The sequence below is a fragment of the Myodes glareolus genome, chromosome 5 (genome assembly GCF_982192425.1).
Source record: "Myodes glareolus chromosome 5, mMyoGla1.1, whole genome shotgun sequence".
NCBI classification, from domain to species: Eukaryota; Metazoa; Chordata; class Mammalia; order Rodentia; family Cricetidae; genus Myodes; species Myodes glareolus.
Window position 1 is genome coordinate 84,515,971 of NC_142030.1, and position 137,803 is coordinate 84,653,773.

The 137,803-nt window shown below is 38.5% G+C and overlaps 2 protein-coding genes and 2 pseudogenes across 4 annotated transcripts; all 4 read right to left on the bottom strand.

Annotated features, from left to right (window-relative positions):
• Positions 1-3,251: 3,251 nt before the first annotated feature.
• Positions 3,252-46,195, bottom strand: Aspm (assembly factor for spindle microtubules). Its single transcript, XM_048430965.3, has 27 exons — positions 44,893-46,195; positions 43,269-43,412; positions 41,682-43,125; positions 37,834-37,938; positions 37,436-37,582; positions 35,856-36,101; positions 35,085-35,152; positions 33,158-33,299; positions 32,132-32,262; positions 31,419-31,594; positions 30,340-30,485; positions 30,166-30,251; positions 29,061-29,282; positions 26,978-27,185; positions 26,747-26,889; positions 26,361-26,489; positions 23,487-23,681; positions 14,191-18,084; positions 12,682-12,848; positions 11,276-11,369; positions 9,256-9,411; positions 8,327-8,518; positions 8,013-8,205; positions 7,726-7,880; positions 6,401-6,577; positions 5,137-5,306; positions 3,252-3,531 (listed from the first exon to the last, which is right to left on the bottom strand). Exons 1-27 carry the CDS (start codon positions 45,163-45,165, stop codon positions 3,429-3,431), a joined length of 9,306 nt encoding a protein of 3,101 aa, XP_048286922.3. The 5' UTR covers positions 45,166-46,195; the 3' UTR covers positions 3,252-3,428.
• An 865-nt stretch (positions 46,196-47,060) lies between these two features.
• Positions 47,061-74,753, bottom strand: Zbtb41 (zinc finger and BTB domain containing 41). Of its 3 annotated transcripts, none has more exons than XM_085688155.2 (11): positions 74,645-74,753; positions 72,717-73,950; positions 66,462-66,669; positions 65,489-65,558; positions 63,187-63,334; positions 61,431-61,560; positions 59,971-60,066; positions 58,595-58,701; positions 57,303-57,408; positions 56,277-56,365; positions 47,061-53,120 (listed from the first exon to the last, which is right to left on the bottom strand). In XM_085688155.2, the coding sequence occupies exons 2-11, from the start codon at positions 73,831-73,833 to the stop codon at positions 52,462-52,464; spliced, it is 2,730 nt and encodes a 909-aa protein (XP_085544281.1). In that variant the 5' UTR covers positions 73,834-73,950; positions 74,645-74,753; the 3' UTR covers positions 47,061-52,461. The 3 variants fall into 3 exon arrangements, with proteins under 3 accessions (XP_085544281.1, XP_085544283.1, XP_085544282.1); XM_085688157.2 differs by having other exon boundaries at positions 74,654-74,741; XM_085688156.2 differs by lacking the exon at positions 74,645-74,753 and adding an exon at positions 74,550-74,620.
• An 18,534-nt stretch (positions 74,754-93,287) lies between these two features.
• On the bottom strand, positions 93,288-94,180 carry LOC125398330 (serine/arginine-rich splicing factor 3 pseudogene; annotated as a pseudogene).
• A 2,892-nt stretch (positions 94,181-97,072) lies between these two features.
• LOC148122128 (Nuclear RNase P) lies at positions 97,073-97,266 on the bottom strand (annotated as a pseudogene).
• Positions 97,267-137,803: the final 40,537 nt, after the last annotated feature.

Genomic DNA, 137,803 nt, shown 5'->3' on the forward strand with positions numbered 1-137,803 from the left:
ATTTTCATTTAAAATAATTGAAAGGCATAAATTGCTATTGTGATGGATGAAACTAAAAAAAAACCATACTGAGGTTATAGGATGCACAATGGACAAATGCCACCTGCTGACTCATATTAAGTCCTAGCTTTGAATCTTTTGTACGTTGAAGCCAGAAATCCAGAAATGGGCCACTGCGGGAATGGAGGGGGTTCTTGAGGCAAGGGGAGGTAAAATGAAAGCAAAGAGAGGGGGGCAGAGAGCTTCGAGCACAGAGATGTTTGCGGGGTGTGGAAATGAGGTATTGGCAGAAGACTTAGCCAAATGAAGGGCACAGAAAAGTCAGATGGAGGTCTATGGTAATCCAACTCAAGGAATATTCAGTCAAAGCAAAGAGTAGGACACAAGTGACATGAAAGGTTAAGGAGAAAATACTAGGAGTAAAGGTTTAAGTGGAGATCAGGTGGTTGGAGATGGATGGTACACAGTAGGTTAGCTACAGCTTAAAGGGTTCATGGCAACACCTCATTGAAATCCATTAGTTTGTAGGCTAATTCTGTTTGTGTGTATGTGTGCTAATGGAGTACCTGTGTGGGTACACAATACAGCTAAGACATGGATCATTAAATGAAATCTCAGTGCTAGGCATGGAATATAACACTGAGTTATTGGTCACTGAAACCTGAGGCACCCTCAAACATAGGTTATCGCCAGGCCTTGGTGGCCCACCATAATTAAATGATAAGACTCTAATAACAAAAAAATTGCCATTACAAAATAGTATATATGAGATCCTGTAAAGAATGCTTTTATATCAGTAAGTCATTTCATCTGTTTTTAGTAGTACTTGTGAAGAAATGTCTAAAAATGTTATTTTTCATGCTGCAAATGACAGGTACATTTGGGCTACTGTAAGTAAGGAGAACTTATCATATCCATAATTTTTAAGAGAAAGCCAGAATAAGATTCATAAAGGATGAACCATTCTGGTGCTTTGATTTCATGTGTATACTTATCACTCATCTGCATGCCCACTTTTCCTTTTCCTATCCAGAGAAAGCTGCAGTTTTCTTCATAGCGACTTCAGATTTGTGAGTGGTATCATAAAGGGCTCATTGCATTGCTTCACGGCATGGTGTGTCCCTTTATCGCCGGCTTGCCTGAGCTTAGGTAAAATGTCTTAAGTAGAGCATCCCCTGAATTCCTGTCTTCCAGGCTTCCATTATATCCTCTTCATTTAGAAGAGAAATTCTGGCATGGTGGTAGCTGTGGTTGATATACCTAGTAAACAGAACTACATAAGATATTCATTCTGTGACTTCAAGACAGACTAGAAGACAAATATGTATGCACATGGCTGACAAAGGATTCTGGTTGTTACAGAATATAACATGCTCCAATAAAGAAGAGGTTTAATAAGATTTACAGAGTTATAACTTAAAAGAAAATCATAAATGAAAGAATTTGTCCAGTACATTGGTGGGACTATATGAAGTTAGGTTACAGTGAAACTCAACTGTGAACACAAGATGTTTTTGATGGAGTCTTAGCTTCTAGGTTGCTGGAAGGTAGTGGTTTGCTATGAAGACATCCCAAAACTTTACCCTAGAGGGAATAGGATGTTAGAACACATGTGGGAGTGGGTCATGATTTACCAAATTTAAGGGGTTTAAAGGTAGTTAAAGACAAACTGGCTTCATACCTGCAACTTTTGAACTCTCCATAATCCTAGAATGATCAGCTACTATTAAAAAAAAAACTTTTTTCAAAGTCGAGTCACTTTCAAATTTGAACCCCAACTCATCCAGAGTTCAGAATATTAGTCTAAAAAAAATCCAGCTGTGATACTGCAATAAAGAAATCTTGCTCATCTAAATGCTTTGCTGACGAAAGATGCAAATGAGAGCACCTTCCAGATTGTAATGGCTAATCTCAATTGTCCACTTGGTGAGACCTAGAATTACTTGGGAAACATGGCTCTGGGCATTCCCACTAGGTATTGTTAATTGCAGCAAATGAGAAGACCTACCCACTGCAGATAGCACCATTTGCTAGGCTGAGATCTTAGACTACATAAAAGCGAGAACAAGCACAGCATTTATCATTGATCTCTGCTTCTTGACAGTGGATGAAACATGAGCAACTGCATCAATTCCTGCTGCTGTCACTTCCACACTATGATAGATTAGTCTTGATCTGAAAGCCAAAATAAACTCTCTTGTTTAAGTTACTTTTTGTGGGATATTTTTGCATCAGCAACAGTGTGGTGGTTTGAACAGGAATGGCCTTGTTAGAGTTAATGATCAACCAGGGAGTGGCACTATTTGAAAGTATTAGGTCCTAATCTGTGGTTCTCAACCTATGGATCATGACCTCTTTTCTTCGGGGTCTCATATTAGATATCCTGCATATCTTTTATTTACATTAAGATTAAAAACAACAGCAAAATTAGTTATGGACTAAGAACAAAATAATTGTATGGTTCAGGGTCACCACAACATGAGGAACTTTAAAGAATGGCAGCAATAGGAAAGTTAAGAACCACTGGAAAAGGAGTGGCCTTCTTGAAAAAAAATGTGTCACTAGGGGTGGGCAATGGAGTTTCAAAAGCCCATGTCAACCCCAGAGTCTCTCTCTACCTGTGGATCAGGATGTAGAACTCTCAGTTACTTCTACAGCACTGTGTCCACCTGCATGTCACCATGCTCCCAGCCATTGTGATAATGCACTAACCTCTGAAACTGAAAGGAAGTATAAATTAAATGTTTTCCTTTATAAGAGTTGCAGAGGTCATGGTATCTTCCACAAGAATAGAAAACCGAATAAGAGAAATAGGAAACTGAAGATAAATAGTCTTCTGGGGTTACTTTATATTCTTCTCTCATATAAGATTGTATTCACATCTTCAATTTCCAATATTTGCTTTAAAAATGTGTCTCAAGTTATATACAAATAAAAGACAATATTCTTTTTCCTTTATGGATGAGATTACATTCAAGGAAATACTTTAAGCTGACAGACACACATATTGTAATCATCTTATGACAAGTAGGCTTTCATATGTATAGAGCCACTGCCACCTAGTCAGCTCTGAAAACATGCATACAGATGACATAATAGGGACTTAACATGTTGCATTAGAACATACGCACATAGAAATACATAATACATACATAATGATTAGTGAAAAGAAATTATGAATCTGAAGAAGAGCAGGAAGTTGGATATGGAACGGTTTGGAGGAAAAAAATGTAATGAAGTTATAACCTCAATAATTTATAAAAACAGTAAAAATGAAAACTTTAATAAACAATTCAGTAACAAATAATACATATTTTTATTTTATACAAAGTCATATTTAAAAGTTTACACTGAAAGTAAAAGCTGCTCCATGTATCCATGATTGGCACGACTTTTTTATAGTCCTACACTGAAAGCATTTCCATTTACTAATAAGGAATGCCAAGGGTATCCATCACCAGTTGAATAGCTTGCAATGAGTCTGTGATTTCTTCCATATTATCACGCCTCAAAACCCTCTGGGAATTAAGTCTGTTTAAGAGAAGAAAAAAAAACCACCAGCATTAATGATGTTTCTGTTAAAAAAGAGTTACCTTCACGATATGGGAGAGCTTCTCATTATAGGTTATACTGTCTATATATTGTTTCTGTTCATCTACAAAGCTGGCTAAGTCTTTTCTCAGTTTTTGCCACCATTCGAAGTACCATCCGCATCCATAAATGATCAATGTTCACCCTGTCACCCCTTGTACACTTTCTTCCTGTACTTCCTTAGCCTTAACTGTCCTTTCTCACAGGCATAAACGAGGTTTGTAAACTGCATGGCCACTCAATTTAGACTTCCATTCTGCAAACCCCACCTCTGATTTCCAGCAAACCACATGTTTTATTTAAGCCTCTAAACAAAGTTTTCCACCTCACCAAGGTCTCCAATTCATTCAGCCTTCAGTATACACTACAGTTAGTATGAATATCAGCATAGGTATGTCAATAATCTTCTTTGAAAATGCTATCACCTTTATTCCTCCCCTATAACATGAATCTGGAAAATTCAACCATGTTTCAAAACTGAATCAAAGTGTCTGCTTTCCATTCCTACACAGATGAATGCTGGTCATGAAACACTAGACACTGGCTTGCTTCCTGGCTCCAGCCCATGTTTTAAGCGGGACCTCGGCCTTTATTTCCTAGCACATTGCTTCTCTCTCTCCACAGTGATGACCAGTTTCATCCTTGCTTCTTTGCAGATGTCTCTACTCCCTCTCAGGCACTTCCGCATTTGAGGTTATAATCACATACATCAGTCACTGAGAAAATGGGGAGGAAGGGCCACGTATCCTCTCAAATCCTCTCAAAGAAATTCCTCCTATCTGCATTCCTATTTTATTGTTCTTTCCTGTAGAGTAACTAGAGAATCTGGACACTGATAAGAAGACCAAATGATTCTAACCCGGAGTCACTTTCATCTGGCCTCAATGCTACAGAGATCCTGAAATAAGGATACACTGGTTTCTATTGCCACCTGGGCTCTCCTGCTCAGTTACAGGAGATTGGCTGTTTATCAATGGCTGATTGACATTTTGCTTCGAGATCAATGGTTCTCAGGCCTGCCCAAAACAAATCCCACGGTTTGAATGCCTGCCATTCTGTCATATCTTCAACTTTTTCTTTAGTTTTCGTTGTTCAGGAACTCAGTGTGAACACTATATACCAGCGATAATTGCTTTAAGCCACGTTTCTGGTAATTCGTTACAGCATTCCACAAAACCTAATACAAAGCCTTACAAAGATCTTACCTAGAGGAAGAAATTTGGAAAGTAATTATGGGTAATTATGTAAAGAGCGGGGACTGCCATTTTGGCCAAAAGGGACTTTTGACAGTTGACACATAACGCGTTTTTACTTTAACATAGAAAACAAGTGACATAATTATAACCAGCATCCTAGCAAGCTTTTTAGCTACTTAAAACAGGGTATGTGTTGAGTGAATAAGCAACGCCCAAAGCCATAGCAATGGTGATTTATTATGTACTTAGATCTCCTCCACTCACCCAGTGTTCGCCTCCTGTTCAAAATGTAAACACTTATTAAATGAACCCATCGCACACGAATTGCAGACCACATTTAACCACTTACCTTGAAACTATCCTCGTCTTCACAGATCTTTCTGGTAGAAAAGGAAAGGCTATACAGGAATTCTTCTTTTGTTTATCAAATAACCCTTCTGTATTCACTTTATGCTTAGGAACTGTACATTTGTAGAGGTGACAAATGCGATCAATAACTTTTGCTCTACTTTGTACATCCTAAAAAAGAGAAAATTACAGTTGTTAAAAACTGGCAAGAATTAAATTTCTTTCTGCAGGAAATCATGAATGATCAATACTATGCTTTTCAGCTTTTAAGAAAGGAGAAACGCTCTCTAAAGTGAGCAGGTAGATTGATTTAAATTATTAACTAATTTGCAAGTTAGTTATTAAAAAGGCATATACTAAAAAGGTTACACATGGAATACAGAAAGTAAAGACTCTAGCCAATCCACCTATCATGTCCAGATACCAAGACATCCACTTTTCCAAAGAGAACCTCTTCCTGTCACTGATGCAAACCCAGATGATGTTGGCACATCTGCACTTGCCTCTTTCCTAAAGTTTCCTTATCCACCCATCCTCTCCCAGATTCATTCTCTATCAGAATGGCATAAAGCTGAACGGGAGGCTGAGCATGGTAACACAGCCTGTCTACAGTCATTCTAGACCAGCCAGGGCTACACAGTAAGATTCTGTCTCAAAACAAAACAAAACATACACCAAAACCAAAATTAAAACAAAACAACAACAACAACAAAAAAAAAACCCTCACTGAAAATCCCCTCTGGCATAAAACCTTAAATTGTTTCCCAATCTACACAGAAAAAAAAAAAAAAAGCCACAATCTAGGTACAAGCTACGGTTACTCTGTGTTAACAGCTGTAGCTAGAGGCTCAGTAGTCTCAGCACTAGGTAATAGGAACGTCAGCAGGATAGGGTAAGGATGACCACGGACAGCGTAAGGCCCCGGTCACACAAATCTGCCTTCTAACACACTGGGGTGTGTTAGTCTTCCCAGGGAACTGCTTAAATGGATGCAATAAATTCTATTTTCAGAGTTAACTTTCCCCCTTTTATAGACTGTGCTTCAGGGCCGGGTCATGCCAAGCAAGTGCTCTACTAATGAACAGTTTCCCAGCCCCAGAGTCGGGTTCTTTATGACTAGACAAATGTTTGTGTGAATTCATTTCTATCATTGAACAAAGCAGGTTTGCATACATATACAGCTCTACTTTAGTGTGATAACTAAAGAAGACATACAAGTCAAAGACATTAAACATCTAGGAGAAAGGCGACTGATCAGCACTCACGGAAGCACAGTGCTCTGTCTTACACAGCACAGCCAGCAAGCAGCAAGTTCTTGTGAAAATGCTCGCGCTCTTCTCGGCGACTCTGTCACCAGGCTTCTGCTGGTACACTTGCAGCAGCTGCAGCAGCGTGTCCACACAGTTCTTAACTTCATACACGGCTGAGGTTGTCTTCTCATACTTAAAGAGACCAGAATGAAATGAAAACTTACAAGGAACACATGGCTTTACACCACCTAACCACAAAATAAGGGCAGAGCCAAGTCTTTGGAGCATCTGCAGCAAGTGAAAAAGATCTCATGATGACATTTTATTATCGCTGATCCTGTGCTACAGACACATCCCGACCTTAATCGTTTCACCCCACCCATTTTTACAGTTTTGAAGTGAACCAGAGCCTAAATTGAGAGAAAGAGAGAGAGCGAGAGAGAGAGAGAGAGAGAGAGAGAGAGAGAGAGAGAGAGAGAGAATATCTTAAAGTAGATAAAAAGAAGCTTTTAAAGACCATGGTAGTAAGACTCTCACAAGGTAACTTTCTGTGATTACAATAGGATAACAGCAGAGAAGACCTAGAAGACCTAGCTTCTTGAGAAGATGAAATTGCTATAAAATAAAATGATAAATTTAATACTAGGTCTATAATACATTTTCATGACTTATTTGTTTAACCATGTCATTAGATTCACACTGAAATGTGCACCATCCTAAAATAACAAAGCATCACCAGGTAACACAGCAGTCTCTGGAGATGCCTCTGGTGTGATGACAGATGGCCTCAGTAACACCAGGGCGGTCCTGGACTGCACTCATGTTACAGGTGAACAGCATGAAGCACAGACACTCTACATAAGCTGCAACAACACAGAGGTCTGGGACCAAAATCCAGACTTCGGCATGGAGTCCACTCTCTCCCACCGCCTCTCGTCAGCGGGAGCTTGGTTCAGGAGACGGGTCAGTAGGGAATCTCTTCTGGTAATGCCTGGGCTGTGTGTAACTTAGTACGTCCTATCGCTATATCTCCTCTGTAAAATGGAATAGAAACTACTCTAGAGACTTAGACAAAATTAAATAACTCAGAAATTACCAGCACGTAGGCAGTAAATGGTAAACATGCTGTGAGCAAAATAAATGAAATCATATAAAAACTAGCTTTTCCATATACGGCCATGTTAATTAACATTTTTTTTTTTTACTCCCAGAAAGACTCTTGTGCATAACTGAATTCAAAAACAGAAGCCTGATGTAATAATAAGGAAACATAAAGTTTAATTTGCAGGGCCATACTTCATATTGACAATGAATATTTTGCTATTAAAATGGAAAGCTACCTTTGCTACATTCAGCAACACTTGGACAGCATACCCAACAACTTCCATACAGGGAACACTTCGATTACAACCCCGGATCACATCGAAGATGGTAGAAGCGGCTCCACTTTCAGCCATGCTCTCGCAGCAAAGTGGAGATAATCTGGTAACGACCTCTGAGAGGAAACAAATGAATAAGCAAGAAATTCACTGCAACATAACGGAGTTTTAGGAGACACCGATTATTCTGCATTCCTAGGGAAAATGTAATCCTACTCTTAAGCATGGCATTGCTACAGGAAACTAACCCAGGTGCTTCAAGGCCTCCAGGATGGCAGACAAGTGCTTGTACGTCAGCAGGTAATGCAGCGCGCGCTCAGTTCTTCTGTAGAGCTTATTTTCCTCCTCAACGTTCTTACTGACAGCTCGAAGGCTTCGTCGTATAGCTTTAATTTCTGTGCGATCATTTTTCTTCCTACAAGAATAGCCTCTCCACAAAGCCTTAACAAACAGGTATAACAGAGTCATTGAAAAATGACAGCCAGTAATGTATGGGACGTATATATCAACTGAAGCTGTAACTCAGATTGTAACCTTGGGCTAAAACTAAACTTGAACTTACCTGAATCCTAGTGGCACTGGTGTTGATTTTTTCCTGTCTTCTGCGCAGGAGGAAGTGGCGGACTGCCCTCTGTAGCACTGATGCTGCCTTGTTCTGCTGGTGCTGACACTCTTGAACTTCACGGTTAGGTTTTATGATCTGATGATGCTGTTCAGTTAACCTCTTTTGTTGTAATCTTCTTCGAAACCATCTCTATTCAAAACATGGTTTTTCACTTTTATTTCAGAACATATGTGAGTCAACATATACATACACGTGTCTATGCATATGTCTGTGCATGTATTTTCATATATGTATGCATACACATATGCATGTATATACATTTATATGCAAAAATGAAAAGAATATTGATAGACCTTTTGACTCTACTTTGAGGTATCATTTCCCTACTCCACTTGGAGCAAAGCCTTCTAGCTCTTTTGAATATATGTGGGGACAGATTACAACATATATGAGTCCTATCAAACTCTGCTTCATTTTGTAACTTGTTTTCTACCCAAATATTTTATATATAAATATATATCAGTATATACAAAAAGAAAATTTTCCCCTATAAATTACAATACAGATATCAAATAGAAAAATAGGCTATGAGCTTTAAAATATTTGAAATAGTAAGAAATAGTCATATAGGGACTTAAATGACTAATGAATTTAGGGAAAAAATAGAAATGACAGTAAACAACTAAATCCAAACAAAGATATATTTCCATTCCCATTCATTAGATTGGCAATTTCCGAATGTCTTCTGAGGCCACTGTTGGACAAGGGTGTAGAGAAACAAGTATCTACAGAGTGGATGAATACAATTACATCAGTGGATGAACACTGGCCCACAAAACATCGCCCAGTTTCTAGCCCTTAATGCATCCTGTGATCTAACAGTCTAATATTCTGTGACCTTACGTCAGTGCAGAGGACGAGCTAACCTGAATAGAGATGACTGAATTAACCTGCGCCTTAGCCTTAGCGTTCCTCAAAGCCACGTGGCTTCTATAGGCTCGCTGGATTCTAAGGGCACACATGTGACAGTATGCAGCCGCTGTAAAGTGGCGAAGTCGAATTCTGGCTTTCTCTTCTGAAACCTAAAGCACAGAAAGAAAACATTTCAATAGAAAAATAGGCAAAATACATTAAAATAATTCAAGCAGAAAATATATAAAGTATTTTTATCTCAGCATATAACATTATATAAACAAAATGTATTGACTGTAACTAGTAGTTATTTTCACTTTAATTCAAAGTAATTATAATTCTTTACTATACTGTCGTATGGAGGCTGCTTGTTTGTTCCTGGCTGCTTAGACCCGAAATAATCACACAAATTCCACATCACTATACAATAGTTCTGATAAAATAACTCATATAACAAGACACAAAAGCAGAATTCTGAGCCCTTTACTAAAGAAAAACAGCTTTTAGGTTAACAAGCTTACTGGAAGACTGTTTTAAGGCAGATCAGTACTCAGGGAGAGGCAGGTAAAAGGTTTGTAAAGATTACAGCATTGCTGTAAGAGGTGATAAGATTCAGAGATGGAAAAGCTGACAAATTTCACCTCTCGGCATTGGATACTGCAGCATAAGTACGTGTGTGTGTGTGTGTGTGTGTGCGCGCGCGTGTGCGTGTCTTTCTCCAGCATTAGATACTGCAGCATAAGTACTGGGGCGGGGCCATGTAAGAGCTTTCTACTATGACATTTGACTTTAGATTTCTTTCTTTCTTTACCTTTTTTTTGAGGGGGGGACGGGGCGGAATATTTTTTGAGACAGGATTTCTCTGTAGCTTTGGAGCCTCTACTGGAACTCGCTCTGTACGCCAACCTGGCCTTGAACTCACTGAGATCCACCTGCCTCTGCCTCCTGAGTGCTGCGATTAAAGTTGTGCACCACCACCGCCAGGCTTGACTTTAGATTTCTAATTTTGATTTAATGAATATAAGATTTCTCCCTTTAAAGTTCAAATCTAATTTTTTTTCTATGCAGGAAAGTTCAAATCTAATTATTTTTTTCTATGCAGGAGTTCACATATCCTTAGCCCCAATGTCATGGCCTTCCTAAAGGAAAAGAATCCTTAGTGAAGATGTGGCTATCACAGGAACGGTTCTTAGAGCTGCTAGAGAGGCCTCCTCACAAACTTCACACTCTTGGCAGTTCTTTTGCTAAATGTTATTGCAAAAAAAAAAAAAAAAAAAAAAAAAGAAAACATTTTGTGTCTTTGGTATGACAATCTATGCAAAGAAATAGGATAACAGAATCACAGAACAACAATAAATCTATGACACCCGATGACCCTGTTGGATGGCTGTGTGAGCGGAATTGAGTTAACGATTGTATCGATTTGATAGTGTTCTGCAAAATCCAAATTTGTCACAGCTTAACATCAAATACTTTTAATTTTACTCTACAATATTTACTCTTTTCCTTACTAACCAACCATGTACCAATGCTTGTAAAATAACTAAACTTTTAAAATTTGATATATTCTATCCTTTCATACTTCCTTGTAACCCTGGCTTGTACGTCACTCTATATGAACAAACAATGGATCTCTGCTGTAGAAAGGACTGCTCTCCCTTGTAACCTCTAAAACGGGCTTGTATCAAACAAGCAGGTCGATGTCTTCATGACGAAAGAGGTGCAAGGAACATTAATACGTAGGAATAAGATTTTCAAGCTCACCATAAGACGAGCTGCAATAAAAAAGTATATATTTTCCAAACATAATTGACTTTCACTGTAATCATGAAAACTTTAAGTTTGAGAATACATTTTTTTAATATACACACACATAACATCCTGGCAAAAATCATATTGTTAAGAGTGAATATAATTTTAATGGACTGAAACAGATGTGTAGCAAACAAATGCACAGTCCAACCTTTAACATTCTTCCTGAGTTATTTCCTGATGTGGGTCTGGGAAAATGGGTTGATTTTTATTTACACTTACTTTTAAAATCAACTTCTCACGAGCTACTCTTGCAGAGAGTGTAGCTCTCCACTTCCTCTGAATTAAAATTGCTGATGCTCTCATCTTCAAGAACCTGAAAAGTAGATTAGAAAGTAACTTAAATCAGTTTAATCTGGTCAGCGCTGCCCCCACAACACTGAGGAGAAAGAAAATATAAGGAGAGCAATGATGCACAATGCAGAAGTGCGCCTTACGCTTCAGCTCCAGCACTCAGATTTCACCACAAGGAGAGCCAGGTTTGCAACTAACAAATTTCTACTGCATGAAAATAAACTCTGAACAAAGAATTTTGTACATTTTTCAAAAGTCTTATTAGGAATTAGAAAAATTCCTGGATGAAGGAGGTGGTAATTGAAATAAAGTCCTCGAAGGAGAAAGGGACTCTTACTGGGAAACAGGTCAGCATCACATGAACATGACACAGGACAAAATAGCAATGACAAGCCTTTAACACCGTGATCCTTAGAAAACAAGGCTGAGCTTCAGAGAGAATCGCTTGCAAATGGTACAAGAAACACAAGCATATACCTTAATACTAACATTAAACATCACCTACGAATTAGCCCATTTCACCAACAGTATTGGTCAAGGAGTTCCTCAAATTCAGGAAGTCCTCTTTAGTGAATTTTAAGCAATATCTGATGCAGTAGCTCATCAATTCTGGATATAGAAAAATTCTTATACTATGGCATAAAAATAATAAAAGGATATCTATCTAGTAAAATTTTATGAACATTTTAAAAATGAAATAGGAATAAGAGGACAGACTGATAACCAGGCTCCTCATCACTAAGGAAAAAGTTGATGGAAAATAACACACCCCAAAACAAAAACAAAATCCGGACTGCTCAACCAGTAGAGTGTCTGCTGGATTCAGATCCTCAGTGCCCAGGTAAAAGCCAGTCATAGCTGAGCAGTTGTGCACCTAGCACTGAGGTGTGGAGACAGGCAGGTCCTGAGCTTGCTGGGTACTCACTCTAGTTAACGGGTGAGTTCAGTCACAGACCCTGTCTCGAAAAATAAGCGGACAGAGATCACCTCTGTCTCTCCCTGCACTCACACATACATCACACACACAAAAGCCAACAACTGTTGCTAGCGGCTAAATCAACAAAGAAAGCAGATGTCAACACTAAGCCAGTTCACTCACGTTCTAATCTGTGGTCCTTTTAGTCATCCCTTTGGATTGAATTAAACACATAAATACTTTTTACTAAATTATACTATCCGAGTTGTACTTTATATAAAAAGATAGAAGGATATATTTTTACAAACGCACAATTTCGAAGAGTTGATAAGTTGAACATATCAACTATTTAAAAGAAAACAAGCAGTATTACTTTACCTAGGATCCTACACACTTCCATAGAGTTATAAAACCTTACCTCATTCTCTCCAGCTTGGCGCAGAAGTAGCCTTGAATAATTTTAGCAGCTCGTAACAAAGCTGTGTATCTCCTGCGTGTTGTCCAACACCTATACCAAGCTTGAATCCTGCAGGCAGCTTCCACTTTGGATAAGTGTTTTCTAGCTTTATGCTTCCTCCAGACAGCCTACATCAAGCATATAAATAGAATAAGGAAACAGTAATGGTCTAAGGTTACAAACTAGAAAGATCTTATGCAGTTAATGTTATATTAATTGCATATATAAAACAGTTAATATACAATTAATGGAAACAAAATGTTAATTGCAAAAATCAAGTTGGACTCCACCTGTTTACTAGACAGACACACACTGAACCTTCTGGCAGCAGTGGTTATTACAAGAGTGTATGTGCAGTATACTCTTGATAATAAACACTGTGTGGCTGGCTGCCAGCCCACTTCAGCACAGTCTAATTGGAAGTTTAAAACTGTAAGCTATGAACGATTTGTTTAAAACCAGATAAACACACACTATCCTCAATACACCCGGAAGAACAGAAATAAACTCTACTTTCTGAAGAGAGCGCAAACAGCCCCCTCTCCACATTCGTTTGTGATTATATGCTCTGCCTGCAGCAGAATTTTGAAAGAATAGTCAGATTTTCTCATTTCAGCAACATTAACATAATAATTCCTATAACTTACTCAATTAAAAATTCAAAAAATGATTAATCTTTATAGCAACAAAATATAGAAATCATGGACCAGAGAAATTAAATAACTGTTGATCTACAATTCAAATGGTACAAGGACTATTATAGCTAATATTTATAAATATCTTGTGAAATAAAATACCTCCCAAGCCTACTTATATAAAATAAAATTCAGTTGACTTTTCATGAGATTAGTTTGGCTTTTCTATCATGTAGCTGATGCAATCCTTAATTAAAAACTAAAGCCCACTGATTCTCAGCATCTGGAATTTGAGCACACTTCCTGTTCTCCCCCAATCCTTGGTTTCTTGATACCAAGTTCTCAGCTTACTTGTTTCTTAGGATCATGTAGACTTTGCTCAATACTCTTAAGTTCTTATGTTCTCCAGATCCAGGCCTTAGGTTCTCTTCTTCCTAGACATTCTTCCCCAGGTTCAATGATCAGAATGTGATAAAACTGTACAAATCAAAGTAAAACACCCACTGCACTTCTGACCTTCAGTGAAACAGTGAGCTGCCTTAGTAGACATCCTGCTGGGATACCTGTGTGCTCCACACTGAGCTCCTCAGCATCTCAAACCCTTGCATCTGATTCCTGTGGTCATGAAGGGTATGTCTGCAGAACTGCTAACATTTTATTTCCTTTCAAAACTGATCTATAATAATGTCATACCACCACTATGTGTGTGTGTGTGTGTGTGTGTGTGTGTGTGTGTGTTGTGTGTATTTCTTTGCTCAATAAAAAGCTTTAGCACATGCATTTGGCGGAGAGACTCTAGTGTGGTAGGCAGGTACTTCAGTGACACATTACTCACCTGGTAGCCTCTTTCAGATTCCATTTGCCTCCTTGCTTTAAAGGCTCTGAAATGCTTCTGTATAACCAAGGCAGCCTCATGCTGCTGCTGAGTTTGTTTTGCGGTGTCCAGATCCAGAAAATGCATCTGAATAAGAGTTGTTTCTTCCTTATTGGCATTGAGCAAAAGAGCTTGCTGTCTCTTTTTATTTGCTCTATATTTTTCTTGTACTACTTTTGCCGCCCACCGAAGCTGCTGGTAGAAACGCTGCTTCCTATGCATCCTATATGTGCTTTGTATTATGACAGCAGCACTATGCTTTTCTTTTAAAAGCTGGCTCTCTTTCATTCCTCTATGTGCAACTTGAATGACCCCAGCAGAATCCCACTGTCCGACTGGCCTGGTAAGTTTTTCTCTTTGTAGTTTCAAAGCTCTGTATGTTCGATAATGCTGCTGGATTATGATCGAGGCACGCTTCCAAGTGTGAAATCTAACGTATGTTCTGTGCATTCTAAAAGTAGCCTGGATAACAACTGCAGCCCTGTGCATTTCTCGTAACTTCTTTTTGACCACCAGTCTTCGATAAGATGACTGTATTGTAATGGCTGCCTTCCGTAAATGCAAGAATTGGTGCAACTTACGCCTGGTGCAAATGGTGGCTCGATATTTCCTCTGAACAAATATAGCGGCGCTTCTGAGAGCCATGAATCTCCTCCTTACTACTAGGGCTCTAAATTTACTCTGAATAAGGACTGCAGAAGAATGCATCGTCTTCAACTGACTTCTGGTTTTCATTCCCCTAAAGGCGGCCTGGAGGATCACAGCAGCATGTCTCTGTCGGACGAAAAGCTGCCTCTGCAGTTTTGCAGCTCTGTGTGCGTGGTATTGCTTCTGGATCACAGCTGCGGCCTGTCTCAAACACTGGTACCTCACGCAGGCTCTGTGCATCCTGAAGGCGGCCTGGATCACAGTGGCAGCCCTGTGCATCTTTTGCAACCTTTTCCTCACCACCCATCCTCTGTATGACGACTGGATCTTAATAACTGCCTTCTCCCACAGAGATTGTTGCTGATACTTGCTGTGACGATTTGCACGGTATTGTCTCTGGATCCAAATAACAGTTTTCCTGAGAGAGAGGAATTTCCTTCTCAGCAGTAGCGTTCTGTATCTCCTCTGAATGAGAGTGGCAGCGAAATGCATAGCTTTTAGATGTCGCCTAGCTTTCTGTCCCCTGAAGGCAGCCTGAATGACTATTACAGAACGTCTCAGTCTACGGTAGCTCTGAAACTGAATGTTTCTTTCTCTCACTGCTCGGAATCTCTGCTGCATCATTTTCGCTACCCTCCGTAACCTACAAAAATAAGTTTGCTGTCTGTATCTTCGAAAGTGAGACTGAATGAGTGTGGCTGCAACCCGCATCTTTCTTACAGTCTGCCTCGCTCTTGCTCCTCTCACAGCTGCCTGAAGAGTTCGGACGGCCTGCAGGGTTGTCAGGAACTTTTCACGCTGCATTTTCCCGAGACGATATGCTCTGTATCGCTCTTGAATCACAACAGCTGCTGCTCTCATCCTCTGGTACCTGACTCTCGACTGGTGCATCTTAAACGTGGCTTTAATAAGCGTGGCTGCCACGTGCATGTGTTGAATGTGCCTTCTCACTCTCACTCCTCTGTAAAGAGCCTGAACTTTAATTGCCGTTTTCTTTAAGGTAAGATACTGCTGATGGTGCTGGGCTGTGAGCTTACTACTCCGGTACCACCTCTGAATTACAACTGCTGAAGCTCTATAGCTCGTGTACTTCTTTCGGCTTCTGTAAGCTCTAAACTTAGACTGAAGAGTGGCTGCTGCTTTGTTGTATTCTTTTATTTCTCTTCTCACCTTCATACCACGGTAAGCGGACTGCAAAATTATCACAGCTGCTCTCGTTTCTAAGTATAAACGGCGCTGTTCTCTGCCAACTTTGTACGCCCTGTAACACACCTGAATCTGAAGAGCAGCTGCTTTCAAGGCCTTCCACCTCCTTCGCTGGACGTGCATTCTGTAATAGGACTGTACGAGGGCAGCGCATCTGTGCCGCCGCTCAATCTGTCTTCTCAGTGTCTTTCCCTTCCAGGCAGCCTGCAACACCAGGACTGCGCGGCGGAGCTCAGCGTACTCTGAGCGCTGCCTCTTTCCTGCAGCCCACGCCCTAACACGCTGTTGGAGGACTATTGCTGCTGTTCTCTGTAGTTTAAACTGTTTCTGGGCCAGGACCATTCTAAAAGTAGACTGGATCTTCACTGCGGCCTCATGCTCTCTCCTGAGCTGCTGCCGGACCCTCCAGCCACGGTAGGCAGACTGGAGGGAAACCACAGCCACTCTTGTCTTGAGAAATTGGGTTCTCGTGGCACAAGCGATCCTGTGTGCCCTGTACCATCTCTGAATCTTCACAGCAGACTGAAGCACAGTTTGGAACTTCCTCCTCTGACAGTAGCCCCTAAAAACCCTCTGAATTGTAAGGGCAGCCGTAGACTGCCGCTTGATTATCTGACGGACTTTGTGGCCTCTGAAAGCTGCCTGCAGACAAATGGTTGCTCCTCTGATCTGCAAGAATTTCTCCCTTTGTCTGACTTGGGCTTTATAGGCACAGTAGAAGTTCTGGATGACAGCAGCTGCCTTGCACATCTTGAGGTACCGCTGCCTCATTCTCCTCATTCTGAAGTAAGACTGGAGAGAAATGGCGGCTCTGTTTTGCAGCCTCATCTGCTTTCGGACCAGGTAGCCTCTAAAATACGCCTGCAGCTTGATACAGGACACACGCATCTGCGTGTATTCTCTTCTCTTTTGCACAGCCATCTTTTGGGAACGGTACCACTGCTGGATAAACAGTGCAGCCCCTCTTAAACGTAAATACCGCTTACGTGCTTGTTTCATTCTGACAACTGACTGCAGCTGTATTGCAGCCTTTCTGAAGTTCCGAAAGGTCTTTCTTGATACATACGCCCGATAATGTGACTGAATCTTTATAACAGATGCTACAGTGTGACTGAACATTTTCCTGGCTCGCATCCCTCTGTAGGCAGACTGTAGAGCGATGACTGAAGATCGAATTTTCTGATAAGATGCTAGAGCCTTTCTGGCTGAAACGGAAGCTCTGAAATGGGTCTGAATTATAATAGCTGCTTTCTTTATCTTCTTGTATTTCTGTAATTGCTGGTGTTTTCTTACGTGTGCTTGCAATCTGATAACAATCTTTTTAAGGTTTAAAAATCGACATCTTTCCTGTCTCATTCTCCAATAGGACTGAAGAACACAGGCGGCTCGAATTTGCCTGTGTAAATGGCGAGCCTTCATCCTCCTGAATGCAGCCTGCAGTCGGAGGGCGGCCGCTCGCTTCTGCAGATAGTCAGAGCGTGCTAGCTTCCCCTTCTGATAAGCCCTGAAGTGCATCTGGAGAGTCAGGACAGCGTCTTTCCTTCTCTTATATGACTTTTGGGCTTGAAAGCACCGAAATCTCCTCTGGATGACTACAACACAGGATCTAATATGAATATATTTCTGCACTTCCCGGTGCCTTCTGTACCACGACTGTATCACAACAGCGGATCTTTCTCTCACTTGTTTCCTGAGATGCCATTCTCTGAACGCTCGCTGCAGGGTCACCGCAGCTTTAGTTTGTGACTGCAGCTTGCGCCGCTTCCACCTTCTGAACATAAACTGGATGACAAGACAGGAGGATTTCAGCAGTTTGAATCTTTGCTGATCTTGTTTTCGTCTTAAACACGCACGCCAGCGCCTCTGGATAGTAACTGTGGCCCAACGATAGCGTTTGTAAGACGTAAGAGCAATTTTCATTCTTATCCTAGACTGAAGGATGACTGAATAGTATTTCAACTTCAAAAACTGTTTTCTGGTGGAGTATCTTCTCCAATAAGCCTGAGAAAGGTAAGAACAGAAAAGAAATAAAATATACGTAGCTTTCTGAACTTACCACGCAAAAATGCTCATTTTTCTAGCATTCTGATTTAAAATAACCATCCTAAATGCTGAAGATATGGCTCAGCCACCAAGGTCCATACAACCCAAGTTTGGATCTAACACTCATGTCAGACAGTTCACAATTTTCCAAATGTTAAAATGTCCCAAAAGGAAGGGAAAAAAAAGAAAATGTGCTTATTGGCTACAGGTTTTTTTTTCTCATTTCTTGACATAATGTTCCAGACATTAAAGCCAATAACTGCTGAAGAGTAGTCATTGTAGGAGGCGGTTCAGAAATGTAAAGTACACTGGTTGCTGTGAAAATGCAAAGACCATGCTACTTTATAACAATATGGTCCATACACAGAGCTTTGGAATTGCTAAGGACCTGGAACAAATTCTCTGTGTATGAGACATACAGATGACTGTATATAAAGTCAAAGAAGTAGTTGGCTACAGATTTGCTGACCAGTACGGCCCTTTGTGAGGCCCCATGCTTAGTCAAGGCACACCCAAAGAAATGCTCATTCTGTTGACTGCACTGCTGTAAGCTCAGTGTCTTTTATCACGTGGGCTTTGTTATGGTTCTTCATAACAAGATGTGTAACTATCCTATCTATTTAGGTGCACTCTAGCTTATTTGTGGAAAATGACTTTAAAAGACTAGCTATTTAGAAAGCATTATTTCATTACTATAATTGAAATGAAGGCAAAATAAAGCAGCCACACTGCTCAGAGTTGCAAATATCAAGATTTTAATCTACATCCCTGACAGCTACTTGTTGGTAAATTCCTCAAACTAAAGAGATTGAGGAGCGCGGCCAGCTAGCTGTGTAGCGGCTTCAGCATCACTCTTAGAATCTGTCATTAAATGCTAGCGGATATTATATTAAGGAAGGTTAAGTTAATGTCCTGTCCTAAGAGCCACGCTTATGAGCACAACGGAAATTTTATCAACATTGTGTGTGTCAACTAAAAAATAGCTTACACTCCCAAACCAGCTGGATGCCTGCACAGAACAGACATATAGGCCAAAAACGGGACAGGGGAAATAGAAACCTGTGAACCTGTTGTCACCAGATTGTGAACCGTGATGTTGAAACATACACTGAAGAAAAGACTTTAACGAATGGTGCTGGGAAAACTGGAAATCGACCAGTAGAGAAGCCATCGAGGCCTTTGCCTCTCATCTCATACGGAGCGACTTGAATCAGCGCAGCCCTGAGTAAGATCTGACTGGCGCTGCTGGAGGAGGGAGACCTGCCCGGTGGGATCCCATCAACTCACCGAGCTTCCTCACAGCCAAGGACAGAAACAGAGAACAAAGCCGAACTGGACAGGAAGTAATATCTAGACTAAAAACCCAAACGCGGAAACACCCAAACTCCAGACTGTCCAATCAAGAAGTGCACAAACAAATTAATTAAACAGGTGGTTCTCAGAAGAAAACAAATGATAATAAATACATGAGAGCAGCTTTAACAGCATTCTGGATGGTGAGGAAAATGGGAAGTTTTAAATGCGTGCCAGATTTAGAATACTCACGTTAGTTACCTAAAGCACAATGAAACGATGGGAGAGAAGATGGAAACAATATAGTCCATGTACTAGTGGACAGAGACTGCTGCCCCAGATTACTATAGCCAGAAAAATCGTCATGATTAAAGAAACAAAACAAAACAAAACAAAATAGAAGCTGAAAGAATTCATGACCACTAAATCGCTACTACACAAGATACCTACAGGATAAGGTAATCCAGCACAGGGAACAGGTTCCCAAAAGCCTAGACTTGATGCAATGGGAGGAGGCCATGCTTTGTTCTAGCCCATGGGAGGCCTGCCGCTTTCTGAGTGAAGACAGAGGAGGAGTGGATGCGTGGGACACACACACACACACACACACACACACACACGGGACAGGGACACGGGAGACAGGACTGTTTAGTATGCAAAATAAATGAAAAAAATGTGATTTAAAAAAATTCAGGAATTCCTCAAGCAGGAGAGAAAGATCAATTTATCTAGGAAGCTGTAGGATAGAATACACCATGCTAGCACATATGATAAGCAAATGAGAAATAGAAATAGACCAAACACTAGAAAGCTATTTAACTGACAGAAATTAACACAGTTAATTAACCATAACAACTCTGAAAGTTAATGGTCTCAATTCCCCTGTCAAAAACTGAAAACTAAGACGCTGGATTGATCCCTTCCTTCCGGCCTCTAAAAGACACACCTCACCACTAAAGACTGATACTATCTTTGGGCAAAAGGATGAGAAAAGTAATTCTAAGGAAATGAAAGCGGGAAACAAGCAGCGTCTCTCCATTCTCTGACCAGGTAGTCTTCCAAAGGATGAGATAACTCTAAACTTACAGTCAGCAAGTGCAGCTGCACTAATTTCTCAGAACAAACTCCACTGGATATCAACATAAATTAATCACAACACAGAACTTCAATATCACATCTTACAAAAAGACAGGTCATTCTGATAATATATATACCAATGAACATACCATAAACAGAGCATTCTAACCATGCACGCAGAGCCCATATTCTTCTCAACAGTCCATGGAATGTTCTCGAAAATACATCATATACTAGGATACAAATACAGTAAAACTGAAATAATTTCTTATATTCTATCTCTCCAGTATTGAACAATGCAAGAAATCAAAAGCAAGAGAAACAGAACATATGAAAACTCCTGGGGACTGAACACACTAACACATGAATGGGTACTATATAGCTGCTTAGCTATTTCTTCCAAACCAAAACATCCTATCAGAAAGGAAGGCTAATTAAGACTAAGGAAGTAAACAAAACTAACAAGTTTCAGGAAGCTCCTGAAATTAACAAGCTCACTGTGTGATGCGACCAGAACTTTAAAGAATCAATAGGAATGTTTCTCAAACTATTCCATAAAACAGAGGACACTGCCAAGTTCCTTCTGTCTATGAATCCTGAGCACAAGCCAAATAAACCCATATCAAGACCAATGTATTTATAGGCCAGTCTTCTCAATGGACAGAGACGAAAATTCTTGATGACACGCTTGTACACACAATTCAAGAACACATCAAAAAGGAAATCTTTATGACTTGTCATTTACTGTCCTATTTGAGGATTCTACATGCTCTATGATTTCCTATTTAAAATTTGGACCCATGATAAAATATGTTTGCTTTGCAAAGTATCTGCAAGAAAATAAAGACAAGCTAACAATAGGAAGAAATTATCAGCCAGTCACTGACAAAGCCTTGAAGTTCTAGCTACTACTGGTCAGAACTCAAGTGAAGCTACAGAGCAAGTCTAAATAGACAAAAGGGATCAACGAAACAGAAAAAAAAATACTAGAGAAAAAACACATCAAGAATAGCTCAATCCTAATTGCCACAGAAAAATGCAAAACAATGCAAAGGTCACTGGGAGCCACGAAGAACAGTGGCGATTTCAGCAGAACCTTCAACCAACACTGCATGGAAAGAGGAACACGGAGAGCACCGGACAGAAACTTGTAAAGAGGGACTCAAAGTAAAAAACCAATTTACAAACAAAACACGAAAATCATAAAAGAAAATAAAAAGTCTTCCGTCAGGGAAAAATGAAACAAACTCAAGGCCAGGGAGAACACAGTTGAGAACATACTGCCAGGAATGTTCTCAAGACTGGATTATACAAAAACCTCTAAGTCTACAGGAGACAAACTGAAAAATTATGAGACTAGAAATAACACCACATAAAAGTCAAAAAATAGAAGTTCATCATATTAATTATCAATAAAATTAAATTAAAACTGCTCTGTACGCTAATACACATCAAAGTTACTAAGAAACTTCCCAAGTATTTACATTAGTGTGAAATTACATGCTGTGTTAAGCTCCGTGGCACTTCAGCAAGTCTCTGGCAATATCTCTTAAAATGCAACAAGCTTCCCATAACCCCCACCAAAAAAAAAAAAAACAAAAAACAAAACAAACAAACAAAAAAACACCTCCACAGTTGTACTTCCAGGTATTCAGTAAGCAGGATGAAGACATGTTCACATTAATAGGCACAATCAAACAGCCTTTGAATTATGTTAGTTCAGATCTGGAATATCAAATGTCTAACTACAACAGAATGAAAACCAAGCCACAGCATACCCAACATGGAAAATTTTCACAAATGCAATAGTAGTAAATGAGAGAATTTACATAAAGTTGAGTTTAAAAAAAGACACAACTAATTTATGTTGTTTTAAAAAGATGCATATGAGAAAGGTATGGTTAGTATAACAGTTAATGGTCAGTAGGGGCTGGGGTAGAGAAGCTTACTGGCTGGGAAGGAGCTTATAAGAAGCTGTCCATATTCTAACTCTTGGTAAAGAAGGCAATTATATGGGTATTACTTCGTGAGAAACCACAGGAGCCATGATGTCATCCCGTGCAACCTCCCATGCATTTCATTGTTAAAAAGATTCAAAAGAGACAATTTATTAAACTCATTTAGCATTTTGAGTACACAGAAACAAAGCTTTTAAATTTCTAAAAGAGATACATTTATAGGTTAAAGCTTCGATAGCATTTATAAAGGGATGAAGGTAATAGCATACCTCACTAATACTAGAATTCATTAGAAAATTAATGGATATCCATTCATTAATAAGTAATGGAACATTTTTGTCTTTAAAAGAAAATTAATATAGGCATTCTATTAACCAGTTGTAGCACTGGAGAGCAAAATGTGCTCTTTTCTCAGAAAAGAGACGCTTCCAGGGAGCAAAGTAAAGGAGAGCAGACTAACATGACAAGCTGGCGCTTCCCAGAGTCACAGATGACAGGCTCTGATGGGAAACCTGGACAACCAGGGAGGGGCACAGAGATTTAACTGTGTCAGCCGGACACAGCAGCATTCAGCAGACAGCAAGGTGGCAAGTGCTTAGTTAATTGGGCAGTAAGCCCCTATATCTTCCAGTTTCACGTCCTTGAACTCAAACTAACGACAGATGGAAAATATCCAAAGAAAAGAGCAAGTATCTGGACCGAATGTGCAGAAATTTTCCTTGTCTCTGTTCCCTGAGCAATCCACACAACTGCAATCCACACAGCATTTAGATAGTACTCAGTTCTATAAAGAAGCTTTGGGTGGTTTGAACTATATGGGAGGAAGCGCAAAAGTTATATGAAAACATCTCCAGATCTGGGTATCTGCATGGGGTTCCAGGACCAATCCCATCCTGACACACCAAGGGACAGCAGTATTTGAAAATGAATCTCGAGAGATGGTCACTGAAAATTCTATCACATATTTCCTTCTAAGCTTAAAAAGAAGCATGAAAATATTTTCAGTTTAAATATAATTCCAGAATATCATACCTGAATAAGTGATGCTGATTTACTTTGAAGTTTGGCCAGTTTTTCATTTTTTAGCATTAGCAACTTTCTTTGTGCTGAGATTCTTCGCCAACATTTCTGAATGACCAGAGCTGCACTGGCCTTCTTTTGTAATCGTCGTCTGGTCAGAAAATTGAGAACAACTGACTGAATAATTCTAGCAGCTTTATCTCTTTCCTTTAATGAAAAAAAGAAAAAAATAAATTTGAGTTAACCATTACTTTAAGAATTAATTCTTTCTAAATTGATAAATTTCTACACATTAATCATATTTGTAATTTAGTCTGGAAAAACCCTTCCTCACTCCAGGCTTACTATCCTGGGGGTACAAATGCTTCTGAGCATGTCGAAAAGACAAGTATTTGGGAGAAACAACGATTCCTAAGGATTAAACTAATATAAAGTTCACAGACATGTTTGATCTATCATAAATAATTCACAGAGAACAAGACAAACTGTAATACAATTGCTCTGATGTGGATTCCATGAACTCAAAGGAAAAGAGCCGCATGCATGAAACAAAAAAAATGCTTTCAGCACAAGGCAGTATTGCTTTGTTACAACTTGAAAAAGCAATACACAAAAGAGGAGAAACAAGACAACTTTCCCTTCATCACCAAACCCGTGGGCATTAAGCCAAGGCTCAGGCGGAAGAGGGGCATGGTATGCCCTGGGAGAACTAGTGCCGAGAGGGGCAGCAGCATGAGTGACTCGGGAGCGCGTGTCCTGGGAACAGAAGCCAGCAAGCCCCCATCTCCACTTGTATCATGTCTGAAAGTCACTACTATGACTACCAAGAAGTTCCTATCTAACACTTGATAATGATCACTTAAACCTCCTGAGAACAATGGACAGAAGCAGTACTATGGCCTGGGCTAAAGGAGGCACAAAGTCAAATGGCTTGCCTGTCTATAGTTAGCCAGGATCTGACCAGGCTGTCTGCTTGAAAGCCTGTGCCTTTAATCGCCTGGCTGTACACTTTACTCAACTTAAGTTAGAAACTAGAATGTGAGAACTGTTTCCTCTGGTGGAAAGAAACAACATAAAGCATCACTGACGCCCTTTATGTTTCTGTCCAGAGCAACCAACATGAAATGGTGGGCTCCACAGCGGTTAGCTATGCATGCCAATTACTAGTCAATAACCATCAGTGAGTGTTGTCTGCATGGAAGTTGCCACAGTCTGGGAACAGATAAAATTGTTAAACATTCTAAAATATGAAAAGAGCAACCAATGGATTAACACAAAAACAGGAAAGGCCGTGGACGAGACCCCAACACAAAGGAGAAAGTTATTAACCAGACAATTGTGAACTTGGAACAGAGGAATGAAGTCTACCAAAGTGATCAGACCACCTCACAGAATTTCAGTGCCTCTGCTAAGCACTTACCTGTAAATAAATTCAGCTAGAAGCACACTACTATCCTATTGGTAATTTAAAAAAGATTTTTGACATGATACAGTTCAGAAATATAGAATGTTTGCATCAAAATTAGAAACACCGAGGGCATCATGGATGAAGAGACTAACGTGAAATGAAAGTTAACTCAACTGCAAGATCAGTTTACTTTAAGCAACGAAAACCCACAACTTTATCTGTCATTAGATAAGCTGATGACAGAGGAAGGAAAACGCACTACAGGAATTGGCTAGAAAACTCCCCTCAGTTAAGGGCTACTGTGTCCATATCTGCAATTACTGACCCTTCTTTAGAGCATGGCAGCACTGTTAATGCCATTCCTACTATTCCACCATCCAGCTACCAGTTTCTTTCATTTCCCCCTTATGAGGACCAAATACTATGATTTCATTTAATTTAGAGTTTATGTCTACTTATAGACAGAAAGAAACAAGAGGGTGAACTTCTCAGGGGACTCAGGAAACACTGTCTACCACTTCGTTGGCAATATCAATAGAGGGTTTCTATTAATTATAATAACACAAAAGCAAACTCTAAAGACTGAAAAGGTATCTGAGGTATCCTTACCAGCCTAGCAGTTCAGGAAATGACTATGAGGACCTAGAGAAGATGCTATACAATGTTCCCAATAGACAGCTGCGGGTGGATGGCACCACCACTGTAATGTTAGTATTCAGATATTATGCTAGCCTGCCCCTTGGGGATCTGGGAGGATACACAAAGGCCAGCCCAGGGTTTTCTGGTTGCTACTTCACTAAGTAGTCTGTGCATGTGCCCTACACCCCACTTCAGGAAACAAGTTCTACCTGTTCTGCCTTCTTTCTGGCTGCTCCACTGAAGAAGCAAGCAGGCTTTTGTGCTTCTCCTCCCACCCCTTCCCATTCTCCGCTCCCAATTCCATGCAAGCACTGTCGCATGATGGCGTGTCTCTCTCTCCCTATCCAAAATTATAACAATCATCTTGTAAGAGAACACAACCAGCAGGAGAAAGTAAGAAGTGATCAGAATAACTAATAAAATGCAACCAGCACTATGAGAACTTTTTTTAAAGTAGCCATTTTGATGGCTCGCCTTGGCTGTGAACATGACTGGATGTGAAGGCCACTGCAGAGCTGACACTCAAGGCCCGGCAGCACCAGAACACAGGCATGCAAAGCAAAACCTAGACACTGGGACACGGTTTCAGACTCTAGATGCAGGGTAGATTACAGTAGGAAAAGGGAAGCGGTGAGGCAAGTACCCCAAGTTTATTCTTCCCAAACTTACAAGCAGAGAAGTTATCTATGACCTACAGTGGATTACGAGGAGAGCAGGAGGAAGATATTTGTATTTCTGCATCCCAAAACTACATGTAATTAATAAGCTTATCTCAACTATATGTATTTGTAAAACTCACGGGACTTCTGTACAACACTGCTCTCATTTTCCACAATTACCTGACGGTGTTTTAGGTCTCTTCGTAGTTTATATTTTCTCCACGTTGTTTGTATAAGTCGGGCAGCTCTTATTTCCTTACGGAGATCCAAAAGCCTTGCACAAAGAAATGACAAATAGGTAATAACCACCTAAGAAAAATACAAAAGAGGAAAACAGAGGGTCAGGAGGGAACTATGGCTCACTACCATTCTGAGTCTCATTAAGAGTGACTATCAGTTGGGCGTGGTGGCGCATGCCTTTAATCCCATCCTTCAGGAGATGGAAGCAAGCTCTTGCGTTTGAGGCCATCATGGCCTACAGAGCAAGTTCCAGGACAGTCAGGACTACCCAAAGTAACCCTGTCAAACAAAACAAAACAGTGATTATGAAGAAATCATTCACTGACCTTTTCATCTGGAATTGTATTTGACATGTCTGCAAGATGAATCATATCAGGTATTCCTCCAAGATCTCGAGCTGCAGATCTCACCAAATGGAAATTTTTCTTTTCATTTTCTAGAAGTTCTTTGTACAGCTCTGGAGTGTTTTCTATTACATAGACAAGTGACAAAGACATGACTGTAGCTAACAGACCCGGCAGAGCAGGAGCATACTGAACCCAACCAAAGGGACCAACCGTGATCAAGTGCTTCAAGAGACAGGTCCAGACAACCTCCGTCAGACTCAGAAGAAGAATTTAACACCACTGAACCAGTCTGTGTGCAGGCCACGGACTGAGTAGTGCGCTGGCATATAGCATCAAAAGGCACGTAGCACGGGTGGTAGTGGTGGATCAGATAGCACAGCACACGGCCATCGGAGAAAGACACTGTAAAATTCTCCACCTGCATGCAAATACCAGAGACGTGATCACTTCTAGTTAGACACTAGAATAAATATATGCTAGCCTTTTATTTCCTTATAGGAACTAAAAGAATATTAATTTGATAATGTGGAAAGCATTAACATTAGTCATAATCAAATTTTCAGTTCTTAATTAACAGTTCAAAAGTAGGGTTTGATTACAGGTATTATTGTCCTTGGTTACACAGCATCCCTCAAAATATCATGACCCTTCCCAGAACCTCAGAATATGGCTTTATTTGAAACACCAAACACTGTGTAAAGGCAAAGGAAGGGACTGAACTAATAAAGTTTCAAGCCAAAGAAGAAACAGGAAGGCTACCTTGTACCAGGACAAAAGAGAAAGGCAGCGAGTAATGGCCTTTCATGAGACTATGGACTGGCAAACACTTTGCTTTTAGACTTCTGTCCTCTACAACTGTTGAAAGAATAAAATTGTGTGTTAAGCCACCCAGTGCAGTCATCTATTAGGGCAGGCACTGGGAAACTATAAGAACTATAGTCTAATGGCACATTCCTTTATTCCCAGCTCTCAGCAGGCAGATCTCCATGAGTTCGAGGCCAGCCTGGTCTACAAGAGCTAGTTCCAGGACAGTTAGGACAGAGAAACCCTGGCTCGAAAACACACACACACACACACAAATTATAGTCAATCCTCATTACTCATGAACACTAAATTTGGGAAAATGTGAACCAATCTCTTCATGTAGAAATCTGGTTAAATTCCTACATTTCCATCAATCATGTTTCCAGAATGAAGTGACATTATCCTTATGGCCCACTGCAAAGGATGCCAACACGAAGTTGATAAATTCAGTGGTCAATCTGAAATATGACAGTCTTCCTTTAGGAATCTACTCAGTGCTTTAGCACTACATTTGAGGACCATTTTAAACAGGAAAATCAAACACTGCAAAAGCATACAGACCATGAAAAAGACAGAGAGAGAAGATGCAAGAAGGCAGTGTCATGATTTGACCTCAGCTTAGAATGAGCGCCTCAGCACCTGCAGTGAGCAACCAGACAAACTGCCAGTATTGATTTCAGAAACAGAAATACGCTTCAGCTACTTACTAAATGCATAAGAAATGATTAGTCACATCTTTAATGCTACAGGATTTGATAAAACACAGCCACCCATACAGCTAGCTAGGTTCCCAGTAACATACAGTCTGCACTGTGTGGTTTAATATGCCTCTTCAAGGAGCTTGAATGTATGCAGGAAAGTTCTTCAAGTATTTATACTTAAAAGGATGTATCATAGAAAATATCAATCAGACCAATTATTATAAAAACTCAACCAAGGTCGGTTACTCCTTTCTGCATGATGTTTCTTCGGATGTTACTGTATAGTAAGGTCAGGATATCCATGCCTCATTCCTATATAGTATCTTCCACCAAATTTTTGTTTAATTTTGCGAACATATTATTGTAGCCTATTCAGCCATTTCTCCCCCAACTATTACTGTCCCGCCTATTCTACAATCCCTTCTGATTTTGTTTCAAATGTGTGTATATATATGTGGATGTGTGTATATAAATAAATTGTGATATATATGGATTAAAATATAAATTTAGCATAGAAGAAAATGTAACATTTTTATATTAGCATATATTTGGAAATATAATGCAAGATTTTTATATTTCTTGTGATTATTGTGTACTGTTAAATTGATAATTGTATAACAGATTATATAGACTACAAGATGATAATCATTCTCATACTGAATGTGCATAGTATGTGTGTGTATATGCATGCGTACCAAATATTTAAGAAACAGAAAGAGATTTATTATGCATTCATTAGACTTTAGCCAAGATTTGAAATACGTTAAAACAAAAGCAGAAAGACTGACCTGTTTGCTATAGAAGGCACAAACGGCATTGACCCAGTCCAGCAACAACCTCACACTGTCACCGCAGTGTTCAGCAGAGCCACTGCTTCTTCTGTCTTTTTGCTTATTAGTAACAGCCTTAGAACGGCACGACAGGGCAGACATTGCTCTTTTTATGTTGTACGTGTGTCTTAGAAAATCAATTTCTTCCCGCAACTGACCTAAATTAAGGGAAATGTCCACCTGAGAAGTACAAAAAGGTTAACTACATTGTTATGTTTTTCATAATTCATTTTTAACCCTCAAAAACTAAAATAACTGTCTCTACATAAAGAAACTGCAGAAGATAGAAAAACAAAGAAACAAACAACAGAAACAGCCTAATCAGAAATATTAACACAAGTGGCCGAAGGTACAGGCCCACCGCACAGTCATGAGACCTACGGCTGGACCATCAGCACCCACGTATCAGTCAGGTGTGGCAGCACATGTCACCCCATGCTAGGGGGCGGGACAGACTTGCTGGCCCGCCAGTGTAGCCAAAAAACTCTGTGAGCCGTATGTTCAGTAAATAACCTTGTACCAGAAAATAAAGCAAGCAACTGAGGAAAACATCCACCATTGTCTTACCTCTCCACACAAACTTATATACAACACACACACACAGAGGATTTTTTCTTAAATCCAACAAAAACTACCTAAAATACACATTTTAGCACAAAATCTCTATATTTTTAACAGCAAGTAGTTTCCACACATAAATGACAGAAATGTTTAGTGGTTAAAAATATGGAATTTGGGGCTGAAGAGACGGCTCAGCCATTAAAGGTTAGACTTACAACTAACAAATATGGAATTTGTGTCTACATAAGTCTGGGTTGTACATTTAGCTCTATTTCTTCTAAGATGGAAATTTCAGCTTCAGTTCTTTTATGAGGGAAGAAGCAATATTTACACTGTCCATAGTATAAAAGGTTAAACTGGGAGACATAAAGCAGCTGTCACAGTCCCTAGCATAAAGTACAAAACCTGACAGAGACTAGCGCTATTCTTCATTTCATCAAAAATAATTTTAGTAGTCAGCATTCAAAATAGAACACAAAAAAGTGTGCCAAACACACAGTACCTGAAAAGCAAATGCTATTTTCCAAAGCAACCCAAGAGTTTTCTCTCTGTGCCTATCCACGATATCCTTAGACAGGATGGTGTTTCCTGCAGGAGAAAGGGAGTCCGTTAGCACAATGTGTGCACACACTAAGGTTCAGCAAGGACACTGAGTTTTATCCCTGTTCACTCTTACCATGCTCATCAGTTAGCTGGACCCCTCGTGATTGGAGAACCTGTAGGACAATATCGACATTGTGCATCTTCTGGGTGCGACTTATGGCAGGAATCCTGAGTCTCTTGGACAGATTCCAGTTCTGTGTGAGAAGTTCCATAGTTCGCCTAGCAGGAAAGAAAATTTCAATGAAGCTTCTACATAAGTGTCCAAGAAAAAGTTCATTAAAATAGTTACTGCCCACATAAGTCACAAAACCATAAACATATGAAGGACAAAATGACTCCCAGAAACTCTTCCAAGTTTTCATTGTTTCACTTAACAAGTGGAATTATTTCTCATTTTAAGTCTGGAGGTTAGTAGTCTACAAATACATGAGAAAGAAAAATGCAAGTCTTATGCATATGTGAGCAAACCAATAGAGTTCTACACAGCAGGACAGAAGGAGGGGACGAGCTCAGGAGGAAAATGTGCAGCAGGTATTAAGATATGCATATTCCACATACCAAGCAAGTACTTGTTTTCTCTTATTTTGCATCAAGTGAAACTCATAATTAAGCATTAACTGTTCTTAGTCTTTTTCTTCACAGAAGGTACTAAGGTTAAGCAAACTTAGTCACATAGCTAGCAAGTAATGACAGAAGCAAGATGAAAGCTGAAATATATTATCAGTTTCCAAATCAAATGAAAATATCTAAGTACCTAAAAGAGATACATCAGAATTTGATATCTAACTCCTGATAGTATCTCTATTATTCACTTTATCATAAATAAGAATCTGAATACAATTAAAACCAGCATAAAAAAATAAGGAACTCACAAAGGCATTGCTAACACAAAATGTTATTAAGTATACAATATTAAGTCAGTTTCATGGCTACTATTCTTAGACATTGGTAGCTCCCATCCACAGATCCTAGTCCCATAACAGCAAAGATAACAAAAATGTATGATATAAGTCATATATCACTTTTCTAAAAGATAAATCTCAGGCATTTTTTTAAATCATGAATTATATGATAGACTATCAGGACAGAAAATGAAACTTTAACAAACAAAATTAGCCTAGTGCATTAAGTAAATTCGTAACTTATACTTACACAAGGCGCACCCCACATTGCAGGTCCACGGCAAGATTTGTGACAGCAAAATCAAACTCATCAAGTGCTGTCTGAACATGGCTCACAGGTAATCCCAATAAGTTAAGGTGACGAGAAAGGTCACCTTCACCACTTAGGAAATCTCGTGAAAAGGCTAGCAGAAGATCTTTACTAGCCTATAAACAGGGAGCAAGAATTATGTTTCAATATTATAATTGTATTTATGATAACAAATCTTCAAATCATTCTGTGCTTACAGAAATAATATGAGGAGCAGTATAAAGAGATTGCCTATGACCAAGGCAAATGCAAATTCATATTTCCAATTGAAGACCTTGTGAAGAACTATTCACAATTAACCTATGACTTGAAGATACTTCCTACAAAGTTACTTCTGCAGCAGCATAGTCTAGTTTATTCTCAAACCAAAATTAAAAGTAAAAATGAATGGAAACTGTCATTCAACTAAATCTGGCAATTTAAGTTTGGGGGTTTGAGGTCTACAAGAACATTACAAGAAGACAACAATGAGACGTGTATATATGGATAAACTAAGCCTTATGCAGGAAAAAGGAATAAAGAAAGAGTGAATACACAGATTCTCATTCCTATTCCACTTCAGAATGTGTTCAAGGAACACGAACATTCTTATGACAAAAAAACATACCACTGCAACAAGAAAGCATTTTACAAGGAAAATGAAAGAATGATACCTTGAATTCAGCATCTTTACAAAAGAGACAAGGGTCGTGATCAATAAGTCTGGAAATTTTAGCGTAGTCAAGGAAACAGATCAACAACAGTAATTTTTTCAATGTGAACTTAGACAAAGCCACTTCATGACCTTAAAGTACAAGCAAACAAAAAATTAAGTTTATCCATGAAAGGCAATGACAAACATGTCAGCAAAAATAGTAGTAAGCATACCTAAATCTCCATGTACTTTTTCTTAGTAACTTACAGGCATGAGTCTATCAAATACTTTTATGGACAGGTACTATTTAATATGTCCAACCCATGGAATAGACAACACAGTGACAGCAAAGACATTTAACTGGTCTTATTCTGTCTGGTGCAGGAGAATTGTCTATGTTATGTCAATCATGTTTTAAATAAATGCTGATTGGCCAGGCAGGAGGTATAGGCGGGAAAACCAGACAGGAAGTAGAGGTGGAGCAAAGAGAACAGGAGTATTCTGGGAAGCAGGAAGCTCCCTCTGCAGTTCTGCCCAGACTACCAGAGAGGCAAGATGTAAGCTGCCCCGCTGAGAAAGGTACTGAGCCGTGTGGCTAACATAGACAAAAATAATGGGCTAACATAAGTTATAAGAGCTAATAAGTAGCCTGAGCTAATGGGCCAATCAATTTTATAACTTACGGAAATCTCTGTGATTTTCTTTGGGGCTTACTGGCTGTGGGGTACCGGGCGGAACAGAAACCCCAACAAGATGGCTCCCACATGTTACATTATTCAACAGCTATTTAACGAACGCCTACGACTACATGCAAGCGTCATCCTCTGTGCTATATAGTTAACAGCAAACTAAAACAAGTGCAGTCCCCATAGTACATACAACACACTAGGGTGAGTCAGTGGGTGGAGAAGACAAGAGTTATAAATAGTGATGGAGGAAAAACAAGGAATGAGGGTAAAAGAGAAGCCAGTCAAATTGAAGAAGTAAAATGCAAACAGGGAGAGACGAGGGCAAGGCATTTTGCAAAGTATGCAGAGATACTTACCATCTCGAAACAGGAGAGGAACAGAGGGGTGTCTGTACTCAGCTGCTATATCGGGATTCCAAAGCAAGCGATTCAGAATGAACACAGCCAGCCCTGTGACATCACTGCTGTCTGCCAGAGGGATCAGTTCACCATAAACTGTCTGCAAAGAGAAGACAAGGCCAGGCCAGGGTCACACCAACCCTGAGAAGAAAGAGGAAGCCGTTGGGGAAGAGCAGATTGCAGCCGTCTAAGGAATATGAAAGAGCAGAGAGACAGGGCCGCTAAGTCATGTCCTTAAGCTGCGTGCATTTCTAGTGTGTACAACAGACTTCAAAACAAACTGGTTCATCATCTGAGAAAACTTTCTCTCAGCTAAAGACTTACAAAGTATAGGCACACTGCTCAAATTTAATAACTGTTTTAAGAAGCATGCCATTAAAATAAAACAGAAACCAAATTAAATGTTTAGAATCATTAATGTGAAATTATCTATAAATAATCTAATAATTAAGAAATAAAGGTATGCCCATAACTAACTACAAATGTGAAATTAGTTTAACATTAACATGCTGACTGATGATTTTCAAAACAATAAGAAAAAACTACAAATATAACGAATTATATTTTGTAAACCTACATGGAAATACATGGAAAGATAAAAGCAGAGAAAAGTAGTAATGCTGATCACAGTCAACAATAGAGAAGTTGATCTCTATATTTTTTAATTTTTGGTGTTTGAAGCTTTTGTACTATCATCAAATACCATGCCTATTTGCAGAATCCCAAAGTCTGGAAGAAAATAAAATGTACTAGGATGCAATTACCACTATGCCCTTTCCCTGGGAAAGGATTGCACATTCCCACTGCCCATTGCTGGCTCAGTTACTCCTGCCAGGCTATGCTTGGACAGATATTATTCTGTGATCAATTTAACGTGGATGGAAGCGATACAAATACATCTGGGCAGCTTTCCAAGGTCATTAGGCTGGAGTGAGAAGTTCTGGGCTGCGGCGGCACAGCAGGGTGACGACGGTTATTAACAGCAACAATGATGACATTTCAGTCAAATTCCACAAAGGATTTTGAAAATTTCAACATAAAGAAATGATAAATGCTTGAAGAAATAGATATTAAAGATTAATGAGGCAATATATAATGTATATATATACACATTGTATAAAATATATATTAATATATATATATGATATATATAAAAACAAAACAACACAGCGCCATGTAATAGTTTTATATTTTATGTATAACCTAAGATAAGTTTAAAAATAAATAAGGTTAATTTAAAGCATGAATTTGATAAAGGCATTGCAAATTTTTGTCTAGTAATTTTGTTCACATCTTTCACCACAAAAAAAAAGTGTAGATCCCAAATTTGGAGAAGGGGGACATCATTTACTTCAAATGAGACTCCAAAATTATTATTTGACATAGGAAGCAGAGTCAGCTGATGTGTGATTTATATAATAATGAGGAGAGGGTAGCAACTGGAATAAACATTTTAGCAATGTCGTTGTCATGCAATGCTGCTATCACGAGGTGGCGCTATCGTGCAATCTGTTAGAATTAGTTCTCTCGGAATCTAATTACTAGCACAGTTTACGGCTTTCTGTTCAAGACTACTCTATTGTGGTGCACGCCTTTAATCCCAGCACTTGGGAGGCAGAGGCAGTGGATCTCTGTGAGTTCGAGGACAGCCTGGTCTACAAAGCGAGTTATAGAACAGGCTCCAAAGCTACACAGAGAAACCCTGTCTCGAAAAACAAAAAACAAAAACATAAAATGAAAAAAATAAAAAAAAACTGAAATAACGATGAATCAAGTCAACCAAATGACTTAACTTTTCTAAGCAAAAAACATATTTTATAAGATCGTATTAGACTAAAAGCATGTAATCTTTAAAATAACTGTTTTCTAATAACTGAAAACTTACCTCCAGGCCAATTCGAAGCCACAGTGGATTATAAGACAACAGCCAATTCAGGACTTTCTGGCGTTGTCCTGAAACATAGGTTAAAAAAAAATTAGCTGCATATTACTAAACAGATACAATAAATAAACCTCTTCAGAGATGACAGAGTACAAAACAGAAACAATGAGTTAAATTTCTTAAACACGGGATCACATTCATATATGACAGATTTTAAGCAAAGAAATGCGGCATCTCATTGGCGGTGTATGGGAAGGGCTGAAATCAGTATCTAGATGAGGTAATCCCATGTTTTTTGCATCAACATTCATGTCATCCAACAGATGCTATCTTACTGTCGATAGCAGATGAATGGATAAAGGAAGCACACTTTACTCATATACAGACCTAGACATACGATACACACACACACACACACACACACACACACACACACACACACAGAGGCATATTAATCTACTCTAAAGAAAGATAAGTCCTGCCATTTTCTAATGACATGGATGAACCTGAAGGACATTAACTAAAACAAGCCAGGGAAACACAAATTCCACACAATCTCAACTTGTAGGTATCTTTTGAAAATCTCTACGCCCACATAAACAGAGAATAGTGACTGACAGAGACTGGAAGATGCTGGCTAAAAAAATTACAAAGCTTTGTTATTTAAGGGAAGTAAATTCTGGAAATCTGCTATATAGCAGATCTGATAAAAAGTAATGCAAAACGCTTTACAATATTTTCAAAGAATGAATCTTGAGATGTCTATAAGCTTACCAATATCTTTCCAGAGGTGTCTATCTTTCCGTACAAGTAACCGTCCAACTTCAATTTCAATTTCAAGCTTTTTGATAGCTTTAACCATGTTTTCGGAAGTGAACAGGGAGCAAGCTGTGCGGCGCAGTCTGTTCATCCTGCAGCTGGCTGTGTAGGCTCTGAGCGAAGCTTCATCCTTGGTAGGTGCCTTCGGGACACTGGCTTTGTGTTGGTTCTCCACTCCCAAGACAAGGGTGGCAGCATTTACTGGATAGACAGAGGGCAACGCTTCTGGTTACGCAGCATCTCGACACCTTACTAAAGCCAGCAACTGGATGCAAGGTAAGGTAGACGCTCAAAAAGGCCTATTTGCTTCCCCCTCCAATCCTCTCCTGAGTTTCTAACAATCATCTAGTGCTCACTAAGGACCTTTGACCACACTATGTCTACAGAGTGCCTACCAGGGCAACCTCTTCACATCAACTTCACGCACAACCTCAAACATCAGCCTTTCTAACCCAAACAAGCAAGATGACCTCCCAGCAAGTTTCTGCCTCTATCTCCTTATGAATGAATAAAAGGTACGCTCTGAAGGTTCTCAGCCTTCCTATGGTACTATCCTTTAGTATGGCTAAATACAGTTCGTCACTTTGTTGTGAACTCCTATCATAAAATTATTTTCTCTGTACTTCATAACTGTAATTTTGCTACTGTTATGAATTGTAATGTATATTTCTGATAGGCAGGATATCTGATATGCGACCCCTGTGAAAAGGTCTTTCAAGCAAAAGGGGTCGCAACCACAGGTTCAAAGCCACAGTTCTCAGGATTACGAGTTAACTGAATTATGACATAATGTGAATTTTGTGTGTGAGCTTATATGCATGGGCCTGTGTACATGTTGAAGACAAGAAGACAATCTGGGGGACCACTTCTCAGGTGTCCTCTACCTTCTTAAGGATTTTAGAGATGGTTTCCCCCTGGCCCGGAGCTGACCGAGTAGGCTAAGCTAACGGACAAGTAAAGCCCGTGGATTGCCCATCTATACCACGCCAGCACGCTCTGGGCTGCTGTTGTGTGGCTTCCAGGAACTGAACTCAGGTTCTCATGCTTTGCGCAGCAAACTCTTTGCCGACTGAGCTTTCTTCCCATGTATATCTGAAACTTTCATAAAACACATTGTATCTTAAGAAAAACAAACACTAGAAATTTGAGGTTACTTCCTTTTGAAGACAAAGAAGCACCATGGCAGAAAGGATGTAATTCAAAGAGCCCTTTAAAGGACAGAACCTAGGGAAGTCTCTCTGAGAGTCAAAACAGCATCTGTCTGCAAGCACAGCGAGGAAACCACGTCACAAGGCAACCTACAGTAGCCTGATCTGTTACCGTCTCTTCCACAAGAGACCCCTCCAAGTCTTTCCCAGTCCACACTCACTTCTTCCTGCAAAATAAGAACTAGAACATTTTTAAATTCCTCATGAATTGGCTTCCAGGATCCTCAGAACTACATAACTTTTCTGTACAATCCTAAAAATAGTACGACAATGAGCTAGCAAATCATCATTAAGTACAATATAACACAGGATGTATAGTTCGCGTACCTTCAGAGACATGCGTTTTCACGGTGAAGTCATCAGGCGTCAATATGTAATTTAGCCACCAAGTGAAGCCCTGCTCCTGCTTTTCCTTCCAGCGTTCATCATAAAACATGTTCTTTGCAGCAAATGGCATTGGGTGTCTAGGAATAGCTAAGAATATACTCAATTACTACATAAGACATTTTCCTTTAAATTATTTTTTAAAACAGATCAAAAGGATTTTTGCACTAGCAAAATCATCTTTAAAAACTGAACAGTATTTGCTTTCACTTCTTGCTGCAGAGTTGTAAACTTCTGAAGTGTGAAATATAATCAAAGCAAAGGCTAAATGAGTTATTTCCCTGCTATCTCTTTTTTCAGCCTGTTAAGTACAAAACACTTTGTTCAATGGAAACACTTGCCTGCTTTTAACGGCTTTATAAAGGTCAGATGCGACTGCGCGACAGCAACAATGGGCCGTGCCCTTTTCTTTGTTTTAGAAAGCGGTGTTTTTAATGCTGAGGAATCTAAAAAAAAAGCAGAAAAAAGAATAGCATTAAAAGATAAAATGAATTTTAGAAAAAAAGGTAACTAATTTCAAAATCAAATTTGAGTTCTTCAGAATCATAATCATTAAAGAGATACTTAATAATGACTATGTTCTAGGTACTAATGTTATAAATTTCAATAATCAAACCAACCAAACCCTGGGGGCTGGAGAGATGGTGCCACAGTTAGGAGATCTTGCTGCTCTTCCAGAGGACCTAAGTTCAAGTCTCAGAACCCACAGGGATCTACAACCATCTGTAAGTCCAGCTCCAGGAGATCCATTGCCCTCTCTGGCTTCCATGGGCACTAGCCTGCATATCATCCACAGACATACATGGCAGGCAAAACACCCACAGATGTTAGAGGTCCCAGACCACAAACCAGAAATGACCTGTAGGAGCTAGCATCCTGATGCAGTCATAGCCATAGTGTGTGCATACTGCATACTCCCAGACTGTGCTACATGCAGGGAAAAGCAGAACTGAGAGGCATGGAAGAAGCTGTCAGCCTTCAGAGGTATCAAAAATGCCTTAGACAGCCGTCTAAAGTGGAATTCAGAGGTTCAGTTAAGGAACACGGCCTACTGGCAAAGCTGCAGTAAGGATGAAGCCAGGATTACAAGTGATGAAAGGCAAAAAAGGAGAGGTCAGCAATAGTAATAACAATGGCAACTGATATTTAAATATATTGTGTCTGGAACTATCAAATATTAAATTCAAAGTCTTATTCACATATACAATACATTGAAGTATTAAAGTCATCCATCATTTATATAATTAACATACCAGGCCTTAGAGCAATTTTGTAGTCAAAGTTACAGAAGTTAGTAAATCAAAAGTCTAATGCATGAAATTATCTTTAAATCTAGCATAAAGGCCTTACTGAGACTGTTGCTTTGAACGAACAGTAGGTTTGAGCAACGTTTCTATGGTCATTTGTGTATTTATTCATGAATTCACTGCTTCTCTTTATCACTTACTGTCTATTTTGTAGGTTAAAATCAATATTAAAATCAAAGAACTTCTTTGTCTAGACCACAAAATAGTGAGGCAGTGAAACTCCACTAATGAGCTTGAGCAATTTACTTATATTTGAAAGTATAACTAGAAGGGCATATTGGCCTCTAAGTTCTGATGCGCTGATGCAAACAGTATTAAATGTTGCTTCCACTTCCTACACAAGACACCTACATGATTTCCTGCTAATACCTCACGACTTCAGCTAAGGACGTCCACTGTGTGATCTGTTTCCGCAGCCTGAGGGCCTTTGATTCTGCAGCTGATTAGTTGTGGACAGTCTTCTTAGCATTCTATCTATCTTACTAGCATTTGTGTTTGTTGGCTTCTTGGCAATTCATGTTCTTATTTCAGGTATTAAAAGGTTAACCTTTGTTAATTCCACTGCCCTCTAGTAACATTTCCAATATAAATAAATATTTAGAATTAGGCCTGCACTGGAATTTACATACATAGCTGAGGGACAGAACCACAGGTAAGGACAATTTCAAGCAGCATTCACTGAGGCCTGTATTGAGTAGACAGAAAAGATGTGACTTTGTACAAAGCAAGTGAAAGAGACTCCTGCTGAGACAAGCAGAAGCATCACATTGACAATAGGTCTCCATATTAGCAGCCCATCCTGAAACTATATACATGAGGATGCATGTGCATAGTTAGCATTCAGAACTGTGACACAGGAGGTCACAGTAACTTCGAGGAGAAAAGAATAAAAGGTGGCACCAGTACTGTAAGAAGTACAATAGTGACGTCAGAAAAAGCATTCCAGGAAGGCAAACGTTCAAAGTTATAAACGTTGCAAACAGATGATCAAGTTGATTTAAGAGACAACTACTGTATTTACAATTTGGACGCCATCGATATGTCCCTGTAGGTCGTGCTTCAGTCTCCTGCTTCTTTTAAGCAAAACCTGGAAAAACCAACATTCCCTGAGTTATGTCCTTGTCTGTGTATTTTACTGCATACGGGTTACACTTGCATTAAAAGATGTGCTCTGAAAGGCACTTGTAGTGGCAATTTCTAATTCCTCCTCTGTCTACCAGATGAACCTCAATCCATTCCGAGTACTGTACAGACACTCCACAGACATGTCAAGTTCAACGATCATAGTTGGGGGCACATATCATATTCCATCTGTGGAGGCTGAGATAAAAAATACCTCCCAGAGGCTCTTATACGACAAGGCCTGGTTCCTAGTTTATATTATTTGGGGAGGTATAGCCTTCCCTGAGTAGCACATCCTTGTGTTTATGTCCTTGTCCCACTTAGCGTGCACTCACTCTCTTGCTTTATGTCATCAGTTAAAGAAGCGCTCCCTTGGCTTCCTGCTGCCACATCTTCCAGGCCACGATAGACACTCCCTTCTGAACCATAAGCCTAAATAAAAACTTCCTTCTGAGTTGCCTTGGTCATGATATTTTCTCACAAAGGAAGAGTTACTAATACTCTATCCTAAAGAGAAGAACATCTGCACTTCTATTTCCTTAAAGAAACTGAGGTTCAGAAGACGAGCTAGAGACACTGTGTCAGGTGGAGCATCAGCTCTGTCACTAACTCTAGGAACTCTGGGAAAACTACTTAACTTTTCAATGTACCTATTTCCCATCTGCAGAACTGTACTATGGGTAAAACCAACACCGACTTCACAAGAACATTCTAACTACTAATGGAGGACATAGTGAAGCACACACAACTGTGTCTGACACAGAAGTACTCAGTAAATGTTAGCCACTGCAGTCTGACACGAAGGGGGGAAAGGACTTTAAACAAAACAGAGGAATAATATAACACAACTGGATGCCAATTTTTCCAGCCAGAAACATACAGGTAAAAAGAAAATAGGAAGGAAGGAAGGAAGGAAGGAAGGAAGGAAGGAAGGAAGGAAGGAAGGAAGGAAGGAAGGAAGGAAGGAAAAGGATTCAGTAGTTACAAATCAGGGAGACCTACAGGTAACAATTCATGCATAGATAGACAAGTGAGATTAGCTTAGACAGGTGGGTTGTTGGCTGGAATCTGGAAAGGACAGGAAGGAAAGCAAGTAAGTGAAGTTCTCAGGAATAAAGAAATTCAAGCTAAATAAGAGGACAGACACTTCGAGAGGGGCTATGGAATCAAAGTTGGACTAAGGAGTGGTGGATGTTGGAAAAGTATAAAAGTGAGGGAGTCTGGCTCAAGAAGAAACGCTGGAATCAGAGATGGCGACCTGCACTTGAGATTTTTTAGGAAAGCAGAGCCCACAGATGATGCAACTAAAAGGCCAGGTTACTAGAAGACTCTTCCACAAAGAGTCACTGGAGAGAGTATCATGAGCCAAGTTCACTTTGAGAATAATTAATTACTCACTGCAGCAAGGAAACATGAGTGACAGTCAGAAAGATGAGCATCGAGCTATTTTTTGTTTGTTGAAGAAGAAGAGAGAAATAATACTTTGGAAATAGATATGACAAGCGGAGACTCAAGGTCATTTGGATGTAACATTTTTGAAGTTATAATTTATGCAGAATAGAATATGATATTTAAACTGAGGTAGGATTAAAATTATTTCAAAGCACCATATTGCAAGTATCAACAAACTGCTAAAAGTACAAATGAATACAAGCCCATCAATAGCAGATTTACTAATTTGGAAAACTCACTAGAACAAAACAGAACAAAAAATATATTCTTCAAGTGCACTTACACTCAAGATACGAGGGACAACTCACCAGTTTTCTTCTTCAGGCTTGATTTCTCCCAGTTGCTAAAATGTATTGAGGTGAGTGTTTCTTTCTTTTTGGTTCTTGCAATAGTTGATTGTACAGATTCAGGAGGAGAAAAATGGATTCGTTTGATTTCACACAGGCCTGCATGTTCTGTAATAGCTGGCTTTCCATTTGTGTCTTCCACGTTTCCACTGCTCTTTCTTTTACGGGAAACTAAAACTGTACTTGAGGGTGTTGTTTCATTTGTAAAGCGCTGAGGTTCACTTATTACTGGCTTGACAACTGGACAGTAAGAATGACAAGCTTTCTCTCTTAGGTTAACCATTTCATCTCCACATTCACCTACCATTCCTGTGAGACATCTTTTTGCATTTGGCTTATCAATCTCTGGTAGCTTTTCTCTGGCATTGGTGGGCTTCCTTTTGGTAACAGTGGCAGAAAGAATTGGGCGTCTCTTTGGTCGCTTATCCTGGTTCTTAAGGGAAACATCTCTAAACTCAGAAACATTGGGATGTTTTGTAAAATTGTGATTATGGGACTTTACTTCTACAAGGTTTTGTTTTTGGAAACTAACCTTGGGAGTTTCTGAATGCAGACACTCGAGGCTGTATGCTAAGCCTTCATTTGTTCTCCGGTCCTGGGAAGTTTTATTTGATAATGCTGATAACTTACATGTTTGCTGACCTGTGTGTACCATGTTATCCTTTACAAACTGTGTTGGAGATAAAATGGGATTGACTGAGTCTGATTTGAGAGCTTTTGGAAGTCCATAATTGTCATTTAAAAAAGACTCTGGGCTTAAGATTGTGTGGTAAACTTCACGTACAGCTTGGGATTCCAAGCACAGAGACTCTGAGCTTTCTTTCCGAAATGTTTCTGATAACACATTTCTCATTGACCCTAGGCCGTGATTACATTCATAGCTGTTGTTTACAAAAGAATCTGGACTTAGAAAATGGATTTGGCTTTGTGTATTATTCAAAGGTGAAGAACAGCTTGGGGCAGGAGGCAGTTTACTATTCCCTTCACTTTGGTCACTAATACTAGTGGGATTAAGTAAAGTGTCATTTGTGACTTCTTCATTAAAATTAAAAGTGTTTGAACTTTTAATATCTTCTACTTTTAAATGTGCATTTTTGGATCCGTGGAGAGATGAATAGGCAGTAGACCTGCGGGGAAACACTGGCAAGCAAGTTTCTTTCTGGCTTTCCTTAACAGGGCTAGTAGATGAGTCGGGTATTTTGTTTTCTTCAAGGGATAAAGAATTGTTTTCTGTTGGAGAACAGCACTCACTCATAGCCAGATTTTCACAGGCCTGCAGAGGGTTCCTAATTCTGTCATCTTTTTGGGAAATATTAAATCCTTCATTAAATTGTTGGCTTTTGGAAGTCCCTCTGTTAAGTTTTGAATAGGCTGGAATCTTCTTATTGGTATTCCAAAGACTTCTCTGTAAAAATAAATAAAAAACACAAAACAAGCTGGAAGCTGTTCTCCACCACTTTTAAACAAGCAATGTTGTACATGTCGCTTCCCGCCTTCCCTCAAAACCATCCATCCTTCCAGTAAATGACAGAGTGAGTAAGACACTACCTTTTTCTTCCTATGCTCTTCCGCATTTCCTAGTAATATAGCCTGGTGCTTCAGGAAGTCATTTACAAGAAATGTCACAATCTCCCTTACTCGTCCTTCTTTCACTGGTGTCCAGATAACAGAAACAGTAATTTTTTCTTTAGGCTGAAAGAAGAATACATTTTTAAATGATTATATTATAAATATATAATAATCAAGTGCACTAGATATAACTTAGATTAATAACTGCTAGTTACCACACCCTAATAGGGTTAAATATTTTTTTCCTATACTTGCTCATTGTAAGAAAAAAAGCCACTAGCAATAAAAGTCCACAACAAAAAGTATAATGAAAACTATAAAGTTATAATAAAAGCTAATTGTACAAAAGTAAAAGAACTAACAATCTACAAGTCATTTTAATTGAGCTGTTTTAAAAACACAGTTGTGGGGACTAGGAACCTAGCTCACTGATAAAGTGTGTGCTTAGACCAACTTAAGTTGCCAGGCATGGTGGCAGGAACCTTAAGTGCAAAAGATCAGCTTTTCTAGAAAAGTAGAAACCATAGGTTTGTTTTTTAACCAGCTAATAAAAAACAAATAAGAACAACCAGGAACTTTACTTCTATTTTAAACAAAATAGAGAAAGTACAAGAATTCGAGAAAGAAGAGTCTTTCTATAAACAGAAATCCAGGCAGCTGTCCATCAAAGGGAGCAGTCATGGTTTATGAAGAGCAAGTGCGGGAACTCCTGATGATGCAGCCCACTGACCTCAGTTTAGCCTTCCCTGAAGGCTTTCCTTACAGTTACTGGGCAGTTTGTGCAGACCTCCTCAGCTAATTGTTTTCACAGCTTTTGAAGTTATACTCCATGAAAAGGACAGTAATCGAATGAAACGCTTTTTAACTCTACATTGGCAGCAAATTAAAAATAAAAAAGTAAAATACAAAGGTATACCCACACATCACATATACACACTGAGAATAATCCTAAGTAAGAATGCTTTTAGGGTTTTGTCTGGCTGTTTAAGCAAAACAGTTCATTATCGAAACAGAAGTGAAGTCCCACCCAATATAAACATACATATGAAAAATAAAATGCATATTAAAATGGCTAAAAGGAAGGAATTAGAAAACGTTCATGGGTGAACAACTCCAATCTCAAAACACAGAATGCTAACCTCAAACATATTTTGCAATGACTGCCAAGTCTATTAAAAAGGTGTAACAGAAAAAAACAAAACCAAAAAACAACCAAGCAAACAAACAAACAACAACAACAAAAAAGTGTAAAAGAAACTTTCTGAAATGCTTCTAAGGATAGTATACGCGCTTTGATTCATCATCCCGAGCAAATTACTGCCCACTTTTGCCATGTATTCACACAAATTATACAGTGCCAAAGCCCGTCCACAGTCAAGAGACGAGATGACTTGGTGTTGGGGTCCTGTTCTATGCCAGCCCTACCCTGCAAATGAAAGAGTCCCAGAACCAAAACAGGAAGTTGACCTAGTGTCGGATTCCCAGCCCCATATCTGCAGAAGCCCCCACCGTCAAGACTGGGTGGGAGCTGACTTAGTTTTTCTCCGAGTTTCTCGCTGAACGCCAAGGGGGCCACGCCCCGCGGACATGCCCTCACACCCACCTTCAGCTCACAGCGGCTCGGCACCACGCTGAAGCCCTGGTCTGCGGCCCGCTGCAGGGACAGCTCCACCTGCAGAGGCTCCTCGTGCGGGTTTTGCAGAATCAGAGACCGTGTCCGTGTCGCGCCCACGCGGACGTCCCCAAAGCAGAGGAAAGGAGAGGGGCAGAAGTGGCTGAGCAACAGCACCGGCGGGGACGAATCCCCGGCCGCCGGGTCCCGGTGCACGCGCCGCCCGCTCTCCTCCAGGTGGTAAGCGGCCTGCCGCGTAGCCATGGCAGCCGCCCCGCTCTGGGCGGTCTGGTACCCGCTGTCCGCGTCCCTCCGCCTTCCCAGAATCTGGAGATCAGGACAAAGATCAGAAAGCCGGAGACTACCAAACCCCGACGAAAGTAGACTAGCCGCTTTTGCTTCGGTTCAAATATCTGGCCTCCACCAATGGCAGCTGCGAGAACCGCCTTGCTAGCGCACCAATCAGCGAGTAGATTACCGCCCACAGCTACTAAAGAGCCAATGACTGAACGAACGCTCCTGGCCAATAGGACCGCGGCGCTTTGTTTAAATGCTGGTTTGGCTGTCACGGCTGCCTGGAGAGGAGATGAAAAGGCAACAAAATTCCATGGATTGGCTCAGAAATGAAATTGCCTCTGTTGTTTTAAATACGCTACGAGGGCGGAAAAGAATCATCACTGTGTCCAACCCACGGCTGCATATGCTCCAGAATTGCTGAGTGCAACTTGTGAGCAAAGGTTCCCGGGAAGAAAAGGCACCTTCAACGCTTACTGAGCAAGGCTGAGAAACTGATTAGAAAGTTAGAGATTGTGGTGAGGTTAGAAATTGGAGGTCAAATCTAACAGTTATTGGGGAACATCGTTCGCCCTCAATAGCCATATCTTGTCATCCTTTTAAGTGGCCTATTAGCATTGTGACATGTGTAAATTAACTGTAATGTAAAGAGTACTGGTTTTCCAAGTACTGCCAGCATCTGGGGCTATAAAGGGTTTCTCTTTTGCCTGGACATTCAATGCTTCCATCTATTATTTGAAAAGTGCCTTTCAATACTGTAAAAACTTAATCATAGTTTTACCACGTTGGAACATGAAATTTGGGATAACCTAAATCCGTGTCCCTAGGCCATCTTCACTCACATTTGACTTCTGAATAAACTCTGATAAAACGGGACCAAAAGGAGACACTTTTGAGGTGAGAGTTTTGTCTCAGGGCAGTTAATATGCATTTTGCTTTCTTATAACTTGTATGATTTACCAGCATTTTGCCACTATGTCATTAAGTTTGACACTCTTGTGTGCCACACATAACCAGACACACTGTTAAGTGAGCTGAGAAATTTTATATAAACCATGACCTTTTGTTTTGTTTTATTTTTTTGGTTTGTTTGTTTGTTTTGTTTTTCGAGACAGGTTTTCTCTGAAGCTTTGGGGCCTGTCCTGAAGCTAGCTAGCTCTTGTAGACCAGGCTGGCCTCGAACTCACCTGCCTCTGCCTCCTGAGTGCTGAGATTAAAGGCATGCACCACCACTGCCCGGCTAAACCATGACTTCTTATATGATAGGCCTGCCCAGAATTAATCTGATTTACTCTGTAAGTTTACTGGGCTGAACAGAGATGTAAAGAAAACTGTTAGCATGTTGTTGGGCTGTTTTGTTTTTTAGGACTTGGTCCATAGCCATGATCAAATAACAACCTATTGAGGGCTGGAATAGAAATGGAGATGAGTCTGTAAGGTTCTGGTAGTAGCCTGTACAGGTATACAGGTATTTTAAAAAAAAAAAAAAAAACCCGAATTATTGCAGGAATGAGCAGGAGAGAGGTTAAAAGTGTCCATTCTTAGTTTTATATAGGGTATCTTATTTCACTAATAGAGTTTTGCTACACTTCAGACTTATCTAAAAGCAACATGACTGCTTCAAACAAAATAGTCACCACTGTTACTTGAATTTATATAAAACACAAGATCTATTACTACATTTAGTAATATACATAAATATATAAATAATGTTTTAAATGCTATGTAATTTATTAGAATTATAGGTTTCAAAAATGTCCCCAAGATACTTGGTGTTCAACTTGCTCAGGGTTTTTGTTTCATAGAGGAATGCAGACACTGTTCCTATACTCTGAAAACGTTATTTGAAAAGAACCTGGATATGCTTTACTAGGGCCAAAGAACTTTGTTTATTTTAAATATCAAAATAACACAACGAATGAATTCAATATGCAAGATGACAACTACTACTCACAAGGAACTGAATTTTTGCTACAAAGACATTTATACTTAAGAAACACGAGACAAAGTAGCTACTAAACTCAACATTTAACATACAATGGGAAATAATCAACTTTGATTTTAGATTTTCCTTTGTAATTACTTTAAAAAACTGTCCTTAATTAAAAAACAAAAATAATGATTTGAAACAGAAAACAAAACCATTTCCATTTTAACATACATCTTCCCTCCCTTAAACAGAACAGTTTTGACACAACATGGAGCAACTAAACACCCAGTTTGTGTAATGTTTGGCAATCACTGTCATCAACTGTAATAGAGCTTTACTTACAAGAAGAAAAGTCTGATTGTTGAGTAAAGGAATTCTATCATTACAGCACAGGACATTATTCAACTTTCCGCAAGCAGGAATATCAAACAGAGAGGCATAGTGACAGTGAGATGTGCACATGCTCTGCATCTAAGGGACAGTTCAGAATCTCCAGCAGTATCACAGCTATTGGAATTACTTAGCTTTACTTAAGAATTTGAAACATTTTCATAAAGGTTTTCATCTTTGAATAACATCTATTCTCCAAATAACATCCTCAAATTCTCTCTAAATAAATGGCTGCAGAGACTAACTGGTTCTGGATCTTTCAAAGGACATAGACTTTAGATAAATATACAGCAAGTTAAAACATGAATAAGCAAAACATAAACACACCCTACCAAATCATTCCTTCTCATCTTCCACACAAACTAATCCTATTGCTTTTATTATTAGTGATCTACTTCCTCAGAGGAAGAGCAGAAAGCATGCTGATACCAAAGGGGAAAGTATCATCAGCAGAAATTTTATAAACATGGGAGGATACCAAAAAAAGGAGCACACACAGGATACTGAAAGGAAATGTGCAAAAGAAATGAGTAGCATATACAGAACTGTCTAGTTCCTATATGCTGTGCAGAAAATAATCCTCATCCATTATTCATACTAATAGCAGGTAAGATTTAACATAATTCTACTTAAAGATTTAGAAACACTACTTACTCCTTACTAAATAATGCATTTTCAGTCTTTTTAAATTTGGCACTAAATCTTAAAATGTTCAAACATGACTCTGTTGAAAGGCCGTGCTTTTTCCTGAGTCATCAACTCAAGTCTGTTGACTGGGATCCTGCGGCTCCCTAGGAGCAGCTCTTCTCACACCCTCAATCGTGTGGAGTCCAGGAAGAGTGAGCTAAGTCTTCAGTGCAGAGCTATGTGCTCATGGGAACAAGTCACTTAAGAGAGCAATCAGAGATAGAGAGTGGCATGAGGGGCAGACATACTGTTCCTTCTGTCTGAGGAGTGACTCCAGTAACTAGAAAGGCCATAGCAGAAACTTTAAAATAAAAAAAATGTAAATTATAAAAACCAACGTTCACACTATCACTTAATGCCAATTTTTCTATGTTAACATAAAACAATGTAAAATAAAAGGCTGTTGCCCAGCCAGCAGGCAACACAAACGTAAGACTCAGAACCAAAAAAGTAAAACAAAACAAACAAGCTATTTATTTACCAGTACATTATAGGTAGTCAAAAAAAAAAAAAAACACACTACACAACTACACATCTCTGAAAAAGTACAAAGTATTCAATCCAGAAAAGATGGTCAAAAAGAACACTCTAAAGAATAAACGCTCAAAATGTCTCCGGTCAATAATAAGTTAAAGTGATATGGTAGGAACAACAGTCAAGTTCTTAAATATACCAGGGTCAATGTGTTTAATTAGGCTGTGACTGAGTGAAAAGCAATGGATGGTATTTATTAGCCCTTAACACTTAGAGTCACTCTGTAAAGGTGTCTTTGACACTCTTTAAAGTTGAGAGAAATGAGTGTATTTCGTTTATGCTACCATCACTTAAAAGGCAGTCACTTTATTAAAGCACCAGTTTAAAATGCTATTTTATTCCTCTTTTCCCCAGAAGTAGAGATCTAAAGGTCTGCAAACTGTACTGTGTTTATAGTTGCTTGAAGGTATCTTGCTGGCATAAGGAACAAACCACCCTATGGTTAAGCGGTATTTCAGGCTGCCAAAACTAAAGGAGTTTCTTATAAAAATAACCTCAACTTTATCTTAAAAAAAAAATCTAAGGCAGAAATTATTTTTATAACGTAGTGTAAAATAAGCTTATTATTCCATAGTGTTCATTAAAAAAACTGCACCCAACTAAACTGAGAGAAATGAGTAATCTAACTTGTAACTGGTTGGTCAGTGTGACTGTTCCCAGAGTAGTTTCCCTACTTACTTTATACGTATAAACACAAACATTTAATACTTAATCTCAGTATTCAAACTAACAATTTATCTTTTAATCTATTATCCAAGGACTTCAACTGTGCTTCTTTGGACAAAGATATAGTCAAACAACAAAGAATTTAAATTCTTTTAAACTATCCAATACCTACTCAAAATCTTTGGTGCATTAAGTCAGAGACAGTAAGTTAATAAATTTCTGTACTCAATAACTTATTCAATTTACAGATTAAGTGCTAACTGTTATCTATCAAAATTTAATTTAAAATAAATTATACTCACAAAATAAAATATTCACAATGAGGCTACCTTAGTTGTGAGATTCAGATTTTTAAGCTTAGTTACAAAATGATTTTACAGTCATAGAAAGGTAAACTAAGAAGATGGGGCTCATCTTACAATTTTTGTGCCAACTTTGAAATTAACCAAATCCATGTTGTTACATTTTTGGAATCTGGAGAAAGCAAGGTAATTTCCCCATTATTGTGATTTTATTTAGTTCTTCCTAAGTATTAACTGCCTACCTCCAGACTACATTAAGAACAAGAGAAAGTAGTGCCTGGCACATAGTCTGCATTCATTAATGCTCTGTCTCCTCCTTCCATTAACTGCCATCTGCCACAAGAGTTAAAATGACTCCTTTCTCTCTAACATGGAAATACATCATTCCCTTTCTATTTCAGAACTGCTTACAAGGTTCAAACGAGAAAACGTGTGAAAATGTTCTAGATAATACAGTATTCCAGCTTATCTGCAGTAATAACTAACTACAATTATACAACTGTATTTCACTTTACATAAGAACTATATTCTTGAAAAGTCCTATGTAAACCAATTTCTAAAATTAAATCATATATTTAAAGTATTAGAGCATCATTATTAAAAGAACCTTAAATACCTTCAAAACCCAAGGCATTATTTTCACTGTGAAATGTTGTATCCTCCTTTTCTGCCAAAATATACACTATATCATGCACATAACACACATATATATATATCATTTGCCTTTTTTGATAAACCCAAATTTTTCTACATTAGCTTATCTCTAAGGCAAAGTATATTTATAGGTATGATCTTTTCATTTGAGTAAGATATTTAGTTAAAAATCTTTATCTCCTTTAGGATAAAAATCATAAATCCATATTCCTGACATTTGATTTGAAAGTCTAGGACTCATAGTGCCTCAGAGCCCAGGTCCATCATTAGTCCCCATAAACATTTCCACACTAATAAGAATGCTTTAACAATAAGAAATAATATAAAATTAAGTTTACCGGTTCAAATACAATTACAACCAAACTTTTATAAGTGAGGCAAAACTCGGGTCACCTTTATTATTTATATCAGCTACTTTGGTTAATGCCTCAATTTGCAACATGCTCCTTGAACATTAATATGGCAACTGTTCCTATAAAGTACCTTCATTTCTTAAGTGCTTAAACAATTTCTGCATTATTGATTATGTTTTATTCACTAAAGTTCATTACTTTATGCGTGATATGTTTTCAAAACCCACAAGGGCTAGGCAAGACTTAACAGTTTACACACAAAAAAGTGCTAAAAGCAATTAGGAGTGTAAACAAACTGAAATAGAAAAATTTAAAAGCTGCTAATTTCCCAGTAGTTTGCATACAAATTGAATGTTATCAGCAAGCCAACCCTGCCTAGTCTAACCTTCAAGCAAGCTCGCCAGGAAAACCTCATCCTAGGTTAAGTGGAAACCAAGCTGAAAAAAAAGAAAAAAAAAAAGCAAAAGTGCACATTTTTATAATTCCGGCAGGCTTTTTCTTCAATTAAATTTAATTAGTGAGGTGTTTCTGTGATTGCTATCTCCTTTCACCAAACTGTCAATTACTGTCTCATCCAAACACAAGAATGAAAAAGAGACAGATCTCAGAAGGAAGCAAAATTAATGATCTGGCTTTAGTATATATAAATAGGAGTATACTTGGCTAAAAAACTAATTATGCTAAATTGAGCAAATTTGACAATGGGTTTGGCACCTTTTCTTACAATTATATGTGAAATGTCTAGGTTCCGTTTCCCTGTTTCAGCCAGCCAAATTTTGTAAATAAAACACTAAATACATGATTTAATTATACTTTCATTTAGTTACAGCTGTCCCTTCTTTACTCATCTAGATGCTGAAACATACTATGAATGTAGAATAAATAACCAAATATAAATGTCTTAAAGGTAGCTAGGTAAAACTGCCATATTTTCATTAAAATATATTTAGTTAGATAATTTAATGCCTAGATCTGTTGGTATTTATTGTTAATCATAGTTGAGTACAGATCCAATTATCTGGATTAAAATAATCTGATATTTAGCATCCTAATCTTATACTTTTAAGCTTTTAGCTTTCAGCTTGTGAAAACCCCAAATATGATGACAAAAGTAATGGATAGGTGACAGCATAGATGTATCAAGACTTTCTTACATAAATATGTAAGAAATTTCAAATCTCAATTTTGAAAATCTGAATGAAATGATATTTAATTAGTATTAAAAATTTGCCATGTTGACATATGCTTACATTCCTTTCTATAGGCTACATGGTTCTTAAAACTCCATAGCAATGTGGGTAAGAAAGAAAAGAAATGACTAAAAGTAAACTTTGGCTTGGGGCTCACACCTGGTTGGCTAAGGCAGAAAGATTGCCACAAATTGAGGCCACCCTGGGCTACAGTCTAAGACCCTGTCTCAAAAAAAAGGGGAAAGAAATAGAAAAATTCCACTGATGATTTAAAAAAATACCTCCACCATTGTCAGCAGCTAATAATCTGAAATTTAAAAATCCATTCAAAATTAGTACTAAATAATCTTTTAAAAAATCATACTTCAAATATTATGTCAAAATGTGTCCAAGTATTCAGTCAATAGAAATAAATTTTTCTTGATTTGAAGCTGTTCTGAAGACTTGAGAAATTAGGGGGGAAAATGAAAAAAAAAAATAGCAGCCCTACTAATTGAAAAGCCAGTAAGTAGCTTCTGGCTGTCAGCACATAAGCATCAAAAGGTCAATGGAATGTTTACTCATGAGCGATGCTCACTACTGGACATATTCTGGACAGTAGTTGTGCTATCAAGGCCCAATAATGTTCCAAGGTAAGATGGTTCTCTAGGATCTAGCATCTGGTCAGGTCGGACAGGGTGCACTATGTTTGCAGGCTGAGGAGTAAGAGTGTATTTTTCCAGAAAAGCTAGATCAGATGCCCGTGGATAATCAGTTGGCTGCGGCTGAGGTGGCAACATCTCGTGAGATGGTGGAGGAAGTGTAGTGGTATGAGGCACCAGGTCGCTGGATGTGTCAGGCATTTGAACTGGAACCAACGTTACCGGAACACATACTTCCGCAGACACATTCTGCAGCATAGTCTTGGCTTCTGGCTGATAAACTTTGGGCTGGTCCAGATACTGTTTTGTTTCTGCTTGAAAGATCTTATCATCAGATGAGTACTCTATTGTTGGCAAAGACACAAGTTTCTCCTCAGAAGTACCGAGAGAATCCTCAGGAGACTTTATCCCATGAACATGGTCAATGTGGTATTTCAGCTTGTCTTTCCGCTTAAATGTTGCATTACAGTGTTGACAGTTGAAAGGTCGGGCATCAGAGTGAATAACCAGGTGTTTTGTTAAAGTTTTCTTAATTCTAAAAGACTGATTGCAAATTTGACACTTGTATGGTTTTTCACCTGTATGAACAAAAATAAAATTAATGTATAATGTACCTTTTGATAAGATGGTAATTTAAATAGCAAATTTATCACATGCATACCTGTAAAAAACAGTAGTATTTTATGCTATCATAAATGAAGACAGCCTATCAAGTGAATAAAGATAATGAATTAAACATCAAATGATCTGGGCTTAAGTCCTGGGTAAATCATTTAGTAGCCAAACTTTTAAGCCCGGTTCCCTGTAATGTAGAACAACAAAAAGTACCTATTCTCAGCATGTTGTTACTACTAAAAATTAAAATAAAGGTTGGTTAAACTAAAAACATTTGATTTACTTCTATTTACAAATTATATAAAAACCAAATGAGCGACTCTAATTAACTTTTTTAGGGGAGTGGAGCTGAACAAAAAGTAGTAACATTGGTTTCTACCAAGAGATCAAAACTTTTAAATTTAATTGGGGAAAAGAATTAAGAATGCCAAATCAGTTCTTAGTTCTTCTGCAGTCAGGTTCTTACACTATAGTTTTATTTTGCTTTTTTATTTAAAAAAAATTCCTATTAAAGCCAAAGTGCTAGGCAGAATAATAACCCTTCAAAGGTATGTGTGTTCTAATCCACAGAAGCTATGAAAATGTTATTTTACACAGAAAATAGGCTTTGCAGTGTGCTTAAAACTTTGAAATGAACAAAAATAAAATTTTTTCTAATCATAGACTGATTAGATTATCAAAGGGGCCAAGTAAGTACAGAAGTAAAAAGTGGTTGATAACTAATGAAGGGTAAGTCGGATATGACAGGACTCAACTCCAAATTGCTGACTTTGAAAATGGAAGGGAGCAAGGGGCCAAAGAAGGTGAAAGCCACAAGTGATAACTGTGCTTACCAGGCAGAAGGTGGAGAGCAGGAGAAACACGGAAGGGGACAGCACATGCTAATAGTGTTTAAGCTTGTGCTGAGGATGCAGCAGTGACAGAGAACTTGCATCAAAAATATAAGGACCAGGATTCAGTTTCAAGAGCCCCCTCCACACCCCCAAAAGCCCTTATATATCCCATGTACTATTAAAATTGCAATAAAATTAAAATCTATACAAAACATGTAAGAAATAGAAGTACATTAAAATGCACTTGAGCACCCTGAAAAGTTATGATCTTATCTATTTTTCCTAGAAAGCAGACATTAATCTAGGAAAAAAAATCCACTCACAAAACAAGAAAAAAAGGTACACTCACTCACCACAAAAATAAAAATGAAAAGAGATTTCATTTATATAATGAAAGATTACATTATATAAAATTCAAGCAGGAAAAATTAATTTCTGGTAATGTAAACCAAAATAGCCATGTCTTTCAAGGATGTTACATCTTAAGAGCAGTCATGAAGGATGCTTTTAACAGCCTACTACTATTCTATAATTTGATCTGAGTAGTGACAATATTGATGAATCTATCATAAAAACTGGACTTGGGACATGCCTGTCTTCATTTCCCTAGCACCACTGCCCCTGGTAAAATTATAAATGGGTGCCACAGCACCAGCTTTCATATACAGGTTCTAGGAATCAAAGGCAAGGACATAATCAACTAATTGATCTCCCCAACCAAGACAACAAAAACTTTTTGGTCATCAAAGGGGCACTGCTAGTCACTTCAATGAGGGTGGTTCAATATTCTTCACCATCCTCTAGTTAAACAAACCTATAAAATTACTATATAATTGGTAATTCCTCCCCCTCATAAATTTAAGAATTTATTTTCTGAATAAGGGATCTCTACCCAGTAAACATTAAGAGCTCATTTCTGGAATGTGTATGGATAAGCTGACACTTGGGATAATGTCTTCTCAATGATCATCATGTGATGTGGGATTCCCCTCTACACAAAATATTAACTCTCATACACAGGTAACACGGGGTTGTGAATTTAGGAAACTATGTGATCAATTTTTGGAAGAGTTATTTTTGTCAAGTACTGTCTGGGTCTCAGTAAGTCAAATCTAGAATGATGGCTGCTTTTATGGTTTTACTGAACACAGATGCAGCCACTTGTAATAATACCTACAGCTATTCTTGTGCTACAGCAACATAGGCCAAACAGTGACCAAATTATGACCAAAGCAGTCTGGAATATCTATTTACTATCTGGTTCTGTACTTATACCTGCTGGCTTTTGCTTTAGATTATTTCTTCCCCTTATATTCCACCAGGGCTACAACAGTTGTTTTACTTTACGGTAGGGTTTATTCCTCAATTTTCAAAGAATAAAAAGATATCTTAAATTCACACCATGTATAAAATAACTAGATATAATTCAGCTGCTATGGATTAAACTATCAATAAGCTCAATTTAATTTTCTGTGGGTTCACCATCTATTTCATGAGTTCTATATGCTTTTACTTATAATTGAGATAAGAAACAGCATTAACAAAGTTTCTTCAGTTTATACTCCTAAGTATGCACTCCTGAAACTTGTTCATTGGAAGTATATAATTTGCTTTTAGCAACATCACTGCAAAAGTAATAAACATTTACTGGAAACTATTTAATATTTAAAATTATCCAAATTAACTTACTTCCATTCTAACATTCATGAGATAATTTGTCTCTTTCAGAATAGCAGCTTAAAATATACAAAGTGAGTATAAAGCAAAGCAGTTTTAAGTACATAAACATATTTCTTGATCTAAGAAAAGAATAAACCTTCAATTTTTGTATACAAGGCAAAATGAACTCTATACTTCATTCTGTGTGGGATAGTGGAATGCATCAAAAGCAAAGAATACTACTAAAGCTGCCTGAGGGCCACAAGTAGCTCTCTAAGGAAAGAAACCTGTACATTACAACCGGATGTGAGTGAGTCATGAATGTATGCATAAACTTTTTCAAAAGAAAAAGATACCAGCAACAGAGGCCTAAGAATCCTGACAAAGCTCACACAGCAGAACCACAGGGCAGAGAAAGGGAGAAAAGAGCACTGAAGCTTGGGCTATTCACCACAGAAAATAATTTCCCAAATTCTTCACATTGAGAAGAAAGCAAAAATGCTGCTTATTCATGACATGAACTTTAATATAAAGATTGTATGTAAAAATTTAAGAATAACACATATGGACATGTTGTACTATTAAATAACTACACAAAGATCTGCATTGATTACCCTAAACTTTTACCTGAATGTGTTCGAAAATGCATTTCCAGACTCGATTTTCCTTTAAAAATCTTCTTACAAACATCACACTGATGAAATGTTGCTTTATATCTAAGAAAGTAAATGGTTCATCTATTTAATCAATAATAAAAAGTAACTGACAACTCTAAAACTATACAGACAAATGTCGCATCAATAAAGCACACAAGCCTGGAGAAATAGGGTTCTTTTAAATCCAGAGCTAGACTCAAGGGTCTTTCTCCATTTATATTTAACAGAACTTTTTAAAAGACACTTGTAGGAATAAAACTTCAAAATGTCTTAAATCAGCCCAACTTTTAATTAGTTATTAAATACACAAAGGACAGAACAGAGAAATGAATAAAAAATACATCACTACTGGACAAAATGGGAAAGAGGTTTAGAGCATAGAATTTGTGGTAACAGAATATTCTACATTCTGGTGGCGATGATGATTACCAGACTGTAGGGAATACACACTAAAAGAGTTTCACCTTAAGTAAATTTAAGTCAGTTAACTGAAGAGATAGATACTGAGTCTGACTAAAAGAAACCGAAATAATCTCAAGAGCTGCATTTATTGAAGTTGACATGGCTCTCATTAGTTCAAGCCTAAAGAAATAAAATGTGAATCTTTTGTTTTTTTATTACACAGATATAAGTAATCTATAATTTGTCCAAAAGTTACATAGTTAGCAGCATAGTGGAATGTCTAACAAATACTGTTAAGGTCAAAATCAAATTTTAATTGTCAGCACTATGACATCTGTAGAATGAGTAGCATTTAAATGTAAGTCAATGCCCACCACTCCCTAGCCTTTGAGTCAAGTAGTAACAGTGATCGCGTGTGTGTGTGTGTGTGTGTGTGTGTGTGAGTGTGGTTTTTTTTTGAGACTTTAGAGGAATACAGAAACCAAAGAGAGACAATTAACCTACTGCAAATTAAACAGAATAACCGAAAAGTGTGAGTTGTTCTCTACCCATGACGCTGTCAGCAGTAGTAAAGAGGAAAGCTGCATCCACTCACTTTTGCCACACCTTCTCCCCTAGATGCACACTCTTGTAGTGAACCGTGAGATGGTCCCTCCGACCAAAGCACTTCCCACACTCTTCACACTGATGAGCCTTCTCACCTGAGAACAAAGGCCCACATATTTATATTTCTTTTAACATAACAAGCATTTAAGTTTTCTCTTTTTTTCTCCAGAAATAATGACCAAACAGTAAGTTCTTTTAATGGGACACCAGGAAAGCAAAGCCACCCTCTAATCTGGGTTATTAACCTAATCTGGGTTATTTCCTTTATAATATTTATTCAATTATCTTTCCCAAAGAACTCAAGCCTAATTTAATGAGTGGATATTTTGCTCACATGGAAAAATTAGTAACCTTACATAGTAGACATCTAATCTTACCTTTCAATGTAGCAGAACAAGATAAATAACTTCAAACCCAGGATATTGATTAGAAATACATAACTAGATATGAAATACCTCAAATAAACATACATTAAATTTAGATGAACTATTTCACTATTTATAAAAAGGACCTGAACATTTTCAATACCAACGCACGATTAATACATGTGACTTCTAGAATTACAAACTTAGAATTCCCTTACTAGAAATGAAAATGCACAATCTCAATTAAAATGTCATTTGCCTGGCTATGATCATTAAGAAAGCCATCTGTCACACTTCATACTTCAGGACTGTTTATAATACTGATGATAATCACCTGTTCTATTGTGCGTATAGAGATGGCTCTTTCCCATTATTGTGCTCACAGAGTTGGCTCTCTTAGCATTTCCTGAACATCAATCTGAGACGAAAATATGAAAAAAATCCCCAGAGTACAAAAATTATAATGAAAATATCTGAAAAATTGGTCAGGACTATAAAGGTATTCTTTTCCAAATATAAGGCTTCAAAATCCACTACAACATAAACTTTAACACTCAGTTATAACGATGTCACTTTAAAACCAAACTTTCACTAACTTCTCAAATATAATCACAGTGAGAAATACGGTTCTCTCTTCAGGGATGTACCAATAGTATTGCTGCATACATCAGCATATTATGCAAATTATAAACTTTGAGAATTTATTCAAAACTAAATTTTAAAATTTCAGTAAACATATTATTATTTACCTATTTCCATATGCTTTTATAAAACAGGTTTTAAAACCATCATTATAAAGGGGTAATCAGCAAATGTCAACTATTAAAACCACAGCTAGCAAAAATAGAAAGCGGTATTATATTCTCTACAGTGTTTTTAAATAGTTTTGGAAAGAGAAATACAAAATAAAACTTACCTGAATGTATTTTCTTGTGCTTTGTTAGGTGGTCGTGGCGAATAAATGTCTTTCCACACTCATCACACTCATATCTCTTATCATCGTGATGTACTCTTAAGTGCAGCCTATAAAGATAAAAGAACACAGACTGCTCAAACTGCCGTGGAATGAAAATGCTTGATAATGATTTAGTGATAAAAAAGAATGAAAACAGGATGGATGCTGTAGAACTACATGCTCTGCATGTCGAACTTTCAGAGTCCTTCTGTCTTTTAAATAAGATCCTGAGGTTCCTATTCACTTCTCCCAAAAGGGCACTTCGAAATATGAATATCTCATATAATTCTAAATAATTCCTAAGTTCTTAGATATTAAATCTACTTCACAGACTCTTCCAAATATTTGTGGATGTTACTCATCTGAGTCTCAGGATACATTTAAGGAAGAAAAATTGTTCAAATGGATAAATATACAAAGATATACAAGATAATTACAGCTACTGATTGATAGTAACAACTGATGATTATATTACTCTGAAAAACTGATTCTATATACAAATTGATAGCTGGCAAATCATAATATTTTAAAAGACCTCAGGCTTATAAAAATAATATTTTAACTACTTCACACTAAAAAATGGTGCTTTAAATTCAAAGATAAACAATAAAACGCTTAGATTATTGAAATTTACCTAGTTTGAATCACTTTTACTCCTACAATGTTTTGTGTATACCAAAGTGAAATGAACAGTCTTTCCATTCAAGTTTCTAAAGTGTTGACTTTATATTAACTAAAACAGCCAAGTGACTAGACAAAATAATCTCTTTACAGTTAAAGAGATAATAAATGAAACTATGACTACTGAAGCCATAAGATTATAATTCTAGAATTAACTAAGAAAAATTAAAATCATACATATTTCTTAGTAAGTACCTACCTATTTAGGGAGACATTCAGAACCTTCCGTTACAGTCATTCAGACATAAGACAAACAAGTAACAATGCACAGAAGACCATCTAAAACTGAGAATTCCAGAATCCTTAATGTTATTTCCATACTAAATATATTCTTCTACAATGAAGGATGAAGAAATAAAAAAAAAAAAAACTTGGAACACCAGAGTTTTAATACTATTTTCACCCAAAGACAAAATAATTAATTTAATATTTAAGTAATGAACATTTAGTAAAGACTCTAGTAAAGTTGATAATGAGGAAATATTCAATGCTTTACACAGAGAATAGAAATAAGTAAAGAAAAATCAGTAAAGTGTTTTCCCAGATGCATATAATGAGTCTAAGAAAGGATTTAATTAAACAAAGCACTTATAATAAAATAGAATTGAAGAGACATTGTAATTTTATCTCATTTAATATATGGGAAGATAACTTACCTGTATGAGCTTCCATGACGAAAACTTTGCCCACAGATACTACAAAGATGAGGTTTTTCTCCACTATGTATTCTTAAATGTTCTTTCAAGGTCGTCCTATGTTTAAAAATTAAAAACCACATATAATATATATATATATTCCAGAGTTCTTAATCTTAAATTTTCTGATATAGATAACACACTATATTCCTTTTAATGCCACTATACATACTAAATGCAGAGTTCGAACTCAGAACAGGACTACAGTTTAACCATTCCTTCAGCAAGCACTTTGCTAGAACACCTGTAGTTCTTTTAAAATTTTCTACACACCTAAAGCACTGAATTAGGATGGACAAAGTTATTTAGGGAGAGTAGTAATAAAAGGAAGTGTTCCTGACTTCTGGTGGCTTTTCCAACCGTTTTGGTTTGGTTTTCATGTCAATCTCCTATCAGGTGACTTGGAAAGGTAGCACATGAGCCGAAGCCCTGCCAGCAGATGGTGCTCATCTACAAGAACCACCAGGCCTGACACGTGTTGTGTAAGTCAGGAGAGGATAGCATTCCCAGCTAAGTGAGGGAAAACTACTAAGTAAACAGAGAAATGTTATCTTCGTTTTGTTCTGTTTTTCCTTCTTGGCTCATTCGATTTTGTTTTAATATAATGGGAAAAATAAATTCATAACCCACCTAATAAATTTATAATTTTCTAACCTATAGATTTTATATTAAGTGGCATAATGATTTTCCAACTCTCCTACCACATTCATAATTTATATTATGAAATTAGCATTTCTAATTTTAAGTTGAAGACCATAAAGCTTAAAAACACTGAAGGTTTTAATTTTTGCATAGTGTTTCACAATGTAATCCGAGTTGATGACAAACATAAGCATCCTGCTTTGCCTTCCTAGTAATGGGATTACAGACATGTGTCACTAAACTTGGCCTTAAAAATATATAAAACTTACACCTGTTTTTCAAGAACAGCATTAAACATATGTTCAGGTTAGGAACTGAAACATTACCATAGTGTCAGGTCCCTCACTTACCCTATTCCCCTTTCTCTCCTCAGAAATAACCACTCATATTTACCACGCACACCCTAATATACAAGATAGCACATGGCTTTGAAAATCTGAGTTGTGAGCACAGTCCTAACGACATTGGGACTACAGTTAGCTCACTAAAGGGTCCAAAAGGCAGTACAAACAAGGTCTGTGGATGGAAACCATCTGCAGATTTTCCAAGAGTTCACAAGGCCACCCTGACAGGCCAGCAAAAGTGACAAACAGGATGTAGCAAACCAATCATTTGAACCTGCAAACCCTGGCTTCTGTGATGTCTTTACCATTTACGTTTTAAACTAAAGTATAATCAGAGTACTTTGTGTTCTGAGTTATCTACCTCCTATAACACTTATTAATAATTTGTAACACATGAAAGTGCTTCAACATTTCTGAGTGTGCAGATAACTTTACCTTTCTCGTACTGACTTCCCACAAATGAAGCAAGTCCATTTTCTCTTTCCACCATGAGTACATTCTATATGGCGTTTCAAATTTCCAGTGTCATTGAATTGACGACCACATATATCACATGGAAAGGGACCTAAAAAAAAAGGCATGTATTTGAAGTTTAAAGATAGAGGTAGATACTATGCTAAATTCAATAGAGCTAACACAAATTTGTTGCTACCACCAAAATGAACTCAAAATAGCTACCAACCTAAATAGAAAAAAATAGAAAATTATAAAACTTACACAAATAATATAGGCAAAAGTCTAAGTGATACTGGGTTTGACAATGTTTAGAATGACACTCTTGAAAGTTGAGTTTTGTTCTATGGCAGAACCTTGTCAAGGCAATGAGTGGCAAGCCATATTTGGAAAGAATAACTAATAAAGTAGCATAACACAAAATACAAAAAGCATTCTAAAGGGACTGAAGAGACAGCTAGGTGGTTAAGAGCACATACTGCTCTTCCAAAGGATCCACTGGGTTCCCAACAGGCATGTTGGATAGTTTACAACCACTTGTAAATTCAACACCCCACCCTCTTATGGGCACACACAATATGAAAACACAAACACAAATAAAATAATAAAAATAAATTCTTAAAAAATAAAATATTTTCAAGTCAGAAAGATACAAGAACGCACACACAAACACAATTAAATAATAAAATTAAGCCTTTAAAAAAATAAAAGAATTTCCAAGCCAGAGAGATGGTTCAGCAGGTAAAGGTGTTTGCCACTAAACTTGATAACCTGAGTTCCATCCCTGAGAACCACATGGTGGAAAGAGAAACCAACTCCTACAAGTTGCCCCAATACCTCATCATAGACATACACTGTGACATGTGACATGCACACGAAAATACCTAAGTATTTTTTAAAAGAAGTCTCAAAACTCAACAATAAAAAACAAAACAGCCACACTAAAACATAAGAGTTAAAGACTTAACACAGATCAGCAAAGACAAATAACAAACACGTGAACAGATGTTCAACATCACATCTCCAGTAAAATGTAAATGAAGCACTAACATAGTAAGCAATTATTATGGTGGCTGAAACACAAAATTCTGAGAATACTAAATATTAAATGCTAAAGTAACAGGAGTTCTAATGCAGTTGGCATAATCATTTTGGAAGACAAGATGGCAATTTTTTTTTCTGAAATTTTAATGAACAAATTTGAAGAAAACTGAATTAAGGACATGCTAAGCTTATTAAAAGATGGCAATTTCTAACAAACAATGTATTCTAAAAATCCAACAGACTTTTTCTTCATGTTCTTAGGTTTTTAGCCAAGCAAACTGAAAATTTATATACACAACAAGACTTGTAAACAGATAACTATAGTCATTTTATAATCAATCAACAAAACTTGGGACATTCATTGCTTTTTAAAATGTACCATGTGGTGGGGATGCTATGTGTGTACAGAGGCTGATACCATGAAGTGGGATGCTGATGTGCGATAACCCTTTATATACAGAGGCTGGTAATACAATAACTACCTTCATCTCCTCAATGTTGTCATTTACTTAAAACTACTCTTTTAAAAGAGACTTTTAAGATCATAATATAATTACTTTATTTCCCCCTTCTCTTTACAATCTCCAAACAATAGAGATTTTTTTAAAGGAAAAAGTACAGTTTAACAGTGGTAAACTCTTCTAGATTCAGATAATCAGAAACGAGATGACTGCTTTACAAAAACACAGCTTACCCAGATGGAACTTCTCCTGATGCTTTAACCGTGCAAATCGGGATTTGAAATGCTCTTCACAATAGGTACATTTAAAAGGTTTATCTTGTGAATGCAGAATCATGTGTTCCTCCAAGTGTGGTCTTCGAGTAAAAGATTTCTTACAAATCTAAATGAAGAGTATATATAAAATGTAGTTAGCTTAATTTGAGCCTGAATTAAAATACAAAGGTCATAATAAAGATAAAACATACAAGTTCAAGTAAAAATAAACATCTTCCAACAGAAAACTTACCAAAGTATTATCAATCTTCTGACTATGCTAAAAAGGGGGTAAGAGATAAGAAACACTAGAAGAATTATAGTTCAGAATTGTTAAATTAACCCTAAAGTTAAATGAACCTCCAATCATTCTATGGTTAACATGACTACAACATACTCTTAGTATCTTAATTCTATATAGCAATTTCTTTAAAAAAAAAGATTTATTTTTAATTTATTCATGTCAGTGTTTTGCACACATATGTGTATGTGCATCACATGCATGTCTGATGCATGTGGAGATCAGAAGAAGGTGTTGCCCTGGAGCTGATATATGGATGGTTTTCAGTGGGAACAGAATCTAGGTCCTTTGCAAGAACAGCCAGTGTTCTTTAAACAGGTGAGCTACCTCTCCATCCATGAATATCAATTTTTTTAATCCACAAAATAAAACCAAATTTATATCAGGAATAAAAAGATTTCTTTATCATTATTACCATATATTTAATTAGGATTATCAATAATTATATCACAGAAAACCCTCAACTTTTATTTCAGTTTTCAGAAATATGAAAACACTGTATATAAAAATATGTTATATGGTCAAATGGTGATGATGCATGCCTTTAATCCCAGGACTCGGGAGGCAGAGGCAGGAGGTCCTCTGTGTAAGGCCAGTCTGGTCTACAGAGTGAGTTTCAGGGCAGCCAGGTCTACACAAAGAAACCCTATCTTGAAAAATAAACAAACAAATAAACAAACAGTTATCTAAATCAGGGATTTAAAAAGAATGAAGCAGCTGTAGCAACAAATAGCAGTACCAACTAGGCACAATTCCAAGATTATTTTATTTAATGCTCAAAAAATGCTACAGAGCAGACATAACTATCAATATCATTTTTAGAGTTGAGGATGATTAAACTTTAAAGTAAAGAATACATTATCTTGTGTAGAGTCAAAAAATTAACTTCAGTGTTCTGAAACTGCAACCACAGAAGGAACAATTCTGGAAGTGTGTGAGATAGATATATACACATATACACATACAGACAGATAGATATGTTAATCTTTAGATTAGCAATGTAAATGACAAGCAATATTAAACATTAAACTATATACAACTAAATACTACAAAAAAAAAATCCTTAGGGGCATGACAGATTAAACAGATTTCTTTTGCTACTACTCCCACTGAATTCTTCTCCCATCCACTTTGTTCTAGAACTGACCATTTAACCAAGTGGTAGAAGTTATGATCTGGGACCTCTGAGGCCTTGACTAGGCTTCTTGGCATGCACATGTATGCATACGTATGCACACAGAAACACACATCACCCATCTGTCTGTCTCTATCGGTATGTCTGCTCTCTGTCTCTCGTGTCTCTCTCTCTGAACCTAGCTACTATACTAGAAGGGTAGAGGAAGCCCAAGCAGCTTCAAGAAGAGCAAGAAGGGAATCTCTTGTTCCTTGATCCATCCTTACTAACCCCAGTCATCAGGCATCACCAAGTTGACCGCTATATGAGTAAGTCACTGTAAGTGCCCCAAAACCAGAAAAGATCATCCAGTACTTTATAACAACCCAGTTACTTTGATTAACATAGCACAGAATCAAAGAAATACCTAGCAAAGCCCTGTCTTCAGTTTGGATTCCTGACCCACAAAAAGATGAGAAACAGTAAAAAGCAGTTTAAGAACCCTTGAACTTCAACATGGTTTGTTATACAGCAAAAGACAACCAAAAATAGAGGGTTTAATTTTAACATCTATATTCTGCCATTGTAATGTTAGAGATCATTAGACACAACTCTCAATACAAAGCATAGTGATTTTGCTAATTGTATGCAGGGACAAGATCAGGGAATAAAAACCAAACCAAACCAATTCTGAGGCCTACTGTCTGGAAACTACGTTTGCAGGAGAAAAAAAAAATTCAAATAACTTGATTTAAAAAATTCTAAAAGTAAGATAAGTTCCATTACTTTAAACCCAATTACCTTTGTTTCCCAAAAGACAACATTACATTTGCTTTGATTTTCTAATAGAAATTACAAATTCTTACTTCACATTTCCAACTTTCACTTTTAGTCTTCTTGATGGAAATAAACTCTTGTGCATTTTCAGGATGAAATCTATCAAAAAGAGAAAATATTAGGAAAATATGCTAATTAAACCTATATTTCATATGAATCTGTCAACAGTAATCTCAAGAATCAGATACTAGCCCAGTGTGATACATGCCTTCTGTAACCTTACACTCAGGAAGCTGAGGCAGGCGGAGCTAGTACTGGTGGCCAGCCTAGGCTACAAATCAAAACTCTGCTTCAAAACACAAAGAATGAGGTGTGATTTTTTTCATTTTTGGTGTTTTTATTACTGGGTCTCATTCTATAGCCCAAACTGGTCTTAAACTTACAGCAATCTATCGGCCTCCACCCCACAGGTGCTGGGATTACAGTCATCAATAACCTTACCTACCTTAGATCTCGATTTTTCTTATAATCACAGGTACATTAAGTAAGAATATAGGTTACACCATTTTATATGTAACTTATATATCTAAGTTACAAAGAAATTAAGAAAAGTATATGTAAATGTATTCTTAAAATCTGCATGTGTGCTGACTACAGTTTTTAGAGTTAATATTCAGCACTGTATGACTCACAAACTTTTCCACACTAACGTGAATGTGAAAAATAAATTTCCTAAGCGTTTCAACACCTCATATTTCTGAAGACTTGTCAAAACCAAATTTAAAAAAAAAAAAGAAGAAGAAGAATCAAACTGCATTATAAACTGTACATTAGAGGCCATATTCTTGTTGCACGGCCAAAAGGCTTCAACTGAACAATAGAACAAACTATGAACTATATCAACAAACTAACCCTGGCTGTTGCTTTGTTGATTTGTAAACTTTACAAAACCATAAAGCAGTAACAGCACTGGAAATAAGCACCTTGTAGATATTTCCAGTGTACTTTTGTCTACATTAGAAGGCACAATGACATACACAATGGAAGCAAGACCATACTTGCCTCTTGACGTGCTTGGCTAGTGTCTTCTTGCTCGCATGAAGCTTATTACAGTAAGGGCACTTGTGCTCCTTCTTGTGAAACTCTACTTCATTACTGTGCTTCTTTCTGTGAACAGTTAAGTTAGACTTTGTCGAATAACGCTGGTGACAAATATCACACTCAAAAGGCTTCTCACCTGTGTGCACACGGGTATGACTCTCGTATTTCCCTACAATGAAGAAGAAAATTAAGTTTAACATATCTACTGTGCTGTGACTGAAATTTCAGAGTGGAATAAAGACACACAGTTTAATAATATATACACCCAAATTCATATAAGAAACTAAAAAGAAAAATATTTACCTAAATTTCTAACTCAAATGAACCTCAAGACTAAGTGCTTCAAGCTTACTGCTTAAAGCTTAAGTAATAAAACATTTACTCATTCATGTATTTTAAAAATCTTAATGCTCCAGGTTGTGGTGGTGCATGACTTTAATCCCAGCACTCAAGAGGGAAAGACAAGCAAATCTCAGAATTCAAGGGCAGCCTGGTCTACAAAGTGAGTTCCAGGGCAGCCAGGGCTATACAGAAAAATCCTGTTTTGAAAAAATAATAATAATAAAATAGATCTTAATGTCTGAAATTTTCCTGAAAAAGTGTTGACAATTTCTGATTATTGAATGTACTTTTTAAATGTAAAATTAACATTTAGAAAAATATCTACTCATTTAACATTTATTATATCCACAATTTACATTTCCTATGCACACCCACAAACTCAGTGTTCAGAATTGGTAGATCTTATTCAAATATTACAAAAAATGTTTACTTATTTTTCATTTCACAAGAGGCATTCTAGAAAGAATGCAACAAAGCTATAAGAGTTAACAAATAATTAACAATACAACCCATTTATATAAGAACTCCTTAAGAAACAAGAAAATAAAGTAAGGCTGTGTAAATTAAATGCTAAGTCCAGCACATGCAGGTAAAATCTGAGCAAGCAAGAAAAGATGAACAGGCATAAAAAGCAACCAGTCATACATGTGGAACACGTGCCTAAGATCTTCATCCAATCAGAATGGACAATACAGGTATCTTAATAGAAATAACCAAGAAGCTGTAACACAGACTGCTCAACAAGAAAAGTACAGTGAAAAAGAAAGCTATGCATACAACTGATTTAATTTGTTTCCATTCTTATTTATCATATGTAAATTCTTTATATCATTATGTAAAACATAAATGTCTGAGACAAAAAAGAGCATCACAGGTAAATACAGGTCACGTTGGATCTTTGTACCAAAACACAAATCCTGTCTCCTTAAATTGTAGAATGTATAACTTGGTCTCTGCTTCAGCTCTTCCTCATCCAAACAACAAAATATGCATAAAATATTCTGCAAAATAGACTGTATCCTCTTTTTACATACATTTGTCCAGAAAACAAAGTCTGTTATCCGCCACCTCCTTAACTGTGTCCTAATTAAACTAAAATTTCAGCCTCTCAGGACTTGAACTAGTAAAACTTTATGGAATTGTATATAATAAATGAATTAATATACAAATGACACTTAAAGCATTCGAGTACCTAGTAAACACTAATAAATGTCATTCATTATTGCCATCAGCGTCTTTAGTACAGAGTCTCAGAACTGGAAACAGTATCAACTCTCTAATGCACAAATTTCAGTTTTGGTTCCAAATGGAAAAAAAATATAAGGTAAAAGAAAAATTTTAGACCAGTTGCTTACTTTCTATAAACATATTACAGTTGTAAAGATCTTATATTAGTATTTAGCATTTTTATTACATTTGCAATCAAGACTTTTTCTACTTGGAATAAAATTTAAGCTATATACTGAATATTAAAATCATAGAATAGACAGTTAATTTTTATAAATTAACTATTAAACCTCACCTTAGATCAGTAGTCTTAAAAAGATTAATAGAAAAAAATTTAAACATAAATAGCTCAAAGTACTTGTGTGTGTACGCATACATACCTACATACATGCATGCATACGTGTGTGAGTGTGTGTGTGTATATGTGTGTGTACACGTGAGTGCGTGTGTTTGTGGGGACTGCCCATGCACATAGAGCCAGAGACCAGAGCAAATCACTGGGTGTTCTCTTTAAGGCCCTTCACCCTGCAGTCTTGAGACAGGTCACTCAATGTATAGTAAGCTTGCCCATCAGCTTACCTTCTAGCCAACCAATTCCAGGAATCCACCTGTCTCCACTTCTCAATCTGAGGCAAATAGGCACATGCAGCCCTTCTCAACTTTTTATGTGGGACTCAACTGAGGTCCTCAGGGCTTCATATCTGTAGAGCTACTTCCCCAACCCCCTAACATAAAGGTTTTAAAAAAATCTTTTGAAGTAAATATAGTAAATGTGATTTTTTTAACTTGCAAGATTTTTATAATAAAATTTAAATAATTTACAAAAGAAAAATAATAAAATAAATATAATAATGCCAAGAAACTGAGATAAATTCCTATAGCATAATGAATCACAGAAATGAAAAACCTTAAGTTACAAACTCAAAAGTTTATGCACATCTGTATTGCACAGCCCATTGTCTCCAGGAACTTGAAATTCTGAACAACTACAGACAAGCTTCAGGGAAAGCTTGACTCGGAAGATCCAAGTGCGTCTCCAGAGAGTTATGAAGAAAACAAAGTGTAAGCCCCCAATAAATCTTATGCTTAAAGCAACTGGCAGGAGTGTGGGGTGTGAAAGGGACACTCTTCAGTAGAAACAATATCTACAATCTACATTCATTTCTTCATTTCTGTGTGAAGAGGTTCCCATATCAATGTATAAAATCAGCATGTTCTCTTCAAAATTAACAGTCTATTTAAAAAATAAAAAACAGCATATAGTGAAAAAATGTGCAGTCATCTCCTGAAGCAAATCTCAATATGAATTATCTCAAAGTTAGAATCGCAAACCAAAGACGTTTTCATATGAATAAATTTATCTTGATGTATTTCAAAATTTACTCCCTCATATGGCTCAGGTTATTATTTTCAATTTTACATGCAGTTTTTGTGAGAATCACCACTGAATGGCCCTACCATATTTCATATCAGATACTGCTACTCTCAAGTCCACTTACTCATACAACACACCTTAAAGAGCACATAAAGTATTCTGCAGAGAATTACACCATTGTCACAATTCACTAAGAACCAAGGAGGGTCCTACCCCAACAGACCATATAAACTCATGTGTAAACTGGGAGAGGGGACACAAAATGTTTTTTGTCTTGAGAGGAGACTGTCATTTACTTCAAGCAAAGATTTTCGTTCTGTGTAGGAAACAAAAAAAGTATAAATTATCCAAATTTTCTCTCTTATCCCATCTGTCATCTCTTTATTTCGCTTTTTACCCAGTAGGTTTTTGGTATAAGGGGCAGCAAGGTCAAAGGACTCTTATTTACATGAGAATTGGATGAGAAATGGGCAGCTGGTAGTCTCTGGAAAGACTTAACTAGATCAAGAGTGTTACTTGCAGCACCAGAAAGAATAAAAGATCCAAATAATGGAAAAGAATATTTTGGTCATGTACTGTACAGCTAATGGTTCCAGCAGAAATCTCAGACTGTATCTCTTTAAGGCAGCCAGACAAGGAGATGATAAAGAAGTCTAATAGGGTCCGTCCAAGCCAATGGAAATCCAGATAACACCCTTTAAACTTATTTCAAGCCTGGAAGTGCTTGCTGGCAAATGTTAATGACCTGAAATATGCAAAGCACACTAACCAAGCACAAAGAATATGAGTTTCCGCCTCAATTTAGTTACACTAACAAAATGATAATCAAAAATTTGAGAAGGACTTTTTAAAATCTTGTAAAAGGAATAAGCATGAGATGAGAAAAGTGACAGAAATACAGTTATAAAGTGGTTTTACAATTAGCAGACAAACCATTTACAGTGTATCTTCTAACTCTCTTCATTCTGTCACCAATTGCTCTGAGGACATTCACCAGAAACACAGCTCTACCCTCTTCCCACTGTTCACTGCCAGTGTCACTCAACTTCCCGATTCAAGCAGCACTATGCTTCCGCCCCTTTGTTATATGGTCCTTCTTGCCTCTTTGGTTTTCTCATTTCCTTGCCCAATTTCCTTCTTCACACTGAAGACAGTATGATCTGGCTATAACTCATTGGCTGTCGTTCTCTCTTTTTAAGCTTCTCCTCCCTAGTAGTTTCATCAGATAAAACACACTCCTCTGTAGCACTGAAGCCATCCCAAAGCTGGCTCTCTTTACTTGCCTAGCCTACTCTTAGTGCCTGTCATTTTTTCTATGCTTCTTGAGTTATCTGAAAGACAACCACACCTTAGCAATTTCTAGAACATACCATACCTCGGTACCTTTACACACTGACCCTTCTATCTTGTAAATGTCACCCTATTCTGTAAGTTTCAGGCTCAATATTACTAGTTCCGAGAAGCCACTCATCATTTCCCGGGTCCTCCTGATAACATTAACTTTATTATACTATGATAATTTTTGCATGTACTCAGATACTTGTGGGCAGAGAATATATCACTCCCAATCTGTTTAACAGGGCTCGGAAGGCATCCAATGCTAAATTAATAAAGACCAGGAACAGCTAATATTCTTGCACAGCTGCACTCTGTGTGGTACTTAAGTGATTCTGCAGAACCATCCCATTTAATTCTCACCATAATCATTCATATTATTAACAACACATCAGCACCAGCTCATTTCACTAATGAAGGGGGGAAATTCCACAGGTTAAACAACTCAAACAAGGCCAAGATTTAAAAACCTAGCAGTATGACCCTTCACCAGCTCAAGCTTTTGAATCAGCATGTAGATTTTTAAACAAGGACCAGATAGACGTAGAGACTGAGATACTTGGCCATAGAAGAATGAGTGAACACTAAGCAAGCCCAAGGTAGTCAAGCAACAGAAAGGAAAGACTGTAATGTAAAATTCATTCTGAAAAGTATGTTAGAAATAACCCTACATGGTAATCCACTGATTCTCGTAATATATGGAATGACTTTGGTAAAAGACATTTTGCAAACTTTTTGGGATTTCAGCTTCAATCTTAGGCAGTGTTTTCTGAGTTTATGTGCATAAAACTCTAGTTTCCTGAGGACATTAAGAAGAGCACTCATATGATACCTTATTTATAAAGCGACTTGAAGAAAAGTTAGGTTAAGCAAAATTAACAGACATATTTTCTAGTACTATTACAGAATTACATCAAATTAAAAGAGACTGTGTATTAAGTTTCCAAAACCTAGTGGAACTGAAAGTCCTCAGACTGTTCAAAGGAACAGGTTGAGACCCACAAGCTGGACCTATAATGCCCGTAGTGAACTGACCCTTGCTCACTGATTTCCAAGTCAAATTAGGCTAATTAAAGTTTGAAGAATACCATAAGCAGGGAGTACAAAGTCTAAGGAAAAATAAAACATTCTAAGATAAAATGTTACCAGGTACCTCAGCTCCACAAAGCTGCTCTCTGTCCATACTCACATTGATAGACCTACAGTGACATTTACTGCCAGGACTAACAAGTTTCTTGTACACATAAGCTCTTCCAACTGACTAAGCTGTTCAGTTATTTCTGTGTATAAAACAGAGTAAAATTATTAATGATCATTAAACTGAACTGAGAAGAGTATCCTGAGAAATACATTCAAAAAAATACTGCAAAAGCAATAAAGAAAAGTTCTCACTGTAAAACAAGTCTATATGCTAACCTATTTTGATAGCAAATGATTACAAATACCTTATAAACTAAATTTTGATCTATGCAAACAGCATACATAACCTAGGACAAAACAGTTATGTATGGAAAGAAACTGCATGGTTTCTTTTACAAGATCAGATTACACTACCTAACCTGCATTAATCATTTTATGTGCAGAATGTACCTAACAATTTTATAACCGAGGGACATGTAACTCAAAACTAGCACTTCTAAGCTGAAACTGGTGGTCAAAAGCTATATACAATAACTGCTACTTTTCTGGAGTCTTTCTCCCAAATACAGAACCTACAACCTGTAGAGACACCATGACAAAAACGGGAAAGAGTAAATACCAGATTTCTGCTACACAACCAATTTAAATTAACAACATAAACGATGTGCTGAAAATCAGAGCATCTTCCGTACTACAGAACTCTTCGCACAAGTCCCTTTCAAAGTTTAGATTTTAATGATTACCTCTCAGACAGTCACAGAGTATAAGTTTAGAGCGAGGAAGCAGGCTCTCCTTACCTATTCGGTCAAATGTCTTATCACATTTGGGGCACTGCAGGATTTTCTTATTACTGTTCTGAATGACTACCGGAGCTAACCCTTCGTGGATGCTCCCTGCAGAATCGCCAGCCTCGGGTTCCTCTTCAGCATCGACATCCTTATCACTCTGCTCGGTGTCAGAGTCCTCATCTGACATTTCCTCCTCTAGCTCGTCGTCCTCAGCATTGTACTCACTTCCAGGATCCTCAGAATCATTCCTATCTGACTTCTCCTTGTCATAACTTTCTTGATTCAAATTGTCTGACCCACCCCCACTCTCCTGTTCATCGTCACTAGTGTCCTCAAACTTAACAGGACACTTCCTATTCCTTTTTGACCTTCGTGCAGAAAAACTTCTCTCCAGCATTTTTAACCCATGTTTTTTCCCCAGTAACAGGGACCTGTGAGTTTTAGCTAAATGATTCTCTAAGGACTTTTTATAGCAGAAATGTCTACTACAAAATTTGCACTGATGATTACTTGATAGTCTTCCAGTTAATTCATTTAGTGTTTCATCGGGAGATGACTTCTCAGTCAGTTCTGCCTGAAAAGTAGCAACGTTTTCATTATTGAGCAGCTTCACTGCATCGATAATGTCCAGAAATTTTGCGGCCTCTAAAACAAGAGGTATTTCATATTTGTACACGAAAAATTCTGACGTGTAAAGAAACTCAAGCAAATGCTGAAAAACCGAATGTGTTACGTGATCCAGGGTGACGACATCAGTGCTTGGGTTTTTGCTCAAACACGCATGAAAATAACTACTACCGACTGCAACTACCACTTTATGAGCACTAAATTCTTTTCCTTCTACTATGATAAGTAAGTCGCAGAAAGACGGCTGCTTCTGCCTGTCATCGTTCAAATACTTCAGCAAATTCTTATTATACTGCAAAGAACTCAAAAGCTTTCTCTGATCTGGAGAGGGGGGAAGGTCTTGGTAACACTGAAGAGCCTCAGAAGTTGGTCTTTCTGTAGACTGAGTGTAGGTCACTTGGCCGCACTCCACAGCACCATTTTCTTCTGAAGAATCTTTGTGATAGCCCAGATGGATCTTCTCGTCAAGATTTGAAGTAACCTTTCTCCTTTTCTTCATTGCAGTACTGCAATTTTTGAACAGGAAACTTCATAAGTGACTTACGAGGTTTTTGAAACAAAACTAGATTGTCTTGAACAACAGCTTCTGAAGGGGCGTGCCCCACCGTTTCATGGTCTGCAAAACAGTGAGAATCACGTAAGAACTCCACAGCAAAGCAATCTTAAATAAGCAAAGGTGCTGTCGATTAATCTTTTCTAAATTGTAACTTAATCACAAAGTCAACGTTACATTCACCAGCAGCTAAGATTTTGAGGGCGGAGAAGGTGGAACGCTGGGTTTAGCGAAGACAACCAACAAAAGAATAGTGTGAAGTGAAGGCACAGCACACCTTCCAGGCCTGATTCACGACTAAGGTGGAAAGAAGAGAACAGAGAGAGGGCGATCCCGCCGAAGCTGCGGACCATGCAGACACGACGGGGCTGCAGTCCCGGTCTGGGTGCTGGGACAGTGACAATAAGACCAGCGCGGCCACGGAAAGCAAGTCTCCATTAGCATGCTTTCCCCGGGCGAGCGCGGCACAGTTCCTCAGCGACAGACCTTCCGAAAGCCACAGCGCAGAACTGTGCGGCCCAAGGAGGGGCGCCGGGAGCAGGGTCGGCACGGGCGACCACTGCAAGCCGCGGAGCCTGCCCAGGCCCGGGTCGACGGCGCCGCGCTCGCCCGTGACCCTTCCCTCCCAGGCTGTCCGGGCGAGCGCCCCACAGGCCCATTACCGGGAACCCCGGGCTCCCGCGCCGCGCCGGCTCGGGGCAGCCAGCTCCGATCCCCGCGCGCTCGCGCCCACCCACTTCCGGGTCCGGCCCCCCACCTCATCCACCTCAGCGGCGCTCCTTCCCCTCGCAGAGTCCCGCCGCCGCCGCCCGCCTGGCACGTCAGCCGCGCGCAGCCGCCTAGCCGCGGCGAGAGGCCGGCGAGCCGGGGGCATCCGCCAGAGCGCATGCGCGCGCCTCCAGCCCCCGCGCATGCTCCGTCAGCTCCCTCTGCTGCCTTAGGTGCCCTATCAAGGTCCTAAGTCCGTTATACCCAGTGTTAGTGGTGACTTCGGGTCCTTCGTTGATTGAACCAAAAATAATGAGCTGCAGGAAGGGAAGTGAAGATTGCCTCTGATGAGGAGTTAGGAGTAACTGGCACGGTGACAACCGGTGTGTTTCCAGTTTGTCACCAAAGAGCCACCGCCGGGAGCTTGCTTAGTCCATGGTGCAAACACCCAAGTGCGGGCTGGAAGTCGCTGTACGACGTTCGGACTAACAATACACCTAAAATGTAAGCGCACCTGAAATTGTGCAGTTTGTTTTTAATTAACTTACTGTGACCAGGAAATGTTCATGGAGGTGTGAAGCTGAGAAACAGACAACCAAACCTCTAAAGGAACTTAGAGCCTCAGAACCGGTGCCCAACTAACGTGTTGCATCTCCAACAAAATGAATGCCTGCCCAGGGAATGGATATTGCCCATCTGGCGATGGAAGTTCTAGATCTTGTTTTTACAGACCTAAAGAAGAATGGCACAAAGGCCATGACCAAAGGAAAAGGACATCCCCTCTCCACCTATAACACCGCCCTCTTCATAACTCACACGTCACTAGGCATCTGGAAAAGGCTAGCCTCTCATTAGAAGCCATGAGGCGAGGAAACACCCAGGAGGAACACGTAGGAGAATGCCTCGACTTTGTTTCCCCTAGTATGGGTAGGCATTGCAATGGAGGTGCCTTGTCAATGTGCTGAACAGACTGATGTGGATAACTCCCTAGTAATGTGGTGCCCCCTGCCCTATCAGCTGCCGAAGACTGGCATCATCCACATAAGCAGTTCCTCTCTAAGGCTTCAAAGGGAAGCCCCACCTGTGTTTTCACCCCAGAACAATGCAAACTGAAGACTAGATCCTCAACTCTTGCCTAAATTTCAAGCTTATTTGACTTTCTTGTGGATTTCAAACTTGCCAGTTCCCACAACTGAATGAAAAAAATGAAGACATGACGGCTTCTATCTGTGGTTGAGGATAAGGTTTATTTTAGATGTGAGGGGAAAGAACAGCCAGAGGTGTCTGGAAGTGTCCAGACTGAACCAGGCCTGTTGGGAGCTGTACCACCCCCAGGTTCTGAATTTCTGGTAAACAACTTGTAATGCTTGCAGCTGTTCAGAGCACTAGGCCCTGAGGAGTTCCTGATGGCAGGGGAGTGGTTTCTGGTGGGTTTGGCTGGGGCGTGGCTATCAGTTAAGGATCCCTATATAAGCTGCCCCTGGACACAAGAAGGGGGGCATTCTTGGGGAATTCAAGGATGACCTGTGTCTTTGTCTGTGAGTCTTTGTGTGTTTTAACCTCCAACCCCTTGCCCAGTTTACGAACTGGATGGTAGTGCACAGAGCACAGATGGGCGTGGTGCACTACACAGGCCTGCAGACAGGGCCATGGTGGGAACGGGGCTGGGTGCCGGGGTGGGGTGGTAGCTAAGAGAGGAGCTGCAGACCAAGAGGCCGTGAGCAGGCCAGAAGACCAAACGGCCAAAGTAGCCACAACATCTGATTCTATAGGCGTCAGAGAAGCTACAGGAAAGGAAGGGAAGCTCAGGAGCTGGAGAGATTTAGGGTAGGGGGAGGGTATGTGAGTGAGGCTAACTGGACTGGGTAGTTGTGATGCTGAGAACAGGCTCCCCTGTTACTTACCATTTGTCCCTAATTTGAGACCTAACAACAACTCCATGGCCTAATTCCAGGAATTAAATGTCATGAAACTTACTTCTCCACCCTATCATTTGTGTTCCTCTGGAAAACACTGACTAACTCACAAGTGATAAAAGTTAAGAAGAATATATTGACAATTTTCTAAGTCATATACCACTGAGAAGGGGCAGGCAGGATAGAGCCGAGAAGGAAAGATCTTTCCGCAGATTCCCAGTGTCTTTGTGTTGCTGATATGTGCTGATCTTCACACCCTTGCGAGGTGTTTCATGGGTTTGCTTCTAAAAATGAAAAAATGTTTATGCATTGATTCAATTAAATATCTATGGAACAATTGTCTTGTGACCAGAATGTGACATTTCTACTTTAATAAGCATACTTTTCAATAATATGAAGATATAAATGAATTTTAATCATGGTCAACTTGTATGCAAATTCTTGTCAATCAGGCTAAAAAAAAATTCTAAGGCCAGTTATTAGTCATTTGTATTTTCACCTTTTCTGCATTTTTAAAAGCTTAGGATGTAAACATTCTTCTTATACCATACTACACAAAGGCCAAACATTGGTTAGATTTGGCTCGACAGTAATTGTTCTCTGACGTCTCAGACAGACTCAGAAAAATAACCAAATAATTGAAGACTGTTCTCCTAGACCCTCTGCTATGGATAATGAGGCTCTCCAAACTGGATAATTTATTAACTATATAATTTTATTTCTCACATTTCTAGAGTGTGACAAAACCAAAATTGAAGTGTTGGCATTCAGTGTCCTGTAAGGACCCATTCCCATTCCCCATTTTTACACAGAAGAAGAGATATCTCTTGTGATAAGTGACAGAAAGGTTTTGTAAAAGTCCTAAAATATTTCCACTCAAACCTTTTAAGTCATGTTAATTCATGAAGACAGAGCTCTCATGCCAGTCTCTATTCTGGAGATTAAGTTTTCGTGCATGCATAAAAGGTGGGGCATTCACCATAATCACAAAATGAAGAATCAGTATTACAAAGCTGTCTTCAAATTACTAAAGATTCAGATACATAAGTAAGTTAGATTGCATATTGAACTACTCCTCCCCATTAGTAGATATACATTGTATATGGTACTGTTAAACATGTTAATAAAAGATATAACGAACTTTGAGCATGTTCCTACTAGCACTTCCGTACTCTCCCCTTTCTTCCTCTGTGGCAGTACGATATTCTGAAAGTATAATTTAAATTCTAAGAGACTGGAACTTTTGCTGGCCCTCACAGCCAGAGTTAATACATCTTGAACTCTCTTAAAATTGCTAGCATACTGAATACTCAAACTATTTGTTACACCTTCCTTTAAGAGAACAATGTAAAAACTAACCTTACGTGCCTTGTCTTTCCCATGTAATCAACTTTTACAACCTAAGCTAATGTATAGCCATAATCTTACTCCTCCGTGCCCCTGACCCAGAATAATACATGCACATCGATTGCTGAAAGCAGCAAATACAGAAACTGAAACATCTCTTTACCAGAAAGCATGAAAGCCATCATTTATGGATATTGCTTGATAAACAATGATGTTTGCTTTCTGAGTCATTTGAGATCTATTGAAACCAGCGAGTTAATCCCCTGTAAAACTCTGTTAAAGGTTTCTGTAACGTACCCTGTTCCTCCCTCATGTGTTGCTTCCTATACTGTTCAATAAAAGCAGAGCGAAAACTCTTGTTAGGGACAGACACATAGCACATACACACACACACACACACACACACACACACACACACACAAGACAGACACAAAAGGGCAAACAGTGTCTCAAGGGGACCTAAAGGTAGACACATAGCACATACACACACACACACACACACACACACACACACACACACAAGACAGACACAAAAGAGCAAACAGTGTCTCAAGGGGACCTAAAGGTAGACCCAGAGTCAGGCACACACAACGAACAGAGAACATGAGATTGAGAATTCAAATCTGGACTCACTCTTGGTTAAATGACTCCAAGGGGAAGTGATCTCATATCTTTCCTTAATGTGACATTGATGCATTGGTGACTCAGAGTTATTCAGTAATGAATATAATCCATGCATCCCTCTTCCTATTACTGCCTTTGTTCCATAAACAATTTGTTTCTACTCGCATGTCATGTGTACATAGATGACTTTATAAACATATTTGCAATCTAGGGACCACAAATGAGAGAAGGCATACAATATGTGTCTGAGTCTGACTTAATACCCACTTTAATGTACCTTCCTACAGATGACATGTTCCTTTATATATTAGATCGTTTTATATAATGATGGTGGGAATGTAAACTAGTCAACCAGTTTGGGATTCAGTATGGTGATTCCTCAAAATGCTAAAATTAGATCTACCATATACCCCAGCTATTTTATGCCAGAGTATTTACTCAAAGGACCCAAATCAATGTGTCACATAGACTCTTGCACAGCACTATTATGTAAAGAACTATTATTAGTATCAATATGTGAAAACAACCTAGATGTTCATCAACATTCTTTTGTTGTTTATATGTGTGCCTATGTGTCTGTCTGGATACATGCTTACGAATGTTGCTGCATGTGGAGGCCAGAAGAGGGCACTGGACTGCCCCAGAGCTGTAGGTATAGAGAGTTGGGAAGTGGTCCACATGCAAACTGGATGTTCTTCTGCAAGAACAGTAAGTGCTCTTAGCCTGTTATCCATTTCTCCATCCTAGACCATCAATAGTTTTAACTTTTTTCCCAAAAGACAACATAAGATTTCAAAAGGGGGGGAGTTAATAAATATGTAACTGACAAAGAGCCTACATCTAGAATATTTTAAGAAAAGCTAATAAAATGGTAAAATATGTAGCACCATAGAATATATTAAGAAGTCATTTGAAAAGGCACTTCATTAAAAGATAAGCACATAAATTTTTATATTTAGTTTAATTTTGTTATTATAATAGAATATACACAGACATTACATTACAATAATATACACAGATACTATATCAAGTGTTGGTAAGTATGATGGTTGGTCTTTTATGTCAATTTGACCAACTAGAGTCATTTTATAAGATAGACATTCAGTTGAGAAAATGCGTTCCTAAAATCGGTCTGCAGGCATGCCCATAGGGCATTTTCATGTTTACTGATTAATGTGATAGGGGTCAACTCATTGTAGACATGTGCTATAGCAAAGCAAGTTGAATAAATCACAAGAATAAAACCAGGAAGCAGCATTCTGCCATGGCATCTGCTTCAGTTTCTACTTCCAGGTTCCAGTCTTGAGTTCTTGCCCTAACTTCTTTGAGGACAGACTGTGATGTGAACGTGGAAATAAAATAAATCCTTCCCTCTGCAGGTTGCTAGGACGGGGCTCAGTTGCTTCTGGAATCTTAGCACAGCAAAAGGAACCTAACTAAGACAGTGACTGCATTAGTTAATTCTCAATTGTGGTGTGACACCATGACCAAGGCAATTTATCAAAGGAAGTGTTTCATTTAGACTTCCAGTTTCTGAGGGTCAGGGTCAGTTCATAATGGCAAAACAAAGGCATGATAGCAGAAATAACTGACAGCTTACATGTTGATCCAAAGAAGAAGACAGAAAGATGGAACACACCCAGTGACACACATCTCCTCCAAATAAGGCCATAGTTGCCAACTTTTCCAAAATAGTTTAATCTACTAGGGACCAGGTTCTCAAATATATGAACCTATGGGGGCCAGTCTCAATAAAACCATCCAAGCGAGTATATAGGCCAACTAAAAATCCCAAACACTCTTTGGGAGGATGCAAAATAGTATAAATGCTATGGAAAATAGCTGCGTAATTTCCACACATCAATGTTTACAGAGGTTTCTGTCCTGTCCAACCCCATAGCCATTCAGTCCCAAAAGAAATACACACAGGTCTACATTAATTATAAACTGGTTGGCCTCTTAGCTCAGACTTCTTATTAACTCTTACATCTTAAAGTAACCCATAAAGTTCTTGTCTGTGTTAGCCATGAGGCTTGGCACCTTTTATCAGTGAGGCATTCTCATCTTGCTTCCTCTGTGTCTGGGTGAGGACTGCAGACTGAGCCTTTTCTCTTCCCAGAATTCTCCTGTTCTGGTCACCCCATCTATACTTCCTGCCTGGCTACTGGTCAAACAGCATTTTATTAAACCAATACAAGTGACAAATCTTTACAGGGCACAATACCATTGTCCCACTGCACATCAACATCAAAAATCTTGTACCAGATAACTATTCCAACGTAGTAGATAAGAAACAAGAGAATATATTCATTCTCACAACCTCGTATATGAAAGTTTATTTTCATTTGATTTTAAATAACCCCCAAACTGGAAGAAACTCATTGGGTACAAAAACAGATGAATAAATAAGCATATCACATAGTCACATATTAAGTAGTATTATTAAAAATTAAAATAACAGACTAATGATAAATGTACAAATGAGTCTCAATAACTAAGTAAATTTCAAACACTATTTCTATATGATCAAATATCACATTATAAGTGATTGAAATCTGGTCATTATGCTGTTTGAACTGGTATGGGAAAAGAAAATATTTAAAAAAAAGAGCATGAGACAATATTTGTTCATTATTCAGGTAGTGATTTCAGCAGGGAATACATATAATTTCTAGTTTTGGAAAGGGTACCTACCTTTAGGACGTGAAGCCTTGTTGGAGGAAGTACACCATTAAGGGAGGGCTTAAGTGTTTTATAGCCTGACACCACTTTCTGTTCTCTCTGCTTTATGAGTGTGGATGCAATGTTATCAGCAATCTTGCCGCTCCTGATGCCAAGCCTTCCTAATTGTTGTCATGTTTTCCAAACCATGATGGATGTTCTCCTTTTGGAACTATAAAACCAATATAAACCTTCTCTCCCCTAAACCTCTTAAACCAGGCACTTTATCAAAGCACCAGAAGATAAACTAATATAAGATACTGTATGGTTGCTTATCTAGCTCACCTATCAGACAAAAATTGTTTAGGAAAAGCTGTATTAATCTCTTACACTATTCTATTTTAATAACTAGTAGAATTTCTAAGATGTTGGTAATCAGTAAGTAAATTTAATAATAAATAATTATTTATTATTAGTAAATAAATAATCTACTTGAACTTCTTTTCTTATTTAAACGTGTTTCTTTTTATTCTTTTTTTGCAAAATAAAGCATAATAAGATAAAAAAAATCCATCATGTCAGGGCTGGACAAGGCAAGGCAGCAAAAGGAAGGAATCCTCAAAAGCACATTCAAGAATCAGAGACCCACTTGTTCACACACTCAGAAGTCCCATTAAAAAAAAATACTAAGCTGAAAGCTATAATATGTAGAAAGACATTTCTGGCCCACCCAGTCCCTCCATCATTTGGTCCCAAATAAACACACAGAGGCTTATATTAGTTATAAACAGTTTGGTGTATTGCTCAGACTTATTACTAACTACCTTGTATGACTTAAATTCACCCATAATTCTTGTCTATGTTTAGCCATGTGGCTTGGTACCTTTTCTCAGCAGGGCCTTTTCATCTTGCTTCCTCTGCATTGTGCTGATGGCTGACTCTCTGCATTTCCTCTTCCCAGAATTCTCCTGGTCTGGTTGCCCCACCCATACTTCCTGCCTGGCTATGGGCCAGTTAGCATTTTTATTAAATCAGTACAAGTGAAAATTCTTTACAGTGTATAAGAGCATTATCCCACAGCATTTCCCCTTTTTCTTTTCAAAACAAGAACCCTAAATCTAATCTCCATTTTTCTTGACCATTATCCATAACAACTAGTAGTCAACATGCTAAACAAAGACAAACATCAACAATCTATTTTTTGGGAATGTGGGCATAGTTTTCTAGGCTACCTCCTACTGATTGGGGGTGTTGCTGATCTTTGGAGGAGCCTCAGAAAATTTAGGATTATGATCAAATCCTGACTAGAGTATTCTATGAGGCTGGATCACCTCAACCATTTACCTTGAAGCTATTCTGGATGTGAACTCAGAGGAAACTGCAACAGAGGAACTCGGGGATTTTGAATCATCTGAGCCATCTGCTCTTATCAGAGAATTTGGGGGGGGTTTCCTCAATCAAACCTGATTTTTCTTAACCCGGAATGAATCCACAGCCTCTCATTTCTTGTGGAAACAAAAGCACAGCCTCTTCTCCAAACAACAAGTCTTTAACTTAAATTTTGACGTCCAGTCATTTTCAAAATATATAGGTGGGATTAATCCAGCATCATTTATAATCAAATGTCTTTTAGCAGCTGTTGTTCCTTCCATGGCAGTTAAACAATTCAAAGACAACACAGTAACATATAGCATCCGGATTTTCTGTGTGTTTTCCATTCTCATGTGTCTTTTTTTGTTTAACTCTATTTCTTTTATTTTTAATTTTTGGTTTTTTAAGACAGGGTTTCTCTATGTATCTTGGGCTGTCCTGGACTTCACTTTGTAAACCAGCCTGGCTTTCAACTCACAGAGATCCATCTGTCTCTGCCTCCCAAGTGCTGGGATTAAACGCATGTACCACCACTCCCAGTTACTCTATTTCTTCTTAAAAGACTTTCTCTATCCTTTTTTTTTCCTTTTACTTCCAAGCCTACATATATTTTTAAACACACTGTAAACCACTTAGAGGTTTTTGTTTTCTGTTTGAATTTGTCTTTACTGTATATATCTATCTTTTTCTGAGCACATAAGACTTTAATCTGCTAAATGATGTGGCTAGGATTAAAGCTGCAGCATTGGAGGCTGTCTCCACCTCATTCCTTGTCTTCCTGAGAGTCTAGTTTCATGGTGGAGGTACTGACAAGAGCCATGTTTATTGCCACAACTCTCTGGAGTTTCTTGGTCCATGCCACCACCAATGAGCATGCTGCCAGCTGATCATAAACACCGTTTAAGCAGGACTTCTTTAAAAAGCCATGTGGTTTTTGTCACTAACACTGAGTCAGGAAGCCTCTTTTGGGTTTGTTTGTTTTGTTTTGTTTTGTTTTGCTTTGGGTTTTTGTCTTTTGTTTGTTTTTGTTTGTTTTTGTTTGTTTTTGCTTGCTTGCTTGCTTGCTTGCTTGCTTGCTTGGTTTTGGTTTTTGGAGACAGGGTTTCTCTGTGGGTTTGGAGCCTGTCCTGGAACAAGCTCCTGTAGACCACGCTGGCTTTTAACTCACACAGATCTGCCTGCCTCTGCCTCCCAAGTGCTGGGATTAAAGGTCTATGCCACCACCACCCGGGAGGAAGCCTCTCATAATGGAGCCACAAACAGAGCCCACCCAAGAAAATGATGCTACTAAGAAGCCATGCTTGATCCTGTTCTTTTGTGTCTAGAATCCCTTCCCAAGCTCTCTCTGGTTTTATGTGGATGTAGTTGCTGAACACTGGGTGCCATTTATAGAAAGAAGTTTCTATCCCACGCAATCCTGCAGCCATTCAGTCCCAACTAAACATACAGAAGCTTATACTATTTATAAACAATTTGGCCTACTGTTTAGGCTTATTGCTAACTAGTACTTATGACTTAAATTCACCCATAATTCTTGTCTATGTTTAGCCATGTGATTTGGTACCTTTCCTCAGTAAGGCATTCTGATGTTGCTTCCTCTGTGTCTTGCTTGTGACTAATTCCCTGTCTTTTGTCTTTCCAGAATTCTCCTAGACTGGTCACCCCACCTACTCTGAGTCTCATTCTAGGGATTTCTGGTGGTAGGATCACCAGTTTTGGACTGAGGTAGAGGCAAAAGCCAGTGGCTGGCTGATTTTCTTTTCTGGTCTTCAGGCTGAAACCTAGTATCTGTCTCTGGGTTTTTATTAAACATACTACATTAAAATATGCATGGGATCTGGTGCAGAGTCATGGAGCTTTCTGCTTCACTGTCGATGAGTTCATGAGAGCCTCGTTCAGTTTATTTAGAGTACCTTGCTCTCCTGCCATCCTCTTTCCCATCTGGCTCTTACATTCCTGCTGCCTTCTCTTCCATGGAGTTCCCTGATCTCTGAGGGAAGGGATTTGATGGAATACCCCATTTTATATTTTTTCCTTTCTTAATTAAAGCAATCTTTTTTTTACACACCAATTCCAGTTCCCACTCCCTCCTCTCCTCCCACTCCTCCCACCTTTCCCCCACTACTCCCACTTTCTCCCCACCCCACTGTCCATCCATTCCTCAGAGAGGGTGAAGCCTCCTGTGGGGAGTCAACAAAGTCTATCCTATCACTTCAGGCAGGACCAAGGTCCTCCTTCCTGTATCTAGACTGAGCAAGGTATCACTTCATGGGGAGTAGGCCTCAAAAAACCAGCTCATGCGCTGGGGATAAATACTGGTTCCACAGCAAGTAACACCACAAACTGCCCAAGACAAACAACTTTCATCTGCATTCAGAGGGCCTAGTTCGGGTCTATGCAGGTTCCCAAGCTGTCAGTCCAGAGTCAGTGAGCTCCCACTAGATTAGGTCAACTGTTTCTGTGGGTTTCCCTTTTGTGGTCTTTATCCCTTTATTTATATTATCGCTCCTCCCTCTTACAACTGGATTCTGGTAGCTTGTCCCAGAGCTTAGCTGCAGATCTCCGTACCTGCTTCCATCAGTTACTAGATGAAGGTTCTATGATGACAATTAAGGTAGTCATCAATTTGATTGCAAAGGAAGGGCAGTTAAGGTTCCCTCTCCTCTATTGCTTAGGGTCTTAGCTGGAGTCATCCTTGAGGATTCCTGGGAATTTCTCTAGTGTCACGTTTCTCGCTAGCCCCATAATGGCTCCCTCTATCAAGATATCTATTTCCTTGTTCTCCTTTTCAATCCTTCCCCAATCCCTTTCCTTCTCTTCCCTCTCTTTTCCTCCCCTTCCAGGTCCCCTTTCACCGTCCTCCTCCTCCCAACTCCCAATTTACTCCTCAGATCTTGTCTGTTTCCCCTTCCCAGAGGGATTCTTGTATGTTTCTCTTAGGGTCCTGCTTGTTTCCTGGCTTCTCTGGGGTTGTGAATTGTAGGCTAGTTATCTTTTGCTTTATGTCTAATATCCAATTATGAGTGAGTACATACCATGTTTGTCTTTCTTAGTCGGGGTGATACCACATTTATAACTGTGTGTTCAAAGATCTCTTCCTGTGTAATGTTTATCTGTGGGTCTCTGTATCTGTTTCCATCTACTGCAGGAGGAAGCATCTCTGCTGTGACTGAATAAGGCACACATCTATGAGTATAACAGAATATTATTAAGAGTCACTTTATTGTTATATTTTTGACCAGTAGTTGAGGTTTACATTTCTCTTTTGGTAGCCTACAGAGTACCATTCTGTGTTATAGACACTAGATGGTTGGGGTGAAGGTTCTATGTAGGCACAAGCTTGACCTCTGCATGTTCAATGAATTGTGTAGGTTTTGTCTTTAGCAATGGGGCTTACTGTCTGTTTGTGGAGAGCAACCTATTGTTATGATAATATCCTGGGTTATTTGGGGATTTTCATGGGACCCTTTCAGTGACCAACTGAATTGGATAAAAGCCATCCCAGTACTGAAATATTCACTTGGTGATATAAGATGGAAAGTTGGGGTTCCATTTCCCTCATTATTGGGAGATTTCATTAGGATCACCTCCATATATTATAGGAAGGTTCCATTGCTCTAGGTGGGAAGGGTAGGAGAGATAGGATTGAGGGAGGGGAGAGACAACTAGAATTGAAAAGCATTTTAAGGGTGGTACAGAAGCCTACTTGGATATTTCCAAACATACCAAGAATCCCAAAGTAACAATAGCACTGTTTCTGCATAATTTCGAGCTTCTCTTTTAGTATTAAGTTGATGTGATAGCTATTCTTGTTTGTCAACTTGATTATATATGGAATTAACTAAAAACCCAAACTGCTATGAATATCCATGACTTGGAAAGCTTTCTCGTGGCAATCTATATAAAGGACAAGGAAGAAAGAAGCTTTTGATTTTTGTTCTTTGTCCCAATTCTCTCTGGCAACTTCATATATCCTGCTATAGAAGCATTCCTTCACTGGTATTAGAACCAGAACCAGCTGAGTCATCCTGCCTCATACACTGAAAAATCTATTGTATTCTTCTACTACTATCAGGAGAGAGTCACTGTTGGACTAGTTGAACCATATCCTGTAAACCGCCCTAAGAAATCCCACATATATTATATATCATATAATGTGTGTGTGTGTGCGTGTGCGTGTGTGTGTGTGCGCGTGTGAGAGAGAGAGAGAGGGAGGGAGGGAGGGAGAGAGAGAGAGAGAGAGAGAGAGAGAGAGAGAGAGAAAGAGAGAGAGAGAGAGAGAGAGAGAGAGATCTGTTCCTCTGAAGGATTCAGACTACTATGTCTGATATAGATGTAAATTTTATTTTGTAAAAACACAGAATAATTACAGTTTCCATTGTGATACTATGATAAAAAAATACAGAACCACATTATGTTTGTGAAGTAGAGCAATGAAAATTTTATAAAGCCAACATATTCTGTATATTAAAAAGAGAGGATCAGTGATCTGTTAGAAAGTAAATTCCAAAGAAGGCACAAGCGTCACATGTGAGAGACAGCTTCTATAAGGCAGTAATAGGGACAGTTTCGGGAGTCTGTAAGAAAAGAGTTACTATGTGATCTGCAAACATCCTACTATGGAAAACAGTGGGGAAAATCCTCATTTAGTTAAAGCACCATAAAGAAATAACTTAATGAAATGAAAAGACTGCTTGCAGAATGGAAGAAAAGATTTGAAAGTCGTATGATTTCTATATGATAAGAATGCGATACAATGGACATAAAGAATTTACAAATAATAAAAGATAACTCAGACTTTATGAATATGTATGTAAGATTTGAATAGACGTATTTCCATAGGTTAACTCTCCTCACTATGACCACAATTCTTGACAAAATGTTAACTGGAAAAAGGCCTCTTTTGCAGATAATTTCAGAGGTTGCAGTCACTCAGTGTGAGACAGGTATGCGGGAGTTTCTGGTGGTGGGTGTGTATGACAAAGAAAAGTGTTCACTCTATGACAGGAACATCAGGCCAGAACCTGAGGGTTGTGAGGCATTAGTTGAAGATGTCTTACATTCATTTATGCTATAGAATATTTGTTTAATGATGCAAAGATGTGTTGCATTTTTTATGTCGCACTTGTTTAACTCGGTGTGCTGTGGAAGTACCTTCCGCTGCTTCAGCCAATAGCCGCTGAAATACCAGCCCTCTGGGGCGTGGTACATTTCTCTTTAAAAGAAGAGCGGCAAGCCTTGGCTCGGCCCCTTGGTTCTGGCACTTGGTTCCGGCTCCTGCTCCTGGCTCCTGCTCCAGCGACTAAGCTCTCTTCCTGACGGTTTATGGTGTATGTAAGTTTTTCCCCCAAAAATAAATACCCCTTTAAAACATAACTGGTGTCCATTCTTTCCCCAAAGTCTACACATTTTCACATTTTCATATTTACATAGTACATACTTTCTCTCTTCATGTCATTGGTTTAAACCCCCCTTTCTTTGTGCTTCCCCTTTAACGGCACTCCCCAGGAACACATGCGGGTTTTGTTCTGATGCTAACTCTCCAGACACATCCAGCCCATGATATAGTTATAGTTTATTCCTTCATTTGTTTATCCTACAAATATATTTTTGGACAATGTTATGCCAAATGGCTCAAGAATTCTGGCTACATTAGGTAACTGGATCAAGACCCAGACCTCCATGAACCACAAGTATATGTACTTAATGGAATGAGAAAGGATTCGAGGGAGTCAGAAAGCATTCAGAGGCTAGCTTGTAGGGCTCAGAGACTGTTCACATCTCTAGATTTAATACATTGCTGCAAGAATATGTTCTAAGTCCTTACCTCAGCCTGAGGATGGGGAAAGAATCTGGTATGGACAGGTGGAGTCAGGTCACAATGAATGGTACCCACCCCTGAGAATGGCACAGGAATAATATGGCTCACAGTTCAAGTGATCCTTGACAATGGTGGCAGTTGAAGGATTCAGAAGGAAAATGACGGCTGAGTCTGACTCTAATGGCAGAGAGGGTATCTATATTTTGCAGAATTAATATTTGGCCAAATATTACTTTTTTCCCACAACTTGGACCTTTACAACTAACTTGGCAGTTAGGTGTATTTGCTTTTCCTTGGTACAGATGCTTTTAATCCTCCAAGGCAATATAAGTGGCTGCTGCTGGGAAGACCTATGACCCCAATTTTGTCCTTTCTGGTCCTGTCTTCTACTCCCCTCACTTTACTGTGACTTGCTAAACTACACAGAAGCAACTTGGAGAATGAAACAGCTAGTTTGTTTCTGAGTTGATGAAGACCAACACTTTGGGACGAAAACATTCCTGAGTATGTTCAGGTAAAGAGTATGTTACTGCATATTCTTAGTTTAAACTTCAAAAAGGAAGGACGGTGGACACATGTTGGGGAATGCTTAGATAGATAGATAGATAGATAGATAGATAGATAGATAGATAGATAGATAAGCACACAGGTAGGGAGAAAAGGCAAGAGGGAGAAGAAAATCAGTGATAAAGTGGAAAATTAAAAGGAAATATTTAGTGTTTGTAAACAACCGCATGTGTGTCTGTGTGGAATTGGAGAAAGAGCAGAAGTCTTATACAGAACAAATGAAATGTCTGTTTACCTCTATTCCATTTATTTCTTCCATCGACATTCTAATCACTTCCCAACTTTCAGTCTTCCTGTTTATTGTTTCAACTGTGGAATGGAACACAACAATTTACTTATTACTGATACAAAAATGACAACATAGCAAAATGAGGGGAAAAATGATGATAGTAAAATATTTAAAAAACAGGACCGCATCAGGATTGCCCCAAAGCTCTGTAGACCAATTTCCAGACACTTCTGAGCATTGCTTTAAAAACTGAAAGCACCCAGTATGGTTCAGTATCATGTTTAATTACTTATCACAAAACTAAATCTATGAAGCCATAACAGAAAATGACAGCTAAGACTGTTGACAAAAGTGGAATTAGCCTCTCTCAGGCAAGAGCCCCCTTATTGAGAGTCTAATACAGAGTGGTCAGCCTCAAAATGATATATACCCACAAACAATAACAATGGACTCAAGATATTGTACTTATAAATTCGTGCATATACATGAATATAAGGATACGTAAAGATAAAAAACCAAAGAAAGGTTACAAATTGGAGGGGAAAATGGGAGGGAGGAAAGATGGGGAGAAGTGAAGTAACTCTATTACAATTTAGAATACATTCAAAGTAAATGAATAATTTTTAACAAAATCTAAACACAATCAGGTGAGGAAATAAGATAAACATGTATGGGTACAAATGAGAATCAGGGCCAAGACTCCAAAGGAGACGTTCACAGAGTAACGCTTACAGCTGGGTTCCCTAAAATCTCAAGGGTTCCCAGACAGTAGGCGTTTATAGTCTTTAGGCTTTCCCACTATCATTCCCAGTCCAGCTGAGGACAGGTTCAAGTGAAATGGTTCACTCAGCTATGCCTGCATCACATGGCATCACATGGGCTGAACTAATATCAACAATTACATCAGGAAAAATGTATTTACTTTGGTTTTCTGCCACCGAAAATAAAAAAAAAAAAATAAAACATAACTGGTGTGGGATTGATTCGCCATTATCGGTGAAGTTGTTACTTTGCCTGTCTAAAACACCTATGTGGTCTAATAAAAATCTGAACAGCCAATAGCTAGGAAGGATAAAGGATAGGCCAGACTAGCAAAGTGAGAGAATAAATAGGAGGAGAAATCTAGGAAAAGAAGATCAAGAGGTAAAAGAAGGAGAAGAGAAGTATGTCAGGGGTCAGCCACTCAGCTACACAGCAAGTCATGGAGTAAGGAATAAAGAAAAGTATATAGAGTAGGAAAAGACAAAAGTCCAGAGGCAAAAACTAGATTGGATAATACTAGTTAAGAAAATTGAGCTAGAAGCAAGCCCACCTAAGGCTGGGAATTCATAAGAAAGAATATGCCTCTGTGTGATTTATTTGGGAGTTAGGTGACAGGCCCCCCAAAAGTAAAGAGAAACAAAAACCAAAAACAAAAAACCTAGAGGTTGGTAAGAAGACTTCAATATCACATCTTATTGTCTGCTTCCTCTACCGAGGCCCACTCATAAAGGCTCAATGGCTTTCCAAATAGTACCACAAGCTGGTTACTGGGCATTCAAGGCTTAATCCTGTGGGGGTGGGGACAAGTCACATTCACATCATAATAATATAAACACAGAAGAACATAAAAAATATAAGTATATGTAATTATTGATGCTGATCAACATTAGAGGCTGATGGGCATCATTGTTCCTTGTATAAATACAAACCAAAACAACAGTAAGGTACCATTTCACACTGAGAACAAATAACTTTAAATAATTATAGAAAGCAATGACAGTAATTTTAAAGTAATTTGAACTAGTAGAAATGTAAAATGACACATGTCTGGAAAAGAGTTTATTGGGCCCTGCAACATTTAAACATGGAGTTACTATAGACCTTCAAATTCTACTTCTGCATACATAATACTAATGACAATTAAAATCACATGTTCATAAATCATATAAAAGTATTCACAGTCACATGATTCATAATAGTAAAAAAGCAGAAACAGCACAACAATCTATTAGGTGCTGAGGTGTGGAGGCCCAAATATGTGAGCCTATTTCCACCTGGTCAGAGAGTTTGGACATTGCTCAGGATAAGTGACAAGTGTAGCTACACATCCTGACTCGGGATGTGATTACTTGGTTCTTTTGACATTAATATGGTTCATACAAGTAGATTCATTCCATCCTGACAGATGGTCAGGATGTGCAAGCATACTTCTTTGCCTTTTTTTGTAGTATGAGGTTACCTGGGGAATAGCTGCCTTCATGGAGGGTGGCTTCACTGCCAAGACAACAGAATGCTAATGACTTGATGCCTCAAAGTGTTAAAGAGTTATCCTTTGAATAATGTTAAAGAAGTCTTCTGCTGTCTTCCTCCCCTTTTGTACTAGGGTATAAGAGTATATGGAATATTAAACATGGACCATTTCAGTATTCACAGGAATGCCCTCCTGGCACTATTCTATGGTTTCTGTTTTTTTAATTATTATTATTATTATTATTATTTGTAACCAAAACTTTAATCCCAAGAACTCTCACAAACATATTACCTCTGTTGGCGTGAGCATGAAAAAGAAATCTTGCACAGTAACTCAAAGGTTCAGCTCTCCAATGTACCCTTAAACCAACTGGTAACTTAAGTCTTCCATTTCCAAATAAAGAATGTTGCAAACAGTTTCCTCCATAGATAGCAATCAGTGAGGAACCTCTTTGAAAGCCTTCAGAGTGTAGTTCCCACCCTTTCCCTGTTAACTTGTGTTAACAGCAGCTTTTAAAGACTGCTTATCTTTGTATACTTTGGAGATCAGAACTTTGTCTGATGAGGGGTTGGTGAAGATCTTCTCCCAATCAGTAGGCTGTCTTTTTGTCTTATACAAAGAACTCAAGAAACTAGACACTAAAACTCTAATTAACACAATTAAAATATGGGGTACTGAACTGAACAGAGAATTCTCAACAGAAGAAATTTGAATGGTCAAAAGACACTTAAGGTCATGCTCAACCTCCTTAGCGATCAGGGAAATAGATACTATCTTACACCGGTCAGAATAGCTAAAATCAAAAACACCAATGATGGCCTATGCTGGAGAGGATGTGGAGTGAGGGGAACACTCATTCATTGTTGGTGGGAATGCAAACTTGTGCAACCACTTTGGAAATTAGTGTGGCAGTTTCTCAGGAAACTGGGAGTCAACCTACCTCAGGACCCAGCAATTCCACTCTTGGGAATATACCCAAGAGATGCCCTATCATACTACAAAAGTATTTGTTCTACTATGTTCATAGCAGCACTATTTGTAATAGCCAGAACCTGAAAACAACCTAGGTGCCCCTCAATAGAAGAATGGTTAAAGAATGTGTGGAACATATACACATTAGAGTTTTACACAGCAGTAAAATACAATGACATCTTGAATTTTGCATGCAAATGGATGGAAATAGAAAACGCTTTACTGAGTGAGGTAACCCAGACCCAAAAAGAGGAATATGGTATGTACTCACTCATAAGTGGATTCTAGCCATAATTAAAGGACATTGAGCCTATAATTAGTGGTCCCAGAGAAGCTAAATAAGAAGGTAAACCCAAAGAAAATCATATAGTTATCCTCCTGGATATTGGAAGTAGACAAGATTGCCAGGCAAAACTTGGGTGCATGGGGGTATGGGGAGGTGGATGTAAGGGGAGATGGGTAGAGAGAAGGGAGAAGGGGAGGATTCAGGAAAGCTTGGGGGAATGGGATGGGTGGGATGGAGGAAGGGTGATATGGAGCATGTGATCAAAATGAACACTCTGAATGTGGCTGGCAATGAAGGCTGACTGAGAAGCCAAGGACAATGTCAATGGGTTTTGATTCTACTGCATGGACTGACTTGGTTGGAGCCTGGTTTGTTTGGATGCTTACCTTTCTAGACCTGGATGGAGGGGGGAGAACCTTGGACTTCCCACGGGGGACAGGGAACCCTGACTGCTCTTAAGACTAGAGAAGGAAGGGGAGGTGGGGAGGGGGAGGGAAAAGGGAGGCGGGGAGGAGGTGGAAATTTTTAATAAATGAATGAATGAATGAATAAATACATAAATAAATAAAAAGAAAAAGAAAAAAATAAATAAAATGTACAAGGGGTTAGCGCCTCCTTTCCCTCGCAAAAAAATAAAAATAAAAAAATAAAAAGACTGCCTGTCATTTCACCCACAGCTCCAGACTGTATTCCAGCTACTAAAGAAACTAGTTTTTTTTCAATTTCCATGAGTGGTTTATCATTACTACATCACACTTTAACTGGGCAGGATCTAGGTTTATTTCAGTCTATGAAAAACTAAAGTTCAAAGCAAATTCAATCTTGCTTAAGGGAACATGAACAGCCAAAACATCTTAACAATGCACCAAGCTTATGAACTCTCAAACAAAACTTGAATGTCCTTTACATACTCCTGTCAGATGAAGTTACTTCCTGTACACCACTTCGTTTGCAAACTGGTCTTCTACTTCCTTTCATTTGACCTAGATCCGCTAAGAGACCTAGAGAAAGATCGAGATGGCTTGTGGTTTCTCTCACGACAGAGACCTCTCTCTTCCTCTATCTCTAGAAAGTGACCTGCTCCGGCTTCAAGAGAAGCTGCTCCTTCTTGGAGCTCTTCGCCGAGGTGGAGGACTCCTCCTACGGTAATCATCTCGAGGGCGACGACCCCAAGAGGGAGGGGAGCCACGATTCCGACTTCTTTTCTCACCGTTCGACAGCTCTACTCTTACTCCGCAGCCACATAGTGTTGTGTTTTCCATCTAGCTCTTATACAGCGTCAGCAGCATCTCGGGGATCCTCAAATTCAACAAAAGCAGAGTCGGGAGGGTTTCGAGCAACCCACACACTTCTGAGTGGTCCATAATAGCCAAATGCCCGTTCTAATTCAGTCTTGTTCCCATTGTTACCAAGATTACCTACATACACCTTACAATCTAATGGGCAGGAATCACGATGCATTTCGAGATCCTGGGTTCGTGAACCGCAGCTCAAATCCCAACTCTCCAACGAGGCCCACCCGCGCCCTCCGCGATCTACTTCCGCAGATGCTCTCGATGCCCTGACGTCCACGAAATGGCGCTGTTTTATTATTTTTCATGTGTCTTTGCATTCTTCACTTACATTTCTAAATTCCCACACCCCCTACCCTGGTGTTTTTGTCGATATTGGTCCCCAACACTGAGGTAGAAGTATCACAAACAGTCTTGCTTAATTACCTGTGCATTACAGTACTGAAATGCCGGGCAAGGTTTGTCTGCTTGGGCTACAATGGCACAATTATTATAGGTACAATCAACTTAAACCCAGTTCCACATGAGATAGTTCCTGTCTTTGACTGTAAACCAGAGCAAAAGTCTGTGGCTACGGAAAGCACAGACTCTAGGGGGAAAGTCACAGCTATTGTTTTGTTAAATGGATGTGATGTTGTTTGTCAAAGTGCCATTCTAAACACGCAGTTTATGCCCCGAGATCACTGTTGTTGTCAGCCTCAACCAATCATGGAAGGTATTTTTCTTTTGGAATAGATGATGTACCATAGAAACTCAGAACATTAGAATAAGTGTTATAGACAACAAACCTATAAACAACATAATACTAAATGGAGATGAACTGATACTTCCTCTAAAATGAGGGATATTACAAGGATGTTCATTCTCCTCTCTCTTAGTCAGTATAGTGCTTGAGGTCTTAGTTACAGCAATTAGACAAAGAAAGACATAAGAGTGAAAAAACAGGAAAGCAAAAGGTCAAATTCTCCTTATTGGGCGATGACATGAGTTGATACCACAAGTTAGTCTTATTTAGAAGTTTCCCTTAAGTTGAAATGTTACTTTTAGAATCAAGGTGGGCAAGGGGAATCAGGAAACTCAGTAAGTAATTAAACTTTATATGTCTGGGAAAGCTGAAAGTTCAAGGTCCTGAAAGGCCCTTGCTCAGCCTTTAGAAATAATGAATGATTTCTGGAGAAGACTCTCATGACCAAGCTGCTCAGAGGCAATTTCTCAGACCTGTTATAGGCTGGTGAGTCCTATAGAAAGATCCAGGGTTGTAGCTTTCCTGAGTCCTCACCTCTGTTGGGGTGAGCATTTTGGTGATAAAACTGTCTTGAGTCACACCTGTACCTATAAGAAATCCCTTGCCCATACTTCTTTTAGTAACCCCAATAAAAACTCATTATTTCACCAAGTTGGAATTTGGTATGATAGTTATTGTGATCTTTTATGGGTTCCCTATCTGAGATGGGTGAATATGTGTGTTATGTGTCCATAGCAAAAATTCTCAAACAAAATGTCCAAAAGCTATAGGAAGGTATCCAGAGCTTCATCCAAACTTTTTTTTGAGTGCATTTTTCTTCACTCACACTGAGTACTTTCACTTAAATTCTTTGACTACTGTTTCTCTATATGTCAAACTACCCTTCTCAGATCTGCAAGGCACTGAATGGTTGGTGTTATATAATGAATGAGTAGTCCTTCTTATAAAAGATGGGCATGATCTCTAGAGACCCACCACTGACTAGTCTAAGCAAGTACCAATTTGCGGGGCGCCATCCTGTCCAGCAGGAATGAACCCCACCAAAAACGAGAATTCCTTCTCTGGTCACATCTTTATTTGGAGCATTCCCTTGAGGAAAATTGGGGGAAGGGACGATAGAGCAGGGACGAGAGAAAGCTTAGAGAGAGAGCGTTGGGCCCCGAGGCAGCTGCTTTTAAACGGTGGAGCGGCTTGAACGCTGTCCTGATTGGTTAATGCCATTCTGCTGGTCTGAGCATGTGCAGGCAAGGGTGCAGGCAGGGGTGCTCAGCCCCACATGGCTACCTCCAAACTGCAGGACCACCTGTGCCTCCAGGTGGCTCCCAACATCTCCCCCTAATTATTGTCTTTAAGAGCAATAAGGCAAAACTATTCTTCAATCTGGTCCCCACCTAGACGCAGCATGCCAAGGATATCTCTGCTCCCACCCATCCCCAAGGAGGGAGAAAGGCAGAATAGAGTCAGTCAGAAAATTGTTAAGAGATAAGAGGTTGCACAGGGTGTTGCTCAAGTCGATGGTGTGAAACAGCTGCTCTTGGCACCGCCCAGAAGGTCATCTCTGCTGTCTCCGCACGAATCTTTTACAGCAGGACACTCAGCATCTTCTTTATCTCTCTGGTCGGTCTCGCTGGCATCCAGATGTATGTCAGCATTCCTAGAAAAACATAAACAAAACTCTCCTCCCAAATTAACATTTAAGAGTATTAAAAACTCTCAGTGTAAAAATTCAGCACAATCAGTACTGGAAGTAGGCTGGTTTTGAACTTAGAGACCTGTAGGTCTCTGCTTCAAAAAGCAAATCTTGTTTGCCTGTACCAGCAAAATTTTGAATTAAAATTAAGTGTAAAGAATGCAAGAGAAATCCTTTCTCTGGGGGAAGCTGTCACTGGTAATGTAGTCCCCCTCTATTGTTTAAAAACCAAAGCAGTTGTCACTGGGAATTGAACTCATGAACTTTGGAAGAGCAGTCAATGCTCTTAACCTCTGAGCCATCTCTCCAGCTCCCCTATTTAGATGGAAAAACCTCTAGGTAACATTGTTTATCTCACCAGGTGCCTCAGGCAAAAGGTCCGCCTTTCTTTGTTACCTAGGATACGTTAACCAGGTAAACATGCCTTTATTATGATAATCACGACCAGTTCTTTAAGGGAGAATGGGCGTAGCATCGATCTGGCTACTTCCTGCTGACGAAGGGACGTTGTTTGGGGGGATAAATGTTTTTATCTGACTGAATTTTTTGGCGACAAATGTTTTTATCTGACTGAATTTTTGGCGACCTTGGCTGAGGGCGGCAGCAGCGGACAGCGGCAGCTGCCATAGCTCCGCCTCTGAAGCCCATTATGGCGCGCTCCGCATGGCCCAAAGGCATGGCTCCGCCCCGGGCCGTGCGCGGGCTCGCCGTTTATCCCGTAACTGCGAGCTGTACCTCAGCCTCACCTCAGGCATTGAATTCGCACCACCGGCTGTGAGTCTTTTTCAAGCTCCGGCGAGGGGGGGCATCCGCCCACCCGTGGAGGGCCCGGTCTGCCCGCGCGCGGAGCCCCGTTCTCTGGGAACTCATCTCCGCCCGCCCATGATGCTATGGAAACACAGTTTTTCTGCAGAGCCGATTCAGCTCCTCTCTGCTTTCTATGGCGCCGCTGCTCACCACGCAGCTTCCGCCTCAGTCAGGCGAGTCCGCTCAGGTGCTGAAAAAGTCCTCCAAAAACCATAGCCCCGCCAGAAGGCCTCTGATGTCACACGGACTTTAGCCCGCCCGCGACCTGGCTATTCGCAGGCCTCTGCGGACTCCAGCAAATTTCCCGCCAGCAACTGGTTAGCATGGCCACGCCTCCCGAACGAGCTAGCACTGGAGAGTACAATTTTGCGTCTCCCTCCTGAGTAGCTGGGATTACAGGTGTGCACCACCGTGCCTGGCCCACTTCCGTGTTTCTAATCAGGCATTACCGCTCAAAGGCGGGCCGGCTGCCGCCAGCACTCTCAGCACGATCAAGCAGCTTGTCTTTCTCAGTCAAAAAATTAAAGTTTTTTGTACGTGAGAGCCAGAGACTGAGCTCTCTTAACAAAATTAGGCGAAAATCACCTCCAAAAGCTCTGTGGCTCTTTAAGAATAGGGAAGGCAGTGATCAAGCTCGCCTCCCTACGAGACTGTTGCCTCCAGTCTCTAACAGCGAGTACGCAGGTGGACGGAGAGGGAGTGGAAGCCGCGGTCTCCCGTACCCCTTCGTCCTCATAGTCCCGCCTTAGTTACCTCGCCTTTTTTGCTGCTGTTTACATTCCTCCTGCACTGAACTTAAGGGATTTTTCTTCCCCGTTGCTTTCTGTACCTTCTTTCAGATACCTTAACTTTGATTTTTTTTGTATTTTCTTTTCTATTTAGGCCTATCCTTTGAAATTCCTTTTTACATTTCTTTTCCTCCCCTTTCTGGGGATTTCAACCGACGTCACTCACCGCTCCATGTTCTCAGAGTTCTGAAATTCAAGGCTCTCTGTGCTGGTGTCTGATCTTGGCTTTTTCTCCCGGGCTTTCTCAGGGTCCCCCGGCGTAGTTGTCAGGGTCCCTCAGCGTCCGGGGTTTCGAGCACCAGTTGCGGGGCGCCATCCTGTCCAGCAGGAATGAACCCCACCAAAAACGAGAATTCCTTCTCTGGTCACATCTTTATTTGGAGCATTCCCTTGAGGAAAATTGGGGGAAGGGACGATAGAGCAGGGACGAGAGAAAGCTTAGAGAGAGAGCGTTGGGCCCCGAGGCAGCTGCTTTTAAACGGTGGAGCGGCTTGAACGCTGTCCTGATTGGTTAATGCCATTCTGCTGGTCTGAGCATGTGCAGGCAAGGGTGCAGGCAGGGGTGCTCAGCCCCACATGGCTACCTCCAAACTGCAGGACCACCTGTGCCTCCAGGTGGCTCCCAACACCAATTGGCCTTGGATGGCCAAGGGAAAACTAACAAATACTGACAAAGTTCAATAAACTATTTTAAAAATTGTTTCCTTCAATTGTTTTGCTCAAAGAACAATGCCAGTGTCCGACTGAATTATAGATGTATGAAAATTGGGCCTGTGGGGTATCTTCTATCTCCTTTTTCTTTCTCTCTTTCCCCATGTTGTCTCAGTTTTCTCATGAGTTCCATGGTTCTGAATCCCCAAAATGCTCTATATTTTAACAGATCCAATGTCTATTGTCTGCCCCTTGGACCCTGCCACCTGTAAGAAATAGCAAACCAACATCTCCATCTTCTCCTCCCTTTTTATACTTTTCCCATTAAATCAAAGCTTAATGCCTCAGATGTCTTGTCACACACAACAGAAGCCACACAACTACCATTATAACTTCCTTACAATTTTTATACCTTATACACTACTCAGGGTTGCAATGCATTTCCTAACACGTATTTCGTTTGGATGGTATTAACACACTTAGACAGCAATCTACATTCATTAATAAGGAGTACTATCCCATAACACGGAGAGAAAGACAGTCATCCTGAGAATCCCCTGAAGGATTCTCTACTCTGGAATGACTTTGGCATGAATATATGTCTTGCCATTCACCACAGGGAGCAAGCAATCAGCACTACAGCAAGGAAACACATTATCCCATGGGTAAACATAGCCATACCAGAGCTGACTCTGTGCATGTTCCACCTTCATGCAGATAGGCCTGTATTGCAGGTCTTACCACCCATTTCAGAGCCAGAGCAGCCACTCCTTCTCAGTTCATCTTTGGTTTTATGAGTCTTTTTTCAAGTCCTGTTTGGGTTGTATGACTTGTGCCGTGGAGACATAAATAAACATCTCTCTATTGCAGATAGAGCACCAACAATTAACTGGAAGCTGTTGATCTGAGTCTAGCTTAGTAAACTATTGAGTTTATTGAGTTTTGTACAGGGACATGGTTGGCCTAGAAGCAATAGCATCACTGGAAATCCTGTGCCCGTATGGGAGAAGACTCAATAAAGCTGTGCCTACGTAGCTCCCTGCACAGCATGCAGGAATCTGCACTGGGTGGTCTCTTCAGGTAGACAATTGTCTACTGCTTTCCTAACCTTGGAGAAGGATCCTTATAAATCAGGTAACTTTCTGAGCTCCCCAGGCCTTGAAAGTTTCATGACCTTGCTGAACCTTGCACATTTTGCTTCTTTTCCTGATGAGCCACCAATGAGCACAGGAAATAACTACACAGTCAGCAAAACATTATAAAGTTAGCTAGAGGTCATGCATGTTCAGCATTACAAACATGCTGAGAGCCAGAGAATTGCACACCTTTACGTGCAGAACTTTATATTAATTTATTTCAATGAAAGCATATTTAAGAGACTGTATATAAGTTAGGAAATGCTTATGTAATGTAATTATGGTTGCATGGAGAAGAGTACTTTTGCACACAATGAGGCCTGGAGCTAGATTCCCCACCAGGTAGTTGGTATGGTGCCCCAGTGACCCTAAAGGTTTCTACTGCAGTGTGGCAGCCACTGCTCACCACAGGTGAAGATATCCTGGTTCTTAGACAAACTACAGCGGCAGACAGCCAACAGCACACTGACAGGCAGATCGCAGCTGAAAGGAGGTTGAAGAATTAGGTAGAGCTTCCAGAAACATTTTTTTTTCTGCAGGCTTTTGTCCTCCATCCAACCCCCACTTTTGAAGTCTGTACACCAGTTAGGGACGAAGTGTTCAACACGTGAGCCTGTGAAGGACATTTCTCACTAAAATCAAAACATACGTCCAAGATAAAAATTTAGGAGATGGAGCTTACCCTTCTAAGCAAGTGGAGAGAAGCTAAGAACCCAGAAAATCAATCATGTAAAAGAAGTAAAATAAAACGTATAAGAAAACATAAAAACTCAGAAGTAAAAATAAAACATGGAATCAGAGACATGAAAACAATGATTTAACAGGGATGAGAGTGAGGGTAACTCTCCCTTGATGGCTGAATAAAACCTGTGCTAGGCCGAGCCATACAAGAGCGAGGAGAGGGAGCCACAGGGTCCTGCAGGAATTGTCGTAGGCAGTAAGAGCTTTAGGAAGCAAAGGTAAATATTAATCACTATATTTGCTTGCTTTTGAAAAGATTTAGTTCTTCTTTGTCAGGGACAGAAAATGTTGGGAAAGTGATAACATGCGAGAAGGAATTTTTCCTCACCCTAATTCTCTGTGAGGAGAAGGTCACCATGTCCTTGAAAAAAGATGCCAAGGATGCAAATAAAAGCCAGGAGTGCAGTACTTTCCTTTCTCCTGAGGTGTACAAGATGCACAAAGTGAATCCTGAGAGAAACAAAACGTGGAGGATATTTTTGGAGGGGTTGGTGTGGAAGTTTGCGTTTCTGTTGTCATGATGAAGCACTGTGAGCAACACCAGGTTGGGGAGGAAAAAGCTTATTTGACTTACCCTTCCATACTGTAGGGTATCCTTGAAAGAAGTCAGGACAGGAACTGAGGCAGAGCAGATGTAGAGGCCATGGAGAACTGCTGCTTACTGGCTCAGTCTTCCTGATTTCTTATATAATCAAGGACAACCAGCCCAGGGATGACACCACCCACCCATGATAGTCTGTGCCCTCTGCTCTCAAGGATAAATAAGAAGCTGCACTGCAGGCTTACCTACAAATTGGGTTTACAGAGGCATTTTTATAGTGGAGGCTCCTTCTCAAAAATGACCTTGGTTTGTGTCTGGTTGACGTAAACTATCCAGCGCAACTAGTAATAAAGCCAATTTTTTTTTTTTAAAAAAAAGAGTGAGGAATTTGCAGGAGCACTGTTAGTAACAGACCATGATTCCCATCTGTGCCTGAGTTCTGTGGTGTGGTATTCACTCATCAGAAGACAGAAGGGAACCTTAAAGAGGACTCACAGTTAAGGGCAATGACTGTTCTTCCAAAAGACCTGACTTCAATTCCCAGCAACTATAGTGATATTTTATTTATGTTTTAAAAAATAAAGCTTTCCTAAAGATCAGAAGGGCAAAGCTAAGCCACTAGAGGTCAGGCAGTGGTGGTACACATCTTTAATCCCAGGATTTGCGAGACAGATGCAGATGGGTCTGTGAGTTCAAGGCCACCCTGGGCTACACAAGATCAATGAATAAACATATCTAGGTGGTGGTGCCTCTTGCCTTTAATCCCAGTACTAGAGGGAATATAAAATGGGAGGAGAGGGAGGCTGAGTCTGCTTAGTCTGCAGCCTTGGCAGAGGTAAGGCTTCTCTAGTGGCTTGGCTGCTTTGCTTTTATGGTTTTGGGGTTGAACCCCAATAACAGTCTCTGCATTTTTATAATTCATGCTACAAGCAACCATGAAAGATAGCTTACAATCTCCTTTATCTCTAGACCATCAGATCCAACTCCCTCTTCTGAACTCCAAGACATCTTCATTCATACTTATAGATACACACGTGGACACACACACATACACTTAATTAAAAGTAAAATAAATCTTGTTTAAAAGGAAAGGCAATGGGACTGATAAAAGTTAACTAATTACAAAAGAGGCATAGAATTTGTGAGAGAATACTCCACCATGCTCCCTCAAATTCTGCTAGTGTCAGCTTAAATTTCTGTTTCTCAAACTAGAATGAAGAGAAAGAAGATATTCATAGTATTTATTCTTTTTAAAAATCTAAAATTGTGTGAATAGTAATAAACATTTACCACTAATTTTAATTAAAATACATTTACATCGCTCCTGTCTTTTCCTCCCTCCTATTGGTTCCCTCCTTGCTTCCTCTTAAAATCATGGCCCTTTTTCTTTAATTGTTATTGTTTTATACACACATACACACATTTATAAGCCTATATATCTATATATGCCTAAATGTATGTCTACAAATTGATTAATCCAGTTAGTGCTCCTTCTCTGCATGACTTCAGGCCTGTCCACTGGTATTAGATAAACAATTGATGGGTTAAAATGCAATGTTTTCCTATAGAGACATTTAAAAGACATTTCTTGTTCTGGATGGGATACTAACGGTCATGTTTTCCAGTTTCTTGTCATCCATGTTCTTTGTGTCACTAGAAAGACTCTGGTAAAACAAACAAACAAAACTACAGACCAACAAACAGAAAAACATCCAGTGAGAACCTGGTGTTGTCATAAAATTAGTATGTGAAGTTGAGCGAGCTATACATTTATCAGAGTACAGAGCACTGATCCTAAGATTAGAGGTAGACACAGAAAGATTCACTTTCTTTTCCTTGTTCACTCTATGAGAGAAATATGTGTCATTTTGATTTTTATTTACCTTAAAAAAATTGTCTTCCATTATTGATCAACTATAAATCCTCGCAAACAAACTCCTTGCTCAAAAAATATCAGTAGAAGGCACAACGAATCCAGGTACCTTGAACACATGTAGGTAATATATTTCTAATGTTTTATAACATTAAAGTCATCATTAGGAATATTCTTTTAGCAGGGAAACTATAGTTTAATCAACACAGAAGTATGTGCAAAATTATTCCTTATAATTCTCAAAAAAACCTCTTGTGATAAAACCTTAATTTACAATGAAAAGGAACCCTTAAAGTTCAATTTTGATCTATGAAAATCTATAGTATTCATTTAGAAATATTCAACATGGGATATGTGTTCAATTTATACTATATTTTTCTTTAAAAATATTAAGCTCTTTTAACTTTCAAACATTTAACGTCTTAACAACACAATAGAGTTTGAAACTCAGAATCATTTCCTATGGTGCCAAAAAGAAGATTGTATACATAGCTGCAGATAGAAATATGCTCTTTCAGATTATGAAGCAATTATAATTTTTAAAATTTAGGCGGAAGGACAGCTGAGTATGCTAAAACTGTAGCATAGAAACAGATTTTATTTTTATGGATAAACATTATTTCCACTGGAGGGTGCAATTTGCCAGTATATCAACATTTGCATGGCTCTTTTAATGAGTAGGCTTAATAAATATCAGAGAATGGATTATTGCCAAAACACAAAGAATACTGAGCAGATTTCATATACTTATACATAAATAAAAATTTGTCATCTGGAAATTATGATTTATTAAACAAAATACTTGTAATTTAGTTAGAAAAAAGGATTATAAAAACTAAATGCAATCTTTATTTTTAATATTTTTGAATACCAAGTTTAGAAGTTTCAGTGTTAATACTGTAAAATGTATTAAAATACTGAACATTCATAATGATGGTATAATTTCACCCATAATACTATGAAGTTTTGATAGTTTCTGTCTTTTGTAGTCTAAGCATACATTTAAAATTCTATATAAACTATAGATAAATTTTGCTTTATTACTTCAATAATATTTAATGTAGATTTGATTAGCATAAAGCTAAACAAAACACCTTATTGAATTTTTAAAATATTTTTATTGGATTCTACATATAGACCTGAGATTATTAGATGCATAAACAATGACTATTACTAAGAGTATTTATTGAATACTGACTATTAGTGCAGTTACATACTTCTTAGCTTTCCAGTTATTTACTTAATCCTCACCTTAGTCTCATGGGTTGATACCATAGTCTCCATTTCATAGATGATAAACAAAAGATGCTAAATGACCTCCCAAATCTATAAGTGGCACTAGAGCTCAATGCAAGTGACATCCCTCAAGGCACAGATTTCAACAGTATTTAACAATTATGTTAAATTCTTGACGTCCATCACTGCTACCCAGATCTTAATTTTAATGCTTATTTTAGATACAGAAAGCAGGAGCTTTCAACTGTTGCTTAGTTGTCCAGTTTTGTGTGTGTGTGTGTGTGTGTGTGTGTGTGTGTGTGTGTGTGTGTGTTTTCTACTTGGCCTAAACTGATTAAAAACCCCTGTAATTATGACTTAAATAAGTCATCTTGTGGCAGATTATCATTAATCTTCAAGTTTGTCTTTGATTTTTGTCCCAGTAATGGAAAAATAGTATTTAAAAATAACTTTATATATAGCAAAACAGTTTACACATTATACAACAGTGCAATGGGATACTCCCATATAGGTTTAAACAAAAGGGAAACTGGAGGAAATTTCAGGTTGCAAAACCCATTCTCAAAGAACAAACAACATCATTTTTCCTGTGTGGGTCACTATGACATGGGTATTCAAAGACTATTAATTTCAGCTTGAAATTTAATGTCTAATTTCAATTGCACTAATGGTCAATGGGATTAAAATTAAAACCACCACTTTGACAGTCGCTGCCTCAAAGGCATAACACATGTTGGTTTCTTTTGGAATTCAAAGATGGTTCTTGCTACTTCAATGCACAGAATGCTGAATTCCAATGTCCACCACAAAATAGAATTAACAACACACAGACTATGACAGAGTTGAAACTGGAAGAAAGAGTTCGCTTTATATCCTATTTCATGGCTCATGTATCCTTGGGTCCTACATTCCATCTTTCTTCATCTGAACACCAGCATTTTTACGGCAACCTGTCACAAAGAGTGAAAGACCAATTTCCCCATCTCAGTTGTGCATGACCACATAACCAAGTGGGCAATAAAATGTCTGTTGTAAGTGTTGTGTATAGGTTCCAGGAAATATCCTTAAAAATAAGGTCTGTGCCCCTTCAGGGCTTGCTCCAAATTATCTTTTGTTCTTGTCCTACACAAGTGTATGGAGAGCAGCTTGGGTTTAACAGTCATTTGGGTGCTTGGCTCAGGAGGACAGAATGGCAAAGCAAGACAGGAAAAGCTTTCTGCCACCCTTAACCATCAATCTTAAAGAGTTTTCTTTTGTTGGGTTTTGTGGTTTGGGTTTATGATATATTGTTTATTGTTTTGGGCAGTTTGTTCTGTTTTGGGGGGTTGCTTTTTGTTTTTCTGTTACGTGCAGCTGTTTCTAATTCTATCAGCAGATCCTGCTAAGATGAAACCTATAGTCTCTCACTTTAACTTCAACAACATCCTCCCATATCCTTTCTTCAGTGGATGATTCTGCTACAAGATCATCAAATATCTTTAGCTTTTAATGTTTTAAAATGAATAACATGTTTTCTCATTTTGCACAATAATTGCTTTAGAGGTTATTTGCATCTGTAGTTCAAAATCAATTTTAAAATTCTATAAGAAATGATAGTCTGTGGAGTATGATCTACTATCAAGTATCAATTATTACAATAATTTAATTCAGGCCAGATTATATTCCTCCTTTTGTAATCCGGCCACTACAATTTTTGATGAGTTTTCTTGCCCACCCTAAATCTGATTGTTGAGATTTTAGCTTCCATTGGGATAGTATTGGGAGATGGTGTTTGTGGAAGGTAAGATAATTTTAGATAAAGTCATGACTATAGAAACCCTGTGATGAGATTAGTATGATTATAAAGCGAGGTGTGGTGATTTAGGCTTAAAATTCAAGCACTTCAGAAACTGAGGCAGAAAGATTGCCCTGAATTTCAGGCTAGACTGGATTCTACAGTAAATTTCACTATTACCTGGGATACCTTACCTTAAACCACCTACAAACAGACAACAACAACAACAACAAAATCATCACCTAAGAGGCATATCCAGGAGCAGAGACCTCATAAAGAACCCCACTACTCTGGCAGCTTGCTCATGAACTTCCAGCCTCCAGACGTGTCTTAAACAAATGTGTGCTGTCTAAGCAATCAAGATTGATTGGAGTGGACACTGTGATGTTTTCTTCTTAAGATCAAATACATTATAATTTATTTTAGGAGATTAACAGAGGACTATCTACTGTTGCCTGCTATGAGTAAATTTTTCCTTCCACTATAGACAATAAACACTATAAAAGATAACATCATCAAGAATTTGGAGCTGATTCCAGTACCAAGACAAGAGAAGGTTTGGTAGTATGTGAAAAATTTTAGATCATTTCAGGCATTTTCTCAAATACTAAATAATTACCTGAAATTTCTAGTTCATTATTTTTACATCATAGCACCAACTGTAACTAGTTTAATAGTTGTTTCAGCCTTTAACAAAAAATGAGCAAGGATTTTGACACAAATATTCTTTTCTATTGTTTTAAGGAAAATCATAATTGTTAGTCTGTTTCAACTGACCAATTTCAGTATTTAATTTTTTAATGGCTTTCAAGAGATAAAAGATCACTCAACCTTCATGTTAATAGATAAGTAAGACTCAAGATTTTTCTGAAATACTACTTATTATATTTAACATCACACAAATATGATCTCCTCAACTTGTATGAACTATATGAATAACTTTTATGAATATTAGGTACACCTGTGCTAAAAATATCCAAATATTTCTCAGGTCTAGAGCAAATTCACTGAGTAGAATCGATACTTGTGCCCAGGGGACAGAACCGTAGTATATCAGAAATGGAAAATCTTGGCACAAAGTTTAAGAGTTGTGAGTGTTGCATCGATCAAGTAAAAGTCTGACAGTAGCCAGTCTCACATCAAAGGCAAGAAGAGTCCGTGGCTCCCTTTTTCATTCCCGACGTCCTCTCTCACTTCACCTCTTACTTCAGGCAGGCAGCCTGCTTGTGATCTTGCCCTCTAGAGCAAGAGAAAAGAAAGCCCCTACTCAGCTCTTGTGCCTTCACCTCCCGTCTTCACAGGCCCTCTTCAAAATGACCTGAAGCAGCAAAGGGAATCTTCAGATCCAGAAAGTTGAGAGAGCAAAGAAGCATTGAAAGCACTTAACTAGAATGAAAAATGGAGGGGGAAGAAGTACAGGTGGAATAAAGGTATGGAAGATGAGTTATCCCCATGCAGTGTTGCTGTTTATCAACAGCCTAACTCTCAGAACTAATGAATCCCATATCACCTAAAATGCTGGACCTGAAAAAATTATAAAGACCCATGGGGAGCCTAGCTCCAACACAGCAACATCTGACGCTGGAGGACTTGAATAAGAAAAACAATTCTGGTTAAAAAATTATCAAAATAAGCATGGGGAAGTCAGTGACCAGAGCATTTCATATCGGCAGAAAGATTGTAGAATACGATATACGTAGCAGGAGGCTGAGAGAAATATACCCAGCATGTCCTCAGGCACGACACTCTACAGAGCATTTATATGTGTACATACACTAACAAAAATACACTGTGACAAATAAATGTACGAGACCCAAGGAATGCTTTATTCAGGGTGTGATGTTTCCTGAATGACAGCATAATGAATAGCCTTAAAAACTAAAATTTATCAGACTGTGGTATAACGCAGTGGCACAGTTTGAATACATATGTAAATACATTTTCAGTAAGTATTCTTGAGACTTTAAATCAGATGAGACAACAGTTACTTAATGCATCTTAAGCAGTACCACCTCATCTCCATCTTGGTTTTGGTACTTTTCGAGAATTGCACTTAACATTTGGAAAGCACAGCTGTCATTTGTCTGGTGCCAGACTCCCCTTAGATGGTATTCTACTGGTTCTTTGCCAGGAGAGTAGGCATGGGACTAGATTCCAAGGAAGCTGGAATCAAAACAAGTTGTATCACAAAATTGGACAGAGTACAATATTAAAGCATTCTGCCAGTATTTACAAGCCTAGAAAGGACTCTGGGAAGTAGTGAAAAACCTGCTGGTAGATTGGCATTAGTGTCAAGGAGAAAGTACTGAGCCAGAATAAGTGAGAGAGAATCAGCTTAATTAGCATCTAGATGAACGAAGTGACTAAAAGGCTGGGTAATTGTCGGGTACATCACAAAATAGAAGTGCCCATGATGGGGAATGAAAATTTGCTATTTACAGTTGAGATCATGCGACACAAACACCCCAAATCATTGAAAAGAATCTCTTTTGTAGGTCAGAGATGATAATAGTAGGTACTTTTTGTGGCACAATGAACAATGGTCCCAAAGATGACCTTGTTTTAGTCCCTAGAACTTTAAAATATTCAACCTTAGTGGTAAAATACCCTTCCGGGGCTTTGGATTATCTGGATTGGCCCAGTGGACTCATGGTAGTCTTTAAAAGAGAGATTCAGGAGGATCAGCATCAAAGAGAGCCTTGGTAATACACATAAAAGTTGGAATGAAGTTGCTTACAATGTACTTCCTATTTACTTAGGTAGTATCATATCCTTCTGGAGTCTTCGATGGAGTTGAAAAATTTATAGTTATAGTATTTCTTAGTTATGGTAAAAGATAAAGTAGATATAAATATTGTAACTTCAATTCTTATTTGATACCTATTTTGTTATATGTAATTTTACTACGTTAAAGTTAAAGCCTTCCTTTTTAAATAGAAAAGGGGAAATGGTGTAGGAGGTCCTTCTGTCTATGTGTTGCTTTCATTGGTTAATAAAGGAACTGCTTTGGGCCTATAGCAGAGCTATTTTTACTTTTATTTTTAAATGTTTTAAATTGAAATAGAATTATATCATTTGCCCCCTCCCTTTCCTCCTCCAGCCCCTCCCAGTTGCCCCCTCAAACCCCTCTTATTACTCCCCACTGTCAAGTTGGTAGCTTCTTTTTCTTTGAATATTTTATTACAAACACATATATAGAACCTACCAAATCCGTTTTTGTAGTTTTTATGTATATAGTTTCATGACTGAATACTCTGCATTGGACATCCATAAAGGGGGGCTCATGATTGAGAAGGGCTAATTCTCCTTCCCCCAGCAGTCAATAGTCATCTGCAGTTTTTCATTTCGGGGTGAAACTTGGCACCCTTTCACCTTAAAATGCCCATTGATATTATTATTGGTCCAGGATTGTTTGAGCAGTCATTTTTAGTAGAGACTTTTACATCAGATTTTGCCTCCCTCTTCTGAGATGTTTCCTAAGCCATGGATTCAGGAGCTGTGGTGTAGTTGGATTCAGTGGGGTTGGGGCTCCATGATCCAGGGATCTCCACATTGTATCCTGTCATAGGTCTCTATTTGCTGAAAAAAAAAAGGCAAGGCTTATTTGATAATGGGTGGTAGATACATTTATTTGTTGGTTGAAGGATAAGACTTAGAATGTAGTAAGGAATTATTTTGGTCTAGAGAGTGGCAGTAGCAGACTTTTTTCTAACATCCAGACCACACTAGCCCCCAGGAACCTGGCTAGATTCCTATTGCCAGGCATGATTTCCCACCTGTTGAGTGAGCCCTAAGTCCAATTAAAGAGATGTTGGCTGCCAGTGACATGTGAGTGCCCTTTGCTACCCTTTTACACACATCTTGCTATGTTGGCCAATGCTGTGTTCATAGGTGTTGCAGCTGGGAAAGGCAGTTAAATGCTTCCCTTCCTTGTCAGCTTGCTCGGTGTTCTCTGAGACATTCTGGTGGATCACTGAATTACTTGAAATTTTGTTTTACAGTGTCTAAATGTTTGGAGATATTTTGTTATCTCTTGATTACAACTTACAATTTCATTTCCTTGTTGTCAGAGAACAAACTATGAATGATTTTAATTCTTTAAATGTACTAAGCTTGTAAAATGGCCCAGGTTGTCTTTCTTAGAATTTTAAAGGTTAAGAAGAATATGTATTCTGCTGCTTTGGGTGGGGTCTTTTTATAAATTTCAGTTAAAACAGATTGGTGTGTTGTGAGTTTCATTTATATTCTTTACTCTTCTAATTTTGGCATCAAGTTTGATATGAGACACAGAACTACAGTCATATACAGGCTTATCTGTTTATATTTTAAGTTTGCCAATTTTGCTTAAAATATTTTTAAATTTTGGTATCTAATTTCAAAATGCAATATTCTCACTGTTTAAATCTGTGCATTTGACAGTTTTCTTTGCTGTAAAGTGTAACTAATATGAAAACAAGTGTTCATGGTTTCCTCTAGCTACTATCTGCCCAGCATATATCTTATGCCCAATATATCTTATTTTGCCAATCTTTAAAGTTCATGTGTATATATTACAGATATTATGTAGTTAGGTCACATTTTAAAATTCACAGACCCATATGTTTGAATTGGTATATTTTCTCTTTTACATGTATATAATTCTTACTATATTTAACGCTGTAACTAGCTTTTTCCTGTTTTTTTTTTTCCTGTTTCCCTCCCTATTTTCTTTTTCTTGCCCTCTTTGGTTCACTTAACCTTTTTATAACTCTCCTTTGATGCATGCATCCAAGATTGTTTTCAATGTATTTCTGAACTCTTTCTAAGGGATAAATATTTCTAAAACTCTTTAATAGCTGTTCATGTTATTTATAGCGTATTAGTACCTACACAATTAAAAGAAAGATGATGTGTAAATTCATGTAGGTTCTATCCAGTTTAGGTACTGATTTGGTTGAAATGCTGGCTTAGAAAGATGGTTCTTGAAGGCTGTCTTTGTTTCTGCTACTCAGTCATATTTTTATAATTGCTAGCTACTATATCCTAAAAAGAATCCTCACATTTTAGCATCTTAACCTCTAATTGGTACCTTTTTGTAATTTTATAGTAGTCTCCACGTTTTATCATGTATAGCCTCCTGAATGTCTTGCTATGTCTTAATGGATGATAGGTTTCTTTTTAATGATAGATATGTAAAATGATAATGTACTTTGCAATTTTTTATTCTAATCAATTATATAATTCATCTGATACAATAGTAAATAAATCCTTGCATAATTAAATGTATAATCTTTATATTAAGCTAAACGCAGCAGATTCCATAACAAACTTTTAGTTAAGCATTGACTTCAAAGTTAGTTCTTCATCTCTGGTATACAACAGAGTGGTTGGAGGGCAGCTGGGAGGGACTGTAGGAACAAAAAGGATTTGGGAAATGATGTTAATTCTATTACAGTTAAAAATATTAAGAAATGTAGAGGACTAAAAATAAACTTTCTTACTACTACTTTTTTTCCCAATTAAATTTTTCCAAACAAAATCTCCCATTAAAAAAATACTGCATGGTTTTCCTACTGGCAAAATGACTCTCTTAAACCCCAAATATTTCAAAACGTACTTCTTAATTCTAACTGTTTTGCATAGCTGTAAACTTCTGTTTACAATTTGAAACTGTGCGACTGAGGTCGTCAGAGTTGCGGTGTTGACCGGCTGTAATTAAGAGTCATAAACAGTAAGTCCTAAATGAATGCGAAAGGCTTGATTCAAGGAAAAGGAAATATAAAAGAAAGTGCGATTGTTTCCAGCCTAACTAACCTTCAGGGGCATTTAACCGTTAGGAGAATATTAGCAGTAAAGACAGATTTCGTGATTAGAAGGTTCATTAGTAAGAAGGTGCAGGATGCTAATCACTAGACTTTCATCTGCACTGACAAGGTCTGACCTAGCTAGCATTCATCAGTGACAGTGGAATTGTTCCCTGGTGGTATCGACCACAGGCAAGGCAGGAAAAACATGTTCTTCATGGAGGAATTCATCAAAGTAAGCAGAGCTGTATCACACACCACTGCTCTCCAGAGCTCCCTGGAGATGGCTGGGATCCTGTTGGAATCAGCTTGTTTGGACTGTAAAATATAAAATGCCCAGTGGGAGTTTGCATGTTAAAGAAACTTTAAGCTTTGGCACACCAGCACAACTACCATGTGGAATTGTTCCTTAAATGATATAATTGACTGTGAATAGATGCTTGGGCAATATGAGTCCAGACTCAGAGAATAAACTCTGATATTAGCCAAAAATTACAAATGCTATTCATGTTCACAATGTTTTATTTTAAATATTTTTGTATCAAAGGATAACTCAAAGTGTCAATCAAAACCACATATTTTAAGTCTGGAAAAGCATTTTCATATTTCCATTATGAATGTGCGTTTAAAGGTGACACAATCTTCAATAAAATATGTTCACCTAATCAAAAAGTGTGTTGTGATGAATTATCAGATCCCTAGAGTTGATACTGTGAGGACAAAATGACCATTGTTGGGCTTCCCATATGCAAAAGACATTGCTAATTTGTCATAAAATTTAAAGACTAAGTACAGTAATTAGAAATTATATGAAACAAAATATAATTTAATAAATAACCCACACTTTGGAGTCACAAAAACTGAAATAAAATGAATGTTTGCAAATTATACTTATTTTGTGTATGCATGCACACGTGTGTACGCCCACCATATGCTGCAGTCCATAAGTGGAGGCCAGAGGACAACTTTCTGGAGTCTGTTCTCAAGTCCTGGAAATTGAATTCAAGATGTTAGACATGTAAGAGCCTTTACCTACTGCACACACACACACACACACACGCACACACACACACACACATACACAGACACACACAAACACACACATGCACACACACAAAGAGAAAGCGAAAGAGGGGGAGGGAGGGAAGGAGAGAGGGGCAGAGGAAAGAGCATTGATAAGTGTTAACCAAATATCAAATCGTGTGGTAAATTCTGAAAATTCAAGAAGTTTCAAATGATAAGAAGGTCCATGGCATAAAGAGAAGTGGGTGGAGTTAAGGCAGTTTGGGCCTTACTAACTGTATTCATTACTATGTTAGTTTCATTTTCAAGGTTTTTGGAATTTATGCTAGAATAAATAGGCAGTATAGTAGGTAGTGATTAACTGGTAATTGCCATTTACCACTTAGCAATGTATGGGATTTCCAAAGGTAGATTCATTCTACTTTGGCCTACGTCCTTACTGTTTTTATAATTTTTAGGTGTGTGTGTGTATAGTACACATGCTAACAGGGGTTAGAGGTATAGGATCCCTCAGGAGATGGACTTACAGGCAGTGGTAAGCCACTTGGCATTAGTGCCAGATGCTGAACTGAACCATCTCTCCATCCCCAGTTTAGGGCTTTATTTTTCATTAAAATGTCTTTATAATTTACGGTGCCTCAAGGATTTGAGAAGGAGAAACAAAACGTGATGAAAGACCAAAGAAGAGACAGATTTCTTAGTCTAGATCATGAAACTTTTTTTGTGTATTTTAAATAAAAATTAAAAAAAGAAATAATTGTCATATTATAAAAAACTTCCTACCCATTTCTCCACCTTGGTTGTCTATTTGCTCTTTGCAACAGCTAGCTGAAATTATTTCTTTTCAAATTCTTATGATACCTTACACAAATGCAAAATGAATGCATAATAATCTCTTCTTTCATAACAGGAATGCTATGTCCATGCTATACATGCAGTTTTCATGGTGCTTTTCTGGTTTGGATGCTCTTGGTCTGGTCTTCTCAAAGGTTCACCACTGGAGCTTGATGCCTAGTGTGAGCATAGACGAACTGGGAGAGCCTTTAAAGTTAGTGTCTGGTGAGAAGCAGATTATGCCATCTTGACACAAAGTAAAGTCATTGTAGAGAGGGAACCTCAATTAAGAAAATGACTCTAAGCCTGGTGGTGGTGGCACATGCTTTTAATCCCAGTACTCGGGAAGCAGAGGCACGTGGATCTCTGTGTGTTCAAGGTCAGCCCGGTCTATGGAGTTAGTTCCAGGACAACCAGGTCAACACAGAGAAACCCCATCTTGAAAACAAACAAACAAACAAAGGGACTAGAGGCAGATTCTTAATTAGTGATTGATGGGGGAGGGTTCAGTCCATTGTGGGTGGTTTCATTTTGGTCAGGTGGTCCTGGGTTCTATAAGAATGTAGGCTGGGAAAGCCATGGAGCAAGTCAGTAAGCATTACCCTTCCATGGCTTCTACATTAGCTCCTGCCTCTAGGTTCCTTCCCTGTCTCAGTTCATGCCCTGACTTCCTTCAATGATGAACATCAATTTGGAAGCATCAGCTAAATAAACCCTTCCCTCTTCAACTTGCTTTTTGGTCATGGTGTTTCATCATATCAATAATAACCATAACTAAGATAGTGGGCTATTGGGGCTACTTCCCTTGGAAAGAAATGATGGTCTCCTGAAGAAATGCTTCCTGAGAGTGATTTGTTACAAGTCCTGTAGTAGGAGCTTGCTTGTTCATTCATTCCTGGCTGCAAAGACTCGAAATAACCGCACAGAAACTGTATTAATTAAATCACTGCTTGGCCCATTAGATGTAACTTCTTATTGGCTAACTCTTACACCTTAGTTTAACCCATTTCTATTATTTTATGTTTTACCACAATGCTCATGACCTACTGGTAACTGTCTCCAGTGGTGACTCCATGGCTTCTCCTGACTCCACCTTCTTTCTCCCAGCAGTCAGTTTAGTGTCCGTCCCCCCACCCCCCGCGACCTCTATTCTGCCCTGCACAGGTCTAAGACAGTTTCTTTATTCACCAATGGTATTCACAGCATACAGAGGGGAATTCCATATCGGAGTTCCACCCTTTATCCTACTCTAGCATCCTGTTTGGGAATGTGATCTTTTGTTCCCTCACATGCTTCTGCCATGATGCAGATAACACATCATGGGAAGCTGGATTGATTGTGCTGCTACTCCATGAGCTAAATAAACCACCTTTTCTTACAAGGTTAGAAGGATTTAAATATTTTATTATCCTGATGTGAAATGAACTAACACAGGGGTGTGTGTGTGTGTGTGTGTGTGTGTGTGTGTGTGTGTTTGAATTCATCAATAGCTTTGTTCATGGTTGCCCATCAGAACTAGATGGTGTGATTTTACCACTGAAGGTACTCTATCATTTGGATATATAGTACATAGAGAATCATGCTGGAACTGAACTAGAAGCTTTCTCCCTGGAGGATAGCGTTCCTGGTGTCAGGTGCTAATGAGGTTGATCGGGAGCGGAATCACCAACAGTCTTTCCTGGCTGTTTACCCTAAGTGCTACAATATAGTCCAGCTAGAAAAGATGCGACCACTGCTACAGTAGTGGCATGGATATTTTGGAGATAACCAACCACTTTCTGATGGTCTTAAGGCCCACTCCACAAGAGTGAACATGTTGCTGCTTATGAGTCTGGTCAAAAGTATATGGCCATGGAGCCACAGATATTAGGGGAATCTATTTCACTTGGCTTTTCCTCAGAGATTCTCTTTATTAAATTCTACTTTCATATCTTTAATTGTTCTCATTTTATTCTGCTGTTTGATTTTTGAGTCTTCATTGTTGCATTTACCAATACCCTCTTTGATTTCCTTCATTATGCTTATTATCATTGTTTATAAAGTATAACTTTTCCGGGAGAACATTATTGTGGTGGTAGGGAATTTTGGTAAAGATCTGTTCTCTTGACTATTCATGGTTTTTTTGTGATAGGTCATATGAAATTAAAATTAGATTGTTGAGAGTCTTTCATGGTGTAGAAATCTTGTCTCTCCTTTGCTGAGTGGATGTTGGATCTCGGTTTCCTGTTACCCTGATTTGTCAGGTGCTGACCAGCTGAATGGAGCTTAGAGTTCAGTCTTAAGGCCTGACAACAGAATCTAAAACTGATGCCTTGCTAAATAGGCATGTAGTCTAATTGCCTTATAAATATTCATAGTTTTATCCATAGCTACTGTTGATCTCACCTTGATCCAATAATTTCTTTTGCAGTCAGTAATGTTTAAAACTAATTACTCAAAGGGCTGTGACTATTGAGTGCCCACCCCTAAACAGGGTATCTCATAGCTCCTGCAGTGCCCATGAGACACCATGAAAGAACAAGGAGAAAAACAATAGGAGCCAGGGGATGAGGCAGAATCAACCTCTGTCTTTTGTATATTACACGGCTGTTGCACTCATGAACAAGCAGATGAGATTACCTGCACAATATCTGCACCAAAATAAAAATATGAAATTAGGAAGTGGCTCCTTGGAAAGAAGGGGCTCATCAGGGCTGGGAGGGGACAAGGCAGAGCAATAAGGGCCCAATATTATCACAATACATTGTATGAATGTGTGAAATTGTCAAAATGGAAACAACTTTAAAATAGTATAGAAGCAGCTGCTTAAGTTCTATTAAATAATCAAGGCATACTTTTAACTTATACACTTCTGATAGCCATATTGCTTTCTAAACTTTTATAATTACAATGAAATCATCAATAACACAGAACACAGAATTTTAAAATTAGGAAGGACGTTTTGTGAATAGTGCATATACAGCTCTCAAACACTTGTGAGTGGCCTGAATGAAGGCTAGGAAATCAATGATTACAGACTGGAGGTATCTAACCACAGGTGTTCTGAGTACTGTGAGATGATAATTACATAGAGTACGTACAGTGGAACTGATGGGAGTAGTGTGCATCACAGTGAAAAAAAGAAGATTCTTAGTGTGAATTTTATTTCTTGTTACCTGGAATTGTTTGTAGCTTTAGGGGAAAAACACTGTATTTTCCAGCTAGAATAAGTGTAGAATTGTGTTATATTTTTTCAGGTTAAGGGAGACAAAAGTTGCAGGAAAGAATATGTAAGAAATTGAGACCTGTGTTTTGGGAGATACACAAGTACCAAAGATGCAGGTGAATATTAGGATGACTGCTAGCTGGAAAAATCCAGAATGGAAAGCTCTATCAATGATAGAAATAGCATATTTGGGAACCAATCAGAGGGAGCAGGCTGTAAGATCGTTGCCCTTTGTATATGTGCTATTCTAGGTTTTATGGCCTTTGGATACTTGCAGTGCATTATAATAAATTCCTACAAGCTTCATGTATTCCTGCCTCTCCAGAGAAATGAATCCTGCCCTCCTTTCTTCTCCTCCTCTTCCTTTCCCTCCCTCCATCTCTCCCCTGCCTCTCCTTCCAGTCTCATGAGCCCAGGTTAGACTCAACCTCTCTATGGAGCTAAGGACAGCCTTCAAACTCTTAGTTCTCTTACTTCCCTTCCCTAGGTGTAGGACTCTGTAATTCACTGAATCTAGGGCCTTGTACATGTTAGGCAAGTATGCTATCAACTGACCTACATCTCCATCCCTGTTTCTTGTTTTTCAATCAGGTCATACATATTAATATCTGTATAATGTTTCTTTTTTATTAAAGTTGGGAGGAGGGGCGGAAATGGAAACTTTTATAAATTAATAAACTTTTATAAATTAAAAAAAGAAAATATGGAAGTTAAAATGTATTGTGGAATCTGCTCCTGCCAAATATGAGAGTTTGGTCAGCCAATACCTTGAGTATTGCTTTCTCTGATTGGATGATTGCTGTGAGCTTTGGTATCATGAGAAGGTAACTTACCTATCCCTGGAATACCACTACCTCCGGAAAACTGAAAATACATGTTTTCTACTAGATGCACATCACTTTCACACAACCAAGAAGTTAGAAATCATAAACCAAACTGTAAGACTATCTTTAATAACAAATGCTTTCAATCATGTGTTAAACTAATGAAGTCACGAATGCAGGATGTGTCTCAGGACTGTCGGGCATCAAAGCTTGAGCTTTGATTGTTTTTCTACTCTTCTCTTTTCAGATGATGGCACTTCCTCTAAAATCAAAGCAGTAACTTGATCCTTTAGAACTTCCTTTCTTTAATCCTGTTTTGAAAAGAGTATATCTATATCTACCATAAATTCCTTGATATTTGTTTCCAAGAACTCCATTCCTTCCCAGCTTTGCAGCAAGATACAAGCTTTTGAGGAAATTTTGCTGTCTAGGGTTCACACTATTTCAGTTGATAGTTTAGTGTTACTTAGAAGACCTGGAGATTCTCTTCACTGCTAGTTCATACTTATGTGGCGCTGGCTCACAGCTGTAGAAAATGCCTGAATACAATTTATATTAGATCTGTCCATCCAGAGATCATATATATCCTAGATCAAGGATCAGCAAACATTTTCTGTAAAGTTCTGCATAATCAATGTCTTAGGCTTCATGGATCACATAGACTATTATAAATACTTCTGTCATTGTCATAAGAGTTCAGCTACAGAAAATATATGTGCAAATGAACATAACTTTCTCCAGTAATGTTTTTTAGTGAACACAGAAATTTAAATGTCATACAATATTGTTCTGTTTTAAAATTTTAAGTATTTAAAACTAGAAAACATTTATAGCTTTTTATAAAAGCTATATTTATAAAAAGGCAGGAATTTATAGAGTTGGTCACCAGAAGGAGATAATAAGTAGTCTATATACATCAACTTACCCTAGATGCTTGCAGTCTCTCAGTCTCTATTATTTTGGTAATCCCATTTCTTCTCTCATGCTATACCTGAAATTGATCAATTCTGATAAATGATTATGTATTACTGTTTTCAGTCTTAAACACAAAGTATGAAAAAAATATATATATATAAGTAGTATATGTGTGCATGTGTAGATATGTGATGGAAATTCACGATTGGCTCATGACATTTAGAAGATTATAAGTCTACAAACAATATCCTTTAAGATGGAGGTCAAGAAACATGATACAATTAGGTCAGTATCAAAGGCTTGAGAATCAGGATCACCGAAGCTCAAGGGCATTAGAAGATGGTGGTGCACAACTCAAACTTGCCCTTTCTTCACCTTTGTGTGGGGGAAGGCAGTGAGAGTGGGTGGGTGTAGGTGTGTCTGTGTTGTGCCTGTGTGTGTTTGAAAGGTTCCTAATGTATCCAGTGAAAGTTATTCACAGTGGTAAACATCTCTAACTAGTTCTACTCACTCAAAGGTTAATGTCAACAAGAAGTAACCTCACAGAAGCAAGATGAAATAACATGTTAACAGCAACCTGGATATCTCTTAGCCCATCCAAGTTGAAACACAGAATCAACCGTTGCCACCTCCTTACAGTGCTGTGCTGACTCTCCAAGGTTCTGACATTGGCAGTCCTGTCAGAAAAACTACTTGACCATCCTATTTCAATATGCCCTCAATATTCCTTCTCAGTATCCTTTTAGTCAAGACGATCTCCATTATCTGTTTATTCCACTAACATATTAATATATTTTACCCACTCTTAGGCCTTGGATGCCTCTATTATGTTACCGTTGGGATAGGTTTTGGAGCAGTCTCATGAGCTTGTCCTCTATGCATGATGCAATAATTACATATCCTATCTTGTGTAGCAACCATTACTCATTGAGTGCCATGTTTTATCCAAAAGATATTGGTTTTCAGAAAGTCTTTCCACACTCAAGCTTTTATATTCCTCCTGACTCCTCTTTTGTTATACTCTTTGAGAATTGAAAGGTGTGATATAGGTGATGCATTTAGGACTGAGCATCCCATAGTCATTTATTCTCTTCTTCTTACCCAGTTATGAGTCTGTGCACCAACTGTTGCCAAACTCGCACAGAGTTTCTCTGATGAACACTAAGTGTATCATTAAAATATCGAGGTTTTAAAGAGCAATAGCTGGCTGTGTTCATAAATTCTATTAAAATTTACAAATAAGCCCAGAGAGTTCATAAAAAACATCACAATCTGAGACTTTGAGTTTTTTTTTTCTTAGCAACAAGCAAGAAAAAAACAAGCAGAGACTGTTTTCTTGGGTACAGAAACAGTCTCAAAAATCCTAAAGATGCTAGTGGAAAAGTTCTCTGAAAGTTATTGTTCTGATCTCTAAGACTCTACCCTACTCTCTCCAGCCTTTCAACCCCTAAAACTTTTCTTCTCATCTACAGAAGACTAGGCACAATTTTATAGATATAAATCATAGAAAGGAAGTCCCAATGTGTGTGTTGATATAAAGTTTTCTAAAATCTAACCCATCCACCTTGCTGTCACTTACCTGCAAAAGCAAGCCTGGCTTCTGGACAAGCATTGTCAATGTGAATTTTTCTGTGCTCTTTGTTCTCCATTGTCAAGAAAGATGCTCACACAAATCCATGCAATCGTTATAGAAAGATATAAAATGCCAAGGAATCTGAAGGTTTTAGCCCATGAAGGACTTTAGAAATTAAAATTAATGTCATGAATGACAACAACTCAAAATTGTTTACGTTCTGTCCTCAGCACTGTCACAATGATTTATGACAGTGCAATTCCTCTTTCCAGTTTGATTCTCCCACTTGACTCTCAGGTTCCGTTGCTGCTCCTACCTCTTAGTGGTGATGATAACTGAGCGAGCAAACAAGCTTCAGCTGTCTTCATTTCTGAGTCAAGACGTGGGTTAATTAGGACCAGAGCTACTAATGAAACTCTACATTCCCACACATGTGTACACCTACACACACATCAACACATAGATAAAAAATATTAAGACATTTGTACATGTATTTTAAAATAATGTCAGGAAGCAGTAATGGGGTTTTAATAAAGTAAATACACATATATCAATCAAGTAATCAAATGATTATTTTTCTCATGCAACAATTGATAATATTTCTATTTCTAGAAATTGTATCAGATTCTGCATAACTCGCAAGCAGAAAATGTATATTTTGTTTTATGTATATTTTGATATATAATAATTTTGCGGTAGATTCTTTTATATTTGAAAGACTGTAACAGATACTCAAGCCTGTGATGTATTTGTAGGTTTTCTTTTTCTTGAGCTGTGTGGTGAACATTTATTCTATTTGCTGAGTTCCATTCATCTTTGATCTGATAGGAGTATATTAAAACCTTCTAGGAATTATTGGGTTTTTCCTCTTGTAGCTTTGTATTTCTGAATTACAGTTCAATGAAACATTTTCTGTCCCTAGGCTGACCACTCTGACTTCCCTGGAATGAGACCGAAAATTACTGTAATTAACTTAATACATGATATCATCATGATGCAAGACTATGCAATTCTTAGTATTTAGGCCCTATTTAATCTATACTATTTAATCCTGTTCTGATAAATTCTTTCTGTTGTATGGGGCCTTCAGTGTTCTGAGATGGAATCTATTATTTTCTTAAAGAAACCTGTCACTTAAGAAGTCAGTTTTAAAGGTGGATCTAGCCAAAAAAAAAATACTTATCAAGAATTAACATGCTTCAGTCACTTATATGTGTAGTATGAGGTGTGGGCCATGTCCCACCACCCGGCTAGCTTAACCCCTGAAATAACCACACAGAAAACTGTATTAATTAAATTACTACCTGGCCCATTAGCTCTAGCCTCTTATTGGCTAACTCTCACATCTTGATTAACCCATTTCTATTAATTCTGTGTGTCACCACATGACTGTGGCTTACCAGCAAGATTCTAATCTATGTCTATCTCAGACCAGAGATTCATGGTGTCTGCCACTCTGACCTTCTTCCCAGCATCTAGTTCTGTCTACTCTGCCCACCTAAGGGCTTCCCTATCGAAAGGCCAAGACAATTTCTTTATTCAACCAATGAAAGCAACACAAATACAGAAGGGCCTCCCACACCACATATGCACATTGGAAATGAGCGTTAGTAATTATAAGAAAGAGTCCATAGTTAAGTGCATCTTGATTACTGGAGCATAATGCTTACTTTGGAGAACCTAGAACTCATCTGCCTGTCAATCATCTGCATTATCCAGATGCTCAGCTGCAGTTACTAAGGAGCTGCAGGCTTAGTGTTACACATCCGCCTACATTTTTACTGAAGCAGTATGAATTGGGGACTGGAATGCTGTCTTAGAGAAGTTCTTACATCCTTATCTATCATCCTTGTTCTTTCACTTTAAATCCCCACCCCTATTGTTAGGAACTTCTTTCTGCACCTCTGCCTTACATTTTGGTTTTTGTTGATATTGTCTATTTTTTGTGGTTTTATACTAATTAGAACATATCTCCCTTCTCTTCCATTCCTCCAAACCTTCCCATGTAACCCTTTCAACTATCTTTCAGATCCATGGCCTCTTTTTTTTATTAATTGCTATTGTATGCACATATGCATTTGCTTATGCATACATATTCCTAAATGCAACCTGTTGAGTCCTTATAATGTGTCTTGAACGTATGTTTTTAGAGTTAGCTATTTGTCACTGAGAAATCAATTGGTGTGTTCTTCTCATCTCTCCTTCCAGATTTACTCAGTTGCCTGTAGTTCTCCATGCAGAGTCAAGACTTCATATGATTTTTGTGTTCAGTTATGTCACCCCTTTTCAGCTCACATTTGGGTAGACATATTGTTGAGACTTTATGGTTATAGCTTCTGATGTTAGTAGGAAACATAATCTCACAGCCTGACTTCTGGCTCTCGTAATCCTTCTGCCACATCTTCTGCAATGCTGTCTGAGCCTTAGGTGTGGGAGTGTTCTGTAGATGAATCCACTGGGACTTTGCTCCATAATTCTGCATTTTGGTTGCTTGTGGTTTTTTGTTGTGGTTTCCATCTATTGCTAACAGACATTTCCTTGATGAGGGGGAGACTACACCTATCTATGGGTTTAAGGACAAATGTGTATAAACTGTTGTAAGGGATTGTGCTGGCTTAGTGAATTACTGGCTGGGGATTCTCCACCAATAACCTTGATTTCACTAGCACTGAACACCATACAAATCCTCTGGGACACAGTGAAAACATTTCTATAAGGAAACTTAAAGCTCTTAGCACTCACATTAAAAAAATATTCAAAGCACACAAATCAACAGTTTTATGATGCAACTCAAAAAGTTGGAAAAACAATAACAAACCAATTTTAAGCTCACTTGATGGCAAAAAAATCATTTAAAAAAATCAGAGCAGAAATCAACAAAGGAGAAACAAAGAAAACAATATCAAAACCCCCTACAAATCCGAAAGCTGGTTCTTTGAGCCGATAAACAAAACTGACAGACTTTGGCCCAAATAACAAAAGGAAAGAAAGAAAGGACCCAACTTAATAAAATCATAAATGAACAGAAAAATATTGCTACAGATGCCAAAGAAATTCAGAATATTATAGAGGACTATTTAAAACCTTGAAGTTCATAAAGCTGGAAAATCTTAAAGAAAATCTAAAATAAACGTATGATTTCCTGAGGCAGTCAAACCATCAAAATTAATCCAAAGTGTCAGCTCCCTAAATAGACCCAAAACAAGTGAGAAAATTGGAAAAGTAACAGTGATAAAAAGTCTTTCAGGAAAAAAAGTCTAGGTCCAGGAACAGAGAGATTCACAGCAAAATTCTACCAGACATTCAAAGATCTACAGTCAGTCCATTTTAAACTACTCTAAATAAATTAGATAGATAGATAGATAGATAGATAGATAGATAGATAGATAGATAGATACAAACGAACAAAAGGAGCATCCCCAAACCCCTCTGTGAAGCTGGTTTAACTCCAGTACCCAAACCAGAAAAAGGCACATGAGGGCCCCACCCTCCATGCAAGCTGGACCTCTTAAGGGTACCACACTGGAGGTTAGGCTTCAATTATGAACTTTGGGAGAAGCATAACTATGCAGATTGTGGTATACTCATATTTTGCAAATAATCTCCTGACTAACCGCAAGTCTGACAAGTTATTACTCATTTGCCTAGTGGCCTAATTCTTTAATGTTAATGTTTAGACACAAGTACAATTCCTAGAAGTATTCTTTGTATAATGCACTTTCCTGACTTTTTTATTTTTTTTAATACTTTTTCTTTTGAAATTTATGAATTTCAAATTTTGTAATTATGGTAGAACTGGACACACATAAGAGGAAGTTTTCTGCTGCCATTACAGTCTTAGTTTCGAGCGACACATCATCCTTTTAGTGTACCATTGACCACTTCCATGGTGGGCTAGTGGTTAAGATTCTGTGCTTTGAGTGTATTGATTGGCTTCATATGTGACCAATTCCTTAGATCCTAAGTCCATGGAGTAGGACGATCATGATGGTCTAGCATATAGGTTTTCCAGAAGGGGATTCTTTGGAAAGACATAGAGACATAGAACAATGACAGTTTCCAGTCATCATCATTATCATCATCATCATCATCATCAATGTTCTAGATATTAATAGGAAAAGGCAGTTAGAAAATCAGCAAATAATTCTGGGAATGCAGAATGTTTACTCTGCATCTTATTTCCCCAACTGGCAAAACACAGATATTAGAGCAAGAAATATGGACTATCTGTTCAGAGCCAGGCACAGTGGCATATCTCTGTAACTCACAGTACTCAAGATGGTGAGGCTGAGGATTGCAAGTTCGAGGTCAGCCTGGACAGCACAGGGTAGACTCCCATCTCAAAACAACAACAAACAGCAAACATGATTGTGTAACTTTAAATCATTTTAATTAAATTTTAAAAATTAAATTATTACTGGTCAGTAGTAGAATCTTGAAAAGTATTGGCTGCCATGAGTACTGAAGAAATAAATTATTTTATTTCCATATATAATTTTTTGGATGGAATCTTGCTAGGTTGCTCAACCTAGTCTTAAACTCATGAACGTAAGTGATTGCCCCACCACTCAGTCTCTGTACCGTTTTAGACTATAGACATATGTCCCAACATGAAACTAAAATAAATAATATTGAGTGAGTTGATTCTACTTTATCAAATAAAATATCCTGAGAGAGGTCATAGAATATCACTGCTAAAAAATATCAAGCTAACTATAAGGTTACCATAGGCTCCTTAAAATAGATGCTGTGTCTTTAAACACCTAACTGAACAGAGAAGATTTACACATAATCAGTCATAGGAATTTTAAGCTGCATGGCCAGCTTTCCCTATATAAAATGTGCAGACATGTACAAGCACAGATACCAATCACAGAATCAGGCATTCCATTTTTAACTGTAGAATTTGTTGTGCACCTATTAATTTGCATAAATTAATGATGACAAAGAAACAATTAAAGAAATCCCAGAGGGTTTAATTTCAAGAGTATAATCAGAGTATAAACACTTGTAATAGAAAAACTACCCCCAAGTCTCTATAATTCTTATCATTTTATGTGATAGTTTATTTTTTCTTACAACTTTTTTACCCTATCAACAAAAAAACACTACTTAACTGTCATTGTAGGGTTTAGAAACAGAAAAAAATATTTTTCTATAAATTGGAGTTTTAAAATGAATGTAAACATACAGAATTACAGAGTATTTTTTTAAGTTGTCATATCAGAATAACCATGTGCCAAGACTGTCACAAGATATTAACTTCTCTATTAAGAGCAAGCAAAGACCCTATCCTAAAGCAGGTCCTTTCCAGGAGACATTATTAACAGCAGAAAACTGGTAGGAAATGCCCAAAGGGGCCTGAATCCAGTCCAGGCTGGAAGAATCTGCTCCAGGTTTGACTGACTACCCTGTCCTCCAGTGTCAGTGAGATGCTATGAAGCACAGGGCTTTTTGAATATAAGTCTGTGGAGGAGCTGTGGGAACAGTGGACCAGGGATGGTATCCTGGGTCTCTGAGGCACCTGCTCCTCTCTGAACTAGACAAGAGTCAGGAGCCAGACAGGAACAGCATCCGCAGCACGTCAGAGGCTATTGCTGAAGTAAGACCATGAAGCTCAAGAAAACTGACTACCTTCTCATCTACTACCTCAGTTCCTCGCTGCTCATCTGCATAAAGAGTAAGCCCTTCCCACTCACTCCTGCCCTGCTTCCTGGCTCCTTATATCGCTTGCATATAGTTACTAGAAAGTGGGTGTATGTGTTCTTATAAGTGTTAGCGAGCACACTAAGTCAGTGCTTTTCATCCAAGTTTTATGATTTACAGTAAGTAGCAGTTGGATTCTCAAAATGTTTTATCTCTTGAGTGGTGAACACAAAACAGAATAAAAGGGCCATGAAGAAAGACTATTTTGTTGGATATGCATACTTATGAAATAGTTTTGGCACTTTATAGTTGGTCTTTCTTAAAAAGATCTTATTAATAAGTTATATTGTCTCAATCTCATATGCTATGCTTTTGTCTTCATACTTAAATAACACTGTATTGCTACAGTTACTCTTATAATCAGAGGGACAATCTCAATACTTCCCAAAGGAGAATGGTTAAAACCGTGCCTTTCCCCCAATCACTAGAGAATTAGTCATATAGTTGTGTGCTTCTGTTTTATGAATGAAGATATCATTCTCACTAACTTCTCCAAATACAAACAAAATCAATGTATTTTCCCCCTGGGATAATCTTGTTAGTCATGTGGCAGTATGGTGAGTCATGGGAGAGTGGCCCTAGCTGTGTGTGTATGAAGGACAGTAGCTATTAATACATTTAAAATGAAGGCAGGGAGAGTGTGCGCTTGTCAAAGGGGCCAGGCTGTTTGCGTTTACTGCATTTAATTGTCAATACAGCAAAGCAAAGAGCAGTTGGCTTTGTGGGAGACCACTGTCATTAAAGCAGTGATGTGTAATATGGGTCACCGTCTGTGGCTGTGACAGTGCTATTAGTTCTTACTTGTGTGGTTTACAGCTGAACAAACAGCAAAGATTAGATGAAGTCACAAGCAGGTACTCTCCCTGTGTAACTGAAAACACATCCAGAAAACCTAGACCAAACTTCAAACAGACGAATAGTAACATGCCCATCACAAAACACAGAGAAAAGATTTCAGAGATGTATTTGTTAAAGAGGTGTGATTTAAAGAGTAATTCATCTCTTTCAAACTTAGAATGGGACCCAGGCAATGGGAAGTGAGTGAAGGGTATTTTACCTTAATAGACACAAGTGGAAGGCGAGACACAGAAATGAGACATAAAATGAAAAACGATGCCATGTTAGGGAGCATTTTGTTGCAAAGGACTTTGCCATTTTGATACAAGATTTATTAAATTTCCTGGAGTGTTATTTAGGGCTCGAATATGTAACCTCTCATCTATGTATCTATTTAAAAGAGAATCATAACCAGAAACATGCCCAGGAACATACATACTTTTCATTTCCATTTCTTTATCAATAGGCTCTAAACAAATCATTTTAATTTCTGAATCCATTCTCCTTCAAAATGTTTTCTTAGTTTAAAAGGTAAATTTGAAGCTTATTTTATTTCATTTTTAAGCAGACTGGAGACCATTCATTTGCCCTATGTCTGTTGTAAAGGTGTAATGATACTGCTTTTAAATTCAGAACATTCCATTTGTACTATTTAGGGGCAATGGAGTTTCTATCGGTGGCCCAGGTTTGCTTGGATCTGAACCCACTGTGTAGCTCAGGCTAGCCTCCAATTTGTGACATTCTACCTCAGCCTCCCAAATGCTGAGATTACAGGTTATGTACCAGGATGCATTCAATGAACCGAATTTATCATTAATTTCTTTTTTGTGATGTTAAAGATCAAATCTAAGCATCTTATAAATGCTGAGCATACACTCTCCCACTGAATTATTCCCTTGTCCCTCTCTAATTTTTAATTTCAAACAGTTTCATTAATTTCCAGGGTGGCCCTGAACTCACTTTGTCAAAAAGGTTTGCGGGCCTTGAACTTTTGTTCTGTTAGCTGAGGATCTGTCTCAGGAGTCAGTATTCTCAATTGCCATGTACTGTTCCCATGCAACTACAATGCACAAGGATCATAACATTCTGCTCAGAACATCACATACAGGAGAACTTAGTGATTAGTATATCATACTAGTTTTATTCACACTTTGAAATTTATTCTCTTAAGTTTAAGAGGAAGGAGCTGTTACTGGCTCCAGATTATATTACCTCTATAAAGTCATGCCTCAAAATGCTGTCAGCGAGAAGCTCTTTACTCTTAGTGTCCTGTCTCTCCACAGTCTTGCAGTTAGGGATATACACCATCAGGGACAGGGGAGCCAACTTCCACAGAGCAGATTCTCTTCCTGTTCCTATGTAGGTAGTCATTCCCCTTATCTAGGCCTTCGGTGAATCTACGCTCTTGACTGTTTCTGTATCTGTCCCAGAATTTTGCAAAATATATTCAGATGTATAGGATCAGGTATATTTTAATAATTCAAGTAGGACCTTTTTATTTTCTTATGACATATTAAGCGAGACTCTTATTGGTGTGAGACTCTCTTCTGGTCCATTATTTTACAGCTATCTTAAATAATGGAAGCACATTCTAATAACTCTGTTTGGACTTTGGTATTAGCTTGCTGTGTGAGGCTTCCAAGAATCTACCATATTAAAGCAACCATCAGTTACATAGCAGTTTGTATCTCCTTTACATTAGTCTATTACACCTTTGGAGAAAATGGAATCTTTTCTATGTAACTGACATGTATAGAATAATGTGAATTCTTTTAATTTATATTCAAAGCATGCGCAGTGCATATAATATGAATGTCATCTGAGAAAACCATTACTAGAATTATGTGAATGGTATAAAAGAGTTTTAAGAAACATTCATCTTCTGGAAGCTAGTGATTATTAAATAACGAAATTTGAATAAAGTCCTCATAAAGAGAGATGCCTAAAGATAAATAGGATCTATGAAGACAGGATATAGTCTGATTTATCCAACCTTAATGCTATTATTAAGGAACAATTGGATTTTCTCAAAAGATCAGAGAAGCTTGGTTTAATTCACCATGGAATAGCCACTTATTCTTTAAAATTCTCCATTTGCAGGAAGGTTTAGAACTTTGATATTGATTCTGTAAGCTAGATGCTCACTCGGCAGTGTGCTTTAAAGTGCTCACCAACAATGCAAGTGGGAAACGGGTTATTTGCTTCTTCGTAGGAAGTCATTTCTTCCTCAGCTTCAAGTAAGTTTTACTTCATAGAAGCTAGCCATTGTTTCCCACATCACGGAAGAATTTGCTTTAATATCTCTTGATTGTAAGCAGACCAGATTGTTTTCAAGAACATCCTGCTATTTTTCACCTTAGTGATTTTCAATGATTTACCATTTATGCTCTTATTGTATCAAGGCTTGATATTGTAAGTATCAAGTAGGCAAGGATAGCAAGGATGTTTTGTTTTCTTTTCAGTTTTACTCTTGATTCCTTAGGAAATCTCTGAGGAAGTCAGTTTTGTTCTTTTAACAAAGAGACTTTCCCTTTTATGCCATTGGTCCTTCACATTGTTTAGCATCCCTATATACTTACGTATCATTTTGCAATTTTGATCTATGTTATGTATAATAAACTGCAAATGCATTACTTTTGTGTTGATGTATTTCTTTTTCCTGTGAGGCTGTAGGATGACTGTAGAAATCATGAGTACTTTCTTCAAGGTTATGGGAAATGGGACTGCAGTAGTTTGTTCCTAGTATCAAGATGGGTTAGTTGCTAGATAACAAAACTTTATCTAATCACTTCTTAGTTTACTGATTTACAGGTTGAATAGTTATTGAGACCCAAAATTTATACATCTAACTTTGTTCTGCATTTTGAAAGGTAATGAACGAAAGACTCCCAATCTCTAAAGTTATAAGATTTAAATTTTCTTTATTAAGATAGACCAAAACTAACTAAATAAAAATATATATACTTATGCAACACCAGTGGGGAAAAGCAAAAATGAGATAGAGAACTATGGGGCTTATAGTGAATAACATTTTTTTCCTGTTAAAAATAGCTAATACAAAGTTCCTGAGGCAGGGGCATGCCTATAGACTTTGAGAGATTGCTAGGTGCTCTTAGAATTTGAGTAGACTGACGGAAAATAAGAGCAGGTCCAAGTGATGTTACTAATAGTACCTTCAAGTTTTGTGATAAACCTACAAAGCCGCCATCATTAAGTCCAAGAATAGAGTCAAGGCAAGGTAGATTAAAGGGTGCACTCAAAACGCAGCGATCAGGTGACACAAGGGAAGTTTAGAGCCGTGTGGCTCTAAGCAACAAATCAGCTGGCAAAGCCCAAAAGATAACGGTTAGGACTTGCGCATGCTGATGTGGTTGTAGGAAATCAGCCAGGGCGGAGAAAAATCACAAACATTATAGTTCCAGGATTTGGGAACACTTGTTTAAAGAAAGAAATAGTCCCAAATAATCAAGTATCTATTTCACCTGTCTGCTGTTCCGAGTTTAAAAACGCTCCCGGTTTTAACGGATGCCTACCCTTCTGAGTGAAATTGCAAAGACGGGAGGTGCTGGTGTGTAGCCTCCATTGACCTTGTTATTACAGGCTTTTTGGATCTTCACATTGTCACAGCAATTTCCAGACGAAAGACTCTTTTCTATAAACTCAAAATTCATTGAAACTTTTATGTAACCACTGTTAGGCAAGTTGGCGAGAGCAGGGTGCTAATGAGGCTGGGTTTACAGTTTAATCTCGGTACAGTTCAGGATGCTTTGCACAGAGGCCCGCTCCAGACAAGCCATCATGTCCTAACAGATTAAGCACCACAGCTTGCAGAAGCAGCTGTGGGATCGCAGCAGTAACTCTCCTCATGCAGATGACTTGGTCATTTGACTTTACAAACGGCTGGACTTTCAGCTACCTCCCTCTGAGGACACTTGGCTTTCACTCTATATTGTCTCCTAAAATAACCAGAAATTAACTAAAGAATTAATCTGTATAAACCAATTGTTGGATAAATGAAAACTATTTTCTGGCCTAACTCTATTTTACCCATTCTCTTTCGTTCTTTGGCTTCCTTTCGCAGCGCAGCCGCTCTTTGGAACGCAGCAAGCAGGGAGAGTTGGTGCTGTGCAACTTTTCCCACATTTGCTGTATGCAGTAACCTCACCTTATAACTCTGTGTGAACTTTAGAAAAGACACAGAGCCGAGGCCACATGTACACCAACGGGTTTTTCCCTAGGCAAAGAAGTGCAAGAGGAGATAAACTCTAGTCCTTACTGAGAGACTCCGTGTCGATACTGGCCTACCTGCGGCCCTTTGGCTCTTCTGTCACTTAGGTTCAAATATGACGATCATTCGTATGAATATAAGGCTCATGACTTATGCTTTGTGTCCTATAACATATGAATAAACTCTGTTATTCTTCTCTCTGTCAAACATTATTCTGAGGCTGAGTGGTTTTAAATAATCTACCAGGATTAATTTAAAGCTTGTGATGAAGTTACTATTTAGATTTTGCAAAGAAAATAAAGTTTATTCTGTAAAGGCACCTAGTATATGTTTTATATATGCAAATATTTTAGGTATACATTTTAATATGTGTGCAAATACATATATTATATATACATACATGCACATACTCATATATATAATTTTTTTTACTCTCCTCATTTTATTTTCAAATACAGAATGAATGAAAAAGAGAATTCATTACAACTACTTGTGCCTGACACAGGCCAACCAAGAGGATAGCTAGAAAAATATTCCTTAAGATTATGAGGGACTTCATCACCACTATATTTCATTTTAAAAGCTATTGTCAACATAGCTGCTTTCCATTGATCTGGCTTCTGCACATACAAACAAGGCAGGTAGATGGCTTGGTTTTCAAGTTCAACTGAAGGATCAATCCCATGTATGCATAGGTTGTTCTTAATAGCAGTACTTTTGGCCAACAAATATCTGATTTGGTTGATCTCATTCATGTTCCAAGGCAGACTATAAGCATTGTATTTGAAATGAGTTTCACAAACACCTTTGAAAAATTGGCCATTTCTGCACAAACTAATGAGATACTTTTATTTTTTATATATTTTTTAACCAATCTTGATAATTGGCAAAGGGTCCCACCTGCTTCAAACTCCCTTTACATGAGCAGAAATATGACAGGCTAGGGACAATTTTGTGAACTTGCTCCTGCTGGATTTATTGCTCACTAAATGAGTTATCTAATTGACGCTGCACTTACATATTAAGGAAATTATGGAGGATACACCAAAAAAAAAAATTTGCCCCTTTCTGACCAGGAAGTGCCTTCACTCCCAAGGCCGCACATGTTGCCCTTTCGGCTTCTGCTACTGTTACTTCTGCTATTGCCTGTTATTGCACCGCCCTCTTACCGTCCTCCCCCTTTGCTCCACTTCTATTCTCCAATGCCAGAACCTCTGGGCATCCTCCTAAACGCCATCTTTGCATGTGCCATTTGAAGTGCATCATTGCAGAAAGGAAGGTGATGCTTCCTTTGTGTTTCCTGTTTCACTGTCACGAGAAGGAGCCCTCTCTTCCTCAGAGTCCCCTAGCTTTTTGCCCTCATCAGCAGGCAACTGGTCCTTGAATTCTTCTGTCCTGGTTTCTGTTTAACAAATAATTTCTTCTACCTTGCTGTTTCAACTCATTTCTTCTTTCTCCTATCTTTCTCAGCACAATTTTCTGCGATTTAACTATTTTTTTCAATATGATCTTCACTTAATTCAGCAAAAGATTGGCGTACAATCAGATGATCATAGCCTATGCATTGTATTTGGCAGAAACGTGTATAATAGCATTGGCACTAATGTCAAATGTAACTTCAGACTCCATGAGGGGCTGGAGAATACCCATCATACTATTCAAAAAGAAGGCTGTTTCTTAGTATTTCTCTCTCTTATCTGGACACATGTTAATCTCTACATGAGTCTGTGCAGTAGAAACTGTAGAAAGCACATAGCTCCTTTTGGTTGGAATAGTGTTGTTCCTATTATAAAGTTTAGCAAAGACACTGTCCAGAGACTCAATACCCAGAGACAGGAGTGACATCCAGGAGTATCTTAGCTGTGACACCACTAGCCAACTTGTCTCCCTGAATGATGGCCCCAATTATCCCAGTCTCTCCAGGATTGACAGCTTTACTTGGGGCTCAGCTGAAAGAAAATCTTGCAGAACCTGCAGAACCTTGAGCATATGGGTCATGCCACCAAGGATCACTCTTTTATGTCATTCTTGCTAACGTCTGAATCTTATAGAGCTTCCTGGAATGGAACAATAGTCCTCTTGGTTATATCTGTACCAATGCCTTCAAACTGAGTTTGAGGCAGTTTCATATTCAGACTCTTTGGCCCAGAGCACCCATTGTAGAGCATGACATGTTAATGTCATTCTGCACCAATGAGGAGAGTTATTGCTTAGCTTTATCAGAAGCTTCCCTCACTGTCTGAAATGGCAAGCTATCTTTGCTCAAATCAACCTATCTCTCTCCAGGACTGATTTACAACGCACCATAACAAATCTTAGTCACAGTCTTTATCTCCATAGCTGGTGTCTCTGTTGGCGGATCACCTCCAGCACTGGTCCCTGAAATTCCAGGGTAGAAATGTCAAAAGTTCTGCCAGTGAAATCGTTCACAGCAACAACTTTATCTGTAGAGTCATCTAGAACAGTGGTTCTCAACTTGGGATTCCAGTTCAGATCTGCAGCATATTTACATTACAATTCATAGTAGTACTAAAGTTACAGTTATAAAGTAACAATGAAATAATTTTATGGTTGGGGGTCACCATAACATTAGGAACTGTCTAAAAGGGTTGCAGCATTAGGAAGGTTGAGAACCACTGCTCTGGATCATAGACCAGAACAGCAGTTGTGGATTCATTTATCACTTAAAGCAAATTTAATCCAGACACTTGGCCAGCATCCTTAGTGGCTCATATCTTTAGGTCACTGAAATAAGCAGGGACTATGGTTATATCGGTTTTGCTGAGTGACCCACATGCTTTACCTCTGTCTCTTTCATTCTCATCCACATAAGTGTTCCAATATGACTCAGAGAACAGAATTTTTCATGAGTCTCAAAAAAGGCATTACACCATCATTGGAGTCATGGGCAATTTTAAAATGAATGTTCTATAAAGAACATAAGTCTTTCTGTATCTCAGGGTCATCATAGTCAAGGCCAAAGAAATCCTTGGTAGCACACAATGTGTTGTTTGGGTTAGTGACAGCCTACCCCTTTGCTGGCATGCAACAAATTACTCTTAGTTTGCTCTAAGGCAGTAACAGAAAAGGGGTTGTTCAGGCACCTTGAGCTTTCCGCAGAACCTTGTTTATCTGCTCTAAATAACTTCCACACAGGAGTTGATAGTACCTAAATCAATATCAATGACTGCATTCTTGATTGCTTTTGATTAATTATTGTTCATTGAGACATCTCAAAAGTTCTCAAGGCTGAGGCCATTACAATTGTCTTGGCAATGGGTATCAGCAAAGGCCCTATAGTCTGCAACACCCACCAGAAAGAAGCAAGCACTCTGTATGTTCTAAGCTGTGTGACACAGCTGATGGTGTCTCACTTTTTCTTAAACATGAATGGTTTTCACACAGCCATTGACCATAGAGTCAGAATTTGGAAATGCCAATTTTATGTCACATGACCTTCATAAACATTGGTGAATGGAACTATTTAAGACTTTGGTCCCCTTGAAATCAATACCCTTGATATAAATGCAGTAAGAAGAATTGATACCAGTCTTTCGAATTTAAGGAGGAAAACATTCACATGAACATAATGGGCAACCAGTAATGGTGGAACTTATGAGAGGGCTGCAGTGGAACATCCATCAGTCAACTTTGGGATTAGGTAATGAGTCATTGCTCAGGGTAAAGAATTAAAGATTATTCATCACGTACTCATCACCACCAGCATGTGCAATGAGAAAACTCAAATACCATGGAACTTTCTACTTTTAAAGGAAATGCTCACGAGTGACTCATGGTAGAACTCCAAAGACTATGAATGGTAGGAACAAACTGCTTTCAGAATATCGTAAAAGATATCTGGGGCATAATTCTCTAAGGCATTTATCTTTTATTTATTTTAATAGGCAACTGTTTGTGCTAGAACGAAACTGCAGACATTCGCAGATAGATTTCATCTCACGGGTGGCCACCATTCCACAACTCTCTTTTCTCCATTCTCCCATTAGTAAACTATCCTTAAAGTCAAGAATAGTGTCTGTGATGTAATTTTTCTAGGAAACATTTTATTATTAGCTATGGAAAGTTAGTGAATTAATTTATGAACAAGCAAAAAATTCCCCTTTACGTAAATGTGGTTCTGTGATCATTGTGATATCTATTTGTATACATCTCTCTAAATTTACCCATGACAGTCAACACATCTTGAACGTCTCTAGTTTGATGTTGCACAGATCTCGTGATTTTAGGTAAAGTCTGAGACATATCGTTTTTCACAGTGTTCCTGGCACTTGCTCTAGTCACTCTTAGAACTCGCTTTAGAGTACTGGAGTTTCTGCCTTCTCTCTTTTGCTAACTTGACTTGTTCATATGTCTTCTGACTTCTTAGTAAATTGATATGTTTTTCAATTTATTGGCTAAGATTTGATGTTTAGTGGCTGTGTTTCCTTTACACCAGTTGTTTGCCTTTTAAAATATGCTTATATTTGGGAATATAGTGCAGCAGGGTGCTTGCTGTGAAATAGGGAGTTTCCAGTACTCATGTGAAAGTGGGAATGGTGTGTCCACCTCTAAACCTAGAAATATGGACGCAGAGAAAATAAGATCCAATGACTCTAGCCAGTCAAGTGATTGTAGGGCAAGTGAGAGACCTTGTCTCAAAGAGTGAGGTGAAGAGCTATTAATTAAAACACTCATTGTCCTCTATACTTTATGTGCACACACACTTATACACACACACGCACCACATCTTATACATATACATACACACAAGATACAGAATAAAATATACTTATTTACTTTGCATACTGTGATCTTTTTATTATAATTTAAATTTATTTTTTAACATATATTTTATGTGTACTAAATATCTTATAAATAGATGCTTATAAATCATGTAGTTATATGTATATAACTATACATATAGATATTTTATATGCTTACTCATCTTACAGAGTTATTTTCCTCCGTTTATACAAAAACAGTATTTGTTAGTCCAGTGTCTCAAGGGTTACCCATTTAGTCTTTGTATATTGGTTACACTAATTCACCACTAAACTTTTTCTTATTTTATCATAAACTTTATTTTTATTTAGTTTAATGTCTTTCACATCATGTATCTTGATCCCCTTCTCCGCACCCCTTTGTATCCACCCTCTGCCATTACAATCTCCCCCAAAGTAAAATAAAATAAATTTTAAGAGAAAGAGAAAAACTAAGTAAGAAAGAAAAATATTTTCATGGGAGCTGTAGTGTGACACAGTGAGTCACACAGTGTACCCTTTTATCCATATATCTTTGCTTGCAAGTGTTCATTGCAAAGAGGCATCAGTCTGGTTCAGGGCCTCTAGTTTCTGCTACACTATCAATACTGGGTCCTCAGTGGGCCTCCTATTGGAGATCCTATTGTTGCCCTGTGTCAGAGATACTGCAGCTTTGGGTCTACATGACCTACCCCTTTATATGCTCTGGCAGATCACAGATGAAGTGAATGTTGGGATGGGTGAAGGAAGAAGTTTCTTTCCTACCAACAGCTCCCAAATAAACATGCTGAGACTTTTATTAATTTTAAGTGCTTGGTCAATAGCTCAAGCTCATTACTAACTAGTTCTTACAGCTTAAATTAACCCACGACTAATCTATGTGTGCCACATGGTTGGTAACTTTACCTGTCCTCCAGCATGTTTTGCTCCCTCTGTGTCTTCTCGTGACTCCTCTGACTCTGTCCTTCTTCCTCCCAGCACTCTCAATTTGGCTGCCCTACTTCCTGCCTGACTACTGGCCAATCAGCAATTTATTTTTTATAACAAGAGCAACACATTTTCACAGTGCACAGGATTATTTCAGAGCAGGTGAGCCAACCCATAACCCTGGTTCTGGGCTTAGGTACTTGCAGGATTGGTGAGCCCACCAGCTCTCCTAGTCCTTACCACCAGGGTGAGCTTTCCTGCATTGCTGAGCTAGTTTACCTCTTATAGCATTGAGCAAGGGGCAGGGCCAGTTCTCCTGCTTTCACATCCTCGGAGTTGGTTCTCCCACACTTACACTTTCAGGGCCACTTCTACTGTGTTGCTCAGCCCTTGGCATGGGGCAACTCTCCAGAGTGCTGCAGCTGCTGATGGATCTAAACAGTTCTCCAGCTCTTGTGATCTCAGGGCCAGCTCTCCTAACTGCTACAGATAGTAGGGGTGGGGGGATGGGAGTGGGCATTTTGTGAAACTTTTAAAGACATTTTATGTTGTGGATGTTACCCAACAAGTATTTCCAATATGCATTTGCCAGTTGGCCCAGTTAGGTTTAATATTCCTTTCTGGTGTGATTCTCTCTCTCCCTCTTTTTCTTCCCCTTCATGTGTGTATGTATGTATGTGTGTGTGTGTGTTGTGGGGGTCTTTTAGAGGGTGGGATGTTGGCAGGATGCTGCTTGTTCATTCCCAGCAGCCCAGACTATATTAGTTGCAATACTGTTCGGTCAATAGCTCAAGCATATTTGCAGCGAGTTCTTATATCTTAAATTAATCCTTTTCTATTGTTTTATATTTTATCAAGAGGTTTACAGGCAAGGTTCAGGCTTGCATCTTTCTTCTCCTGTAGTAGCTACATGGCTCTTTTTTTTCTACATGGCTACTCTTTCTCTCTCTCTACATCTCTGTTAGGATTTTCTGCCTTACCTTATTCTTCATTGGCATAGGCATAAAGCAGCTTCTTTATTAACCAATTGTAATTCACGGCATACAAAGGGGCATCCCACATCAGAAGGACATCTCAATTTATACAGACAGAGTAAATGGATGGATGCAAAGTCCTGCTGTTTTTATTTCTTGGAAATCAGATGTGTTAACAGGCAGACATTTGCTCCATTCTTGCTCTCCCACATGTCTGGCAATAGAAAGGCATACTTTTCATTCAGTAATCTCATTTTAAATCCTTCTACCTCCTCTTTATGACATTATAAGACAAACTTCCAATATACAGATGCATTG

Bases quoted from the DNA above. Each gene is read 5' to 3' on its own strand.
- Aspm (XM_048430965.3), bottom strand. From the start codon at position 45,165: ATGGCTACGCGGCAGGCCGCTTACCACCTGGAGGAGAGCGGGCGGCGC. The intron at 43,126-43,268 runs GTAGTGTCTTAC...TTATTTTTACAG, and splicing joins AAGAGCATAGGAAGAAAAAG to AGAAGTCTTTGGAATACCAA. The intron at 3,532-5,136 runs GTAAGTGGTTAA...TCTCTTAAACAG, and splicing joins AAGACGAGGATAGTTTCAAG to ACTTAATTCCCAGAGGGTTT.
- Zbtb41 (XM_085688155.2), bottom strand. From the start codon at position 73,833: ATGAAGAAAAGGAGAAAGGTTACTTCAAATCTTGACGAGAAGATCCAT. The intron at 65,559-66,461 runs GCAAGTATGGTC...TCTTTTTGATAG, and splicing joins CTAGCCAAGCACGTCAAGAG to ATTTCATCCTGAAAATGCAC. The intron at 57,409-58,594 runs GTAAGTTTTATT...CTTTGTTCTCAG, and splicing joins GCACAAGAAAATACATTCAG to GTGAGAAGGCTCATCAGTGT.